The sequence below is a fragment of the Culex quinquefasciatus genome, chromosome 2 (assembly GCF_015732765.1).
Source record: "Culex quinquefasciatus strain JHB chromosome 2, VPISU_Cqui_1.0_pri_paternal, whole genome shotgun sequence".
Classification (NCBI taxonomy): domain Eukaryota; kingdom Metazoa; phylum Arthropoda; class Insecta; order Diptera; family Culicidae; genus Culex; species Culex quinquefasciatus.
Window position 1 is genome coordinate 51,290,875 of NC_051862.1, and position 139,522 is coordinate 51,430,396.

The 139,522-nt window shown below is 39.6% G+C and overlaps 15 protein-coding genes, 1 long non-coding RNA gene and 1 pseudogene across 22 annotated transcripts in view; 7 read left to right on the forward strand and 10 right to left on the reverse strand.

Moving 5' to 3' along the window:
• Window positions 1-554: 554 nt before the first annotated feature.
• Window positions 555-824, reverse strand: LOC119767769. The gene is made up of 2 exons (XR_005277694.1): window positions 665-824; window positions 555-604 (listed from the first exon to the last, which is right to left on the reverse strand). It is a non-coding gene; the product is annotated as an uncharacterized LOC119767769 (long non-coding RNA).
• A 7,032-nt stretch (window positions 825-7,856) lies between these two features.
• LOC6049876 lies at window positions 7,857-50,655 on the forward strand. Of its 4 annotated transcripts, none has more exons than XM_038256333.1 (5): window positions 7,857-8,209; window positions 8,588-8,811; window positions 40,634-41,920; window positions 41,979-44,272; window positions 45,606-50,655. In XM_038256333.1, exons 3-5 carry the CDS (start codon window positions 40,645-40,647, stop codon window positions 49,593-49,595), a joined length of 7,560 nt encoding a protein of 2,519 aa, XP_038112261.1. In that variant the 5' UTR covers window positions 7,857-8,209; window positions 8,588-8,811; window positions 40,634-40,644; the 3' UTR covers window positions 49,596-50,655. The 4 variants fall into 4 exon arrangements, with proteins under 4 accessions (XP_038112261.1, XP_038112262.1, XP_038112260.1 ...); XM_038256334.1 differs by having other exon boundaries at window positions 7,857-8,205; XM_038256332.1 differs by having other exon boundaries at window positions 7,857-8,108.
• LOC6033907 lies at window positions 19,684-21,031 on the forward strand (annotated as a pseudogene).
• LOC6033906 (DNA polymerase subunit gamma-2, mitochondrial) lies at window positions 20,995-21,848 on the reverse strand. Its single transcript, XM_038250310.1, has 3 exons — window positions 21,597-21,848; window positions 21,366-21,522; window positions 20,995-21,308 (listed from the first exon to the last, which is right to left on the reverse strand). Exons 1-3 carry the CDS (start codon window positions 21,846-21,848, stop codon window positions 21,058-21,060), a joined length of 660 nt encoding a protein of 219 aa, XP_038106238.1. The 3' UTR covers window positions 20,995-21,057.
• On the reverse strand, window positions 21,517-29,567 carry LOC6033905 (glutamyl-tRNA(Gln) amidotransferase subunit C-2, mitochondrial-like). Its single transcript, XM_038250311.1, has 2 exons — window positions 29,556-29,567; window positions 21,517-22,339 (listed from the first exon to the last, which is right to left on the reverse strand). The coding sequence occupies exons 1-2, from the start codon at window positions 29,565-29,567 to the stop codon at window positions 21,860-21,862; spliced, it is 492 nt and encodes a 163-aa protein (XP_038106239.1). The 3' UTR covers window positions 21,517-21,859.
• A 5,686-nt stretch (window positions 50,656-56,341) lies between the features above and the next one.
• LOC6049878 (CCR4-NOT transcription complex subunit 7) lies at window positions 56,342-73,551 on the reverse strand. 2 transcript variants are annotated; one of them, XM_038256340.1, is made up of 4 exons: window positions 73,017-73,551; window positions 68,487-68,957; window positions 63,448-64,251; window positions 56,342-57,801 (listed from the first exon to the last, which is right to left on the reverse strand). In XM_038256340.1, the coding sequence occupies exons 3-4, from the start codon at window positions 64,246-64,248 to the stop codon at window positions 57,448-57,450; spliced, it is 1,155 nt and encodes a 384-aa protein (XP_038112268.1). In that variant the 5' UTR covers window positions 64,249-64,251; window positions 68,487-68,957; window positions 73,017-73,551; the 3' UTR covers window positions 56,342-57,447. The 2 variants fall into 2 exon arrangements, with proteins under 2 accessions (XP_038112268.1, XP_038112267.1); XM_038256339.1 differs by lacking the exon at window positions 68,487-68,957.
• Window positions 73,552-76,304: 2,753 nt separating this feature from the next.
• LOC6049879 (sphingolipid delta(4)-desaturase DES1) lies at window positions 76,305-78,364 on the forward strand. Its single transcript, XM_001866534.2, is given in 3 exon segments — window positions 76,305-76,883; window positions 76,886-77,350; window positions 78,259-78,364. Coding segments are annotated over 3 exon segments (987 nt in total). The 5' UTR covers window positions 76,305-76,384; the 3' UTR covers window positions 78,282-78,364.
• Window positions 78,365-79,846: 1,482 nt separating this feature from the next.
• On the forward strand, window positions 79,847-81,573 carry LOC6049880 (ubiquitin carboxyl-terminal hydrolase). The gene is made up of 3 exons (XM_001866535.2): window positions 79,847-80,079; window positions 80,152-80,292; window positions 80,707-81,573. Exons 1-3 carry the CDS (start codon window positions 80,044-80,046, stop codon window positions 81,226-81,228), a joined length of 699 nt encoding a protein of 232 aa, XP_001866570.2. The 5' UTR covers window positions 79,847-80,043; the 3' UTR covers window positions 81,229-81,573.
• Window positions 81,574-89,835: 8,262 nt separating this feature from the next.
• On the forward strand, window positions 89,836-90,876 carry LOC119765998 (piggyBac transposable element-derived protein 4-like). Its single transcript, XM_038250312.1, has one exon. It carries the CDS (start codon window positions 89,836-89,838, stop codon window positions 90,874-90,876), a length of 1,041 nt encoding a protein of 346 aa, XP_038106240.1.
• A 2,167-nt stretch (window positions 90,877-93,043) lies between these two features.
• Window positions 93,044-98,846, reverse strand: LOC6053363 (glucose dehydrogenase [FAD, quinone]). Its single transcript, XM_038250313.1, has 3 exons — window positions 98,724-98,846; window positions 94,017-94,794; window positions 93,044-93,873 (listed from the first exon to the last, which is right to left on the reverse strand). The coding sequence occupies exons 1-3, from the start codon at window positions 98,844-98,846 to the stop codon at window positions 93,044-93,046; spliced, it is 1,731 nt and encodes a 576-aa protein (XP_038106241.1).
• A 3,009-nt stretch (window positions 98,847-101,855) lies between these two features.
• Window positions 101,856-114,695, forward strand: LOC6053362 (sphingolipid delta(4)-desaturase DES1). Its single transcript, XM_038256348.1, has 2 exons — window positions 101,856-103,038; window positions 113,834-114,695. Exon 1 carries the CDS (start codon window positions 102,045-102,047, stop codon window positions 103,011-103,013), a length of 969 nt encoding a protein of 322 aa, XP_038112276.1. The 5' UTR covers window positions 101,856-102,044; the 3' UTR covers window positions 103,014-103,038; window positions 113,834-114,695.
• LOC6053360 (histone-lysine N-methyltransferase MECOM) lies at window positions 114,604-115,858 on the reverse strand. The gene is made up of 3 exons (XM_001869429.2): window positions 115,582-115,858; window positions 115,105-115,526; window positions 114,604-115,039 (listed from the first exon to the last, which is right to left on the reverse strand). The coding sequence occupies exons 1-3, from the start codon at window positions 115,750-115,752 to the stop codon at window positions 114,742-114,744; spliced, it is 891 nt and encodes a 296-aa protein (XP_001869464.2). The 5' UTR covers window positions 115,753-115,858; the 3' UTR covers window positions 114,604-114,741.
• Window positions 115,859-126,053: 10,195 nt separating this feature from the next.
• Window positions 126,054-127,645, forward strand: LOC6053359 (zinc finger protein 311). 2 transcript variants are annotated; one of them, XM_038256345.1, is made up of 5 exons: window positions 126,064-126,118; window positions 126,183-126,412; window positions 126,479-127,026; window positions 127,092-127,388; window positions 127,448-127,645. In XM_038256345.1, the coding sequence occupies exons 2-5, from the start codon at window positions 126,266-126,268 to the stop codon at window positions 127,536-127,538; spliced, it is 1,083 nt and encodes a 360-aa protein (XP_038112273.1). In that variant the 5' UTR covers window positions 126,064-126,118; window positions 126,183-126,265; the 3' UTR covers window positions 127,539-127,645. The 2 variants fall into 2 exon arrangements, with proteins under 2 accessions (XP_001869463.2, XP_038112273.1); XM_001869428.2 differs by having other exon boundaries at window positions 126,054-126,412.
• Window positions 127,646-130,009: 2,364 nt separating this feature from the next.
• On the reverse strand, window positions 130,010-131,571 carry LOC119767532 (zinc finger protein 569-like). The gene is made up of 4 exons (XM_038256342.1): window positions 131,268-131,571; window positions 130,734-131,209; window positions 130,375-130,665; window positions 130,010-130,312 (listed from the first exon to the last, which is right to left on the reverse strand). The coding sequence occupies exons 1-4, from the start codon at window positions 131,409-131,411 to the stop codon at window positions 130,114-130,116; spliced, it is 1,110 nt and encodes a 369-aa protein (XP_038112270.1). The 5' UTR covers window positions 131,412-131,571; the 3' UTR covers window positions 130,010-130,113.
• Window positions 131,572-132,606: 1,035 nt separating this feature from the next.
• On the reverse strand, window positions 132,607-134,303 carry LOC119767534 (zinc finger protein 39-like). Its single transcript, XM_038256347.1, has 4 exons — window positions 133,976-134,303; window positions 133,493-133,917; window positions 133,140-133,430; window positions 132,607-133,080 (listed from the first exon to the last, which is right to left on the reverse strand). The coding sequence occupies exons 1-4, from the start codon at window positions 134,156-134,158 to the stop codon at window positions 132,921-132,923; spliced, it is 1,059 nt and encodes a 352-aa protein (XP_038112275.1). The 5' UTR covers window positions 134,159-134,303; the 3' UTR covers window positions 132,607-132,920.
• A 3,270-nt stretch (window positions 134,304-137,573) lies between these two features.
• Window positions 137,574-139,057, reverse strand: LOC119767533 (zinc finger protein 135-like). 2 transcript variants are annotated; one of them, XM_038256343.1, is made up of 4 exons: window positions 138,772-139,056; window positions 138,283-138,713; window positions 137,940-138,230; window positions 137,574-137,880 (listed from the first exon to the last, which is right to left on the reverse strand). In XM_038256343.1, the coding sequence occupies exons 1-4, from the start codon at window positions 138,952-138,954 to the stop codon at window positions 137,700-137,702; spliced, it is 1,086 nt and encodes a 361-aa protein (XP_038112271.1). In that variant the 5' UTR covers window positions 138,955-139,056; the 3' UTR covers window positions 137,574-137,699. The 2 variants fall into 2 exon arrangements, with proteins under 2 accessions (XP_038112271.1, XP_038112272.1); XM_038256344.1 differs by having other exon boundaries at window positions 137,699-137,880; window positions 137,936-138,230; window positions 138,772-139,057.
• A 404-nt stretch (window positions 139,058-139,461) lies between these two features.
• Window positions 139,462-139,522, reverse strand: part of LOC119767531 (zinc finger protein 41-like) — a 1,433-nt gene continuing 1,372 nt past the window's right edge. The window contains exon 4 of the mRNA XM_038256341.1: window positions 139,462-139,522. This exon is cut by the window's right edge and continues 166 nt beyond it. Within this exon, the coding sequence (XP_038112269.1) occupies window positions 139,511-139,522 (12 nt within the window). The 3' untranslated portion in view covers window positions 139,462-139,510.

Sequence of the window (139,522 nt, forward strand, 5' to 3'; positions counted from 1 at the left end):
TTCCATTTGCCACAGTAGCAAACCACACTGAAAGAAACCGACATAGCAATGTCACATGTTTTCCACATGAATCTACCCCATACTACTTTGCATGTGAATGTCATGTGCAAAACACTTGAAAATTTTCAATCGAGCGCCCTATTCATTTCAAGTGCAAATCACGTTAGTTTCGTGTGACTTCGCACTTGATTTTAAAGTGCTGTTCACTTCAAATTTGAATGAATTGCTAATGTAATCCACATGTTTTTCTTATGAAAACCATGTGAGAATATTTTAGAAACGTGATATTTATGCAGTTTAAAAAAACCTTTTTTTAATTTTAACAGATTTATTATTTTTTTAACATTCTTTAAGGCAATGATTCTTCACGAACTATTCTTCCCAATAAAAATCACTGTAATTGCGGTCATGGTCTAAAATCTGCGTTCTTGAATCAAAAGTACTTTTAAGACACATCCCGGCCACCAACCCGACGGATTAAACGACGATTGTAAAGATCTCCGGCTTGAGGGAATATCCTCTTGGTGATAGAACCTTTGTTCCGTTTTTTTTTAAATTCTCTGCTCAGTAATCATCTTCTTGATGTAGATTTCTTAATGTTCAGCTGTAAATATAACAAATATAAATCATTGAATAAGAAATAAATCACGGTCATTAGTTAGACCTATAAAACGACAAGTCTTCTTTGCATGATCCTGCGCCTTAAACTTCAACAATTGCAGGAGCAGCTAATTCTCGTCTGCCCTCTTCACCATCTTGATTTATAGGCAAAAGTTCAACGCTCGACATTCAAAGCCAACACATTTCAATCTAACGTGTTTTTCACTTAAAAATCATGGGAAAAGTCAAATGGGACAAATCGAAGGGAAATTCATTTGAATCCAAAGTGAACACCATGCGATACAATAATGAAATGTTTTTCGCGAGCGATCAGCTGATTTCAAATGATTATCTCATCCATTCAACATGCAAATCATATGTGAGTCATAGGAAAAGCATGTGATTTTATCGTGTTGTTTTTTGAAGACGCTCACGTGAAAAAACACATGAATTTGCTATGTTGGTTTTTTTCAGTGCAGCAGAATACCGGGTAGCAAAGTGAAATCCCGAAAAACTGAGAGCAAATTTGCTACCGCAACAGGTACCATGGTGGGGTTGACGTCGGGTGCAAATTTGATTTGCTTCGATGTTTGCTACCCGCGCTGGAGATGCACTAATAAATAAGTACGAAATCAGATCGGGTTCACCAAATTTGAATCAGGTTCTGGTCCATTTCAGTTTTTAAGTTTTTAATTTGAAACACGAACTTCCGGCTTTAATTGTAAAGACTTTATCGTCTGTGACTTGAACCGTAACCAACGACGATTGTCTTCTCCTGTTGCAGCTGGGTTGATGGATTCCGTGTTTCCTCCAATAAAGGTAAATCATCCGCCCAGGATCTTTGCATGCATTCAGAACTATCCAGAACTGTTCTTTAAACTCTTCACTGATAAGATCAGGAACTCGATCAGGAACCATTTTTAACTTTTGGAACAAAAAAAAAATCAATGGCAAAATCAGCAGCGCAAATTTTGACCCCCTATCATTTTTAAATTTTTTACTTTAAAAATCGGTAAAAATGATTGCTGGGATTATGCATTTTAATATTTTATTTTTCCGTGTAAAGTAAATTAAAACTCATTTCCCAGGCAGCAAAAGCGTAACTCCTCAGGCCAACTTCTCTTTTTGTCAAACAACCCCTGCTCCTCTCATCTCCAAATCTTCCATCGCTCTATCTCTCTCCGCCCAACTTCGCTCAAAGGTGCGCGCGTCACGTTCCTTTCCTTCGCTCTCTCTCTCTTTCGCACTGCATCATGCCGCCATTTTTGTCCGTGTCGCGCACGCTTACCAAATAAAACCAAAAAAATGGTAATTTTCATGATTTTTCGAGTTCAACTCGAATAACACTTTTTTTGGTAAAGTGGGTCGAACTGGCAAAATCATGATTTTCATGATTTGGCGAGTTCGAGCGTGGGGAAATATTTCACTGGATCAAATCTGTTCGGATGTTGCCTATTTTCAGGCGCTTTCTGGTTTTTCTTGAGGGATGGCAATTGAAATAATTTTAGTTATAAACTAAAATAAAACCACAACGGCATAATTATTTATTAATATGTAAAATAGTACAGCAATGAAAACACAATAAGTTTTTTTTTCTTTAAATGGTGCTTCGAGAAAATTTAGGTCGCTTCAAATGTCCCCGGCATCGGAGTAGTTCGCGCAGTCAAGCCGAGCAGTCTCCCAGCAATCCTTCAAGTTCCTTCTCACGCAGGCGTCGGAGCGAGTGCCCTCGGCCAGCACTTGCTCGAGACGGTTCGAGCGTTGGATCAGCTCGCGATCTGTTACGACCTGGTTCACGATGACGGTGCGGCTCGTTCCGTTGGACGTGTCCAGCTTGCCGCCGAACTGTGAGGGGTTGAAAATGTTAGGTTTTGTTTTGTGAAAGTTTATGATGGCGACTCACCCCAAAGCAACCTCCCACCGGTTGCTTCAACTAATTGGACGGTCGCTTCAGATCGTTGCAGGTAGGCTGCGGCTGTCCTGCGAACGGATGAACCGGCTCGTGCTCGATGCTGTCCACTCCGGGGAACGAATCAGCTATTTTGTTCACCATCTGCACCTGGGCGTGAGCTCCGCCGTTGGTCGAATAAACGGTTACGTTGCCGTCGAAGCTGGGACCGGCGATGAGCATCGGGTTGCGCGGACACCAGGCCACGTCAAAGTTCCACTGGTTTTTGGTCGCAAGTTCGGAGAGGATTTTCCCGTTTTGCTCTTCGGAGTTTTGGTTCCAGCAGTAGATTTTGTTGTCTTTGCCGCAGGAAGCGACCAGGTCGAAATCCTTCGGGCACTAGGTCAGACCGAGGACACCCCGCTGGTAGATGTGGAAGGTTTTGGTGGGGGCAGTCGCGTAGCGAAGATCCCACAGTTGAACGGAGGGGGCTTGATCTTCCTCGCTGGCTACCCACAACTGAGTAGCCACTTCCGGGTGCCACTGGACGGCGCGCGCCAACGGATCCGCGATTGGGTGTCGGTCAGTTTGATGATGGGTTCATTCTTGCGGAGATTCCCGATGATACAACGCGAGACCCTGAACGTCCTCAAACGGCGCACTCGTCTGACTTCCCATCAGCTTCAGATTTGAGCTCACCCTGGATGATCTTCGAGTTGAACTTGTTGCACGCGACGTTCTCCTCTGGCCACAGCGCTCCACGGTAAGGCAATTGCGTCGAGGCCGTCTATTCCGTGATCGCGTCCAGCAGATGATCCCAATCGAGGATTCCCGACAGACGAACTACGCTCAGCAGCTGTTCTACTGTCTTCAACGAAAAGCGAACTTTGGATACGACGTTGTCGACGTTCCTTCCGTCAGCGTTGCACTTGCACCTGTCGTACACGGCCCGAAAGATCTGCACCTCAGTACAGATGGAGTCGATTTGGCCTAAAAAAAAGAAGGTTAGTTCGCAATTTTTTTCGCAATTTCGCAATTTTCAGTGTAAGAACGGGCCTTGACCGATCTTATGCACTAGGTTCCCGACGAACACGCACTGCCCTTACACCTACATCTCACCCTTGCTCTGAGTCAGTACGAGCAGCACGCTAGAACACGCTTTGAGTGTTCGTGCCAGGCATGCACACCTTCTTTTCCGGTTACGCATTTTAACTCGGCCGGGGTGGTACATTAAGTAGGGTTTGATGTAAGTATAAGCGCCTAACCGTTTATAGTGTGCCTATCAACTTTCATTAAAGCAAAAACTGTTTTTTTTAGTTTGAATTCAAAAACTAGTTGTTATTTTACTGTGTATTGTTTTCTCCTGAAATCTTCCCTATTGTTGAGTCGTGTTTATCTGTTGCTATTGCTTCTGTCGCGGTGTTTTGTTACAATATTTTGGTCCAAAGCATTTTAGAAAAGTTTTTCAAAAGTACAATAGTAATATTTGTGTTAATCCTTTAATCATTGCATAAATTGAGTAAGGGCTCGAACCTCACTTGCTTAAGAAACAGGAGAAGTTTCAAAACAATGGAAGGAAACAATGAAGGAAACAATGTAAAGAATCAATAGTAAAAGAAAGATAGTAATTTATGAAGTAGATAAAGAAATTAACAATAGTTAATAAATAGAGGTAACAAACAAGCTTAGATTGTATTGAGGACAATTTACAGGGAAAATGAGAAATTATTCAAATAGATAAATAAAGAAAAGGCACATGATAAACAAAATTGACATCACTGCCAAATTAAGGGAAAGCAGACAGTTTGTTACAGCAGCATCAATTGGTAAAATAGAGTGGAAAAACGTTGAGAATAAGAGAATCAAATGAATAAAATCGAAATCAAATGGAGGATTTTAAACAGAAGCCACGTTAGAAAATCAGTGAAACAAAATAAACAGAAGATAGGTGGTAGCTGAGAATGAAGAGAAGAGAAACCCCGTTGTGCGATGTTTCAGGTACATCCACAGCAGTTGACTCAACATACTGCGAATCAAAACAATACCGTCTACAATCACAAATTACTTCCCTTTCCCACATTGACGCGCCCCTTTCTTCTAGCCGTCTCTACTCTGACCCTCGCTGGTCAAAGGTTTACGAGTCGTTTCCACAGGCCACCAGCTAGGTTACACCTTGTCATCATGATGACTAAACCAAGCCAACGTGGAGGTAAGAAAATAGGACACTTGCAAGGAACCAGAGCCATGCTGTTTTGTCCAAACAGCACTACGGATGTAGTTGGGCTCCTTCCGGGATGTTCCTCGCCTGGGTGTTGTCAACCGACGAGTATCATCAGTATCATGCACCCTTGGCCTGCAAAAAAAAAAAAAAAAAAAAGAAGGTTACACGCAAAAAAATCAGGCCTGTTTGAATCAACAATATTTTTTGTTGTTTTAATTTTACGATTTTTTGTTGAAATAACGCTCAAAACCAATTGAAACAACCCAAAATTTTGCGTTGAATTGACTCGATGTATTTTGTCAAACACTTATGAAATAACAACAAAATTATTGCGTTGATTCTACCAAAAAACGGCATTGAATCAATTTGGCTTTACACGTGCCCACCATCTGTCAAACATTTTTTTTTTTTTTGTTAATTCGTCAACGGTGCGGTTCAGTCTTAAATGTCTGTTTTTCCGGGTTTTGCGTCTGTTCCGTTCACGCAATCTACCCATCCAAGGGCTGTTCGCTAAGCGTCAGCGGAATTTCGTAATATTCAATAAATTTATCCGTGGAATTCGTGGTGAGAAACGGATGCAGCAGGAGCCAGAAATTACACCGCCTGTTACTCCCGCGGCGGATAATTGTCCCGGATTTGTCCAAACTCTCAGCGTAACTTGTTTGGTAAGAACTTCGGCATTCTATCTAAAATGACCTCGTTTCTAAACGCCCATTTTTACTCTTTTAGACCTCTGTGGAAAACAACCTCAATATGTTGGACGCCATTAGCCACACGACCCATTCAACCCGCGGATACAGTTTGTCGTTGATTCCTTCCGAGGTGACGACAGCATTGGCATCAGATGCGGTTCAGCCAAACTGCACACGAACCGATCGTGCTCGAGGTCGTGCTTTAACGTTTGAAGGTGCAGAGTGATTTTTTTCTTTTTTTTTTTTAAATAAATAAAATAAATTGCAATGTTCCAACGATAATGAGCATTTTAATTTCAATTCAATGTTTTTGTGAATCAAATAAATTTCAGGTCTTATTTTGAAAAAAATGTCTGCCTTGTTTCAACAAAAACGTTACTTTGATTCAACAAAAATCTGATTTGAACACACTTTCTGTCAAATATTGATCAACAAAAATGAGGGTAGATCCAACAAAAAAATAGCTTTGAAACTACAAAACATCCCGATTTGAAACAACAAAATGCGAGAGTTGATTCAGTGCAATAATTTTGTTGATTATATTCAACAAAATATTTTGTTGAATCAAAACTCGTACAGGCTGATTCTACAAAACATTTTTCTGCGTGTAGTTGCAGATAAACTTAATCAAGAAAAAGTTTTACCAGTTTGAGGGTGGTCGATTCCAGAATGCGTACTTGGTAGGGAGTTCGGAACGCGTACTTGATAGGGACGAGGGATCCATCGCAAATGGTGATAAAAATAATACGAAAGGACGGGCGGTTCAGCGAACCCCGTCGCACACCTGTGATGCGGCGATGTTGTCGTTCGGCCAGTCCGGCCCAAGGCACATCCATGCTGGAATCGAAAAGATCTTCGGGAAGTAAGGTCTTGCAAGGTATTCGTATTTTTCTGAAATTTCCTAAAAAATAAAAAAAAAGTCAAACTTAGTGTAACCCTAGGTTTAACCCATAAAAATCCATCCAACGCCTAACCGATAGCTCTTCCCATTTTTGCCGAAACCTGTCCACCGGTGGAAAGAATTCTCCGAACGGACGGATTCCGCTTGCATCCTTGTGCCGCAATCCGTCCACCGGTGTACCGAACTTTTTCACCAACATTGGATGGCAATCCGTCCACTGGCGGACGGATTCCTCTTGCAAAACCTTGTGCAGGCAATCCGTCCACTGGCGCACGGATTCCTCTTGCAAAACCTTGTGCAGGCAATCCGTCCACCGGCGGACGGATTCCTCTTGCATTCTTGTGCCGTATTCCGTCCACCGGTGGACCGAACTTTTCCACCAACATTGGTTGGAAGGCAATCCGTCTACCGGCGGACGGATTCCTCTTGCGTCCTTGTCCAGTAATCCGTCCACAGGTGGACCGAACCTTTTCGTCAACATTGGAAGGCAATTTGTCTACTGGCGGACGGATTCCTCTTGCATCCTTGTGCCGTATTCCGTCCACCGGTGGACCGAACTTTTTCACCAACATTGGGTGACAATCGGTCCACCGGTGGACGGATTCCTCTTGCAAAACCTTGTGCAGGCAATCCGTCCACCGGCGGACGGATTCCTCTTGCAAAACCTTTCCCCCAACATTTGCAGGCAATCCGTCTACCGGCGGACAGATTCCTCTTGCAAAACCTTGTCCAGTAATCCGTCCGCCGGAGGACGGAACTTTTTCGCCAACATCGACACGTTATCCGTCCACCGGCGGACGGATTCCTCTTGCAAAACCTTCCCCCAACATTTGCAGGCAATCCGTCTACCGGCGGACAGATTCCTCTTGCAAAACCTTTCCCCCAACATTTGCAGGCAATCCGTCTACCGGCGGACAGATTCCTCTTGCAAAACCATGTCCAGTAATCCGTCCGCCGGTGGACGGAACTTTTTCGCCAACATCGACAAGTAATCCGTCCACCGGCGGACGGATTCCTCTTGTAAAACCATTTCCCCAACATTTGCAGACAATCCGTCCACCGGTGGACGGATTCCTCTTGAAAAACCTTGTCCAGTAATCCGTCCGCTGGTGAACGAAACTTTTTCGCCAACATCGACGGGTAATCCGTCCACCGGCGGACAGATTCCTCTCACAAAACCTTGTGCCGTAATCCGTCCACCGATGGACCGAACTTTTTCGCCAACACTGGAAGGCCACGAAAAATCCATCCGTTTTACTTACCTGAAAATCAACCCGAAGCTCCGGAGCACAAAAACAAACTAACAATAAATAAATATTTAGGACGAAACGTTTCAACCGAAATTCAAAAATTTCGCTAAGTCCAAAATCGCACTTTTGGGAGTTCGCTTAACTGAACTCGTTTTTTGGCGATTTTTACCATTTTTCGAGTTCGCGAAATCACACTTTTTTGAGTTCGTTTAAGCGAACTGTCAAAAGTGCGATTTCTGAACTCCCAAAAGTGCGATTTTCAGTAACCGTGCGTCAAACGCCATGGCTCTTCTGCTGCACGGGCCCCGCTCCCGCAAAACGTCAGTGCACGACGAACGGACCTCGCCGCGGCATCGCCGCAGAAAACGTGTGTGCGTGCGCGAGATTTTCAACAACGCGAAGAAAATTTTTCTCCCGTCGCGAAAAAATCCACTTTTTGGCCGTGTACCGCCGCGGACCGTGACCACGGGTGGCATCGCCGGGCGCGCCAGGATTCGGGCCACCGGAAGCGACTGGAGTTGGCCGCGGGCGGGCGAGTTTTGGGGGTGAAAAGAAGGTGCCAAGTTTGGGGAGGATTTTTTTTGCTGTTCTGACGAGCAGCTTGACGGTGCGGTTTTTCGCCCTGGCCTGCTGGTCCCCGGGCGGAAGAGGCGGTGGGTAAGGACAACCGGAAGAGGGGGAGGGTTGGAGGTCGCGGGACGGGTCGAGCAGTTACGTACTGCTGTGTCTTCTCGTGCTGCGGTCATTCCGGGCTGGGAGGAAAAAGAGCGGAGTTTTTTTTTCTTTGGCTGAAAATCGAAGGAACCCGTGAGTGGGGCGTTTTTTTGGCGTGGTCACACGGAAGAATCTGTCAAAATCGGGCGATCCAAGCAAGCTGCTGCTGGTGTGTTTTTGTTGTTGTGTGTGTGCGCGCTGAGAAAAAGATTCTTGAAGGGAACGCTAGCGTTACGCCATTCGGGGGGAAGGTTCCGCCAGTGGCCAGAATTTCGTCATCGCCAGCAAATGTTACAACAATTATTTTCTCTCCTTTTACAGCTCAGTGAAAAGTGATTATTATTGGTAAACAACAGTTACAGTGAAGTGTCGGAAGAGGTGGGAGTTTGAGGAAAAGGTGTCGTCTCCCCGTCGGGGGAAAGGGAGGGTAATAGATTGACGCAGGGAATGTGACCGAAAAAAAAGCAGGATTCGAGCCAATTTGGATTAGTTGCTCAGGAGAAAATCCTGAAGAAAGAGGCAGCAAAGAAGGACGAAACAAATCGGTGAGTAATCTAATTGCTTCCTCCCTTGTGTTTTATTGGGAGTATAAATATCGAGCTGCATACATTATTTTGGTTTTGATTTTGCGTTGTTATTGTTGGAGGGTTTTCCGAGAAGTGCCGGGGCTAGGCGTTCTGTTGGCAACCAACGAGCAAACCGGCTCGACTGGAAGCATAAACCTGCAAGGTTTGCACTTTTACGGGAGCACTAAATCGATGTGATTAGCGTTTTGTAGCGATAAACAGGCTCGCTGAAAGCTTTGAAGGCAGAGGGAATTGTTTTGTTTGTTAAACAGCCTTTGAGCATTTCAAATTGCTTTATAGGTTCTACTCTAAGGAAATGTAACTGATACAATAGGGTGGAATAAAAAAAAATGATTTCTTCGGAAACACATTTTTTAGTGGCGCAAAGCGAATGAAATTTTTATGAAAATTAATATGGGAAAAGTTGCATTTTCAAATTTTTGAATTTGCAAAATTCATGTTTTATTATTTTATAAAACTGAAAACGCATAAGTATAGCCCTGGATGTCCTTAACATCTTTTTCGAAAACAGTATGGTGCTAAATTGCTTCTAACAAAAGTTACAGAGCGTTCATGAGAGACATTTCGAAATACTCGGTAAAAAACTCACTTTTTGCCAACACTGCCATGTCAAGTGGAATCTTTCAAAAACTATAATATATTCCGACGTAAAGTGCGGTGAGTCCTACTTCACCGAAAGGTGCAACCTTCCGCGGAAGGACCAGCTGGGGGAAAACGCCCTGCAGCACAAAGCGCGTGTCAAGTGCGCCAATTGTGGTGGAAGCGACACGGTGAACTTCCGTGGCTGTGCCAACCTCCGAAGACTTCGAGCTCGGCCGCTGCAGCAGCTGGAGCGGTTCCATCGACCAACCCGACGTTCCCTCCCGGTAGGGGAGGTTCGTACGCTCGAGTGGCCGCTTCTGGGGGGCGGTTCTCCCCCGGAACAAGCTGATGTTACCGGTGATGATCTCTTCACGCTTCCTGAATTTTTCGCCCTAGCTGGAGAGTTGCTCACGCGCTTTTTTGCCTGCCGAAACAAGGCAGAACAATTCCAAGCTCTCAGTGAGCTGATGATGAAGTACATCTACAACGGATAAGCTGTCTTGTGCAGCCAAGTTGTTCTACGTCAATAGACAAAACATAATGTGATTTAGTTTTAAACTTTTCCAGGGTTGTTACAGTCGGCGCGGATCTGGCGCGGATTTGCTGGCTAATTTTGCTCAGGCGCGGATTTCGCGCGGATATCAATTTGATAAACAAAATAATTGAGAACGATAGAATTTCTTTCAAATTACAATGGAAAATATTATTAGGAATTAAATTAATTAATTCTTTTTTGTTGAGTGCGAAAACATCAGTTGCTAAGAAGTTGTTTATGAAGAAAATTTTGTTCTAAAAATTATTGATTGTTTTTTTTTTCTTAATATGAAACTTTGAAATAATCTTCAAGAAGCGATTTTTTTAATGTATTGAGATTTGTTATATAAATTCAACATAACATTACAACTCATTATTTTTAAAACATCTGCCTTACAATTCAAATAAATATCAAATTTTATTAAAATCAAAAGAACAAAATTCGAAAAAATACAGAATTTTAAAAATTTGAAGCTATGAAACTTTTTAGATTTTTTATGTTTTTCAATATAAAAATTTAAATTTTTAAATTTTTGGTTTATTAAAAAAAATAAAAATTCTGTTGCCACTCTGATTCAGGTAGAATTGATTCTACTCCCAATGGTGCACCCACAGTCGAGCAGTTTTTGACAGTTCGCTCTATAAAAAATACATTGTAGAAAAAAGCAAAAACTGCTCGAATGGAAATGCTCCATTTGAAATTTCAGAATTTACATATTCAAATAATAAAAAATAGAATTCATAATTTGAATATGTCAAAACTTACAGACTTAAAAAACGTAAAAAAGTACGAATTATTAAATTGAAAATTTACAAAAATGTTGTTAAATTATTAAATTATTAAATTTTTGAATTATTAAATTATTAAATTATTAAATTATTTTTTTGCCATTTTCTTAGTTCGGATCATTTTCGGAGTCATTTTTTAATTTAGAGAAATTTAGAGAAGAAAATAATAGAAATTTCGGGTTTCGATTTTCCAGAGTAAAGTTTTGGCGAGAATTATCAAGCACTAAATACCTAGATTCTATAATTTGGTGATTTATTTTATGGCTGTAATTTTTTTAACATTTTCGAATTTAATTTTTTTTCTGAATTTGATTTTAAAGCAACGATATTTAAAGTGTTGTAAAAAATGCTAATATTGTTTCAGAAATGGCAAAAAAGGTTCCATTTGGTACAGGTGCGATATGAATCCACAACTGATCAACGGTACTGATCCAAATGCCTTCTGTATTATTCTTTTTTCGTTTAAAATTTTATTCATTATGTTACTTCTTCTATGTTTGTCGCGATTTTTTTTATATGGCGCGGATTTCGCGCAGATTGGGTTTTGGGGTCGGCGCGGATCTGGCGCGGATTTTTTCTCGACTTTTCCGTAACAACCCTGCTTTTCTATTGCTATCCTTTTCCTTAGCAAATCTATAATGCTTTTTTTTTAATTTTTCCTTCTCTTGCCAAATCCATTGTTAGAATATCCAATTACATAAAAATGAATTATAGTACATAGTTGAAAGGAACTCCAAAACTCTATTAGGTTATAAGAAATACGGAATTGTAAATTGATTATTTACTAATAAAATAAATTGAATTGAAAAAATAAAGTAACATAAACAAAATCTCTGGTATCAGCAGTGCCTGTTTATATAGCCCTTGCTGATTGCCGAAGACACCAAATCGATCAGAAAATCCCTTCTCAAGATACAGAATCTCATACACTTACATCCCATTTTGTATGACCAGCCAAATTGCATGGAAAACCCAATGATGCAAAATTGCCTCTCTTGGCGTTGGGAATGCATGTCTGGAATAAGCATAGCATTGGTGTCTACCCGTAGATGCTACTTCGTTATTGACCAGGACTTCCGAAAATTGCTCCGTGGACCACAGATGAAAAGTAGGAACCAATCAATTTTCAAAGGTTTCTACCATGCTGATCAATATCGACGCCGGCCACGACCAGTGCGCAGTGGTCCAGATCGCAAAATGAAGTGGAAAATTGATTTTCCGAAAAATTGAGACATTTTGAAGTTTTGGTGTCTTCAGAAGAGTTGTTGCAAATGAAAAGTGGTTGAAAATTAGGGTGGTTCACGTTTAGGGCGATTTAAAAAATCTAACTTGTCAGGAATATTTTCGAGATTTTTTTCGTCTTCTAGAAAGTTGTTGGGCGTGCCAATTCATGCAACTTTGTCCAAGACACCATAATTGTATCTCGTTATCTCGACCAAATCGACCAAATTTATAGAAAGCATCTGAGCAAACCTTAAAAAATCAGTTTTTTTGAACGTGGCAATTCAGGGTTTAGTTTTAGAGAAAAGTAATATTCGGGGCACTTTGATATTTTTACATCAAAACACAAAATATGACAAAAAATCGATTTACGACACTTTGGCTCAATTTCGAGGGCAGATTCAGATTCAGCGAGCAAAATTACTTGCAAAATCATATATTTGAACAATTTTCGAATTTCGTTAGGGTCGTCCCAGCTTGAAAATTTGACTTTTTCAAATGAAGATATCTCAAGTTTAAAGAAAAACACCCCTGAGGTTTTTTCAGCGTTTGTAGTGCTAGATCTCCTCTTTCAAATGCAACCTGGCGCTTAAAATTTGGCTTGCGCCTTTTCGAGATATTTAGGTTTTAAATGTGCATCTTTTTTTACCTTAAAATTGCTGTAACTTTTTATCCTTGAGTCCAAATTGACATGTCAAAAAATAAAAAAAAATATTCGTTTTTCAGAGCTCCTCAAGTGCCCCGAATATCACTTTTTTCTAAAACTTAACCCTGAATTGCCACGTTCCAAAAAGCCCAACAACTTTCTAGGAGACGAAAAAAATCTCGAAAATATTCCTGACAAGTTAGATTTTCTAAATCACCCTAAACGTGAACCACCTTAATTTTCAACCAAACCAAAAGTTGCCACTTTTCGTTTGCAACAACTCTTCTGAAGACACCAAAGCTTCAAAACTTCACAATTTTTCAGAAAATCCATTGGACCACTGTGCAGTGTTAGGACACGGGGAAGTGGATGGGAATGTTAGTGCGATACTTGAGTGATAGAGACCGCCCAATCGACTGCATCTCCGACAAAGTAACACATGAGTTTTGTGAGGTTAGTAAAATGGGTATGAGATCAGGATTCACTGTGGTAGGTGATGCGACCATAAGCATTTTTTTTATCGGTTAAAATTTTAAAATCTTAGGCAGCGGGCTGCTGAAAGATAGATCATTGATTATTTAGAAAGTTGTTTTAATCGAAAGCGTGCCAAACGAGCAGAAGTGCTATGGGAAAGACTTATCAGTATATTTTTACTGTTTGTACAATTTAGATAACGCGAGCAAATTTCAAAAATAGTAAATAGAAGACGCGTTACTCTTCATTAAATGGATCTTTTGATGAGTTAATCCTGAAACTGCCAGTTGGAATGAATTATTACGATCAACGAAACGCGTAAAAGATTTTGATGAAATTAAAACAGAAATTTAAACAAACAAAACCGGCGGCGTGCCTTCCGATCAACGATGATAAAAATAGGATTATGAAAAATAGAACATCAAACAAAATGCTACGAAAAACACGCTGCAGAGTAACCGCGAGGTCCCGCTTCACACAATCGAATCTTAAGAGAGATGAAAATGCAAAAACGAATCTGGGCGTCTCTGTGGCCATCCTAAATGTCAGCGTGTCTTTCGATAAATGAGTCTGTAGAAATTGACTTTTTCACCGTGAAAATTTACAATATATTATTTGAAAAATGCTTGCACAATTTACCCGACGCCGTGCCTTCTGATCAACTACGATATAGAAAGGGCTTTTTAAAATCACAAAAAAATAAAACACGAGTAATCCAGCATGGCGTGCGTGCTGCTCCACCATCCAAAATCAACTCTAAACAAAATGAAAATTTTAAAATTCGCGAAAAAGTCATAAGATAATGGGCCGTTTTCGACTCCAAAAATGCCGTTTTTGACCAAATTTAATTCATTTGATCTCATATGTATTTTCCGGAAGTGTCCCCAAACGTCCACTGGCAAACGGCTCTGGAGTGGTCAAAGACAAACTTGTAGGAAATTTGTCGGGCTTTCCGAAAAAAATACACTGAAAGAAAAAAAAACACTCCACAGCAAATAAAGTAGTAATCCAGCTGCGTGTAAAAGGCCTGGGTGGAAAATAAATGTTGCATTATTTTATGAAATTCTATGTAATATTACACCCTGAAATATGTAGCCCATCAGTATGGGAAACCTACTTGACCGAAATGTCAAGCTCATATATGCGTTTATCCTTTCAATTCTTCATCGGTCTGATGGCCGAGCGGGCTAAGGCGCCAGCCCTTACCGTTGGTGCTGGGTTTGAATCCCGTCGGTTGCAACTTTTTTTTTGTGAGTAGTAGTATTGTACATGCAGTGTGTAATATTAAGTGTTTATTTTGACGAAGGTGATTTGCATGCTTTTGCATACGATTTTACCATCGGATTTTTTGCTGTGTCCACTTTTATAAAAAAAATGATTTATAAGCTTAAAAGTCAAATTTGAGGGTGAGCCCACGATCAAATTTTTTGTGAAAATAGCCTCAGATGTTACAAAAAGACTTACGAAAAATGCAGGATGGAGCAACGCACCTAAAAAAATACAAAAATCATTTACTGAAACTGTTTTTTTGAAAAGTGCTCTAAACATCATCATTTTTCAAAACCCGAACACGAGAGTCGATTCTCCAGACAATTTTACATAAAAGTTTCCATATTGACCATTGTCCTAAGTCCAATCCTTGTGAAGTTACAGTGGCTTTAAAAATAAAAATGTTGAAAAAATAGGGGTTTTCATGGTTTTTCGCAATTTATATATGACAGACTTGATTTTTTAGTCTCGAAAATATTGTTATCGGAATGCTCGTCCAATTTCTCATAAGTTTGCTTTTGACCACATTTCAATTGGATGTATTATGGGCTTACAGATATAAGCTAATTACATTGCTTATATTGCCGTTCTACGCATAATTGTCCCATGTTCAAAAAAGTGCAACTGAGAAAAACGCGATTGAAATTTTTCGACCGATTTCTGTGTTTCTACGCATAATTGTCCCAAGGGTTCCTATTCGCCCTATGTGTCCCTTATCGCCCCAGTTAGCAGTTTATCACCCTTTTTTGTGATCCTCTTGCTATACAACAGGTAAACAAGGCATAATGCTTAGTAAAACTAATGATTCCGTGTAAGAAAATACATGGTGGGACAATTATGCGTAGAAGTTCAACGATGGGACAAACAGACTTGGTGTTGTTTTTGATGAGTTTCCGAACAAAGTACCAGATTTTATGTGTTTCTCTTAAAGTACACATCATACTAAACTTAAAAATGGCATAAAGTCAAAATCGTCAAAAACTGACATGGGACAATTATGCGTAGAACGGCAGTATAATTGTTTAAAAAACAGTTTCAGTAAATGATTTTTGTATTTTTTTAGGTGAGTTGCTCCATCCTGCCTTTTTCGTGAGTCTTTTTGCAACATATTAGGCTTTATTCACAAAAATTTTGAACGAAAAAAAATCGTGGGCTCACCCTCAAATTTGACTTTAGAACTTAAATATCATAAAATCTCATAAAAGTGGAGTGTTTTTTTCTTTGAGTGTTTTTTTTTTTTGGAAAGCCCGTCAAATTTCCTACAAGTTTGTCTTTGACCACTTTTTGATACGATGCAACGGCTTCGAGATACAGCAATATTTAAATTATGGAATAGAAAAATATTTAAAACACTTACGTCCTTCTCAAATGTCATTATCGAGTGTAACTGGCTTCATATTTACAAAAATGGCTTATATATGCCTAGGATAACATGTCTACAAAGTTTCATTGAAATCGGAGAGGGTTGGGTACAACCGAATCCCTATTTGGCATGGAATTGCTCTATATTGAAATGCTTGCTAAACATGACCTGCACTTTGAATTTTTATTTAATTTGCTAATTCTTCAAAAATATTACTTGGGGAGATTTTCCCTTGTCCCCTTAAAAAAGCTAAGCATCAGCATTTTCCATCTTCCAAATCCTTTTGAGAATCTGGTTCAGGTGGAGTTGGTTCTATTCCCTATTATCAATTCCTAGGCAGCTTGGGCTTAGACAATCATCACATGGCGAAATCCAGACTGCAATCCGCTAAAATCATCGTCTCCTAGCGAATTTGCAAATTCTCGCAAAAATCAATCACTCAAATCAAATAAACCAATTTGGCGCGTAAACTATTTGACTGTTGAGGTGACTACCAAAAAAAAAAAAAACGAAACACAAAGTATAAAGCACGTAAAAGAAGGGGTTCCACACATCCACACAAAAAGTGGTTCCGTTTCGTCAAAAGCCGGCTGACCGCTGCCGCACTTGCGACCTTGAGTTCCACTGGCTGATCCCCCCCCCCCCCCCTCTTTAAATCGCTCCACCTCTCCGTACTCCACCACCTCTATTTTGGAGCAAAACGATGCATGAATACCAAACCAGCATATGTGGTGGATTTGGGCAGCAGGTTGAAGCATGGCGGCCGGTGGTGTTTGTGGCAGCATGGTCATATTACATGACGAATCACGAAAGGAAACAACACTCCAAACTGCGGTTGTTCGCGCCGCATTGGACCATGTGGATTTTGTTTGCGATACGTTATTTTAGTGTGTGTGTTTTCAAAAAAATATTTTTGCAGTTAATGATCGGAAAATGGTCCAGATGACCATACAAAAATTATAGGCCACTTTAGAAAATTTAGATTTTTGGGTCATATATGACCCATTAGGCCTGAAAGGGTTAAACCAAAATTACGGATCATAGTCAGATGATGGATTTTAGGAATTTATATTAATCGAACAGCGTTTTCACAAATAAAACTGATTGATTGAGAATTTTCTCAGCTTTTCAAAAATATTTTTTTCAATGGTGGGCAAAGATGTGCACTAATTTAAAAAAAATGAAAAACTGCGACTATTTTCAAAAAAGTCACCTAAAAATGGATTTAACTTGAAAACGGTGCACTTTATCAAAATTTCACTAGAGTACTTTTTGATTGCAAATTTGATTTTACATCGAAAAATGAAGTTGAAAAATTTTTGCGACCAATTTTTCGATTTTTTGAAAAAATCAGTATTGATTCAAAAAATCATAACTCGCTCAAAGATTTTTTGCACAACCTGGAAATTTCGTAAAAGTTGGCATTTGATGTCCTCTAAAACATATAAAAAATAGTGTTTTTTTTGCAAATCATGTTTTAGAGACAAAAAGTTAAATAAAAAGTCACCAAATTTTTTTTACCGTGCATTTTTTTTCAGTGTACTCCATATCCATACCTACAACTTTGCCGAAGACACCAAATCGATCAAAAAATTCCTTCAAAAGATACAGATTTTTGAATTTTCATACATCATTTTTGTATGGCCAGCTGAGCAACTCTCTACGAAATCGGCCGATTTCGACAATTTTTATTTTTTGTATTTTTTGATTTGGCTCAAACTTTGTGGGGGCCTTCATGCTATTTTGTGTCATTGGTTCACCCATACAAGTCTCCATACAATTTTGGCAGCTGTCCATACAAAAATGGTATGTAAATATTCAAACAGCTGTAACTTTTGAGTGAATTTTCTGATCAATTTGGTGTCTTCGGCAAAGTTGTGGGTATTGTTGAGGACAATTGAGAAAAAATAGGTTCACGGAAAAAAAATTGCAGGTTTTTTTATCAACTTTTTTTCACTAAAACTCAATTTCCCAAAATACGTATTTTTTGATTTTCGAGATTTTTTGATATGTTTTAATGGACAAAAATCCGCAACTTTTGAGCCATAGAGAAACATGGTCAAAAAATCTGCCGCCGAGTTATGAATTTTTGAAAAAATAGTGATTTTTGGAAAAAATCGAAGTTCAGGGTTGTTACGGACGGCGCGGATCGCGCGGATGGCGCGTATCGCGCGGATCTGGCGCGGATTTGCTGGCTAATTTCGTTCAGGCGCGGATTTCGCGCGGATAGCAATTTTCATAAATAAAATAATTGAGAACGATAGAATTTCTTTCAAGTTACAAAGGAAAATATTACAAGCAATTAAATAAATTCAATCTTTTTCTTTGAGTGCAAAAGCATCAATTTCTAAGAAGTTGTAAATGAAGAAAATTTTCTTCTGAAAATTATTCATTGTTTTTTTTTTCTTAAACGAATCTTCCAAATAATCTTCAAGGAATGTTTATTTTCAAAAAATTTATTGAGATTTCTTATATAAATTATACATAACATCACAACTCATAATTTGCTAACCTGGTTTATATATTTTTCTTTATTTATTCACATGATACATTTAATTTTAATCTTCTGACTCATATTTTAAACTTTTTCCAAAGATTTAAATATAAGGATGTACATAAATGATTCTTAGGATATGGTCCGGATTGGATTTAACCTTTAGTTTTTTTTTAGATCGGTACAGGGTTCCAAAGTTTCCAAGGCATTTTTTAATATAGCAAGCAATAAATATTTAGCGAGCATATTAGTTTCAATTTCAAAATTACAAAATTCGAAAAATTACAGATTTTTTAGATTTTTTAAGTTTTTTCAACCTTAAATTTAAATTTTGAAATTTGTGGTTTATTAAAAATTGAAAGATTCTGTTGCCACTCTGCTTTAGGTAGAATTGGTTCTACTCCCAATTATCAAAACATGATTAAATCCACGCAATCTGCTAAAATCTCCGTCTAAAATTGAAAATTTCAGAATTTACATATTCAATTAAACCAAAAAAAAAAAAATAGAATTCATAAATTTAAATTGCCAAAACTTGAAGACTCAAAAACGCAAAAAGAAATATGAATTTTCACATTGAAGAATTACAAAAAAAATTAACATGGATTTCTTTTAATTATTAAATTCTTAATTTTTTAAGAAAGTTCTTAAGTTATTAAATTATTAAATAATTTAATTATTAAATTATTAATTTATTAAATTATTAATTTATTAAATTATTAAATTATTAAATTATTAAATTATTAAATTATTAAATTATTAAATTATTAAATTATTAAATTATTAAATTATTAAATCTAGAGTAAATTTTCAAAAGGTCCTATGCGACAAAAGTAAACAAACTGAGTTATTTATTGCATTACATTCTGCAAGCTGGAAACTACACTCACCGCTTATCCAATTTCTTCAAAGCCTTTTATTTTTAAAGTTATTGATAAAATACAAAACAACCTAAAAGCATTCTTAATAAATTCTACACCAAATAAATATAGGTCGTTTTACCACACGGGAGTCCTATGTGCAATCGACTGAAACGTGCACATAGAACCGTAGCAAATCAACCTATGGAACATTAATATAATTTTTTTATGCTGATGCACATACGCCCACATCAAAATGACCTATGTACATGTTTATTGAGTTTATTTGAAAATATGTATAAGTCGTATTTTAATAAAATTCTATAACATAAATATTTTACAATCTTCATGTTTGTACAATCCACGAACAACGTGTAGTCATCAGCTGGAAGAGAGCATGAAATGTTTCAATGCTGTCAAAGCAAAAGAGAGAAGTTCAATTCACCCTATCTGCACTCTCTCGAATTTGACAGATACGCCACCCAAAAACTTGGGAGCATAACACCAACAAGGCAGCATAAAAAATCATAAAATTTGTGCATATAGGTCGTTTTGTACGGTTTAGTTTTTTGTTGTTTTTAAAGGCGATTTTTCACTGATGGAGGTAAGTCTTCATAAAATAGATAACTCAGTTTTTTTTTAAACAGTGGAGTGATTTGGAGAGAGTCATTCCAGATGTGTGGCGCCCGGGATTGGACGGCATCGTGCGAAAGAACGCCGTAGGAACGAGGATTCGCCGAAGGCCATCCTGAACCGACTGACCGGTCACGTCCCGTGCGCGGCCAACGGGTACGCCTCGCTGGCCAGCGTCGACTCCATGAAGGACTTTGTGGCTCAGCTGGCGCGACTGTCGCCCTCGCGAAGCTACATCGTCGTGCTGGAGAACGCCGAACGGGTGCGCGACATGGACCACAACGTGCTGCCAATGTTGCTGCGACTGCCGGAGGTGACCGGGCTGAACGTGTGCGTGCTGCTCGTGTGTCGGATTTACCGTTTGAAAAGTACTTTGTCAGGACGGGGCTCGCGCCGGTAGTGGCCGAGTACAGATGAATACAGATGAACGATTTCGAGGCGGTGCGGGAGCAATTAAGGATTGAGTTTGAGTAAGGGTTATTTTGGATGTTTTAGGGCAATTTGTGATACTGATTGGTTGTACTTTTTAGGTACTACAAGCATGCCAACTTGTCGGAGGAGGAAATTGATAAGCGTCTGAAGATTGTGGAGATGCTGACGCCCGATTTCTAAGAAAACTACCTCAACATCTTCCTGAACGTGTTCTTCAAGGTGTGTCGCGACTTGAAGGAGCTGCAGCTGGTTGCGCTCGAGTGCTTCCACAAGTACTGCGAACCGGTGCTGGACGGGACGATTGCCGCGGACGATGTGACCCGGCTTTGGCGGAATATTTCTAAAACTATAAAACTCATCACCGTCGACGGCCAGATTTCTTCGGAATCCGTCAAGCAGATGCAAACGATGAAGCGGCTGGCGCAAAACCTGGAACTGCCCTTCTACGCGAAGTTCCTGCTGATTGCGGCGTACCTCGCGAGTCACAGCGCCGCCAAGGAGGACAAACGACTGTTTATGAAATATCACGGCAAGCAGAAGAAGCGCCTCCAGTCGGTCAACGCAAAGACCAAGGTGTCGGAGAAGATGCCATCCAGCTGGGACCGAAGGCATTCACCATCGACCGGCTGTTGGCCATCTTTTACGCCATTCTGGACGAGAAGATCGGCCTGGCGTGCAACTTGCTGGCGCAAATCTCAACGCTTATTCATCTCAAGTTCCTGAACTTTGCCTCCGGCGAGGGAACCATCATGGACGGCAGCGCGTGACTTCAGTGCACCGTAGGAATGGACTTTATCGTGCACATCGGCAAGATGGTCGGCTTCTACGTGAGACAATACCTATGCGATTTCTTCTAAACTTGCGCTTGCGTGTATTTGTATTTATTAAACTAAACTTGTTACTATTTTCAATAAATATTGCGGTAAATCCGAGATGTGAATCGTTTCGCTGAGGGCAGCTGAAAGAGGCCATTCTGGAGACACTGGTCGCGCAGCAGCAGGCAGTACGGGACGGCAATCGAGTCGAGGTGGTGCAGCTGTTTGAAAAGGGAACGATCGCCGTTACGCTCGGAGCAGTCGAGCACGGGAAGGTTCGCTTTGCGCAGCACGTTGCACAGATGTTTGGCCAGGTCGCGCAACTCCGGCATCAGGGCGGGGTCTGAAAAGCGAGAAAGACAGTTAAAACTCAAATCAGAAACAAGAACGCAGTACTTACTGTCGGAAAGACACACGATGCCACACTTGAACGGCGCCAGCTTGCGGTGAATCCTCACGCTTGCATCGCCGCCACTTTCAAACGCATCCAGCACGATCTGCAGCGTGGCCACGGGTTGATCAGGTATCGACAGGAGAGCGTGTGACCTTGGTCCAGATTAAGGGTCAAGGAATCATTCAAGGGAACCTTCCCGTTCGCAAATCGCTCCTCTATTGTAACTCCAAACGGTACATTCGGATCAAATGTTTCCTTTACAAAGCTCAGGTTCTCCCGCATCGGAATCCCGGAACTTCCTTCGTACACCGCTGTTCCAGCTTCCCCTCGTCTAAATTCATCTCTGAGATTATTGCGCAACATTCGTCCAATCGGGCTCAGCTTAAAACCGTCCACTACATTCACCCCCAAACCTAAAGCTACAAATTTACTATCCCTACAAGCTTCCAGCAGCTGCCGGAAGCCCACACTCCCCTTCCCACCAACCATCCCCCCCGCCCTCACTTCTTCGGTTCCTGCTCGAGCGTAATATTTCCCGGTGGCGCCACAAAGTACTCCTCCTCCGTAACGCGTGCGTTCCTCAGCACATCCTGCTGGATGTTCCCGTCGGACACGCGGTCCTCGCGCAGCGTCAACCGCTCCCGCTCCAGCACCGTGTACAGCGGTTCCACGCCGTCGGTGTCCACGGACAGAATCTGCGACGCAAACTCGATCGCGTCCTCGAGCGTCCGGTGGGCCTCGGCGTTATCCAGATCCACCAGGCTTAACCGCAACGTTTGGGCGTCCACCGGGATTCGGGTTGGTGTCGACTGGCCGTCAATCGTAGGTTTGTGTGGACGTTGGGGAACCTTGCTCGGATGTTTAAGCTCGTGGTAATTGATCTTTTGCCGGGTGCTCTTTTCCTGTGTCCCGGATAAATCTCGAGAGTCAATACCGTCGGATTTTTCAGCACCGTCGTATTGAAGCAGATGTTTATTGCACTATTGTCTACCGACTCGAACCGTTACCGGGAATCCGCGCTGACCCGCCTCCAGGTAGGCCGGTTTCTTTCGGTGAAGATTTGGGCACCGATCAGAACTGTAATAAAAATTAACGCGAAAATAACGCCATAATTAGTGCTGTCACCTTACTGTTTTATTAAAATAACTTACCTAAACAGCTTACGACAGGATTGAATCATTTAAAAACGTAAAAAAGCAAAAAAAAAAACTACTGAAAATTGGCAAAACTTGAAAAGTCCTATGCGACTCAGCCAAATATTGTTTACATTATCGCATAGGATGTTTTGCAAGCACCTATCTGACAGCTGACGACGAGAGCGCTGATTGGTCGATTTTTTCTCCTAACGGGATCTCTCTCTCGCGCTGCAAGCATTGAAACATTTCATGCTCTCGATCAGCTGTGACCACACGTTGCGCGAGGATTGGGTAAACATCATTATCATAAAAAAGTAGTTCTTTTTAAATAAAGATTTAAATTTAATTTAGAAAAGTCCTATGTGCAATGCTGCACGCATTTGCTCCAATGTGCTTTATCCTATCTGCAAAAAATGTTCTATGAAACGTGTCCTATGTGCAATCAAAGGTCGTATGAAACAAATTTATTCAGAGATAAGTTTAAACTAGACTTTTGATAGTTCCCAATAAGTACACTTAAAAAGCATCATTCTAGGTCTCTTTGTGCGTATTTAGAAATGAAAAATACCCAACTTTGCTTAAATGGGATTTAAAAATGTCCAGCAAAACTTTGACATCAAATTACTCAGATTGAGGTTTTTGCACATAGGACCTTTTGAAAATTTACTCTAGAAATTATTAAATTATTAAATTATTAAATTATTAAATTATTAAATTACTAAATTATTAAATTATTAAATTATTAAATTATAAAATTATTAAATTATAAAATTACTAAATTATTAAAAAATTAAATTATTAAATTATTTAATTATTAAATTATTAAATTATTAAATTATTAAATTATGTAATTATTAAATTATGTAATTATTAAATTATAAAATTATTAAATTATTCAATTATTAAATTATTAAATTATTAAATTATTAAATTATTAAATTATTAAATTATTAAATTATTAAATTATTAAATTATTAAATTATTAAATTATTAAATTATTAAATTATTAAATTATTAAATTATTATATTATTAAATTATTAAATTATAAAATTATTAAATTATTAAATTATTAAACTATTAAATTATTAAATTATTGAATTATTGAATTATTAAATTATTAAATTATTAAATTATTAAATTATAAAATTACTAAATTATTAAAAAATTAAATTATTAAATTATTAAATTATTAAATTATTAAATTATTTAATTATTAAATTATTAAATTATTAAATTATTAAATTATTAAATTATTAAATTATGTAATTATTAAATTATGTAATTATTAAATTATTAAATTATTAAATTATTCAATTATTAAATTATTCAATTATTAAATTATTAAATTATTAAATTATTAAATTATTAAATTATTAAATTATTATATTATTAAATTATTAAATTATAAAATTATTAAATTATTAAATTATTAAATTATTGAATTATTAAATTATTAAATTATTAAATTATTAAATTATTAAATTATTAAATTATTAAATTATTAAATTATTAAATTATTAAATTATTAAATTATTAAATTATTAAATTATTAAATTATTAAATTATAAAATTATAAAATTATTAAATTATAAAATTACTAAATTATTAAAAAATTAAATTATTAAATTATTAAATTATTAAATTATTAAATTATTTAATTATTAAATTATTAAATTATTAAATTTTTAAATTATTAAATTATTAAATTATGTAATTATTAAATTATAAAATTATTAAATTATTCAATTATTAAATTATTAAATTATTAAATTATTAAATTATTAAATTAATTAAATTATTAAATTATTAAATAATTAAATAATTAAATAATTAAATAATTAAATAATTAAATAATTAAATTATTAAATAATTAAATAATTAAATCATTAAATTATTAAATTTTTAAATTATTAAATTATTAAATTTTTAAATTATTAAATTATTAAATTTTTAAATTATTAAATTATTAAATTATGAAATTATGAAATTATGAAATTATTAAATTATTAAATTATTAAATTATTAAATTATTTAATTATTTAATTATTAAATTATTAAATTATTAAATTATTAAATTATTAAATTATTAAATTATTAAATTATTTAATTATTAAATTATTAAATTATTAAATTATTAAATTATTAAATTATTAAATTATTAAATTATTAAATTATTAAATTATTAAATTATTAAATTATTAAATTATTAAATTATTAAATTATTAAATTATTAAATTATTAAATTATTAAATTATTAAATTATTAAATTATTAAATTATTAAATTATTAAATTATTATATTATTAAATTATTAAATTATTAAATTATTAAATTATTAAATTATTAAATTATTAAATTATTAAATTATTAAATTATTAAATTATTAAATTATTAAATTATTAAATTATTAAATTATTAAATCATTAAATTTTTAAATTATTAAATTATTAAATTATTAAATTATTAAATTATTAAATTATTAAATTATTAAATTATTAAATTATTAAATTATTAAATTATTAAATTATTAAATTATTAAATTATTAAATTATTAAATTATTAAATTATTAAATTATTAAATTATTAAATTATTAAATTATTAAATTATTAAATTATTAAATTATTAAATTATTAAATTATTAAATTATTAAATTATTAAATTATTAAATTATTAAATTATTAAATTATTAAATTATTAAATTATTAAATTTTAAAATTACTAAATTATTAAATTATTAAATTATTAAATAATTAAATAATTAAATTATTAAATTATTAAATTATTGAATTATTAAATTATTGTTTTTGCCATTTTTAGTTCAAATCATTTTCGGAGTCATATTAAGAGAAATAGTACAAAATCCTAGATTTTATAATTTGGTTATTTATTTCAGGGTTTAAAATTTTTTAAATTTTTGAATTTAAATTTTTTTCCTGAATTTGTTTTTAAAGCACGATATTTAAAGTGTTACAAAAAATGCTAATATTGTTTCAGAAATGGCTGAAAAGGTTCCACTTGGTGCAGGTGGGATATGAATCCACAACTGATCAACGGATCAGTTATGCTTTCTGTATTATTCTTTTTTCGTTTAAAATTTTATTCATTACGTTACTCTCTTCTATGTTTGTCGCGATTTTTCTATAAAGCGGATTTCGCGCGGATTGGGTTTCGGGGTCGGCGCGGATCTGGCGCGGATTTTTTTTCGACTTTTCCGTAACAACCCTGGAAGTTTCATGCAAAAACAAGTTAGACATTATTTTTTAATGCAAAATTGAATTTGCAATCGAAAAGTACTTTACATATTTTTTGATAATGGGCTCCGTTTTCTAGATATAGCCACCGAAAGTTTGATTTTAGCGAAATATTTGCAGTTTTTCAATTTTTAAAAACAGTGACCATTTCTAAAAATATTTTTTTTGAAAAGTTCAGAAAATTTGCTATAAAATTGTCTAAGAGACATTGAAGATTGGACCTCTGGTTGCTGAGATACAGCGGCTTAAAGAAAAAGAAACACGAAAATTGAAGTTTTCTAAGTCTCACCCAAACAGCCCACCATTTTCTAATGACGATATCTCAACAACTAATGGTCCGATTTTCAATGTTAATATATGAAACATTCGTTAAATTTTCCGATCTTTTCGAAAAAAAAAACTAACTTAATCCACCTACGTGGTTGATGCCTTCCTCACTTTTTACCAACAATGGGTAATATGAGTGGTTTGGACACACATTTCAGCTATTTTTTTTAGATCCAGAAAAACACGTACACACATATAACTTAAGTAATCATATCTCGAGACAGGGTTGCCAGATCTTCAATGTTTTGGACTCGTTGGAAAGGTTTTTTGATAACCTATCCAACGATGGGTCGGATGGTGGATCCGGACATATTTTACAAACATTTAAGTGGGATCCGGCTTCAAAAAAGTGCATCAATATCACTTAAGTGGACATATCTCGAGACAGGGTTGCCAGATCTTTTATGTTTTGGACTCGTTGGAAAGGGTTTTTGATAACCTAACCAACGATGGGTCGGATGATGGATCCGGACATAGTTTAAATACATTTAAGTGAGATCCGTCTTCCAAAAAGTACATAAATATTACTTAAGTGGCTATATCTCGAGACAGGGTTGCCAGATCTTCAATGTTTCAGACTCGTTGGAAAAGTTTTTTGATAACCTAACCAACGATGGGTCGGATCGTGGATCCGGACATAGATTACATACATTTAAGTGAGATCCGGCTTCCAAAAAGTACATAAATATTACTTAAGTGGCTATATCTCGAGACAGGGTTGCCAGATCTTCAATGTTTTGGACTCGTTGAATCGTTAAATTATCTAACCAACGATGGCTTGGATGATGGATCCAGACATAGTTTTCATGCATATAAGTGAGATCCGGATAAATGTGAAAACACATTTTTATATATAACTTTTTAACTACTTATCGAAACTTCAAACAATTCAATAGCGATGTATGGGACCCTAAACCAAGTCGAATGCAACCGGTTTGATCAAAATCGGTCCAGCCAGTGCTGAGAAAACTTGGCAAGAATTTTGAACACATACATACATACACACACACATACACACACACAGACATTTGTTCAGTTTTCGATTCTGAGTCGATAGGTATACATGAATATAGGTCTATGAGCTGTTTTTCAAAAGTTCAATTTTCGAGCAGGATTATAGCCTTACCTCAGTGAGGAAGGCAAAATATTATAAAAAATTTTAAATCATGACTAGCATTTTAAATGGGCGTAATATTCAATGTTTGGCCCTTTTAAAATGTTAGTCCTGATTTTAAAATTTTCAAAATATCGGAAAATTTCACGATTGTTTCATGTATTAACATTGAAAATCGGACCATTAATTGCTGAGATATCGTCATTAGAAAATGGTGGGCTGTTTGGGTGAGACTTAGAAAACTTCAATTTTCGTGTTTCTTTTTCTTTAAGCCGCTGTATCTCAGCAACCAGAGGTCCAATCTTCAATGTCTCTTAGACAATTTTATAGCAAATTTTCTGAACTTCTCAAAAAAAATATTTTTAGAAATGGTCACTATTTTTAAAAATTGAAAAAAACTGCAAATATTTCGCTAAAATCAAACTTTCGGTGGCTTTATCTAGAAAACGGAGCCCATTATCAAAAAATATGTAAAGTACTTTTCGATTGCAAATTCAATTTTGCATTAAAAAATAATGTCAAACTTGTTTTTGCATGAAACTTCGATTTTTTCCAAAAATCACTATTTTTTCAAAAATTCATAACTCGGCGGCAGATTTTTTGACCATGTTTCTCTATGGCTCAAAAGTTGCGGATTTTTGTCCATTAAAACATATCAAAAAATCTCGAAAATCAAAAAATACGTATTTTGGGAAATTGAGTTTTGGTAAAAAAAAGTTGATAAAAAAATCCTCAAATTTTTTTTCCGTGTACCTATTTTTTTCTCAATAGTCCTCAACAATACCTACAACTTTGCCGAAGACACCAAATTGATCAAAAAATTCACTCAAAAGTTACAGCTGTTTGAATATTTACATACCATTTTTGTATGGACAGCTGCCAAAATTGTATGGAGACTTGTATGGTTGAACCAATGACACAAAATAGCATATTTGGGTATAGGGAAGGCCCCCACAAAGTTTGAGCCAAATCAAAAAATACAAATAAAATCCATTTCCGGTTTTGGTAGAGAATTGCTCAGCTGCCAAATTTGTACAAACTAATGATGCAAAATGGCTTCTTTGGGCATACCGAAGGCACCACAAAAGTTTCATTCGGATTAAAAAAAACAAAAAAAAATCGAATGACCGAAATCTGAGAGAATTGCTCTATAGCGAAAAGTGAAATTTCTAGATAATTCTATTTCCTACTCAGTAAAGATGTTAAAATTTTCTAAAACTTCCGGAAAAAAGCAGCAAAATAAGAGAATTAACAAAAGATAGGGGGAATATAACCAGTGTAGGAATAGGAAGTGTTCCTTGAAATTTACTAAAACCAAGTACCAGCGAGTAGAGCTACTTTTTGTGAACATTTCTGTTTATTTTCACTTTTACTAAAAGTTATTCTATTCCTTTTACAAGCATTCAAAGAAAAAAAGCATTTATAGAGAAAGTTTCCTGGCATCACTGGCTCGCTCCAACAGGCGCTGCTGGTGGTGTTGGTGGCCACCCTTTGTTCTTTATTTGCGTTCGCTTCTCGCTCGGTTTTCTCCAGCCTTCGATTGGAATGGGTCGTCAAAAGTCAAATGTCAAAAGACTTGGCGCGTTTGTTTTTTTGATGGTGCTTGCTAATTACTTACATGTTTCGGGATTATTTTTCAAGTGAGTGACTCACTGATGTTCAAAAGAACATGTTGCCGTTGAAAGCAATTTCATCTCTTAAGCGCTTTGAAAACGTTAGCGCAAGTGAAAAGATGTTGATGGCGACTTTCGTTAAGCAGTTAAGCTCTCATCTTGCGTGTGGATGTGTGTGCCAACAAAATGATGAGAAATGGTCTTGCAAAAAAGAAATTATAATCAAAAGTGCATTAAATTTGATCTTTTTGTCCAGTAAGTGGCATACATTTGCGTGCTTACTCTAGGTGGTGTTGTTGTTGGTAAGTTTTTAGTCTACATAGTATTTTTGGAGCTTTAATCGAGCATTAATCTCTCCATATGACGAAGAAAGGTGTTTGATTAGAAAGGGTATATTTCCCCTAATCATGATTTATTGTAGAATAGCAAAAAAACATTTAAAAAAAAGTATAAATATTGATGGTATTTAAGGACTGAAGGGAAGTCAAATTATTCTTATAGTAAAAGAAGCTCAAAATTACCTCATACAAGGTTAATGTGTAAAATTACGGTAATGAAATAATCCTATTCCATTACTTTATAACGTTTCGGTGAACAAATTCCACCACAATCATCCTTTGGTAGATGTTTTGCAATACTCAGGGGTAATGTTTACCATCAATAGGCTTGCTAAACGTTTCCCCTTTGAGTATTGCAAGTATTCATCAGCATTAACGACGGTATAAAAGAACACCCAATGTGACCCGTCACCTACATACCAGTTCATATCGTGATCATGGCCAAGTTATTCCTCGTCGTCCTGATGGCAGCCGTCCAGGCCGTCCTAGTCCATTGCTGCCCAGCTACCGTAGATGAGAAGGACTCCGGTGAACCGGTGTCGTACAACGGAACCATAGTGTCACTCACCATGAAGAAGCCCCGAGTCGACAACCAAACGTTGCCACTTCACGAAACGGCCCTCGTCCAGGGCTGCGTACGGGCCAGCATCGTCCGGACCTCGGACCACGTGCAGGTGAGCGTCGAAAGCTGCTACGGATCCAAGTTCGACTACGGCCGCGAACTGACGGACGCGCTTGGGCTGCTGCACACTGCTTCGCTGGGGATCTCCGAGAGGGATGTTGGGCTGATCCGGTTTACCGAATGCACGATCGGCGGTGGCACGCTGTACTTCGACGTGAGGATTCAACAGGCGTGTTTGACGGCGGGAATAAGGACGGGACCGTGCGAGGTGATTGCCAGCGGAAGGAAGGAACTGGGAGCGCCGTTTGGAATGTCGTACGATGCGCGGGATTTGCTGCCCAAGGGGGGTGGAACGGTGATTGCAGGGCAGGGGGCTTTACTGGTTGGAGGACTGATGGTGATGATAGTTGGGACAATTGATTTTGGTGGATATTGAAAAAAAAATCGTTTGAAATGTTTGCTGTACAGTGTGTCTATCTGTAAGTGTGGAGTATGATTGAAGAATTTTTATAGCGTAGTTTCATAAAAAAAATGTAAAGCCTGTGAATCGTACAAATCTTGAAAAATTCAGTGTTAAAAAAAGCATTCCTTTGTCCCTAAAATCACAAGTGAAAAGGTTGTCAGATCTACAAACATAATAGATCACAGGACAAGTAATTCATGTACAAATGCACAGAATATCAGAAATCATTCATGAACGAAACGATTTTAATAATAAATACCCCTCGTAAACAACTTCGAAGAAGTCTAACTGTTGTTTTTGCCATCCTCCCCTTACTGAGGAAAGGCTATAAAATCACTCGAAAAATGAACTTCTTAATAAGACCTCTAAGACCCACCTTCTTGTATACATATCGACTCAGAATCGAATTCTGAGCAAATGTCTGTGTGTGTATGCGTGTGTAGTTGCACCGAAAAATATGCACTCGACTATCTCAGCACTGGCTGAACCGATTTGGATCGGTCTGACCTCATTCTATTCGTCTTGGGGTCCCGTAAGTCCCTATTGAAATTCAAATTACAAAGTTTAGTAAAGTACTTCAAAAGTTATGTCAAAAAAACGACGAAAGTCCAGAAGATTGTAAAAAGGGTGGTTTTTGAGAGGAAACTCGACTTGTTATACATTTTTAGAAAGGTATTTGAACCTTTCCAACGAGCTCAACACATTTAAGATCTGACAATCCTATCAAAAGTTATAAGCACTTAAGTGAGCAATTCCAGCTCTAATCAGGAATTTTTCTGGTACTGGTACTGGTACTTCTCCGATTTCAATGAAACTTTGCCTATATAAGCCATTTGTGTGTATATGGAGCGAATTGTACTCGAAAATAACATTTGAGAAGGGCGTAAGTTATTTAAATACTTTTGTATTTTGCAATTTAAAAATTACTGTATCTCAAAGCCTTGCATCGTATCAAAAAGTGGTCGAAGACCAACTTGTAGGAAATTGACGGACTCTCTGAAAAAATACACTGAAATAAAAATACTCGCCGATTCTATGAGATTTTTTGATTTTTAAGATTAAAGCTCAAATTTTAGGGTGATGTCACGATTTCTTTCGTTTAAAATTTTTGAGGAAATAGGCTAAGATGTTACAAAAGACTGACGAAAAATGCAGGATGGTATGTCTCTCTTAAAAAAAATACAAAAATCATTTACTAAAATTGTTTGTGGTCTAAACGTCAAAATGTTTAAACACCGATAGTGGGAATCGATTTGCCAGACAATTTTACATAAAATTCTCTATATTGTCCTATGTCCAATCCTTGGGAAGATACAGCGGTTTAAAAAATTAAAATGGCGAAAAATTAGGTTTTTTGGTGGTTTTCGGCAATTTTTATATGACAGACTTGATTTTTCAGTCTCGGAAACATTTTTACCGGAAAACTTGTCCAATTTCTCATAAGTTTGGCTCTGACTTGACGAAACTAATTCTATCTGTCAAAAATCAAAACAGCTGATTTTGCATGGTGAAATGGAGTTAATCTTCTGGCCATTGTTTTGCAGGCGGAATCCGTCCACCGTTGGACGGATTGCTTGCCTAGGTTTTGCTTAAATTTCTTAAATTACAAAATGTCTAAAATTTCTAAAAATTTTTTTTTCAATTTTCTTAATTTTTTTTTAGTTTTCTAAAATTTTCAAAAAATAAAAAAAAATCTATTTTTAAAATTACTAAGTTTTTTTTTTAAATTTCTATGTTTTCAAAAATTTCAGAGTTTTTCTAAATTTAAATTTTTTTTATAATTTCTAAATTTTTATAATTTCTAAAATTTCTTGAATCATAAAAAAATGAATGTCTTCAATTTCTTTAACTCCTTTAATTGCTTCTAAATTTCTTAATTTCTAAAATTTCTATTTTTTTTAATTTTTATTTTTTTTAAATTTCTTAAATTTTCTTCAATTTCTTAGTGTTGGGGATCATAGATGAGCTTGATTTTGCAAATCCCGTAATTTGTCGTATTCCACCGGAGTTTCACCGGAGTACCGGGAACCGGTCCCAAAGTGGCCTGATCAGTCCAAAAGTGGTTTTGGGGATCATTGATGAGCTTAATTTTGCAAATGATGAACTTTGACATCCATATTGTCCTATCAAAATTTGCCATATTCCGGGTTTCACCGGAGTGCCGGGAACCGGTCCCAAAGTAGCCAGATCGGCCCAAAAGTGGTTTTGGGGATCACAGATGAGCTCGATTTCGAAAATAATGAACTTTGACACCCATATTGCCATGATAGAAATAGTTTTATTTCTGACCGCCCCTTGACCGGTTCCCCCGGGGTAGGGAACCTGTCCGCCCAATCCGGAACATCCCCATTGGTTCAAAATCCATGGTCAGCACCAGGGATGGTATATACTCGTTTCCTCGCCGATGGCGAGGGCTTTTAGATATCGTCCCTCGCTCAAATCATCAAATTTTTGGCGTTCTCCCAAAACTGCATCAAGAGAGCGAAGCGAAAACGACGCCGATGAAATAGCGAGCAACGAACAAACCGATGCGTAAGACGGAAAAAAATCTCTCACACAGCCAGTCCCCTCGCTCAAAAAGCAAGAGAAAGAGCAATCGTGAAATTCTCTCGCCCGTAAGCCCTGTAGAAATGAATTCATTTGTGTGCGTGAGCTCCAGTGTATGTATACGGCAATTTCGTGTGCGTGCCTCTCCGGTTGGAACGATAGTTCCATCGGAGCCAGCGAGAGGGTATTTCTCGTCGATGTGATAGGCTTTCGATATTCGCGATAGCAAGCCGACCATCACTCGGCTGCGAAAGAGAAGAGAAATTTTAAGAGACGAGGAACGCACCGAAATATGCATCAATGATAGTGCGATGGTGATGGTTTACCTACCCTGGTCAGCACTGTATGTGGGTAGAACAAAGATCGTAACATGAAAAATTGTATTTTTTCCAAGATTTCTTTTAACAAATTTGTGCGGGACCCAAAAATGGCAATTTTTGACCCTGTTTGACCCCGTGACTCACCGGAACATTTCCGGGTTCTGCGGGTCATTTTTGGAAAATAGACATTCTAACGAGTCCAACGAATCTAACAAAGAAGTATGCAAACTGGTTGAGTTTTCGCTGCGTTATGGCCACGTTAGTGATTCCAGTTTCACCCATAGGACGCTAGTCTACTCATACGACCTTTTAAAAAAGATTTATTGAGCAACATCAGCTTATTTCAAAAGTTGTGCTGGAATTCCAACCGCCACGCAATTAGGTTTTACAGCGTGATGTCACTTGCACACACGCACACACATTTTTACTGAGACACACGTGCAAAAAATGTAAACAGTGCAGCCAATTTGTCAAATTTCTAACCTAAAAACCGAGTCGGCGTAAAACCTAATGCTGCTTTGTTTACGTTTGAACATGTCATTTGCCATCCTTCGTTAACTTGCATGCAAGTGTTCCCTATTAGGTTTTACGCCGACTCGGTTTTGAGGTTAGAAATTTGACAGCTTGGCTGCACTGTTTACATTTTTTGCCCGTGTGTCTCAGTAAAAATGTGTGTGCGTGCGCGCTCGTGACGTCACACTGTAAAACCTAACTGGGTTTTACACCGTGACGTCATTTGACAGCTCGTGTGCACTGTTTACATGGTCTTCGTCGATTGTCGACGAATTTCCCCGAACAAAATCGACGACCGCATCGAACTGTGCTAAGTCCACGTAAACAGTGCACTCGTTCTAACCTCCAAATCGTGTCGGCGTAAAACCTTATTCCGGAAAGTCGATTTTGGGTTTGTCTCCAAGCTAAATGAAGTAACGCAAGCCATGAGCATCGAGTTGGTTCGATGCTCGTGCTCTCGATGTCGTTGCACAATCCATGAAAATCCAGCCTTAAACTTAAAAATTAAAATAAATAAAGTGGCGTGTATTTTTATTTCGGTGTATTCAGGCACTAAAAAAACATAATCGAGTCTAGACTGTATTAATCATATAAAACTGTAAAACGATTGCTGAAATTTCAGCAATATCAAGCTTGCCTTAAACTCAGTAGTGCCATCATTTAATAAGTTAACTCGTCCCGAAATTGAAAAAAAATGTGTGTTACACGATTTCTTAACGATTACTAATGCAATACCCAGGAGAGAAGTTTACCGCACTGAACAATCCAATCCATTTAATGCATGGTATAAAAGAACATTCCAAGTGCCGTGCTAATGCCACACCAGTTTTATCCTGACAAAGCAAATCATGGCCAAGTTAACCCTCTTTGCTCTAATGGCCGCCATCCTGGCGATAATCCGAGCCTGTACGTTTTCTCCTTTGGCAAAGGATCAGGGAGAGCACGTTTCTTACGACGGCACCGTGGAATCGATGACCATCGAGACTCTCTCAGGGAAGAAAAGTGAGCAAACGTTCATCGCCATCAAAGGCTGTGTACGGGCCAGTATCGTACGAGACGCGAATCACGTCGAGGTATCCCTCCAAAGTTGTAACGGATCGAGCATTGACTACGAGCCAGAACTGGCGGAAGCTCTTGGTGAGCTAGAAACGAACAAATTTGGGATTTCCTCCAAGGAACAAGGATACGTGAAATTTACCGAATGCTTGTCAAATGGCGGATCAATCTCAATCAACTTGGCCGTCGAAAGGAAGTGCTCGGCGACCAAAGTGTGTCGTGTTATAGTCAGTGGAAGGAAGGAGCTGGCGATCAGCCAATACGGACTAATGAGGTCTTTCGATGCACGGAATTTGCAGCCCAATGGAGATAATGCGGGATGTTTGATTGGTGGACAGGCTTCGGTGATGCTTATGGGGCTTTTGGTGTACGTTTTTCAAGTGGTTATTCAATCATATTCAACATTGTAATCGGTTTTTAAACGCACACTATTTAGTACATATATCGATGCCTCTGTGCTCTCTAGTACTAAGCTTGCTGGTTTTCCTATCTAGTTAACATAAGAGAGAACAGAGGCATCAATTTGTTAGGAGTGTCCAAATGTAACTCTGTTATGTACTTAAATGTAATCATTGAAGCTTGATTATTCACACGTAAAAACCGAATTGAATTGAAAACACATGTGTAATTAAATTGACTGATAAAAAATATAAAAAGTCAAAGTAGTTATGTCACAGACATAACCGGAATGGCGTAGACTACGTAAAGTTTTGAGATGTGGACATAGAGTTTTCCATATCTTAATTTTGAAGAATTAGCTAGATACTTGAAATACATTAACGGATTAAGATCGTAAATGAGAGATGGACCCCCCGATAAAACAGAACTCCAGTCCAGTCAATCGGACCGCAACTGCCATGTAACCATACTTTGAATGTGTTGGTAAATCTTTGACTAGAAAGCCTTATTTAAACAATGGAAACATCGAATGGAGGAGAGAAGAACGAAAAACGATTTTTTCGCGAACCGAATGAAAGTTTGGTAGCATAATGTGTTGGAGAGAGGGGTTCAGAACTGCCAACCTCCTGTGGCCGAATGGTTACGGGTTTCGCCTCATAAGGGCATCTCCAGCGCTGGGGTGCAAATCAAATTTGCACCCGGCTCATGAATACCGAGATCAAATTTGCCACCTTGAAAAAATTCCGCCATCCCCACCGCTAGGGTAGCAAATTTGCCACCGAAACAAGCCCACCGCGGGGGGCAAAAATGGGTTTTTATCATTTTTTGCTCTCGTTTACCTTCAAAATCAATAATTATGTGTTGTTTCATGCCTAGAAATGCTAAAAGTTCATTAAACTTTTTAATCCTATTGAAAATTTCAAAGAATTTCATTTTTCGAAAATGTCGAAAGTCCCACCTAATTTGCTCTCGAGTTTGCCCCCGAGTCTCCCACCGCGCGTAGCAAAGCAGGTATCAAATTTGATCTCAAGTTCATCTGTAGAAGAAAAATATGTGTCGGTACCTGTCGGGTACTCATTTTCTGATACCCGACAAGTACCGGCAAGCCTGGGGCAAAGTTTTGAATGCGTTTTTCTATGTCTGCTCTTGTGGGTGATTCAAAAATTCAAAAAATTCAAAAATTTAAAAATTCAAAAATTTAAAAATTCAAAAATAAAAAATTTCAAAATTTCATTGTTTTTTACTTTTACAAAATTTTAATTTAAAAAAATAATATTTTTTCTATTATTTCAGGCTGTTTACACACAAGATTAAGATTCTAGTCAGAAACTTCTGTACTGTACTGTTTTCGTGTAGTTTTTACCGCAGTTTCTGTTGTCTAGTTTTCTCACTCTACGTTACTTGTAAACACACACATATTTGTACTCACAGAACACAAACAGATGGAAAAGGGTCAGTGAACTTGTCCTGACCGCTCAGTTTCTTGAGGGAAAACATCCCAAGATCAGTCCCATTCCCTGACAGACTTCAGAACAGGTCGGAACAGTTCGGTTCTGTTCAGTTACCGCGAAATATAATCTAGTTTAAACGCGAATAAAGAGTTTTTGTTAAATATAGTTTCGTTTTGTATCGTAACAACAGTTGTTTGTAATTACCGGGAAAGAAAGTGCGACAGGATCATACAGACGCTCTTATGTGCGCAATCACACATATTTTTCAAAGTTTATGTCGCCCCCGGTTCGAAAAACCAGGCGGCAAAAAAATATGTTTTTCAAAAAACTTCCAAATTTTAAAGGAAATATAAGTCCATCCAACTGAAAACAATTAGAAATGCATTTTCCTGCGTTTAAAATCATATTTAGCATGTCTGGGTTCGGTCAAAAATATTTTCAATTTTTGTGGAATTCCAATGTACAGCACCGCAAAAAGTTTTTTTTCGGCGAAAAAAAATCTTTCCCCCCCCCCTCCCCCCCCCACGACCTGGACCAGAGTCGAGGGACATTAACTTCAAAAAATATTTGCAACGGCCTAATTTTTATTTATTTTTCATATTATTTTTCCTATTATTTTTTAAATTTAAAAAAAATAATTTAATTTTTTTTAAATTTTCTATTTTTTTTAATTTTTTTTAATTTTTTAAATTTTCTAATTTTTTTAAATTTTTTAAATTTTTTTAATTTTTTTAATTTTTTAAATTTTTTAATTTTCTAATTTTTTTAAATTTTTTAATTTTTTTATTTTTTTTTAAATTTTTTTTTTTTAATTTTTTAAATGTTTTAAAGTTTTTAATTTTTTAAATTAAAAAAAATCCGTGCTTGATTCGATTTTCCGTGCATAATTCCACTTGATGCGGTAGCAAACAGGCAGAATACCGGGTAGCAAAGTGAAATCCCGAAGAACTGAGAGCAAATTTGCTACCGCGACAGGTACCGCGATGGGGTTGACGTCGGGTGCAAATTAGCTTTGCTTCGATGTTTGCACCCAGCGCTGGAGATGCACTAAGCGGAAAGTCATGGGTTCTTCTCAGGGTGGCAGCCTTAGGTTTAAGTTTAGAGGTAGCAGCAACCGCATGAGTATAAAACGGTTGCTTCACGTACTCTTCAATTGTAAAATACATTTATCAGTTTAAGTTTTTTTTAAATTGTAAGTTTTTTTACATTTTCATCACAGAACAAAAAATGATTTTTTCCAACAGTTCAATTCAGTTAGTTAAAAAAATATTTAAAATATGATTATAGGACCTTTGAAAAAAAAAAAAGTTACTTAATCCACCTTTAGGTGATTTGTGCCTTCCAGGGATAGTATTTTCTCGTTTCCTCGCCGATGGCGAAGGTTTTTAGGTATCGTCCCTCGCTCAAATCATCAAATTTTCGGCGTTCTCCCAAAACTGCATCAAGAGAGCGAAGCGAAAACGACGCCGATGAAATAGCGAGCAACGAAAACCGATGCGTAAGACGGAAAAAAAATCTCTCTCGCCAGTCTCCTCGCTCAAAAGCAAGAGAAAGAGCAATCGTGAAATTCTCTCGCCCGTAAGCCTTGTAGAAATGAGTTCATTTGTGTGGTGAGCTCCAGTGTATGTATACAGCAATTTCGTGTGCGTGCCTCTCCGTTTGGAACGATAGTTCCATCGGAGCCAGCGAGAGGGTATTTCTAGTCGATGTGATGGGCTTTCGATATTCGCGATAGCAAGCCGACCATCACTCGGCTGCGAAAGAGAAGAGAAATTTTAAGAGACGAGGAACGCACCGAAATATGCATCAATGATAGTGCGATGGTGATGGTTTACCTACCCTGGTGCCTTACTCTCATTTATAGAGTGATTCCAACCCCCCTAAAGTGTTCACATGTGATGGTCACATGTTTGATAAAAATAAGTGATGAGTAAAAAAAAACAACACCTACAGAAATTCAGGATTTTTTTTTACGAAATTCTAGAGAACTGCAGGTTCTCCTTGTTAGTAAATTTCGAGTGTCTGACTGACTGTTACAAATTCAAATGTAAGGTCCGAATGTTCGAAGTAAAATTTTTACGAGGACTTGAATTAACCAAGCTGGTCATGTAAAACGATTGCTGCAATTTCTGCGGCTTTCATTTTACCCCAAACTCATCCCAAAATTGAATAAATTATGCGTTACACGATTTCTAAACGATGACTAAAGCAATACTCAGGAGAGATGATTACCTCGTTGAACAAACCTTTCTATCTTATTTATGGTATAAAAGAACAATCTAATTGTCGTGGCACACCAGTTTTATCCTGACAAACCAAATCATGACCAATCTAACCCTCGTTGCTCTAATGGCCGCCATAGTGGCGATAATCCGGGCCTGTACGATTTTTTCACTGGAAAACGATCCAGGAGAGCACGTTTCTTACGACGGCACCGTGGATTCGATCACCCTTGAGACTCGCGCAAACAGTACTAATGAGCAAGCGTTCATGAAAGAAACGTTCATCGCCATCAAAGGCTGTGTACGGGCCAGTATTGTACGAGACGCGAACCACGTCCGGGTATCCGTCCAAAGCTGTAACGGAACGAGCATTGACTACGAGCAGAAACTAGTGGAAGCCCTTGGTCAGCTAGAAACGAACAGATTTGGGATTTTCCGCATAGAACAAGGATTCGTGAAATTTACCGAATGCTTGTCAACAGGCGAATCCATCTCGTTCTATCTGGCCGTCGAAAGGCAGTGCTCGGTGACCAAAGTGTGTCGTGTTGTTGCCAGCGGAAGGAAGAAGCTGGCGATCAGCCAATACGGACTGATGAAGTCGTTCGATGCGAATATCTTGCTGCTCAACGGAGATAATGCGGGATGCTTGATTGGTGGACAGGCTTCGGTGGTGATTATGGGGCTTTTGGTGTTCGTTTTTCAAGTGGTTATTCCTTATTAATTTGCAATGTAGACTGTTTTGAAAAGTACTCTCTATATTACATATTTGTAAAGAACAAGTGAAACATTGTATGATACTTGTAATAAATGTAATAAAACTGCCTAAAACTGGAATTCTAAAAAATGTATTACATCAGATGAACGCCAAAAAAGCAAATCATTGCAACAGCTCCGGTCTTATACATCAAAGTAACTTGCAGTGTAGAGCATTTTAAGATGATCCTTTAAATTTCCAACAGGTGGTAGCACTACGCGTTATCTACAGCTTTCGTCATGTCTTGGCTCTTTACCCAAGTAGCACACTTTGTTCGCCAAGAGATTTCCGAACTGATTGCTGAACTCATTTACTATGTTTGCCCAACGTCCCTGAGAACACTTGAACGCTGGAAAAAGCGCAAGTGCAAGTCATACTTGCATCATAGTGAACGTTTGTAAAACATGTCATTGGGACCATTCATAAACCACTTGGACACTTTTTTCAGAATCTGTTTTCTGATCAAAATGTGAACAATTGACCAAATTTACAATACACTTGTTCAATAATTTACTTATAGAAACGCTTGTGCAGCAATTGTTCAGCAAAAAATAAAAAGCGATGTTTTGGGTATGAGAAAAGCAGCAACGTTGTGCCCACTTTATTAACCCCCTGAAATCCTCGTGAGAATTTGTCGGCCATGCAGTCGATTGGACGGTCTCTATTTCGCAACCTGACCACTGGTCGCAGCCGACGCCGTTATTGATCAATACAACAGAAGCATTTGAAATTTTGCGATACAAGTGAAGATAGATAAACGAAGGTCCTGATCGATAACGTAGTAGAGATGGCTTATCCTGTGTTGGCATTCTCTCAAACACCGCTTAAATACCTCTTATTCTCCAGTTTTGATCAGGAGCGTTCTTCATTTCTGTGACCTTGAGTCCAGAATTCTATTGTTTTATTTTCTATAGAACAATAGAAACAAAACAAAGGAATACTTGTCGAAGCTATTTCACTGAACTCTGCCTAGCATTCAATACTAGTCTTTTGGTAATGTTTTAACAAGCTAGATGTTTGCAAATTAAAAAATGGGGTCAAAACTTTCGTTTCATTCTCGTAGATCCAACCAATGTTAGTAAAATTTAACTGTACAAAAAAAAAAGATACTAATAAGATCTTGCTTCTTTTCTTCCCTCTTTTCCAGCTTTCGCCACTATGGACGATGAGGATGGTTCCCAACCAGCAGACGCAAACGCCACAACCGCCATGGCCGAAGAAGACGTCACCACCGCGTCCGCTGCGGCACCGGCTACGGCGACAGATGACCCCACCTCACCCCCGGAATCATCGCAAGAGCCCGTAGAAGTGCAGCAGCAGCAGCAAGAACCACCCTCGCTAGACGCTGACGGTGAAGAAGTGGCCGCTGCCATCCCAGCTGTAGTCCAGCAAGAAGACGACGGAAGCGATTCCGTGCAGTTTGTGCCGAATTCCCCGGAAGCTTCACAAGAAGAGGAGAAGAAGGAATCGATACAAGAAGAAGTTGGTTTGACGGAAGCAGTGAATGACGAGGAGATTGAGAGGGATGTCGGGCAAGCTGAAGTTGAGCCACCAACGTCGGAGGTTATCACCGTCGAGGACGATTCCGAGCAGGGCGAGAGTGGTACCGCTGAGGAGCAACCTGTTGAGGAGGAAGAACGAGCTGAAGAGGTCCAAGAGACGGAAGAGCAGGTTGAAGATACCGAAGAACAAGCTGAAGTAGTCCAGGAGTCCGAACAGCAGGTTGGAGACGTCGGTGATGAACCAATGGAAGACGTAGAACGATCGCAAGAGCAAGAGATCAATGAAGCGGTTCAAGATGAAGCTGCGGTGGTTCCTCCGACCGAAGAGTCTCGAGAATCAGCAGAGCACGTTGAACCTCAGGAAGAAGAACTGCAGTTGAATGCCGACGCAGAACCGGAGGAGGTCGTCGATGAGCATCGTCCGCAGGACGATGAAGAAATGGAAGACGTTCAACAACAGCGGAATTCAGAAGAGGAAGAACCTCACGAAGATGTTCCAAAGCAAAATTTGGACGCAAGTGACTTCACGGTCACCGTAATAAAGCACAAGGTAAACGGAAACCTTACTGGCAGCGAAGCTGCCAGCTCAGATGTTGTGGACGTTGATCAGGTTAAACAACCTGAGTCTACGGAAGTGAAGGCGGACGAAGAAGAAGCTGCCGTTGTGACAAACATGGAGGAAGAGGAGAGTGAGCTGCAAGAATCGACCGAGCTGGAGCGAAGAGCGGACGAAGTTCCCGAAGCGGAGCCAGAAATTGAACAACCGGAGGTGACGCAAAGGCAAGAAGAGTCCGACGATTGCATGGAGATTGACGAGGATGCTGAAGCGAGGAACGAGGAGGAGGAGGACTCACCAGTGTTGGAAGAACGACGGATAGAGGAACAACCGGCTGTGGAGAAGGTGCCATCGAGGAGTGAAGACTTGAGTGATCGTAAGTTCTTGATTTGTTGGCGATTGTCACGAAACTTCAATTCTACCTTTCTTTTCAGAACCTCAAATCAACGGAACCGCCTCGCACGATGAAGAAGGGGAGGAACCGGCCGCCAGCTACAAACGATTACGATCGTTGAGTCCGGAAGCAACGACGTTGCCAACGGCGGTGGTCGACGCCGACGTTCAAGAACCGCTGAGCAAACTTGCGCGGCTCGAGGAGGAGGAGGAGCAGCAGGACCACACTTCCGATCCGGTCGCGGAACCATCCTCGGACTCGGTGGCGCAGGATTTGATCGAGGGAGGTGGTACGAGCAAGCTGGATCAGTCCGTTGATTCCGGCAAGTCGTCGCTCGAGGAAGAGCAACAGCAGCAACAGCAGATTCCGGAGGATGTTGCGAGTCAAGATCCAACTGAGCTGCAGGCGAGTAAAGAGAATGCGATTGAGGACGACGATCTGGACGATAAAGAATCGAGTAGTTCTAGTTCATCGAGCTCGTCGAGCTCGAGCTCAGATTCGGACAGTTCGGATGATGAGAGGGAGGAGGATAAAGAGGAGGAAACGCCTCCACCGGCAATGCAGGCTGCAGCGAGTGTGGTGCAGGTTGCGGAGGCCGAAGAACCGGTTCGAAGTGAGGAGAGGATAGAGTTGCCGGTGCAGGATAATGGCAAGCTGGACACGGAGGATACGTTGTCGGTGTCATCGGAAGAGGAAGATGATGAGGAGGAGGACGATGAAGACGAACAAGTTGACGAGGGAAAAATTACGCGGAGCGAAGGATTGAAGTTGTCCATATCGCTGAAGAGGCCGCCGATTGAGGAGAAACCTGTAGATCGGTTACCTCCGGTGATACCTCCGGCCGCTCCGCAGCCACAACCGGTAGATTTCAGTAACTTCCTAAGTCAGGGAAAGCTGATATCCGAGCAGATTAAGCTGGACTACGACAACAAACCGGCTGTGCACAACATTAGCGATCAGGTGACCCAGCTAGAGCGGCAGCAACCAACGCCAGTGACGGAACCTACCCCAACTGGACCATTTTCGCTACTCAACAACCAACTCAAGACGAACTACGTCGGTGTCAACACGGCCGATTTCCTGATGGAAGAATCGTCCGACACGCTGGACGAGGACAACCGGCTGGTCATCGCGGAGACGCAACGAAGAGGTCGTAAAAAGGCTGATCCGTCCGCGTTAGCCAAACCCAACCAACACCAGCACCAACCCTGGCAGCACCATTTTGGCCCGGAAGGCGGCACCTTCCCCACCGGAATGCTACGCTTCAACCAGAAACCAAAACGACCCCAACAACGGCAGCAACACCAGCAATCCCTGATGAGAACCATGCTGGCTAGTTGCAAAATCCCGCAGCCACATCTCCCAGCCCCACCAACAGTTCCTCCCCAACAAATGCCTCATCCCAATCGGCAGCAGTCCCTTCTTCTTTCCCAACTGCCGCCAACAATCCCCGTGCAGCAACCTCCGCCTCCACCTCCAGCTGAGCAGAAAAAGAAGGACAAGAAAAAAGTATTTCTCTGCTCGCCCTGCGGAACGCACTACGAAAACTGGAACCTCTTCAAGCACATGCGCGAGGTGCACAAAAAGTACATCTGCCTGTACTGTCTGGGAATCTTCCAGAGTGCGGAACGGCTGGTCAGCCATCTCGAGGCCAAGCACCAGATCCGCAAGAAGCACGTGGCCAGCATCGAAGAGTACCAGCCGGAAGGCCCGCTCTATCTGATGTGCGCTCGCTGCGAACACATCTTCGAGAAGGTCACCACCGCGGACGGCGACGCAATCGCCCATCACGACTGCGCCAACTACGCGGACAAGTGCGACAACTGCGGCGGCATCAAGCAGTCCAAGCACAAGTGCGAAAAGAAGCAGGAACAACACGTCGAGAACAACGCCCTCAGCAACGGTGACTCGAACCGAAGAGTCCCAAACAAGAAGGCGAAGCTGTCCCAGCCCGACCTGTCGATGCCACCTCAACCCGCCAACCAGTTTCACTTTGGTCCATCCATCCTGCAGTCCCAACTCATGAAACCAATCGAGCAACCCGCGCAACCCTTCCCGATCCAGACGACAACGACGACCCTGTCGACCATCCCGGCGTCGCTGTTGAACGTTGCGGAAGCTCCGACAGAGCTACCACCGGTTCCGGAACTTCCACCCCAGCCCGTAGTGGAGGAACAGCCGGAGAATCGGCCCCTGTTGGTGCCCAAGCTGAAGGTGAAAATTCCCAAGCAGTTTTGTACGCCGATCGAGAGCGAGGAGTCGTCGACGGAGAGTGACTGCGACGAGGAGGAGGAGGAAGAAGAGGAGGAGGAGCAGGAGCAGGAAGAAGAGGAGGTAAGATTTAAGTGACAATCACACCGTCTTTGCTGACTAAATACTAATATACACCCAGTCGGCCTGGGTTCGATCCCAGAAGGTCCCGGTGGCATTTTCGAGACGAGATTTGTCTGACCACCAAATTAAAAAAAAAAAACAACTTGTAGATTTCAAAATTAGAATTTAGAAATTCAACAACTCAAAAACCTCAAAATTAAAAATGCTGAAAATATAGTAGTTTATGCAACAAGTTGCAAAAAGAGGATTTTTTCAGCACGAGTCGTACAACGAGGTTCACCGAGTTGGATAAATACGAAGAGTGCTGAAAAAATCAAGTTTTGCAACGAGTTCCATACAACATTTTTTGCAATTCCAAAAAACACACACTGAGTGAAGTTTTATGTAAAACTTTCATGTATTTTGTCAATAAATCGTTTAAATCAAAAAAATGTTGAAAAGTGTTACTTTTCGAAACAAGAAACAAAAGCACCCATTTGAGTGCTGAAAAGTAGAACTTTTCAGCATTTATTTTGAAAAGTGTTGCTATTCGATTCTGTTATTTTTGGTACAGAAAAGTAGGCTATTTCGTCGTTCCAGAATGACAGGAAAAGTAAGAAGTTTCACGTGACAATTGCAAAAAAAAATTTTTTGCAATTCCGCTGTAAAACTGTCAACTTTTCCTGTCATTCTTGAACGACGAAATAGCCTACTTTTCTGTACCAAAAATAACCGAATCGAATAGCAACACTTTTCAAAATAAATGCTGAAAAGTTCTACTTTTCAGCACTCAAATGGGTGCTGAAAAGTTGAACTCTTCAGCACTTGTTTCGAAAAGTAACAATTTTCAAAATTTTTTTGATTTTAACGATTTATTGACAAAATACATGAAAACTTGACATAAAATTTCACTCGTTGGATAAATGTACGACTCGTGCTGAAAAAATCCTCTTTTTGCAACTTGTTGCATAAACTACTATTAAAGATCCTCACATTCAAAACGCATAATTGAAAAAAAAAATAAAATCAGAAAATGAAATTGTCTTAAATTTAGAAATCTAGGGATTTTTATCACAGTTTCCACTCGATTATCGATAATCGAATCTTGGTGTTTTTTTTAATTTTATCGTTTTTGAGTATCTTATCGATTTTTAGATTTTGTTTTGTTGCAGATTTGGGTTAACTTTGCGGAAATTTGTCCATCAATCAAACAAAAAAAAAATGTCATTTATGTTTAAAAATCATTATTTTTTTATTGCTCTCGCCAAAAATAAAAGTCAATAAAAAAAAACCATCAAAAATCCAGACTCAACCAATCTAGACACTTAAACTTTAATCTGTTCAACTCTTACAGAACATCCCGGAGCAACCCGTCCCCGAAGTGGAACCTACCCCAGTGGAACCAGTCTCGCAACCTCCAGCACCTACCCCACGAGCCGAAGAAGATGACGTCAAACTGGACCCCGTTGAGATGGACATCGAAGAGGAGGGTGACCGTCAGCCGGTTAATCTACCACCGGAAATGGGTCCCGCACCGATGCCAGTGGAACACCAGCAACAAGATCCTGTGGCGGAACCGATGGCGGTCGATGAGGACGAGCAGCCGGACGAAGCGGCACCGCCTGCACCTCCTTCGGTGGAGGAAGCGGAACCGGCGGCACCACCGTCGGACGGCATCGTGGTGGCGGACGAGGACGCGCAAACGTTCGACCTGACGCTGGACGAACCGCTGGACAAGATGGACATTCGACAGTTTATCAAGATTTGTTTGAGGTCGACGGTGCCGTTCTGTTTGTACTGCAACCACGCGCGCCGGATCGCCGTGAATGGGAAGTACTTGGCGTTGCACTTGGTCGCGACGCATCGCTTCCAGGCGACGGTCAACAGCATTACGGCGGAGGAGTTGCTGCCGGCGACGATCGTGCAGCGGTTTAAAGCTAGTTTGGAGGAGTTGGAGGCGATGTTCTTCAATTTGGAGACGTTCGACAGTTGTTGGACGGCGGAGGAGAAGGCGGTGACGTATCCGAAGCAGTTTGAGTGCTTCCAGTGCCGGTTCGTGACGCGGATACACAAGGAGCTGTACCTGCACAACCGGAAGATGCACCAGAAGGCGTTGACGATCTGCTTGATGTGTCGAGGGAACTTTTTCAGCTACTCGGAGCTGCTTTGCCACATGTGTCCGGGGGCGCCCAATCGGATGGTCATCTTGGACTACCAGTTTCGGTGCTGTTGCTGTAACATTGACGGTATTCCGTCGGCGTTCCGGTTGATGGTCCACCTGCGGAAGCGCCACTTTGCGTGTGACGTTTGTTTGGAGCAGTGTACGGAGCAGGGCGCTTTGTCGAATCACGTGTGGAAGCACAAGTTGCACCATTTGTGCTATCGGTGTGGAATCGCGTACCGTAACAAGGCGGACATCCTGAAGCATCTGTTTTGGAAGCACGGAACGGAGGGGGTGTTGTGTAAAAAGTGTTTGCAGAAGAAGTGGCCCCACGTGTATCACTTTTGCGTGCCGCCGGCCCAGTTTGTGTGCGACGTGTGTCAGCTAGGCTTCCGGAAGTCGCTGGCCCTCAAGGTCCACCAGCGGTTGCACAACGGCGAAGAGAAGTATCCCTGCACGGAGGACGACTGCGAGAAGAAGTTCATTTCGAAGAAGCTGTTGCTGAAGCACGTCCAACGGCATTACGAGCCACCTCCGCCACCACCTTCGCCTCCAAAACCTCCGAAGGAACCTACGCCCGAGCCGGAACCGGTGCCAGTCGTAGCGCCCAAAGAGGAACCCGTTGAAGAGGCTATCGTCAAGAAGGAAGACCCGGATGCTCCGTGCGTCATCAAGGAGGAAAAGAAGGAGGGAGAACCTTCTGCGCCACCAGAGCAGGCCACCCCGCGCAAGAAGAAGAAGAAGCGCTCCAAGGAGGACGACCTGATGATGAATCTGCCGGCGTTGAACCTGTCGGAGAGTGACAGCAGTGACGACTCGGACGCGGATCACTCGAACGCGAGCAGCAGTCGCAAGTTCGCGGCGGCAGAGTCGGGTGACGAGGTGAAGGACGCCGTCAAGAAGGAGGAACCCAAGCAGGAGCAGCAGCAGCAGCAGCAGGAGGTGGACGACGAGGAAGACAAATCCGCCGGGGCGGAGCAGATTGTGAACATTTGGAACAACTTTAAAAACTACCAGGCGAGTCGGAACAACAGCCGGCGACCGTCGGTGTCGGATGAGATCAGCGAGGAGCAGTTTGTGGAGCGGATGTTGAAGAGCAAGATTCTGCACGTGACCCAGTCGGACCACGATTACTGTATGATGTACCGGAAGGTGTACCCGGAGGTGAAGGCGAGCGAGGGTGGCGAGACGATCGTGATCGATGACGATGGCAATGTGGAGGGGAAAACGTCGCTGCTGAAGAGTCCGACGAAGAAGCAAAAGTCGCCGCGGAAGCGGAAGGCGTCGAAGAGTGGGTCGGACTCGTCATCGAGTGAAAGTGGAAGCGATTCGGACTCGAGCTGTGAGTGTGGATCGAACTGCAGCTGTAGCTCGAGCAGCTCGGGAAGTAGTAGCTCAAGTTCGGACGATTCGGATAGCTCCGATGAAAATAGTGCTAAAAAGAAGGAGAAGAAGGAAGAGCAGAAGCAGCAGCTGACGAAGGTTGAGGAACCGGTGCCGGTCGTGGTGGCTCCGGTTGTGGAAGAACCTCCGGTTGAGCCGCCGGAACCGGTCGATCCGGACACGATCATTCACGAGTCGGACCTGGAGACGGATGTGACGCTGACGGACGAAGAGTTTTACGACGAACATCCGCAAAAGTTGGCCAACCAGATGTTGGCCGAGAAGCGACGCCAGTTGATGATGCAGACCTGTGCCAGTCCGATGAACAGTTACGGAATCGTGGAGAACAGTCGACCCTCGACGCCGTCGCTACCGGAGGAGATGGTCGCCGCGAAGAAGAAGGTCAAGGTGAAGAAGAAGAAGCGCGAGAGGAAAATTACGAAAAAGACTCCGCCGCGGTTGGCGTTGCCTCATGATGCACCTGCGGTGCACCATCATCACCATCACCACCACCACACGGCTCCCCACCAGCATCCGAACATTCCTCCCCCGCTAAATCTGAACCACGTGGATCAGTTCTCGCCGGCCCCAGTGCTTCCAGCGGTTCCGCACACCGCCCCGCCAATGCTACACCCGATGGAACCCGCTACACCCCAAGCTATACCTTCTGCAGCAGTCCCCGAATCGCCCGAGACGTCGTTCGTCGGTTCCCGGATCAACACGCCGCGACTCAGCACCGGCAACAGTTCCGAATCGGACGCGCCCCTCAAGCGATCCCAGCGCAGTCGAAAACCGAACAAGTTCTACGGTTACACCAGTGACGACGAGTTGCCACCCACGCTGACGCCGCTGGTTTCCAAGAACCCGGAAAAGTCGATCCTCTCCGTGATGAAACCAACCCCCCCTCCGAACCTGGTTTGGAGCAAGGAGGACCTTCCCTCGCCACCCAAGAGCAAACCATCCAAGTCGCGAACCTCGGAACACCACACGCCCGTTTCGTCCCGTGTTCCCCCCGCAGCTGCGCTCACCCCAGCGGCGGTACCTCCCCGGGTCGAACCCATGCGAATCCCGCACACTCCCGTGCACCACATCAACCCGGGTCCCCTGTTTGGCCAGAACGACGCCGACAGCGACTCCAGCCAGGAAGGCGCCCTTCAAATCAGTCAAAAACCGGTCAAAACCAAAGCGAGTCGCGTGTCAGCAGCAGCAGCACCACCCCCACTTCCCAAGCTCAAACTGTCCCTCTCGGCGAAAAAGACCCCGGCGCGAGGCACTCCAAAGACCCCAGCCGGCGGCCGAAAGCGTGCCCCACCCAAGTCCAAAACGCCCAAATCCGCACCCCCCGTAATCGCTCCGATCGTCCCGCCCGTCTACCCTCCCCCAACCTCCGCCCCGGTCATCCTGCCCGCCGCCGCAACAGCCCCCTTCCAACCCCCAATCCCGAACCCGGCCGCCCCGAAAGTGCTCCCCCTCGGTTCCTTCCCCGGCATCCACACCGAGTTCTTCCCGCCTTCGCAGATCCGCATCCCGGCCGGGTGGCGACCGCCGCGCGAGGGCGAATCCGTGTACTGCTACTGCCGGTGTCCGTACGACGAGGTCTCGGAGATGATTGCCTGCGACGGGGACAACTGCCGCATCGAGTGGTTCCACTTTGAGTGCGTCGGGATCATTATGCCACCGAAGGGCAAGTGGTACTGTCCGGAGTGCAAGATGAAGCAGGCTGGCGGAGTTGGTGGGGAGAGCAGTGCCACGGTGGTTCACGCGGCCGAACTGCAGGACAACCTGCTGGATTCGAATTAGAAGTTACTTAGCGAGAGAGAGAGAGTGAGAGGAGAGCAAACTCTTTATTGTTTATCGAGAAACTATATTCTAGCGGTAGCGATTTAGTATAAAATACACACAAACAATACATTAATGAAACAAACAATGTAAAAGTACATGTAGACAAAATACATTTAAATCATTAAACAAACAAAAATCGGTGATTAAAATTGAACTACCCTCTCCGCGACAAAAACTGCTGAAACGATACACAAAAAGTACATTTACACAGAAATCATGTAGAAATTAAGTTGCAAGCGCAGCGCTGCAATTAGTGCGTCGTGTTTTAGTCTAGTTTTTTTTTTTTTGAAAAACGCTTATTTTTTCTGTAGACAGAAGAAACACACAGAAAAAAAACATGAATAAAAATAAAACATCGGTCTAATTAGAAATTTAGATTTTTTTTGTGTCCCCAAACCCCCCGTAAAATAGTACATCTAATTTCACGTGATAGTTTTGTATAGAACGAGAGCGGAGCTAGGTTTAAGGGTGTGTACAGCAACAGCAGTAGTAACAGTAGCAAGTAGGACGTTTTTTCGCTTTAGACGCAGTTTGGTTTGGTTTTCTGTTTTTTACAACTCTTTACTACACTCGACTTTTTTTCGGAGCGGAGTAATTTTCTTTTCTGCATAGATTTCGATGAAACTGGTTTAATTGTGGTGATATTTTTCAAAAAAAAAAACACGAGAAGACAAAAAAGAACCTGACGCAGGTGAAATAGGACAATGTATCGAACTACACCCCGTTCTTCTCTTATTCAACGTATAGAAGTGAAACCAGCAAAATAAGTCTTATTACAAAAAATGCTATAAACGAACTATTACGAATATTATCTAAAAAAAACAACACAAGAAGAAGAAATCCTGTAGAATACAAAACTAACGACTTGACTGGCTTCTTGCATAAATTCACGGAAAACTGGTAAAAGTGCGCGCGTGTAGAACTGTAATAAAAAAAAGATACCTTAAAACGGAAAGATTCTGCATAAATAAACCAACCACAACATAGTCAGACTAGAAATGTTGACGAAGAAAAAAAACACGATCGTTGTGCTTTTTCTTTGTGTGTGCAAATGAAAGAAAGATCTCCTTGGAAGATTAATACGTATTGTTCAAACGCTCTATGTATCCCGCCAGCTTTGGCGAATTGCTACATTGTTGTTTTTAAAATATATTTTTAAGGTAGGTAAGTATGAAAATTTAGAACCAAGAACAATCTTATGACGTTCTCTATTGCGAGATTCCTACTCAAAACTAAGCGTCCGAAGGCTTGATTGTTGAAGCAATTGCAAACCTCTTTTTACACCTAAGCTTCCATCCACCCCGGGATTCGAACTGACGACCTTTGGATTGTTAGTCCAGCGACTCCACCGAGGCAGGGCCCAGGGAGACGACTCCTACACCTGGACTGGGCTAACGACCTAACCTCTAGGTTAGACCGGGATCAACATTTACTACCCCGTCCGACGGAAGGCGTGATCAGACAAATCTCGTCTCGAAAAATGCCATCGGGACCGGCTGGGATCGAACCCAGGCCGACTGGGTGAGAGGCAACCACGCTTACCCCTACAGCACAGGACAACTATTCAAATTTTTACTAAAATGTGGTCGCAGAACTAAAATTTACGAAATGAATAAAAAAATATTACTTTCGAAATACAAAATTGAAAAAAAAATTGTTAAATATCTCAAAAATGAAAATAATATCAAAATAAGTTAAAAGTTTGTTTTTATTTATTTCCAAAAATTTCAACAAAATTTATAAGTTTCAGCAAATTTCAATAATTTTATTTTTTTTAATTTCGACAATTTCAAATATTAAAACGAAATGATTTTTTTTAATGTTTCAAAAGTCTTAAAATAATTAAAATTTTGAATTGTTAAAAAATATAAAACACTAAAAATATAAAATATAAAAATTAATAATTTTTTAATTAACAAATACTTTTTTTTTAAATATTTGCGGAATTACTGATTTATTTTTTTGTGGCCCGCGGGTCTGTTTTGAAAGATCATGTAAAGTGGCCCTTTGACCCATCTGTTAAGTGATTTTATAATTCTCAAAAATTAAGGTTTAGTTTTCGTGAACCTTTATTTTTCGGTATCGTTATCATAGGTGAAATTATGTATGGGGTGAGATTGGGTCATACAAATTTAAGAATTTTTGTGTTACCCAATCTCACCCCCCAGACCCGATGTCTCCCCTGATGACGGTAATATAAAAGTCGACATAAATAATTTTTGTTGAAAGATCTATCTTATTAAATGTTTTAATATGATTGAAAATTTTAATTTCATCAACATTTCTGAAAATTTGTAATAAGTCGTTCAAACTTGTTTAAATAATTAGAATAATTTAAAAATAGCATTCAAAACTTATTAACATTTAATTGCGACAAACAAAAATTTATTCAAATTTTATTGAAATTTAAGCAATAATTGTTGAAAATATCCATTTCAACGATTTATCATTATAGTTTCACTTTTGGCCGTTTCAAATAAGTTTATGGAGGACCCTTCAAAATCAGGGAACAAAAAACATATTAAAAAAAAAACTCAAAATTTCAATGGAACTAGACGTGCAACCGACTGAAAACATTTTTAAATGCATTTCCTGTGTTGCTAATAATTTTTAGCATGCGATTGAACCAGTTGAAAACACAGTTACTGTTCCGCAAAAAAAAATCCTGCAACACTAGGTTTTCTAAACATGCAATTCTGGAGTTTTTTTTAAAGGTCCAATAAACCAAATTTTCAGTTTTTGCTTTTTGGGTGTTTTTAAAACCGCCTTGAGTCAGGGGTATTAAAAAACACCCTAAAAGCAAAAACTGAAAATTTGGTTTATTGGACCTTTTCAAAAAAAAAAACTCCAGAATTGAACATTAGGTGCACTGGTGTGTCATGATTTTAAAACACTTTGTTTCATGGAAATGTTGATTTCGTGGCTATTATTTTTTTAAAAAAGCTGTTGGAAAAAAGTCATGTTTCGTTTTTCTAATATTTAAATGACGAAATTGTAAAAAAATACATGCAAATAAAAAAATCATCTGATTTTTTTCAGTTTTATTACTTGTAATACACTAAAACCCCCGATTACGCTCAGGCGTTACGCTTTGTATTTCGTCGATTTCTCTGAAACGACGCAACATTTTTGCAATCTTTTTGAAGCAATTTATACGTCTTGTGCAGATCTATAAATTGATTTCAAAAGAATGTAGAAACATTACACTGTTTTCGAGAAATCAACCTAACAAAAAGCGTAACGCCTGAGCGTAATCGGGGGTTTTAGTGTAACGTTATTTATTTTTTAGAATAAAAACAATTTTTCACATATGGCTCGCAAGCTCATGCTAGCTTCCAATTTGGCCCGCTATTAAAAAACTTTGAGTACAGTCATCCCACATATTCGGAACGGTCTCCAGATCGGCCAATGTTCAAAAAATCATAGCAAATCGATAATTGAACTTAATGATTCGCTTTTACCTTCATTTGAAAGCTTTTCTTGCGATCTTTCGAATGCTGTATCGAACATCTGCAAATTTTAACTTTTATATGAAGATTTTGAAGAATTACTTTGACCCTTGAAATCCACAAATTCGGAACACTTTTTTCTTACGAATGTAAACAAACTTTGGATCTCTCCAGGAGTACATATTTATTACCAAATAATGACTTCACACACTGAATTCGCAATTCGCAATTTTCAGTGTAAGAACGGGCCTTGACCGATCTTATGCACTAGGTTCCCGACGAACACGCACTGCCCTTACACCTACATCTCACCCTTGCTCTGAGTCAGTACGAGCAGCACGCTAGAACACGCTTTGAGTGTTCGTGCCAGGCATGCACACCTTCTTTTCCGGTTACGCATTTTAACTCGGCCGGGGGTGGTACATTAAGTAGGGTTTGATGTAAGTATAAGCGCCTAACCATTTAAAGTGTGCCTATCAACTTTCTTTAAAGCAAAAACTGTTTTATTTTTAGTTTGAATTCAAAAACTAGTTGTTATTTTACTGTGTATTGTTTTCTCCTGAAATCTTCCCTATTGTTGAGTCGTGTTTATCTGTTGCTATTTCTTTTGTCGCGGTGTTTTGTTACAATATTATGGTCCTAAGCATCTTAGAAAAGTTTTTCAAAAGTACAATAGTAATATTTGTGTTAATCCTTTAATCATTCCATAAATTGAGCAAGGGCTCGAACCTCACTTGCTTAAGAAAAAAGTGAAGTTTCAAAACAATGAAGGAGTGAAGGAAACATACTTTGTAAAGAATCAATAGTAAAAGGAATATAGTAATTTATGAAGTAGATATAGAAATTAACAATAGTTAATAAAAAGAGGTAACAAACAAGCTTAGATTATTGTTATGATGGAACATTTACAGGGAAGATGAGAAATTATTCAAATAGATACATAAAGAAAAGGCACATGATAAACAAAATTGACATCGCTGCTAAATTAAGGGAAAGCAGATAGTTTGTTACAGCAGCATCAATTGGTAAAATAGAGTGGAAAAGCGTTGGGAAATAAGAGAATCAAATACGTAAAATCGAAATCAAATGGAGGATAGTAAACAGAAGCCGTTTTAGAAAAAAAGTGAAACAAAATAATCAGAAGATAGCTGTTAGCTGAAATGGAAAAAAAGAGAAACCCCGTTCTGCGATGCTCAGGTACATCCACAGCAGTTGACTCAACATACTACGAATCAAAACAATACCGTCTACAATCACAAATTACTTCCCTTTCCCACATTGACGCGCCCCTTTCTTCTAGCCGTCTCTACTCTGACCCTCGCTGGTCAAAGGTTTACGAGTCGTTTCCACAGGCCACCAGCTAGGTTACACCTTGTCATCATGATGACTAAACCAAGCCAACGTGGAGGTAAGAAAATAGGACACTTGCAAGGAACCAGAGCCATGCTGTTTTGTCCAAACAGCACTACGGATGTAGTTGGGCTCTTTCCGGGATGTTCCTCGCCTAGGTGTGTCAACCGATGAGTATCATCAGTATCATGTGCACCCTTGGCCTGCAATGACTTCACACACTGAAACCAATAAAACTCAAGCTTAGTGATGTTTTATACATGGTTTGATAACATTTTTGTGAAAATATCAGTTAAATTCAGGTGTTCCACAATCGTGGGAGGCACAATAACATCCCACAATTATGAAACAGGCCATTTGGAGGCAGTGTTTTGCTGCTCTGGACAAAATAGTCTTGGAATGAAGTTTTTTGTTCAAAAAGTACTACTTTTACTAGTGAAATAGCAAGATAATGTCCAAATGAAGGTTGTAAAAATAGTAAGATCGACAGAAAAGCTACTTTTGGCATGCTATTGACAAATTATCATAAAAGTGTTCCGAATTTGTGGGTGTTCCGAATATGTGGGATGACTGTACTCCTGAGTTAAGAGGTCAGACTTAAGGGGTTACATACACGTAAAAATCACAAAATTTCATATTACATAAAATTTGTTTATTAAATCCAGTACACTAAAACCCCGGTTTACGCTCAGGCGTTACGCTTTGTATTTCGTCAATTTCTCTGGAACGACGCAATATTTTTGCAAACTTTTTGAAGCGATTTATACGTCTTGTGCAGATCTACAAATTGCTTTCAAAAGAATGTAAAAACATTACACTGTTTTCGAGAAATCAACCAAACAAAAAGCGTAACGCCTGCGCGTAAACGGGGGTTTTAGTGTAAAAAGATGATTTTCGATCACTCCTGAAAGTTCCATAAAGATATTTCATGATTTATGTGAGTAGAAGACGATTTGAGTTTAAAGTTTTGCCATACGCAAAGCGAACTGTCAAACTTTGTGAGCGTTTTTCTCAAAACACCGAGTTGATTTACGGGTGCCACGATATCTCGAGATGGGATGGACCAAATTGGCTGAAATTTGGATTGAGGACTCCCAAGACATATCCCGTGTGCATGACCGATTTTGAAATTTAGGGTTTTTTTAAATTACAAAAATAAAAAACTGTTGATTTTTTTTATCTTAAAAAAACTTCTTGAAAATCGGCCTTCGTCATAAATAAAAATTCAAATTTTCAAACGGTTGCCATTTAAAGTAGAGTCCATCGAATTACACCATATTTCGCGGAAATGTTAGTAAACTATCTAAGAACAATTCTACGATAAAAGATTTTCGATGTTATTTAAATTGTTTTTGTTATTCAGAAATTACGAGCGGTGTATCGTTTTTTTGACCCATAGTCACCCCCACTGACGTTATTACAAATTTCGATCGTAATTTCACGTCGATGGTGGATCGTAATTTCACTACACTAAAACCCCCGATTACGCTCAGGCGTTACGCTTTTTGTTAGGTTGATTTCTCGAAAACAGTGTAATGTTTCTACATTCTTTTGAAATCAATTTATAGATCTGCACAAGACGTATAAATTGCTTCAAAAAGATTGCAAAAATGTTGCGTCGTTTCAGAGAAATCGACGAAATACAAAGCGTAACGCCTGAGCGTAATCGGGGGTTTTAGTGTACGAGAATTCACGATCACCACGAAAGTTTTCAGTCCCAGACTTATGGTTAAACGAAATTTGTTGAACATTTGGTACGGTATGTTCACGCATCCTTCCTCCCCAGTAGATTCTGTGGAATGTGATCCGTTCACAGAATCATCTTTACGGTTAAAACTTATTATTTGAACAGTAGTGGATTAATTTTTTAAGGATTTCTTTCGTCATATCGACACACAACAAATGTTTAAATTTGAATAATTTCAGAATTAATAAAACTTTTTATTTCAATGTATATTTTTTGCGTGTTGAGCTCGCCCCACCAGGTTGATGTGGCTGCTTCCGGTTTGCTGGTGTGTGTGTTGTTGTTGCTTGCTGTTTGTCAATTGTTTATTCGCAATTTTACTATTGAAGTTTGCTGCAGCTAAAAAGTGTAACTTTGTTCATGCCTTTAAGTGAATTTGTGTATTTTACTATTGTGGTTGCCTTTTATCTCCACTTCTTCTTCCTCTCTTCTTTTTCGTCGTCGTCCTTTTGTTTTATTTTATAACTCACAAATGTTGTTTTATTTCTTTTTATTTCCGTCTAGATTTGTGTGTCTCGAGTCAAGTTTGTCCCTCCATGCGCACGCTTCTACTTTTCTGCCTCCTCTTACTAAGAAAACTATTCTACAAAACCAGAAAACCTCGTTCTCTTCTCTTTTCGTCGCACTATTTATATGCCGAGTCTGCTGCTCGTCGTCCTATAGTTCATTAAATGTGTGTATGTGTGTTTGTGTGCTTTACCATAGTTTAGTTAGATTTAGTTAATGTATGAGAAAAAATGCCCAAAAATAAATTCACTTTGAATCCTCTATTTCACCTAGCGTTTTATCATCAAACAGAAACAGGAAAAAGAAAATATGTTTAAACGCTCATCTAGTAAGGTATTCGTCAAAGGTGCGATAAAAGAAAATAATGTACAAAACAACTCAAAAAAAAAAAAAAAAAAAATGACACACAAAAATAAATTGGTACAATTTCTGCACAACTTGAAAAAAGTTTATCGATTAAAATGTTTATTCCTTTCCTTGCCTTAAAATTAGATAAACATTCGCGCTTCCGATATAGAGCTTGAAGCGAGAGTCTCTAATTACTCGAGTATATCGATTATAGTTTGATAGTAATAAAGCTGTGAGTGTGTGTTGTTTGTGTGTTCAATAAATAGTTGTTTCTTTTTGTTTCTTGCGTTTGCTTTTTTAGTAAGAGAAGAGTACTTGCTGCTGGTTATAATGCGTTTGTGTGTGTCGTGCCGTTTGAATCTTCAGCAACGGTTTCGTTCCATCTCCCCTTTTACCTCGTCAGCAGACGAAATCAGGACGTCGCGTTCGATTCACCGTTGTCGTGGTTGTTGTTGTTACTAGTGTTGTTGTTGCTGTTGCTGTTGTTGCTACTGCTGTTGTTCTGGTTGCTGTTGCTGTTACTGTTTCCTCCGGTCGATCCGGTGTTGGCGCCGTCCCGTGCCCCGCCGGAACCGCCACCGCCGGTGTTTGCGCTGTTTGCGTTCGAGCCCGCTGTGCTGGAACTGTTGTTGGTGTTGTTGCCGCCGCCGCCGCCGCTGCTGATCGTGTTGTTGCTGTTGTTGCTACCGTTCACGATGAACGACGTGCCGAGACCGTACAGGTGGCCGCAGTACTTGGCGTTGTCAATGTTGTCCTCGAAGAACATCTGGGGGAAGTGGGTGGGATCGGAACGTTAGTACAGGATTTTGAACTGCAAGCAACATTGCAAGTATTGAAGTATTACTCCACACTTAGTAGGTGTTTTTTATAGTTCAACCAACCTTTGTGGAAATTTACAAAAGTTTATTTTTTTAATATTGAAAATCAAACCAATAATAACACTGAGAAAAACTCATTTTTCGCAAACTTTAAAAACTTTAAGAGGCTGTCTGTATCTGTGGAATAATGCCATCAAAAGTGCAGTGTTATCAGCCGATAAACGGGAAATGTCTCATCCGCAGCATCCGATTGCTTGCCTTGAGAATAAAACATAATACCTTTCAACAAACACTATGATTTTGGGTCGCATCATCATCTTCTATGATGAATCCTGACCAAACGCCCAATCCTACTAACCAATTTTCAGGTTCCTGGCGCTTGTAAGGGTGTAAGCACAGAGTAAATCAGCTGCCCTAGTAGCAACCTGCGCTAACTAACATTCCCGTCCCTTAAAATCGAGGTCTACAAACTGACATGGCGGGCGCCGTTGGTGGCCAATGACTGTTACCTATTCGCAACTGATCTTGTTTTGGCAATCATAGTTTTTTATCTTTTCAGCGCATTCATACATGCTGTTGTTAAGGGAAACACCATTAGAGCGTAGAAGTCTATGATCAGTAGTGCTGAAAGGATATTACGGTTCTGTTCAGCAACGGAGGGGCAACCATGGGATGTCTCTCATGCGCATGCTTTGGGGCCTCAAACCAACCCCCTAAAATTTAGGAACGATTAAAACTTTCCCGAAGAAATTATTGTGCTATCTTGCTCCTGTCAAAAGATACAGCGTCCTCAAAACTGGTATAAAACGTGTTTTTTTGCTCGGAAATCACGTTTTAGACCAGTTTTAAGCACGGAGCAAGATAGCACAATACTTTCTTCGGGAAAGTTTTAGGCGTAATATTGAATGTTTAGCCTTTTTTAAATGTTAGTCTTGATTTAAAAAAAAATATATATTGTTTTCGAAAAGATTGGAAAATTTCATGAATGTTTCACATTTAACATTAAAAAATCGGACCATTAGTTGCTGAGATCACAATATTAGAAAATGGAGGGTTGTTTGGGTGGAATTTTCCTGATCCTTTTACTTTTATCCGCTATATCTCAGCAACCAGTGGTTTAATCTTCAATGTTCCTTAGACGAAATTTAAAAAATAAATAAAAAAAAACCTGATTTTTTTGGACAAAATTCAACTTTGAATGGCTATATTTTGTAAACGGTGCACTCAATCATAAAATTTGTAAAGTACTTATTGACTGCAAATTCGATATTACATTAAAAAAAAAACTAAGTACAAGATTTAATTTTTTTACAAAAATAAATATTTAAAAAAAATCATAACTCTTCGGCAACATTTTGGTCCATACTTCTGAAAGGCTTAAAAGACGCGGGGTTTTGTCCGCTAAAGCAAAAAAAAAAAACAAGCTAAAAAAAGAATTTGGGAAATTTATTTTTTGTGAAAAAAAAAAAATTGGAAAAATCACCATTGAGCAGTTCTCTACGGAATCGGTATTTTTTCTTTAATTTTAATTTTTGTATTTTTTAATCCGGCTGAAACTTTTTTGGTGCCTTACGTATGCCCAAAGAAGTCAAAAATCTGTATCTTTTGAAGAATTTTTTTGATCGATTTGGTGTCTTCGGCAAAGTTGTAGAAATTGATATGGACTACACTGAAAAAAAATGATACACGGTAAAAAAAATGTGATTTTTAATTTCACTTTTTGTCACTAAAACTTGATTTGCAAAAAAAAAACACTATGTTTTAATTTTTTTTATTTTTTGATAACCATCCTACCATTTTCGATATGATGTCGATATCTCAGCAACTAATGGTTCGATTTACAATGTTAAAATATGAAACACTTGTAAAATTTTCCGTTCTTTTGAAAAAAATATTTTCATGAATTTTAAATCAAGACTAACATATTAAAAGGGCGTAATATTGATTTTTTGCCCATTAGGTTTTACGCCGACTCGATTTGGAGGTTAGAAGGAGTGCACTTTTTACATGGACTTAGCACAGTTCGATGCGGTCGTCGATTTTGTTCGGGGAAATTCGTCGACAATCGTCGAAGACCATGTAAACAGTGCACACGAGCTGTCAAATGACGTCACGGCGTAAAACCTTATTCTGGAAATTTATGAAAAGTTGCCATTTAATGTCCTCTAAAACACATAAAAAAATAGTGTTTTTTTGCAAATCAAGTTTATTGACAAAAAGGGAAATTAAAAATCATCAAAAAAAATTTACCGTGTATCATTTTTTTTTCAGTGTAGTCCATATCCATACCTACAACTTTGCCGAAGACACCAAATCGATCGATCAAAAATTCCTTCGAAATATACAGATTTTTGAATTTTCATACATCATTTTTGTATGGACAGCTGCCAAATTTGTATGGAAAATTATATGGACAAACTAATGATGCAAAATGGCTTCTTTGGGCATACCGCAGTCACCAAAAAAGTTTCAGCCGGATTTAAAAATACAAAAAAAATCGAATGACCGAAATCTCAGAGAATTGCTCCATTTTCCTCCATGTACATATTTATTTCTGAATAGTCCTCATCAATACCTACAACTTTGCCGAAGACACCAAATCAATCAAAACATTCCTTGAAAAGTTTCAGATTTTCGAAAAATTACATTTTTGCATAAACAGATGCCTAAATTGTATGGAGACTTGTAAGGGTGATCCAATGACACAAAATAGCTTAGATCCGCACAAAGTTTGAGCCAAATCAAAAAATAAAAATAAGATCCATTTCCGGTTTTGATAGACAATTGTTTTATTATTTTTTGATAAATTTTTAAATGTTTAAACTTGAAAAAACAATATTAAAAATTTCTCAATTTTAATTTTTTCAATTAACTCTTTTATTTTCAAATGTTTTTATTTAAAACTATTTGAAATTTGTATTTTGAAATTTCTTTTTTAAAGATTTTGGATTTTTAAATTAAAAAAAAACAGTCTATTGAATTGTATTTTTTTATATTGTGATTAACACACGAATTTTTTAAACTTTCTTTTAAAATTAAGATGTTTCGAAAAATTAAATTTTAATTTTAGAGATTTTTCCAGTTCAAAAGAACGTTTTTTTGCATTTTTTTGATTTATTTTAGATATGATTTATTTTGCCTTGTTTAATCTTTTGAAATTGCTAAAATTTTAGAAATCTTCAACAATTTTTGAAATTTTTGTTTTGAATTTTTTAAGTTGTTATTAAAAATTACGATTGTAATTTCTCGATCCTCGATCGACATTTCTCGACAAATAAAATTTTGATCGTAGTTTCTCGAGAGTTAGTAGTGAAGTAGAGAACTGTTCAGGACATCCAGGGCTATACTTCTACGGTGTTAGTTTCATAAAATAATAAAACATGAATTTTGTAAATAAAAAAAATGTGAAAATGCATGTTCATTTTGGGAGGTTGTTTGGGACCCTAGAAAGAAGAGACCAAAAAAAATGTGTTGCTGATTGGATTTTTTTTTATCATTTTCAATTTTCCCATATAACTCGATTCCGCCCTAATGGTCACACGCGCAATTGTTCCTTTTGCCCCATATGGTCGTCTTGTTCCACTTTCCCCTGAATTTCTTTTCGTTAATTTGTGAACATTTTCTGAGAAACTCTATAAACAAATGTAAACATTGAGTGTATCTTTCCCACATCTTACGCTTATGCCGATCGGAGTAAGCGGGATTCACTTGATGTGTAAATTACCAGAGTTTTTTTTTTTAAAAAAAGGTCCTATAAGCTATTTTCTTTCAAATGTTGGTAGGACCTCATCAAAAAAGAAATCGAGATTTGTTTATAGGACATAACTCTAAAGTCCAGGTTTGTTTTTTCAATGAACATTACTGCCGTTCTACGCATAATTGTCCCATGTCAGTTTTTGACGATTTTGACTTTATGCCATTTTTAAGTTTAGTCTGATGTGTACTTTAAGAAAAACACATAAAATCTGGTACTTTGTTCGGAAACTCATCAAAAACAACACGAAGTCTGTTTGTCCCATCGTTGAACTTCTACGCATAATTGTCCCACCAAGTATTTTCTTACACGGAATCATTAGTTTTACTAAGCATTATGCCTTGTTTACCTGTTGTATAGCAAGAGGATCACAAATAAGGGTGATAAACTACTAACTGGGGCAATTAGGGACACATAGGGCGAATAGGAACCCACGGGACAAGTATGCGTAGAAACACAGAAATCGGTCGAAAAATTTCAATCGCGTTTTTCTCAGTTGCACTTTTTTGAACATGGGACAATTATGCGTAGAACGGCAGATTACTCCGAGTGACAAAATTTCTGCGCACGCTCAACTAGAGGGGAAGCATGTACTTTGTGGTCCTCAGAAACACGTGCACTTTAAATTTCTCCGAAATATTTAGACAGGAACGAGTGGTTCTCCTAAGCTTGTATGGTTCGCTCCTTGTACGAATGTAGCATGTAATTTTCAACCTAGAAATGGTTGAAGGATTGATAAAAACTAAAACCAACAGGGAAAACCACTTCCATTGGGAGTATTGTTTGGGAACAGTTTAGTGATCATTATCCGAAGAGAGCTTACTTCAAGCATTATTTTGATTAGTTTCTATTTCTTGATACAAACAGACGCACGAGAAATATCGACACGAATCCGATTACCCTAGTTTACAATTGTTTTAATTTTACAAACTTAGAAAACTTAGAACAGTAATCGGATTTTATCATCGATGTTTCTCTATACACAACGGGACATCCTCCATGGTACCATCCTCAAAAGCTGGATCGGCCAATCTGATGCTTGAAGCAAACTCTATCGGAATGATTTTAAACTTCAAACTTCGCAATTAACTCAACAAGTCAAACCCTAAGCTAAGTGTAACTTTCCTTCTGTTCCGAATGCCGATAGCATCATACAGCAAATGAGGATGATTCCACGAGGCGACTAACACTGCAAATCCTGCGCGATTCTCTTTCGTGATTGAAGCAAAGAAACAGTTTTAGGTTTTACATAATTTTGATTTTTCATTATTTTTTGCCAATTCAATGTTGATTTATATCATTATTCTTCGTTGTTTGCGCAACGCTTGAGTAGAGAATTCACAATTTAACAATTCATAAATAGCTTACGTAACGTAACAATGTTTGCACATTTTCGTGTTCGAGAGAGGGGGAAACTTCCTCATTTGCTGTATTCCGACATCCTAGGCAAAGGAACTCGATGTCCACCGGGGACCCAAAGAGAAATGTAAAGTGAAAAGGAACTTGTTTGCTTCTTGCTAATCGTAACAATGTGAGAGAGAGAGAGAGAGAGTCGCTAATCGCTCGAGTCCTTCCTAACATGCATCTTGAGTCTGGTGTCGATGTGGTGGATGGATTGGTTCAGGACGCTCTCGAAGCTGTCGCTGCAGTTGCACTCGAAGCTGACGAAGCCACTGGTGTTGTTGGTGGCATTGTTGGTCGTGGGGGGCGCTGCATCGGAAGTGGCAGCATCACCAACACCACCACAACCAGCGTCAACCGCAGCAGCGTCGTTTTCGCCCAAGTCACTGCTGTTGTGCTTACTACTACTGCTAGTGTTAAGGAAACTAAAACCATGTACCTCACGCATCTTGAAGAAGGCCATCCCGGTGAGCAGCGAGTCCGAGCCGGCCTGGTGCTGGGGTCCAACGCGGCGCAGTTCCAGCTGGTCGGCGACCTCCTGCAGACCGCCCTTGAGGTTCTTGCAGCTCTTCATCAGATACTTGACGTCGTAGATCGTGGGGAAGTAGATTCGCAGCAGTTCGAAGAAGTCACTCTCCTCGGCCGGCAGATTCTGGTCCGTCAGCAGCTTCAGCAGATAGCCAAAGTCGTACCCCGAGTGGAAGCTGAGCCACTTGATGTTGTCCATCAGCACGATCCCCGAGGTCATCAGCAGTTCGGCAAAGTCCAGCGGGTCGATGCCGTCCTCTTCGTGCTTCTTGAACTGAATGCCCGAGTTCTGCAGCAGATCGATCGAGTCCTGCGCGTACATGTCCTCGTTGAGGTTGAACTTGAAGTTGAACTGCCACGTGGAGAAGCCGGGCGGCGTTCGACCTTCCTCGTCCATAAAGGTCAACCCGAGCTGGATGATCCGTAGCAGGTCCACGTTACAGCGCAGAAACTGATACTGGTAGTCGGCGGACGAGCGGAACTCGCCAACGGGCCGGGCCACCACCCCGGGGAACTCGGTGTCCATCGCCACGTAGTGGTACTTCTGGACAATGTGTCGGATCGTGCGGAACTCCTCGTCCAGATTGTGTCGCCAAACGTCCCGGATGCCGCATTCTTCGTTCGTTTGCGGGTTCATGTTGTTGCCATTGCCGCCCCCGCCGCCACCACCGCCGCCTGTATGATTTCCGCCACCGCTGACTGCCGATGGCATTGCCTGGAGGGAGGAAGAGGAATAGCCCATTAATCACACGCTTTGCTGAGATTTTTTTTTTTTGCGCAAAACATTCAAAACAAAGTTGCCGGTAAGTTTAAAACAAATTATCATCAAGTATTTTTTCCCCAGACACAATGGCACCGCTCCTTCACTGACACATCTGCCAACTTTTTTTTTATTATCTTTATATGCCACAAAAACATAATTATAAAAAATATGTTATTCGATTTAAGTACTAATCAAATCTCAAAATATAACTATTTGCCAAATTTATTCTAACGAATAACACCTAACTGTTGCGGAGCGATTCGTGCGGTATGTCCACGCATCATTTCTCCCCTGTTGATTACGTGAAATGTGATCCTATTCTCTTTAAGTTAAACCAAAAGCACAGTTTGATAGCTTACCGTTATCAGAGGTGACATTGGGTTTGGGGGGTGAGATTGGGTCATACAAAAATGCTGAAACTTGTATGTGCTGTATTTCTGAACATCACAATCGATGAAAATCGTGAAAATATGAACAAAATACAAAATTTAATACATATTTTGGCTTTTAAGACATTCTGCCTTGTGAGCAAAAGACAAAATTTTGCCATTTTAATTTCAGACTTTCAAGATTTTGCCTTTTGATGCAATCCCATAGAAACGCACAAATGAAGCCTTCTTTATTTCTTGAACAAGAGCACCACCTGGGCATATGAGCAAATAAGTATTCAGGAGCATCTTACAAAATTTACACAATTCCATTTGACATTCTCTTTTCCTCTCTCATTCCCGCATTCGCAAACATTACTCCTCAACAGAGGGTAGCCACAAAAAAAAATCTGCCAACGCAGTTTAACACGACGTAATGCGTGGTTCCCAGTTCCCCTCTCACGTTCTTTCATTGCGCTTCTCTGAGAAAACAAAATAATATCCGGCGAGTGTCGAGAAAGAACGAGGAAATGAGATGGAGTATGAGAGCGAGAATGAAAGAACTGAAGAGAACTCACAAGCAACATTGACGGTCGCTATACCTTCGGATATGTTGGTGCGAGAATAATCAAATGATAGTTTTTTTATCACTCATTTACCACGACACTGGTTAGGACTATTCAAATACACATTGTTTTTGAACCTACGGTTTAATTATTTTTCGTATTTTTTAAAAAGAAAATTAGTGTTAATGGTTTTGAATGAGCCAATAATAGAAATCTGGAAATGCAAAGATTTTCAAAATTTCCATTTCAAACTATAGAAACATTGTCGTCAAGAGAAGAAAATGTAGTTTTAAATTTTAAACACATTCCGAAGCAATATGAAACAATTAAACTTCTTAGCGATTTGAAGTAAAAAGCTTTTGTGTTCAAAATTAAAGTTGGTGGTGCTCTGGTGCACAACTTCCAATTCAACTTTTTGCAGATTTAATTTTTTGAACGCTAAGCAAACTGTGCTGAGCAGAAACCATTGAGAAAGAGAACTTTTACAGAACGCTGCAAAATAAAGATTTGATTGAAAATTTCTTTCTGATGCTCAGCTTCAGAAAAGAGCAAACAAAAAAAAAAGATTGTTAGACTCCCATGAGAACTCCGTTTCGTAGACAAGATCTGAAGCAACATTTGAAAAGAGCGGATAAGCATTATGACAACTGGAACTATTTTACAAATTTCAAGACAACCGGTAACATTTTCACAAAACTCGTAGGCAGCTGGCCTTCCCAGCTGCTGTCATAATGCGTTTACGCCCTTTTTAAATGTTGCTACAGATCCAAAATTTGGTTTATTGAATCTCTAAAAAACAAAAAAAAACTCCAAAAATATTAACCAAAGGAAAAAATCCAACATAAAAGTGCGAATTTTAGTTACAGTGCATGGGACAATCGAGGAAGGGAGAGGATATCGAGGAAAAAGAGCATTGAAGTATGATGTTTGCAGGGACTGAAAAAATATCGAGAAACGGAGAAATACAGTCGACTTTCTGTGTGTCGACATCGAAGCTAACTTTGAGTAAAGGAGGACTCCTTCGAAGAAGGAAGGAATATCGAGAAAGTGGAGATCGACAATCGGAGATTCGCCTGTAGTCGAGAAACGGAGAAATACAGTCGACTTTCTGTGTGTCGACATCGAAGCTAACTTTGAGTAAAGGAGGACTCCTTCGAAGAAGGAAGGAATATCGAGAAAGTGGAGATCGACAATCGGAGATTCGCCTGTAGTGTTGGAACGGAATTGCAAAAAAAAAAAAAAACAAATTCTACAAGGTTCTTTGAATATTGGTTATACTGTTAAAACTCGTTATACTACAGTTCTACGCATAATTGCTCCATGTAATTTCGTTTATACAATTCTGACTTTTTATCATTTTTAGGTTTAGTTTGATGTGTACTTTTCGAAAAAAAAACAACCTAAAAATTCTAGTACTTAGTTCGGAAAATCATTGAAAACAACACCAAGTCTGTTTGTCCCATCGTTACAATTCTACGCATAATTGTCCCACCAAGTAGGGGGAGGTAGGGCAAGACGACCATATGGGGCAAGAGGAAAAATCGCTCGTACGGCCGTTATTTCTAAAATTTTGATTATTTCCAGTATGAGAAATTGTTGCTAGCAATGCAATTACACTCAAACCCCGGTGGTTGGTCACTTTTTCGTTTGACACTTTTTTAGTTTGTACCCCGTTGGTTGGTCAAAGTCAAACCAAAAAGTGACGAACTGTCACTTTTTACACGGCGCTCACGCACACATCTAAACAAACATTTGGTAGTATGTGTAAACTCCGTATAAAAGGGGTGTCAAACTAAAAAGTGACCCCGTTCGTTTGACAACAGTTGGTGTCAAACCAACGGGGTTTGAGTGTAGTTGATTCTACTACATAACCGCCAAAACGACGTAAACGCCACGGGGCTTAAGATTAATTTTTTTTCAAAACCTTGGTTTTCTTATAATATTTGGAAAGTGCAAAATAAGGCTTATGGTTCGTTTTAAGGCTCATTTTATCAAAATACCATTTTATCAAAATGCCATTTTTTCTAGATCAGTGGTGTCCCTACCAATGACTTGCACCTATTATAAAGAATGATTTAACTTTTGGTTATTTTTGTTGAGAGCTTTTAAAAAATCTTGTTCAGGTGGGGCAAGTGTACCATATAGATTTTTAGTATGGGAAAAATTACGAATTGCTGCAACAACATATTTTATTGGGAAATAAATGCATAAACGTACTTAAAAACTGATAAACAATTGTTAAAAAAATTGTCCATACAAAAAAGTGATATTACGAAAATTTCCTTTTTTTCAACTAAGTAATTTTTTTGTAAAACGATCAAATGTTTAGTAAAATATTATTATTTAATCTAAAAATGAAAGAAACATTTCAAATATATTCTAATCTGATGTATCTAAGTGATAACAGTTCAATTGTAAGAAAATTAACATGTTGTTTCATGCATTGTTCCTCTTGCCCGAACGGGTGGTTCGTCTTGCCCCACTAGTTGAGTAGATCATTAGAAAAATCAAAATTTTAAAAAAAAAATTACATTAAAAAACTGGATTTTTTGAAAACTTGTTCTATAAAAGTCTTAGTCGAGACCTGGAATAAGATAATTATAAAAAAAAATCGGACAGATTTTTTAACGTTTTTAATGGGTTATAACGAGCATTTCCTTAGCTTGTTACACTTGCCCCGCTTTCCCCTATTTTCTTTCACTAAATTATCAGTTTTACGAAGTATTGTGTCTTGTTTATCTATTTTATAGCAAGATGATTGCAGATAAGAGTGATAAACTGCTAACTGGGATGATTAGGGACTTATGGGGTGAATAGGGACCCACGGGACAATTATGCGTAGAAACACAGAAATCGGACGAAAAATATCAATTTTGCGTAAAACGATAGTAAAGGATGGAAAAAAGGCGAAATTCTATCCAAGATATTTTTCACATTGCCCAGCGATGCATTTTTAGACACATATTTTCGCACCCCGGGCTTTGTTTACCACATTATTAAGAAGGCGACCAGGACACTCAAAGCGTTGACTGTGAGTTGGATCGATTTTTCTGTTTTGTTTATTTCCAACACTACTGATAAATACGAGCCCAGCCCACACAAAACACAAGCATTTCAACGAAAGAAAGAATTGGCTGGCGACATACCATTCAGAGGATGATTAGTAGAGATTTCAAGCAAAGCGAACAAAAAAGTTAAGCCAAAACACCAAGCGAAAAACCAAAATGCATTTGTTAGTAACCACCAAGATTACCTGCACCACGATCTGGGGCTTAAGCTTCTCTTGTTTCTGCTGATGCTGTTGCAATTCCTGCCTTTCCGTCCGGTTCCTAGCCTGTCCTTCTTCCTTCTCCTCGTCGTCGTCCTTTTTCGAATCCTCTGTCCCGTCTTCCCCCCCTCTTGGACGAATCACTTAACTCTGTAGCACTATTATCGCCTGTTGCTTTTGTCGTAACTCGTCTTCCTCCAATGCTGCTGCTGTCACTGTCGTCAGATTCTTTCTCGTTTTCATCCGGTCGCAGTTGCTGGCCTCGGTCCGCCCGTAGTTACTTCCGTCGTCTTCCTCCTCCCGTGAGTTGCGTCGTCGTCGTCGTTGCTGCTGGTTTGCTTCGGCGGCCGCCGTGTCGTCAGCCACAATGGACCTCCGAGGAACCTGCTACCAACCTAGCCGCGCGCGCACACACACAAAGTTTGTTGTGAAGAGGTCGAGTCGAGTTTGCTAGTTCTGGAGGTAGACAAATGTCCCGTTCCAAATTACATTCCGAAACACCACCCGCAAAGAAGACACCAGACACCATAAATATGTCAGCCAGTGAATAAAAGGGAAAGAGAGAAGAAGAAAAGACAAGAGAAAATGAAAGTATTTAGACAAATTTTTGGATAGTTGTCGCGGCGATCGTGGCCACACAGCTGATTTGTTAGTTTTGAAGTGACCAAGCCTAATACTAGGGGGTAACACTAGAAGGGATAGGAGATGTGGGGTACTTTTATTCGTCTGTCTTTTTGTAGGTGTCGTTTTACTTCTTGTTTAACATCCTCTTTCCAAGAAAATTTCCAGTGAAATCTTCATCCAACAAGAGTTCTCTTACAACGCTTGTTTAACTGATGTTGAACATCTTGTTTGAACAAGCCACTTACCAAAATTTAGCCCCGCCCCCAACAATTTTAACGAAGAAGATCTGTAGATGAAATCGGTCTTTTTTCTTCAATTTTAATTTTTGTATTTTTTAATCCGACTGAAACTTTTTTGGTGCCTTCGGTATGCCCAAAGAAGCCATTTTGCATCATTAGTTTGTCCATAAAATTTTCCATACAAATTTGGCGGCTGTCCATACAAAAATGATGCATGAAAATTCAAAAATCTGTATCTTTTGAAGGAATTTTTTGATCGATTTGGTGTCTTCGGCAAAGTTGTAGGTATGGATACGGACTACACTGGAAAAAAATAATACACGGTAAAACAAATTGGTGATTTTTTTATTTAACTTTATATTACTAAAACTTGGTTTACAAAAAAACACTATTTTTAATCAAGCCGAAGAGAAGACAGTGGAAGCCTGCAGTTTGACGTGGGACTGCGCCAGTCGCATTTATTTTAAATAAATATAATTGAATTGTAAAAAGGTAAAACTTGGCCAAACTATGGTAACAGAGGCCAGATAGTTAAATAAACAAAAAAAAAACACTATTTTTATTTTTTTTATTTTTTGATATGTTTTAGAGGACATAAAATGCCAACTTCGCAGAAATTACCAGGTTGTGCAAGAAATCATTGACCGAGTTATGAAATTTTTAATCAATACTAATTTAAAAAAAAAATCGAAATTTTGGTCGTAAAAATTTTTCAACTTCATTTTTCGATGTAAAATCAAATTTGCAATCAAAAAGTACTTTACTGAAATTTTGATAAAGTGCACAATTTTCAAGTTAAATCCATATTTAAGTGACTTTTTTGAAAATAGTCGAAGTTTTTCATTTCTTTAAATTAGTGCACATGTTTGCCCACATTTGACAAAAATATTTTTGAAAAGCTGAGAAAATTTTCTATATTTTGCTTATTTGGATGCTTATTCAATGTTAAAATATCAAAAATTTGTGAAATTTTCCGATCTTTTCGAAAACAATATTTTCAAAATTTTCAAATCAAGACTAACATTTTAAAAGGGCGTAATATTGAATGTTTGGCCCTTTTGAAAAGTTAGTCTTGATTTGAAAATTTTGAAAATATTGTTTTCGAAAAGATCGGAAAATTTAACAAATATTTGATATTTTAACATTGAAAATCGGACCATTAGTTGCTGAGATATCGGCATTGAAAAATGGTGGGCTGTTTGGGTGAGACTTAGAAAACATCAATTTCCCTGTTTTTAAACCTTTGCATTGCAATATCTCAGCAACTAAAGGTCGTATCAACAAAGTCCGAATAAGCAAAATATAGAGAATTTTCTCAGCTTTTCAAAAATGTTGTTGTCAAAAGTGGGTAAACATGTGCACTATTTTTAAAAAATGAAAACTTCGACTATTTTCAAAAAGTCACCTAAATATGGATTTAACTTGAAAACGGTGCACTTTATCAAAATTTCACTACAGTACTTTTTGATTGCAAATTTAATTTAACATCAAAAAATGAAGCTGAAAAATTTTTGCGCTCAATTCTTCGATTTTTTGAAAAAATCAGTATTGATTCAAAAATTTATAACTCGCTCAAAGATTTTTTACACAACCTGGAAATTTCTGAAAAGTTGGCAATCAATGTCCTTTAAAACATATCAAAAAATAAAAAAAATTAAAAATTGTGTTTTTTTGCAAATCAAGTTTTAGTGACAAAAAGTTAAATAAAAAATCACCAAATTTTTTTTCCGTGCATCATTTTTTTTAGTGTAGTCCATATCCATACCTACAACTTTGCCGAAGACACCAAATCGATCAAAAAAATCCTTCAAATGATACAGATTTTTGAATTTTCATACATCATTTTTGTATGGCCAGCTGCCAAATTTGTATGGAAAATTATATGGACAAACTAATGTTGCAAAATGGCTTCTTTGGGCATACCGAAGACACCAAAAAAAGTTTCAGCCGGATTAAAAAATACGAAAATTAAAATTTAAGAAAAAAGACCGATTTCGTAGAGAATTGCTCTACTATCTCGGAATTGAAGTCAAACGCGATGACCGAGGTGCTTTCTTCATTAACCAAGCGAAGTAAGTACATCAATCAGGTCGTGGAGAGCCATTGCCGGATAATGTTGAGAATCGGAAGGTGGTCGGACATTTGCTGTCAGTGTACACGAAACCGGACACTTCCGCAGCGATTTCGATACTGAGCAATAAGATAGCTGCGTCCACTCTAACGGACTAGACCTAGCACAAACGAATCATCCGGTTGCTGAATGAGACCAGCCACTATCGTCTAAGGGTGAGCAAGACTCAAGAACGGCGGAGAGCACTTTCGACAGGAAGTCAAACAGCGAAAAGGAGGGACGATCAGCTGGAGCTGACTGAAGAAGCTTTGTGGCTGAAGCGATTGCTGGCAAATCTGGACGAGAACAACCAGAGCTGTCTAAGGACGAATTATCTACTGCACTAAGTGCCCAACGGAAGAGATGATGGGAGCCATCTCGAAGAAGCCTTTACCGATAGTCAGCTATCCAAGCTAGCAGGAGCACCGGACACCTACGGACATTTTTTAAGTCCACACTCTACAATCACCTGGTGTGACAAAACATACCTACAACCTACAAGGTAGCCTTATTCAGCCTGGTGCATAATCTGCCATACACCATCTCAAGCGTGCACAAAAAAGTGCAAAATTGAAATACGCATTTTCAGATCAAGCTCTAATTTGGTGGGGATGTTGATACCATCAAAACCTGATCCTATGGTTTTGTGAGGAATCACTGAAGTCTACTAAACGAAGTTATTTTCAAGGAGTAATTTAAGGGCATATTTTGAACACAGGGAATTCACTAAAATTCAAGTCTGTCGATCGAAGCGTGCTCAGGGAGTCGAAACCGACCATACCTTGACGATACAAAAGCGTTTACTGACATCAACTTAAAGTCGAGTAGTACAATGCAATATGAAATACAGCCTCTTAATTTTATTATACAAATTAGCTAAGTATAATAAGCGGTTTGCTGTGAAAAAAAAAGTTACAACAAACAATTTTACAATCCCAGAGTTTTTTAGGAGGCCGTTTAAGTTACATAATTTTCTATGTTTATAGGACCTTTTCAAATAAAATAATTCAATTGTTCTTGAATTTTGATTGAAATAAATCTTTAACTATTAAAAAATATGTAAAGCAAAATAACAAACTCGATTATTTTTTTTTTAATTTTCATAATAAGCTACGACAAACCCCGCACTCTCCTACGCGATGACTTCTTCACTTTCATTATTTTCCCTTCTTGCCAATCCAAGATTTTGCTGCTGCACCACGATGGCCACTTGGAAAAAAGACACACAATCCCGCAAATATCTTTTCTCGATTCTAGCCCACCGCCCGAACCGAAACAACACCGGAGGTTCGCTAGACTGACCGCGTCTAGCCGCGAGTAGCCATTATCGGCGGTAAACCCTAATTTGCATTATTTGCCAATTGCATCAGCAGCAGCAACTCCGCGGCCATCATCGTCCGTCGAAGGCGCGACTTCCAAAACAATGGCTGGATGTCGAAATCGACGGCGATCAGTGCGACTGTGAAGAGGATGACAATGGAACGTGTGTCGGGAGGGAGGGGACCGAACTTTTTCTTAGCAGATCTCTCCGCCGGAACTTACCCACTCGCGGAAGCGAAAGGAGGCACTGTTGTATCTCGACACAGGCGCCAGTTGTGCAGCTCTTCCGGGATGCGCGGGGTGGCAGAGCGTACGTCGGAGCACACACACACACACACGGTCCGGGCTAGGTCCCCGGGAGCTGCTTCTACTGCCTGCGGGAAGTTTCCTCTATCACGAGCCAAAAGCCTCTCCTCCAGACACAAACACACACACGCACGCACGTACACACTCAGCCAAACAATGCGCTGCTGTCCCGTTCTGTCAAGCGTGTGCAGCACGCACACACACTTACACACCCACACCAGAAAAAGTGACACTAGCGGAAAAGAAAAAGGATCTGTTCCTGCCGGAAGTGGACGAACCAACGAGGGCCGATTTTACGCGGAGCTGGACCGGGTCTGTCGATTCCCGTTAGTGTTTTTCAAGCGCTTCTTCCGCACCACGGCCACTGCTGCGGGAAGATTCTTCGACACTCTTTTTTTCACTCTTGTGGCACTGCTGCGCGGTACACGGTAAATGGAACGTATTCGAAAAATGAGTTCAAAAGAAACTGTTTTGACATTTGGCGCGACAGCCCGCGGGTAGAGTCGGGTTGCCAGTTTTTCGGGAACGAGAGTAGAGAAAACGTTAACCCTCTAGTGACATTTTTGAACATATTTTATTTTCTTTTGATTTAGATTAGAAAATATCTGACTTTTTTAATCCATTTTTTTGCTTTTCGTGTGTTTTTGAAACCGCTTTCTGTCAGGGATATGCAAAAAATAAACCAAAAAGAAGTTCTCCGATCGGGCTGAAAATTTGTTGGCCAAAATAATTAGTCCCGTATTAGCCCGTATTTTTGCCAGTTTTTTTTGGCCATTAGGGTGACCTTCGGCATGCTACTGTGGCCCCAAAAAAGGGCAATTTTCATAAGGTTTATCAAAAACCACATTTTTCTAAAAATCTTAACTCCACGCCATTTCAACCGATTTTAGTTGTCTTGGACGCAAATGAAAGGCTATAAGGTGGTCTTTCTAGGAAAAAAAGTCCTTAGACCGAAAAATCTAGCCTAAAAACCTGTGACTTCCGGCATGCCACGCGCAAATTCAAAAAAATGACGAAATCGGGAAAAAATCAACTTTTTACACTTAAAATGTAATTGCGTGTTTTGTGTTGTGATATGTGTTTTCGGAAGTGTTTCACATTTTTAGCAATATAATTTAACTGTAAAAAATAACGGCAAACTATTTTTATTTAGTTCGAAATTGGTTTGGTCACTTTTGCATATGTTAAGGCACTTAAAAATAGGAGTTATCAACTTCTGAAAACACAGAATCGGTGTCACGGCCGATCTTTGGCATTTTAGGGACCATCCATAAACAAAAAATCTCCACCCCCCCCCCCTCCCCTTTTCATGGAAAATTGTCCATACAAAAAATCTTTTTGTATGGAGCGTGGACAAGCGCCATACCTCCCCCCCCCCCTAAAGTATCCACGTGGTTTATGGATGGTCCCTTAGTTTTATAAATCGAAATGACAAAAAAAATGAAAAAAATGGACAAATGTGGATAAAAACAACGTTTTATATTCCAATGCGTTTTGAATAAACCGCATGGTTAGTGTTTTATTTGGTAGTCAATTAAAACAAGTTTGATTAACTTAACAAACTATTGACATTGACACGACTGTACTGCTCGGCACTCGGATACAGAATTGGGTACTAAAGTCCTATGCCAATTTTTATGTACAACGGTAAAAAACACGATTAAAAACCATTTCTGATCACTTTTTTTCATTTTAATGCAAAAAATTTTTTTGACAAGACAACATTTTTCGATGGATCAACTATAGTCCCCTTGGAACGAGCTGTCAAGTAGGAGCTTTTCTGTCAAGAAGGACCGCGAGGTTAATTTTTCAAAATTGATTTAAAAATCCATTTTAAACTCTTTGTGCTCGTACAATGGGTCATTGTACTCAGAAAAATAAGCTTTATCGCTGTAAACAATAATATCAGCAATCTAAGCTTCATTTTAGGACCCAATTAATGAAAAGTGAGAAAGAACACTGTAACTGAAAATCGCACTTTGCTGAGTTCGTTTTCGCACTTTTTCATACGATTTTTTCAGTTCAACTACGATAACACTTTTTTGTGTAATCGCAGTCGAACTGAAAAAATCGTATGAAAAAGTGCGAAAACGAACTCAGCAAAGTGCGATTTTCAGTTACAGTGAAAGAGAAAGCGAGCGTGAATGAATGACGTTTGTAGGAAGTGTCCATAAACTACGAAACTATGGCATGGTGATAAATAACGTAATACAACAGTTTGTACATGACACATGATACAACTGAAAAGTTGACTTTGAAATGCAAATACTTACAAAAATATGATCTATTTTTTCATATTTTAGAAAAAAAACCCTGCAAATGTTTATTGAAAGAAATATAATTGTAGGCATACCGGTTGCGACCGGATGGCATTTTTCGAGACGAAATTTATCTGATCACGCTTGTTAGTTTGTTAAATAGTTTGCTCAGTCCAGGTGTAAGGCTAGTATGCTGATCGGAAGGAAATGGGTCAAGAAACAGCTTTACGAACAGCAGAACAAAGGAGAGGGAGCGATTTCTTGGGGCTTTTCTTCACCCTCTCTGACTAGCTTGCGCTGCCGCTGCTGCCCATTTGATTTTTTTCTTGACCGGTTCCTTCCGAAGTGCGTATACCGCTGTAGGTGAGTCGTCTCCACGGTCGTCTCCTGGATAAAAACCTATCTCGGAGAGTCGCTGGTCGGCAAATGGACTCACAATCAAAGGGCGTCAGTTTGAATATCGAGGTGGATGGGAGCTTAGTCGTAAAGAGGTTTAAAATGCCTCATCGTTTCAAGCCTTCGGACACCTAGTTTCGAGTAGGAATCTCACAATAGAGAACGCCAAGGTTTGCTTTGATTTGATTTGAGAATTATGTTACAGCTCATAAAAAGCGTTTTCAACTGAAATCAAGTGATTAATAGCTCAATAGGAAGTGAGCAAGTAAGTTTCTATACATAGTTATGCAAAATAAGTTCTTTAAATAAAGGAAATTAGCAAATTGGACGGAGTTAGGAGCTAGTGCTTAACCTGCCAAAAATACGAGAAGTTCCCCTACTCACACATTAAAAAGCCCGTTTTGTATTAGACTGATAACTAAGGTGACAAGCATAACCTTTGCCAAAATTCACCACCATCCAGAGTCATGGGCAAAGGAAATCCATTTTATCGACCTCCCAAAAACAGATAAGCTCGCCCGTTATCAGTCCTAGCGGCGTGCCAATTCCGGCGTGTAATTTTCGCAGCTCAATCTACTAAATTCGTTTTAGTCAGTTTGTGGCCAGGAAGCGAGTCCCACCACTCGAAAAATGGGTCAACACGTTTCCCGGACGGATTTCGAATGGGTCTACAACGAACAACCACACATCGGTCGACGCGATGTAATGCTGAAAAAGTATCCCGAGATCAAGAAGCTGTACGGACCAGATCCAAAGTTTAAATATATCGTAACAGCGATGGTACTTATGCAAATCTTCATGCTCCAAGTGATGCAAGATCAATCGTGGAAAATGATTGTCCTGGTAGCATACTGTTTCGGAGGTGTGATTAATCATTCGTTGATGCTGGCGAACCACGAGATATCTCACAACATGGCGTTTGGGTACGGAAGACCGCTGGCGAACCGGTACTTTGGAATGTGGTGCAACCTGCCGATTGGATTTCCCATGTCAGTGTCGTTTAAAAAATACCACATTCTACACCATCGACACCTGGCCGATGAACATTTGGATCCGGACGTTCCCAGCATTTTGGAAGCTAAATTGTTCTGCACCACATTGGGCAAATTCATTTGGGTGGTTCTGCAGCCCTGTTCTACGCTATCCGACCGCTGTTTGTTAATCCCCTTCCGGTGGAACGACTGGAAGTGATCAACACAATTGTACAGTTAGCATTCAACACTGCCGTGGTGTACTTATTCGGGTGGAAGGCCATGTTCTATCTAATCATTGGATCTCTCCTGGCTATGGGTCTTCATCCGGTAGCTGGACATTTTATAGCCGAGCATTACATGTACGCAAAGGGCTTCGAAACGTACTCGTACTACGGACCCCTGAACTGGATCACCTTCAACGTGGGCTACCACAACGAACATCACGATTTTCCCGCCATTCCCGGTAGCCGATTACCAGAAGTGCGAAAAATTGCACCCGAGTTCTACGACACCATACCACAGCATACGTCTTGGGTTCGAGTTTTGTACGATTTTGTTATGGATCCGGCCATCGGTCCTTACGCCCGGATAAAGCGAAGATCCGTGGAAAAAGCTAGCAAAGGTAAGTCCTAGGGTGAGTCACTACGTGAAAGCGACGCGCGCTTGTGATTGATTTTGGCCAAAATAGTAAAGATAAGGAATCGCGCACTGAGTGCATGAGTAATAAGAAGCATACGATATACGTGACTGTTGGCTGAATGTCCCCTTTATCTGTATAGTTGCATCATAGCTAGCCGCATGTTACAGCATGGACTTGTATTATACTCAAGCTTTTACGTTATTGAGCTAATCTAATCACTTGGACGAGTATTGAGATAGACAATATGTGGCAATTGGCAATTATGTAAGGAATAAACACAAGCTTAGGTCAGTTACATTTCAATTAGTGGCTTATAGCGAGCCTTATAGTATTATTTCAGTGTTATAATCAATATGACAATTAAAAATTACCTAATAATTATAAACTATAGTTTCTAAAATTCTATTTATGGATCGACGTTTATTTGCTCCGTTACAAACAGTTCGATTAGTTTGCATTAGGGTAACAACCAGCACAACCTCGGACACTTATTTGATTTTTCTCTAGAATAAATTAAATTTTCATTGTTTTCCAGTAAAGAACATTCGAAAGACATGCAGATAAACAATTAAACGCATTTTTCAAGTTGATAATTCATAAATTGAACGAGAGTCGATCGAAAACCTGCTTAGTTAACAAATGGCGCATAGGACCTTTTGAAAACTAACCCGAGAAATGTATTAAAGCAAAGTAGGGGCACAGCATGTAATTTCACCGTGCCTCTAATGTAAGCATATCAAGACTTTGGCGTTTCTGTCGACAGTTTTACAAAAAAAAGTTGTTTAAATAGTGAAAATCAGCCAATTGGATGAAGTTAAGAGCGAGTGCCTAACTTGCCAGACATATGAGAATTTTCCCTAGTAATCACAAATATGTATTGTTTTTTTCAGGTGACTCGATTAAAGCTGCGTAGATTTGAAATCCACGGATGTTAAGTATAAGCTGTGAATGCAATAATTAAAATCCATAAAACTCTAATAAAGAACAAACAAACATGTATCTCGTCCTCTCGCTCGTCCTTTTTTTTTTTTTTTGATTGCGTAGTAAAGAATCAAAAATAAATCGCATGTATATTTAAGAAAATTGCATTGAATGTTTTCAATTGCACAAAATGCATCAATGATTGATTTCCATCGATCATCTGATGACGCCATTCCATTCAGCGTCCAATTTAAAGTTTAAAAAATAGCTCTCGAGTTTTGCTCTGTAATTTTTTGTTTTCAAAAATGCCGAAAATCGCAAAACTTTGGAGCGGTGCCAAAAAAAGAATAGGTGAACAGGTTGAATTTGGTTTATAATCGGGATTCTTACATGTTTTGATAGTAGGGGAAATATGCCCATTTTAAGCCTAATAAGCGGTCGTGTTTGAATGATGTTGGATAATCTGGATTGTTCCTTGAAATTCACTAAAACCAAGTACACCAACGAGGAGGGGGCCTCGTGGCGCGGTGGTTAGCGGCTTCGGCTGCTGATCCCTAAGTTGCTATGGGGTGCGGGTTCGATTCCCGCCTTAACCTCCTGGCCTTCTATCGGATGGGGAAGTAAAACGTCGGTCAATTTGCGTAAAAGAGATTTTGGGTGATTCACCACACATAACCTTCGGATGCCTAGAAATGAGCAGAAACTTGCAACAGAGCCCACAAAAGACCCAGGGCTCGTTAAAGGGAGCGTTCTTTTATTACGTAACGCAGTAGGGGGAGGGGTCGGAGGCCGTGTTACGCTCCATACAAATTTTTAAAATTTGTATGGAAATTTTGTTACGAGGGGGAGGGGTCTAAAAGTCCGATTTTTCGCGTTACGTAATAAAAGAACGCTCCCAAAGTGGATTGCTTTGCTTTTTTTTACCAACGAGTAGAGCAACTTTTTGTGAACATTTCTGTTTATTTTCACTTTTATGAAAAGTTATGCTATTCCTTTTACAAGCATTAAATAAAAAATATTTCAAAAATGCATCTTAATCCGAACATAATGAAATTTTGTCCTAAAATAGGCTCCTAAAGCCATACCGTAAACTGGGGTCAATTGGGACACATGGGGCGAATTGGGACAGCAGTTTTAACCATGTTGGAGCACAATATTTTAATTTTTCTGGTTGGTTTCAGTTAGAACAGACTCAGGAAAACAAAATGTGTATATCCATTTCCTAATTTAAAAGCTTTAGGTGCTCTAAAACTGCTGTCCCTATTCAGACTGTAGTCCCGATTCACCCCAGATTACGGTATATTTTTTTATGCACAGCGGTGGTAAAAACACTACCCGGAATTTAGCACTGACCTTTTCAAACGTATATTAATATTAATATAAGCAAAAATCTAGTGATTTTCAAGTATTGTGTAAAATGGGTAAAGAGAAGGGCAACCACACGTTTCATTAAACCTGCAGCAGACGAAAAGAGACAGCACTACAGTTGAATTTCTGCAACTGTCACCTGCTCCATGTGTGTGTGTGTGTTTGTGCGTCCGTTATCAGCGTGTGGGTGGGGATGTCATTTTGAAAGTTGCATATGTTTTGCCGGCACCCGCTCCGCTGCTTTTCCGCTGACTGACTGCTCGTAGCAAATTAGATTATTCCCGTGGAAAATTGAATTATCATCGTCGGAGGAAAACTGAAGTCACCTCACGTTGAGTCAGCTTTGAACCACCACCAAGAACAGTCGAAAATCTGTTAATTTTACCATGACCACCTGGTTGCCACTGGAATCGAACCCAGATGTAAGTGTAATCGATACAATTCCTTTGTGGTTTAAGATTTTTCTTATTTGTTTTTCTTCTGTCCTCCGACAGGTTCTCAACAAATACCTGGAAAAGCTGGGCGTTTCGCCGCTGTGGAACATCGTGGACATTTACAGCATGGACGATGACGCGCTGGCCTTTGTCCCGAGCCCGCTGAAGTCGCTGATTTTCCTGTTTCCCTGTTCCGATGTGGTGAGTGTGTGTCCGTGCCGGGTGGGGCGGCGCCCGTCGTGAGTCATCGCTGCCGTTATTGATTTTCAATTGGGTACTAAAGCCCTATGTAAATTTTTATGTACAACGGTAAAAAACACGATTAAAAACCATTTCTGATCACTTTTTTTCATTTTAATGCAAAAAAAAAAAATTGACGAGACAACATTTTTTCGATGGATCAACTATGGTCCCCTTGGAACGAGCTGTCAAGTAGGAGCTTTTCTGTCAAGAAGGACCGCGAGGTTAATTTTTCAAAATTGATTTAAAAATCCATTTTAAACTCTTTGTGGTCGTACAAAGGGTCATTGTACTCAGAAAAATAAGCTTTATCGCTGTAAACAATAATATCAGCAATCTAAGCTTCATTTTAGGACCCAATTTTCTTCTCCGCAGTACGAAGAGTTCCGCGCCAAGGAGGACGCCGAGCTGAAGGCAAAGAACATCGAACATCCGAAGGACCTGTTCTATCTGAGGCAGTACGTGCACAATGCTTGCGGCACCATCGCCCTGGTCCACGCCGTTCTCAACAATCCGGACATCGAACTGACCGAGGGTTCCGTCATGAAGAAGTATCTGGATGGCGCCCGCGATCTCAGCCCGGAGGAGCGTGGCAAGCTGCTGGAGAATGACGCCGGGTTCACCGAGACGCACGAATCGGTGGCCAACGAGGGTCAAACGGCCGCGCCGGACATTAACGAGAAGGTGTACCACCACTTTGTGGCCTTTGTTCACCACGGCGGAAAGCTGTACGAGCTGGACGGGCGCAAGAACTTCCCCGTGGAGCATGGAGCAACCACGCCGGACAGTCTGCTCAAGGATGCCATCGGCGTTTGCAAACAATACATCGCACGCGACCCGACGGAAGTTCGCTTCACACTGATGGGGCTGACTCCCAGTAAAACCACCCACCTTTAACCGAAATTGCTGCAAATTGGCCATAAACAGACGGATCTCGAAGCGCCATTTCAGAGAGAAATCATCTCCTAATCAAACTTAACAACTCAAGGAATCGGAAGAACAAAAAAGTCTGTCTTTACTATTTAAATACAACAAATTTGGACTCGTATATATCATCGCGCGCAAGCACCACCGCTGCCGGCTTTTTGTGAAAACTTGTTGCTTTTTAACACACCCAACGGCGCGCTCTTAACGTGTCGTGAAATTGGAAAGCAAACTGAACTGGAATAATGGGCATTTTTTCGATGTGAAAGCTTTACGAACAATATTTATATCAATAAAATTGAATTCTGGCAAGAACGAGTGGCTAGTTTGAGTTTCACTTTGCGACAATCTAAACATGAAAACGTTACTTTTAAACTTTAAGGTGGTTCGTGCCTTCCTCACATTTATATAGTTTTGATAGGGTTTTCAGATTTTCAATCTATTGGCAGGGCTGCGGAGTCGGGTCATATTTCAAGCGACTCCGACTCCGACTCCGGCGCTCAAGCTCATGCTCAATTGGTAAAAAAAGAGTGGACAAGCTTTGAGAGGTAAGAAATCCAAAGTTAGTAAAATCAAAATCAAATGATGGATATTAAATAGAAGAATCAGTGAAGAAGTGAGAATCAGTAGAGCAAAATAAAAAAAAGGAGATAGGAAGAGAAGAGAAACAACATACTGCGAATCAAAACAATACCGTCTACAATCACAAATTACTTCCCTTTCTCACATTGTCGCGCCCCTTTCTTTCAGCCGTCTCGACTCGACGTTTCAGATGTAGTTAGTTACGCTCCTTTCAGGATGTTCCTTACCTGGACGTCAACCGAAGAGCACGCAACAAGATCAGTGCCGTTGCATGCTCTTAGTTATCAATCCTTGGCCTGCCTAATAGATCCAGACAATGTTTTCATAAAAATATCTGAAATCCGGCCTTAAAAAAGTGTAAACACTTAAGTGCTCATAACTATTAATAGGGTTGTCAGATTACCAATGTTTTAAACTCGTTGGACAGGTCTTTTAATTACCTTTCTAAAAATGTATAACATGACAAGTTTACAAAAAAAAACAACCTTTTTACAATCTTCGGACTTTTGCTAAAATCGTTTTTCATCATAACTTTTGAAGTACTTAACTGCCGTTCTACGCATAATTGTCCCATGTCAATTTTGGACGATTTTGACTTTGTGACATTTTTAAGTTTAGTTTTATGTGTACTTTAAGAAAAACACATAAAATCTGGTGGTTCGAAAACTCATTAAAAACAACACCAAGTCTGTTTGTCCCATCGTTGAACTTCTACGCATAATTGTCCCACCAAGTATTTTCTTACACGGAATCATCAGTTTTACTAAGCATTATGTCTTGTTTACCAGTTGTATAGCAAGATAATCAGAAATAAGAGTGATAAACTGCTAACTGGGGCGATTAGGGACACATAGGACGAATATGAACCCACGTGACAATTATGCGTAGAAACACAGAAATCGATCGAAAAATTTCAATCGCGTTTTTCTCAGTTGCTCTTTTTTGAACATGGGACAATTATGCGTAGAACGGCAGTTAACTAAACTTAATTATTTTCAATAGCGAAGTTGGATCGAATAATACCAAAAAGGTCGAAATCGGTTCAGCCACTCCTATCAAAAGAAGCATTTTTATACAATTTTGCCGGCTGGTCATACGAAATGGGAATGTTGAATTCTTTTTTATGATCGAATTGGTGACTTTGGCAAAGGTGTAGGTTATGATAAGGAGCAATTCCAGCTCAAATCAGGAATGTTTCTGGTACTTTTGTACCCGACCCTCTCCGATTTCAATGAAACTTTGTAGACATGTTATCCTAGACCTATATAAGCCATTTTTGTGTATATGGAGCCAATAGTACTCGAAAACAACATTTGAGAAAGGTGTAAGGTATTTGAATATTTTTTTATTGTGACTCTAATTATTAACGCCCGCAGCAATATAATATGAGTTTTCAAAAAGCCGTAAGAGCCATTGGTAAACAAAGCCCTTTTGGCATTGCACAGTGGTCCAGATCGCAAAATTAAGTGGAAAATGGATTTTCCGAAAAATGGTGACGTTTTGGAGCTTTGGTGTCTTCAGAAGAGTTGTTGCGAATGGAAAGGGGCAACTTTTGGTTTGGTTCAAAATTAGGGTGGTTCACGATTAGGGTGATTTTGAAAATCTAACTTTTCAGAAATATTTTTGGAATTTTTGTCTTCTAGAAAGTTGATGGGCTTGCCAATCAAGCAACTTTGTCGAAGACACCAAAATTTTATCTCGTAATCTACGCCTTCTATGACCAAATTTATAAAAAGCATCTGAGCAAACCTTCAAAATCAGTTTTTGAACGTGGCAATTCAGGGTTAACTTTTAGAGAAAGTGATATTCGGAGCACTTTTAGAGCTCTACAAAACAAACATTTTCATTTTTTGACATGTCAATTTGGACTTAAGGGTCAAAAGTTACAGCCATTTTAAGGTAAAAAAGATGCAAATTTAAAACTTAAATATCTCAAAATGGCGCAAGCCAAATTTTAAGCACTAGGTTGCATTTGAAAGAAGAGATCTAGCACCACAGACGCTGAAAAAATCTCAGGGTGTTTTCTTTAAACTTGAGATATCTTCATTTGAAAAGTCTAATTTTCAAGGGAAAACCATATGGGACCACCTAACGAAATTCGAAAATTGTCCAAATATATGTTTTCCATGTAATTTTGCCCGCTGAATCTGAATCTGCCCTCAGAATTGAGCCAAAATGTCAACAAATCGATTTTGGTCATATTTTGGGTTTCCATGTAAAATTATCATTTAAACCCAAAATATGACCAAAATCGATTTGTTGACATTTTGGCTCAATTCTGAGGGCAGATTCAGATTCAGCGGGCAAAATTACATGGAAAACATATATTTGGACAATTTTCGAATTTCGTTAGGGTGGTCCCATATGGTTTTCCTTGAAAATTAGACTTTTCAAATGAAGATATCTCAAGTTTAAAGAAAACACCCAGATTTTTCAGCGTTTGTAGTGCTAGATCTCTTCTTTCAAATGCAACCTAGTGCTTAAAATTTGGCTTGCGCCATTTTGAGATATTTAAGTTTTAAATTTGCATCTTTTTACCTTAAAATGGCTGTAACTTTGACCCTTAAGTCCAAATTGACATGTCAAAAATGAAAATGTTTGTTTTGTAGAGCTCTAAAAGTGCGAATATCACTTTTCTCTAAAAGTTAACCTGAATTGCCACGTTCAAAACTGATTTTTGAAGGTTTGCTCAGATGCTTTTATAAATTTGGTCATAGAAGGCGTAGATTACGAGATAAATTTGGTGTCTTCGACAAAGTTGCTTGGATTGGCAAGCCCATCAACTTTCTAGAAGACAAAAAATTCCCAAAATATTTCTGAAAAGTTAGATTTTCAAAATCACCCTAATCGTGAACCACTAATTTGAACCAAACCAAAAGTTGCCCCTTTCCATTCGCAACAACTCTTCTGAAGACACCAAAGCTCCAAAACGTCACCATTTTTCGGAAAATCCATTTTCCACTTAATTTGCGATCTGGACCTGGGTGAAATTGGAATCACTAAAATGACCATAACTCAGCGAAAACTCAACCAATTTGCATACTTCTTTATTAGTTGGACTCGTTAGAATGTCTATTTTCCGAAAATGACCCGCAGAACGGAAATGTTCCGGTGGCCGGAATATTCCGGTGGGTCACTGGGTCAAATGGGTCAAAAATGGCAATTTTTGGGACCCGTATAGATTTTCAAACAGAAATCTTGGAAAAAATACATTTTTCTTGTTATGATCATTGTTCTACCCACAGACAATGCTAACCATCAATTTTGAACCACCGGAATTGTTCCGGATTGGACGGGTAGGTTCCATACCGCGGGGAACCGGTCAGGGGCGGCCAATAATACAAATATTTTTATCATGGCAATATGGGTGTCAAAGTTCACCATTTTCAAAATCTAGCTCATCTAGGATCCCAAAACATTTTTGGACCGATCTGGCCACTTTGGGACCGGTTCCCGGTACTCCGGCGAATCCCGGAATACGGCAAATTGCGGAATTATTTCAGAACAATTTTGGACCCAGCAATATGGGTGTCAAAGTACACCATTTTCAGAATCTAGCTCATCTAGGATCTCCAAAACCATTTTTGGAACGATCTGGCCACTTTGGGACCGGTTCCCGGTACTCCGGCGAATCCCGGAATACGGCAAATTGCGGAATTATTTCAGAACAATATTGGACCCAGCAATATGGGTGTCAAAGTTCACCATTTTCAGAATCTAGCTCATCTAGGATCTCCAAAACCATTTTGGACCGATCTGGCCACTTTGGGACCGGTTCCCGGTACTCCGGCGAAACCGGAATACGGCAAATTGCGGAATTATTTCAGAACAATTTTCGACCCAGCAATGTGGGTGTCAATGTTCACAATTTTCTAAATACAGCTCATCTAGGATCACCAAAACCATTTTGGACCGATCTGGCCACTTTGGGACCGGTTCCCGGTACTCCGGCGAAACCGGAATACGGCAAATTGCGGAATTATTTCAGAACAATTTTGGACCCAGCAATATGGGTGTCAAAGTTCACAATTTTCAAAATCTAGCTCATCTAGGATCCCCAAAACCATTTTTGGACCGATCTGGCCACTTTGTGACCGGTTCCCGGTACTCCGGCGAAACCCGGAATACGGCAAATTGCGGAATTATTTCAGACCAATGTTGGACCCAGCAATATGGGTGTCAAAGTTCACCATTTTCAGAATCTAGCTCATCTAGGATCCCCAAAACCATTTTGGACCGATCTGGCCACTTTGGGACCGGTTCCCGGTACTCCGGCGAATCCCGGAATACGGCAAATTGCGGAATTATTTCAGAACAATTTTGGACCCAGCAATATGGGTGTCAAAGTTCACCATTTTCAGAATCTAGCTCATCTAGGATCTCAAAACCATTTTGGACCGATCTGGCCACTTTGGGACCGGTTCCCGGTACTCCGGCGAAACCCGAATACGGCAAATTGCGGAATTATTTCAGAACAATTTTCGACCCAGCAATGTGGGTGTCAATGTTCACAATTTTCTAAATACAGCTCATCTAAGATCACCAAAACCATTTTTGGACCGATCTGGCCACTTTGGGACCGGTTCCCGGTACTCCGGCGAAACCCGGAATACGGCAAATTGCGGAATTCTTTCAGATCAATTTTGACCCAGCAATATGGGTGTCAAAGTTCACCATTTTCAAAATCTAGCTCATCTAGGATCTCCAAAACCATTTTGGACCGATCTGGCCACTTTGGGACCGGTTCCCGGTACTCCGGCGAAACCCGGAATACGGCAAATTGCGGAATTATTTCAGAACAATGTTGGACCCAGCAATATGGGTGTCAAAGTTCACCATTTTCAAAATCTAGCTCATCTAGGATCCCCAAAACCATTTTTGGACCGATCTGGCCACTTTGTGACCGGTTCCCGGTACTCCGGCGATTCCCGGAATACGGCAAATTGCGGAATTATTTCAGAACAATTTTGGACCCAGCAATGTGGGTGTCAATGTTCACCATTTTCAAAATGAACCTGTCAGTTCAATTGTTCAAAATTTGTGTTGAACTGACTTCATTGTTTGTTTACTTTTTTTATATTTATTTCATAAGGTTTTACGCCGTGCCTTTATTTGACAGCTCGCGTGCAATGTTTACATGTTCTTCGTTGTCGGTTTCGATGTAAAATGTGGAAAACTTTGTCTAAAAATGACAACGCTATCCTCGTACAAGCCATGTAGTTGCGCGAGCAAAAACCTAGCTTATTTGGCGCGAACCTCAAACCCAACCCAAAGCAAAATATAAACCTCTTATATGGTGCGAAAATTCTGTTGCGTTGATTGCATCGAACAAAATTGGGTGAGTTGTCGTTAGCGTGTACATTGTGTGGCGCATCAGCTTTTGACAGGTTGCGCTCGTCGCTTCCCAACCCTGCGGACCAGTATCAGTGTTACCAGAATTAAATCGAAAAAAAAATCTGACAAAACTATCTGGGAAAATCTGGCATGCCACTTTCTCATAATTATTGAGCAAAATTGTGTTCAAAAATTGTGCAATTTTACATTTTATTCATTATCGATTACAATATGGATTTTTTAGCAAAGCCTTTATCTTTATCTGGCAACCTGGCAACTGTTCCATTGACGTCTCTTTGGTAAACGCGTGGCAAGACAGAGAGCAAGAGAAAATTTCTCCTTCTTTCCGTTTTATGCTTTAGTTCGTTCTCGCTTGCTCTCGACTTGTTCCTTGGTGATGAGGTTTCATTCTAGATTGAGTTCTTGATTGCGTCTGATCAAAGCATTTTTTTTGACCGAGTGATGGATACAGAAAGTGAGAGTGAACTTGATGATTACAATGAATCTTCTGATGCAGCGACAGTTTCCGATCTACCAAGTGAAGATGATGAATCAAATCAATCTGCAAGGTAATTTTTGACTAAAAAGTTTTAAAAATGTGTGAATGAATGTGTGTGTTTTGTTTTTCACAGCAGTGGCACTTCCGAGAGCGACGAAGATTTCGTCGCGAGGAACGGAGTAAGATGGCGAAAAAAACCGGATAAGAAAGCTTTTCGCGGTGAATTCGACCAGTGTAATCATGGGTTGACTGATCATTCGAAGGATTTCAAAACGGCCCAGGACGCATTCGAATTGTTTATGTCAGTCGGTATGCTTGGTATAATGGTGAAATACACCAATATGCATGCGAGATCGAAGCGCCGAAAATGGAATGATGTTACGGTACCGGAAATGCGGGCATTCATTGCTGTCCTAATCGGAGCAGGTCGTCTTCATATGAACGACGTCAACACAAACATCCTTTGGAGTTCAGATGACGTTTGGGCACCAAGGTTCTTCAAGTTGGCTATGGCACGCGATCGGTTCAAGGACATCTTCAATTTTTGGCGATTTGATGACCGAAAAACTCGGAAGAGACGTTTCCGAAAATCGAAGAACAAGTTGGAGCCGGTGAGATTGATTTACGACGATTTCGTGAAACGTTGCATCCGTAACTACAATCCTGGCAGCAACCTAACGATTGATGAGCGACTGTGCGTGTTTCGGGGTAAGTAAAAATTCAAAAATTTAAAAATTCAAAAATTCAAAAATTCAAAAATTCAAAAATTCAAAAATTCAAAAATTCAAAAATTCAAAAATTCAAAAATTCAAAAATTCAAAAATTCAAAAATTCAAAAATTCAAAAATTCAAAAATTCAAAAATTCAAAAATTCAAAATTCAAAAATTCAAAATTCAAAATTCAAAATTCAAAATTCAAAATTCAAAAGTTCAAAGGATTCAAAATTCAAAAAATTCAAAAATTCAAAATTCAAAGGGATTCAAAGTTCAAAATTCAAAAATTCAAAAATTCAAAGATTCAAAGTTCAAAAATTCAAAATTCAAAATTCAAAAATTCAAGATTCAAGGTTCAAAGGTTCAAAATTCAAGGTTCAAGGTTCAAAATTCAAAAATTCAAAGGATTCAAAGGTTCAAAATTCAAAATTCAAAAATAAAGGATTCAAAATTCAAAATTCAAAAATTCAAAGTTCAAAATTCAAAGGGATTCAAAAATTCAAAAATTCAAAATTCAAAATTCAAAATTCAAAAATTCAAAAATTCAAAAATTCAAAATTCAAAAATTCAAAATTCAAAATTCAAAATTTCAAAATTCAAAAATTCAAAAATTCAAAAATTCAAGTTTCAAAATTCAAAAATTCAAAAATTCAAAAATTCAAAATTCAAAAATTCAAAATTCAAAATTCAAAAATTCAAAAATTCAAAATTCAAAAATTCAAAAATTCAAAATTCAAAATTCAAAGGTTCAAAATTCAAAATTCAAATTCAAAATTCAAAATTCAAAATTCAAAATTTAAAGTTCAAAAATTCAAAAATTCAAAATTCAAAAATTCAAAATTCAAAAATTCAAGATTCAAAATTCAAAGGTTCAAAAATTCAAAGTTCAAAAAGTTCAAATTCAAAATTCAAAAATTCAAAAATTCAAGTTCAAAGATTCAAAAGGTTCAAAAATTCAAAAATTCAAAATTCAAAATTCAAAATTCAAAAATTCAAAATTCAAAAATTCAAAATTCAAAAATTCAAAAATTCAAAAATTCAAAATTCAAAATTCAAAAATTCAAAAATTAAAAATTCAAAATTCAAAATTCAAATTCAAAATTCAAAATTCAAAATTAAAATTCAAAATTCAAAAGTTCAAAATTCAAAATTCAAAAATTCAAAATTCAAAATTCAAAAATTCAAAAATTCAAAATTCAAAAGTTCAAAAATTCAAAATTCAAAAATTCAAAATTCAAAAATTCAAAATTCAAATTCAAAATTCAAAATTCAAAAAGTTCAAAATTCAAAAATTCAAAAATTCAAAAATTCAAAAATTCAAAAATTCAAACATTCAAAAATTCAAAATTTAAAAATTAAAAAAAATGTTTTGTAAAATAGATTGTTTTGTTTCTCCTCCAGGTAAATGCCCTTTCAGGGTTTACATGAAATCGAAACCAGGCAAATATGGCATGAAAGTTTGGTGCTGCTCTTGTGTCCATTGTCAGTACATATGCAACTTGCAGGTGTACACAGGAAAAGTCGACAAAAAACCGGAGAAGGGACAGGGCAAGAGAGTGGTACTGGATCTGATGCAGCCATTTACGGGTCTTTGGAGAGAGGTGACTACAGATAATTTCTTCAGCTCTCTCCAACTCTCCGACGACCTGTTCAAGGACAACACCCTTTTCACGGGAACGGTTCGAACGAACAAACCAGATTTGCCGGATAGCTTCGCCAAGTCGGCCAGCCGGGCACCCAACTCGGTACTGGTCGGCTATAACGGCGTAAGCACCCTGACTTCTTTTATCGACGGACACAAAAAAAAGCCGGCCATTGTACTGACATCAACCCTTACCAAAACCACAATCTGCGGCAAAAAACCACCAATCGTGCTTCACTACAACGGGACGAAGGGCGCTGTTGATGCAGGCGATTTCATCACTCGCAAGACGAACTGTGTCCGAAAGACCAGGGTATGGACGAAGAAACTGGTGATGGAACTCCTGAGCGTCGCCTGCTTGAATGCGAGTTGCCTGTACCGGTTGAAGTACCCGGAGCGGTGCAAGGGCAAAAGTTGGAGATCAAATTTTCTGCAACAACTGTGCGACCAGCTCATTCAGGAGAACGTACAGGAACGTGTAAAATCTCAAAGGCTGACAAAGGAGTTACGAGGGCAGCTGAACGCGTTTTCTTCTCGCCAAATGGAAGCGGGCGCAAAACTGTGCAACTGGTGTGGCAAGGAGTCTAGGCCAATCCGTACCTGTTGTATTTGCGCGGAAGCAGTCTGTAAGCAACACTACACTGAGATGGACCTAAAGTTTTGTAGAGAGTGTAAGAAGCAAGGCCTGAAACCAAAGACGACGAACACAAAGATAAGTCGAGTTCGGTGCGAGACGTGCAAAGTGGATCGGAAAACTGAAACGAAATGTGCTCATTGTGAGACTGCCATCTGTGGCGTATGCGGAAAGTCAGCCAAAGTAATGTTGTGCGAAAAATGTTCAAAAGCTTGAGAGAGAGAGAGAGAGAGAGAGAGAGAGAGAGATAGAGAGAGAGAGAGATAGAGAGAGAGAGAGAGAAGAGAAAGAGAGCGAGCAAGAAAAGAGTGTGGAAGAAAGAAAGAGAAGGACATAAACAGTGAAAGGGCAACAGAAAAACTGAAAGAATGAAAGAGAAAGAAAAATAACAAACGAGCGAGCGAGATAGTAAAAGAACAGAACGAATGAGAGACAAAAAGGAAAGTGAGAGAGAGAGAGAGCCTGAATATCTTCAAACTCAAAATATAAATACATTGGACTAATCATGAACTTTTGATTTCTTAGTAAGTAATCCCATAATTTGCCGTTTTCCGGGTTTCGCCGGAGTACCGGGAACCGGTCCCAAAGTGGCCAGATCGGTCCAAAAATGGTTTTGGTGATCCTAGATGAGCTGTATTTAGAAAATTGTGAACATTGACACCCACATTGCTGGGTCGAAAATTGTTCTGAAATAATTCCGCAATTTGCCGTATTCCGGGTTTCGCCGGAGTACCGGGAACCGGTCCCAAAGTGGCCAGATCGGTCCAAAAATGGTTTTGGAGATCCTAGATGAGCTAGATTCTGAAAATGGTGTACTTTGACACCCATATTGCTGGGTCCAAAATTGTTCTGAAATAATTCCGCAATTTGCCGTATTCCGGGATTCGCCGGAGTACCGGGAACCGGTCCCAAAGTGGCCAGATCGGTCCAAAAATGGTTTTGGGGATCCTAGATGAGCTAGATTTTGAAAATGGTGAACTTTGACACCCATATTGCCATGATAAAAATATTTGTATTATTGGCCGCCCCTGACCGGTTCCCCGCGGTATGGAACCTACCCGTCCAATCCGGAACAATTCCGGTGGTTCAAAATTGATGGTTAGCATTGTCTGTGGGTAGAACAATGATCATAACAAGAAAAATGTATTTTTCCAAGATTTCTGTTTGAAAATCTATACGGGTCCCAAAAATTGCCATTTTTGACCCCATTTGACCAGTGACCCACCGGAATATCTCCGGCCACCGGAACATTTCCGGGTTCTGCGGGTCATTTTCGGAAAATAGACATTCTAACGAGTCCAACTAATAAAGAAGTATGCAAATTGGTTGAGTTTTCGCTGAGTTATGGTCATTTTAGTGATTCCAATTTCACCCAGGCCTATACAGGTTAATTTTGCGATCTGGACCACTGTGCATTGGTATTCAACCTACTTACAATAAACCAATTTCCAAAATGCTTGAGATTTTTCATCTGCACTTCCTTCATGTATCCTGAATTAAAAACAAATGAAATATTGTTTCAATTCGAAGAAAAACGAAAATTAGTGTCGGAGGTCACGGTGGCTCTTACGGCTTTTTGAAAACTCACCCGAGTATTGTGCAATTTAAAAATCACTGTATCTCGAAGCCGTTGCGTTCAAGATGTCCAACAAAATGTCCACGGGGATTATGGGTGGTCTCTTATTTCCTTTTCTACATTGGGGCAACCCTTTTCGATCGTCTCGACTCTGATATGACCCACAGGTTAGCGAGCTGTTTCCACAATTGTATAAGCTATAGCTTATATTTTTCTTCTTCTTAAAAAAATGCTCTTAATCGATGATCCCCTCTTAAACTAGCTTTTTTGGGCTGTGATATATTTATAAGTTCATAAACAAAAAATCAAAGAGGAGAAAAAAGTGTATTTTTGACAATTTATCTAATGTAACAATAAATTTTTGAAATAGAATGAAACAATGTTACGAGTATCACATTTTAGCACCTTAATTTAAAAAAAAAGCAACACAAAATTTAAAATATTTGGAATGTTTACATTTTATTTTTGTTTCTAACGAATCACTTCAGTTTTTGTTTTAATTTTGAACAACTCTTTGGCCAAAGGTTACATAATTTTTAAGTCTTTTTTTACATTTATGGCAACATCATGCGATCAACATTGGTTTAAAGTGATGTATAAAATATAACATATTAGACAAGATATTTGCTTCTTAATATGATATGAAACCTTCCCAAAAAATGACTTATTAGTTATAAATTGAAGTACTTGTAAATATAGCTATTACCGTAACACACCGTTACATACCGGCGTAACAAATTGGAGGGCTCAATTTCAACAGTCTCAAGTAAAAAAGTAACAACTCTTACCGTAAAGCTCCTAAGGCTCTCACTTCCCCAACAAGTCCACGTTAAATTTGACCTTCAGAAAGTAGTGCGCCAGCGCCGCAATGGCCGAGTTCGGGTTCCCGGTGGGCAGCTTCGGAATCGCCGATCCATCCACCACGTACAGCCCGCTCACGCCGTGCACGGCCAGATCCCGGTTCGAGACGACCGCCTTCTTGCTGCGCTTCGGTCCCATCCGGCACGTTCCCACCGGGTGGTACATGGTGAGTGTGAGTGACTGCACGTAACACTCCCAGTAGGGTTTGGTGTCGAAGGTGAACTTCCGGCAGCCGGGGAAGGGCAGCGGGTTTAGTTCGGCTTTTTTCGAGTTCATCTCTTCGAGGTACTCTTTGACGATGTTGATTCCTAGCACAAGGTTGTCCAGGTCTTCCGGGTGTTGGAGGTAGTTTGGATCGATGAGGGGTGGGGAGTGTGGGTTGGCATCGCGTAGTCGGATGTGGCCTCGGCTTTTGGGCTGCAGCAAGACGGGGAGAATGCTGACCGATTGGAGGTTTTGTTCGAGAATTCGTTGGAAGTATTGGGTGTAAACCTTTTCGCGTAGATTGAGCAGTTTGTGCAGATGCGCGCCACCGTCGCTGGCGATTCCCGCCGGCATGACCATGAATCCGAGTCCTAGGATGAGTCCTCTTGGGAGATCTGGTAGCAGCATGCCGCCTAGTCCTTCACACCCCGGCAGTAAGAGAGACGAGTTCTTTCCATTGAAAAAGTTCCACAAGTTGAGTGGACTAATCAGGTCAAGCGGACGCAGAGGAAGTTTCTCCGGCCACAAAAGTAAATCCATTCCGGTAGTGATGTGATCCTGAAGGTTCTCACCTACGGGTAGATTCTGAACCAGAGGAATTCTAACCGCTTTTAGGTGTTTCTGCGGACCGATTCCACTGTGCAGAAGAATTTTGGACTTCCCACAGTTCCCGCGGACAAAATTATCCCTTTGGAAGCTCTTATCTCATAAGTACGGTTGGATTTCTCCAACACCAGCCCAATCGCTTTGCCATTTTCGACATTAATCTTAAGCACGTGCGCGTTCAGCAACAGTTCATGCCCTGGCCGTCGCTGCTCCCAGTAGTAATGACTCGCCGTTCTTCGCATCCCGTTGCGGGCCGTTACATTCGGCTTGGCGAACAACCTGCTGTAAAGTTCTTCCATCTTCTCGCAAAACTTTTCCCTCTCAATGCACTTGGTCTGCGCTTGCATACTGTCCACAAAGTCCTCCCCAAACTCCGTCCCGTACTGCAGCCGTTCCACCGGAATGGTCGGGTCCCTTCCCCAGCGATGGAAGTAATCCAAGAATTTCCTCGTTAGTTCCGGCGTCTCGAACCACCCACTAAAGTCCGTGTTTCCCATCATGTCGAAGTGAATCATGTTGTTCAACATGTGCGTCCCCCCGAACACCTTACCCATAGGCCAATTGCTCCGTTGACCCTCCAGGGCCCGGCAAGCGTTCCGCTGCGGTTCCGTCTGGTACTGCCAGTCGTACTGGGTTCCCTGGAGCAGCGGTTGAAACAGCGGCACGTCCATCAGGCTGGTCCGCATCGAGCCGGCTTCCACGACGAGCACGTCCCGCGATGGAATACCCGCCGCAATGATCGAACCGGCCGTTCCGGTTCCGACGATAATGTACTCATAGCTGGTCTTCACAGGAGGATTGTCGTAATAGTACTCGTAGAAGCGATACGAACCGTTCAAAAACGCGCACAGCAGGGTGGTTCCGATCAGGTAGAAAATGAACGTAAACTTCGCGGAAATCAAACCCAAAAGCGACATTATTGTGCGAGAGTCGCCGGAATGCAACGTTTTAAAACGGAACAACACAATCTACGGGAGCGCCAAGAACCGTTATGTCAGAAAATACTATTTTGTTTTGGTTTGGTTATTCATGAATGAAAATTTTGCTATGTCGACTTTGGGCTTGGCGAATGTCGAATGCACGGAGGGAAATTGTTTGTTGATTATTTCTATCACTTTTTTCAACGTAAAGTTTAATCACTTAAAGCCCTTAAAGCAAGGGTGCTCAAAGTTTTTGGATGCCGGGCCAAATTTGAAAGTCAAATTAGCTTGCGTGCCAAATGTACAATATAATTAATTTTATAAAAAAGAAATCGTTATTTTAATTTAAATAACTAAAAATTACATCAATAAATTGAAGATTTTTAAATTTCTGTCATATTTTGAAAAATGTTGCTATTTGAAAGTAAGGCCGTTACAAATATTTTTCAAAGTTTCAATCAATCTAAAATGCATTTTTCTGCATTGATAATCATATTCAGCATGTTTGGGCTTGTTTAAAAATGTTTAGAATTTTTATGAAGTTTCAATGTACAGCACCGCAAAAATTTTATTTTCTGCAAAAAATAAAATTTTCATCAATACTTACATATTCTGGAAACTAATGATGGCAAAACAACTGGACAGGTGTATAATGCATTTTAAAACACTTTTTTTTTCATTAAAATGTTAAAACCATGGCTCGTTATTTAAATTTTTATACTTTATTTTTATTTTTTGCGGCCTAAAACAAAACATAAAATAACAGTTTTAATCAGTTTTGTTTTTAATAGTTCTGTAAAAATGGGAAATAAGTTGAAAGTGCTTGTGTATTTATGGAAATTGCATGTATTCTATTGAAAATGGTGACATAAAATCTGATAAAAATGTGTTTATCTTTAAATTAAGTGTAACAAATGAAAAATCGTTGCAAAATTACTGTCCAACTATTAGTCTTCTGCAAATATTCATAAAAGTTTTTGAGAGCGCAAAATAAAAGCAAAAAAATATGTAAAAATTGAAATTATATGCCAGAACTTCAACAATTAACATTCAATATTAACGAAAAAAAAAAAAATGTGCGGTGCATTGCCGAACGTTTTGAAAGACAGCAGCCTCATTCCTTCGATTTCAACAACAATTTGTCTGCCTGAATCAGATCGTAGCCAAGCATACATACCATACCAATCAGCTTAGAACACCATACGCGGTGCCCGTGCTGTATCAAGAAGGTTGCTCCATGTTGCTCGGTTCTGGGCTGCAGCTCGCCAGTCTCCTAGGTTGCAGATCTTTCTTAGGTCCGCCTCGATCTGATTTCCCCATCGTGCACGCTGTGCTCCTGCTCTTCGGCCTGTGCCGCCATCGGGTCGCGCGCGGTCAAAGAGCATCCTGACAGGATGGTCTTCGTCCATCCTCTCGACATGGCCGGCCCACCTGAGCCTCCCGATTCTCGCCAGGGTAACGATTGTCGGTTCTCCCAGCAGCGCGTGCAGTTCGTGGTTCATGCGCCTTCGCCACTCGTTCTGAGCTGTACGTACTCCACCGTAGATCGTTCGCAGCACCTTCCGTTCGAAAACTCCAAGGGCTCGTTCGTCCTCTTGCCGCAGCGTCCAGGTCTCATGGCCATAGAGGGCAACCGGTCTAATCAGTGTCTTGTACAGGGTCAGCTTCGTGGCGCGTTGCACTCGATCAGATGTCAAGGTTTTCCGTAATCCAAAGTAGGCGCGATTCGCGGAGTGGATACGAGTCCGGATCTCTAAGCTGGTGTCGTTGTCGGCCGTTACCAGCGATCCCAAGTACACGAATTCGCTCACCTCCTCCAGCACATCGCCATCCACAGCTAAAGGGGTGAGTCTTGGGGGGTCAACGTCCTTTGAGCCCCTCCCTTTCATGTACTTTGTTTTCGTCGTATTCATGGCCAATCCAATCCGTCTTGCTTGCGTCTTTAAGGCGGTGTAAACCCTTTTCACCGTCTCTAGGTCTCTTGCTATAATGTCAATGTCGTCCGCATAAGCAAGAAGTTGGACTGTCCTGTTGCAAATCGTGCCTCTCGTGTCTATACCCGCTCTTCGCACAACTCCCTCAAGTCCGATGTTAAACAGCGCATTGGATAAGCCGTCACCTTGTCGTAACCCTTGGTGCGATTGGAAGGGGTCCGCTAGCTCCCCTGCCACTCGCACGTGACACATCACACGATCCAAGGTAGCCTTGATCAGCCGAGTCAGTTTGTCCGGAAATCCGTTCTCGTGCATGATCTGCCATAGCTGTTCGCGGTCGACTGTATCGTACGCTGCCTTGAAATCGATGAAGATGTGATGTGTGGGCACGTTGTACTCACGACATTTCTCGAGGATCTGCCGGAGCGAGAAAATTTGGTCCGTGGTGGCCCGAGCGCCAGTAAACCCCGCTTGATAGGGGCCCACGAACCTCCGTGCGTACGGTGTCAGCAGACGGCAGAGGATCTGGGAGAGGATTTTATAGGCCGCGTTGATAAGCGTGATGGCGCGGTAGTTGCCGCAGTCCAGCTTATCGCCCTTTTTGTAGATGGGACACACGACACCATCCATCCATTCTTCTGGTAGTTTCTCCTCCTCCAGATCTTAGAAATCACCAAGTGGATCGCCCTCGCCAACTGCTCTCCTCCATATTTGAAGAGCTCACCGGGTAACCGATCTTTACCGGCGGCCCTGTTGTTCTTCAGCTGCCTGATCTCCTTCTTCACCGTCTCCAGATCAGGTGCCGGGAACTGTTGGTCAGCAGCGGGCGGTCCAAGTTGGGTTTCAAAGCCGTCTCCATGCGCTACATCGCCGTTGAGGTGCTCGTTGAAGAACTGCTGCCACCTGTTCAACACCTCGCCTTTGTCCATAAGAAGGTTTCCCTCGACGTCCCGACAAGTGTTGGCTTGCGGCGCATAGCCTTTGCGGGACCGGTTAACCTTCTCGTAGAACTTTCGCGTCTCGTTCTGCCGGAACAGCTGCTCCATTTCGGCGCGATCGCGATCTTCCAGCTGGCGCTTCTTGAGCTTGAAGACCGTTCTCTGCTGTTTCAGCGCTTGTTTGTATCTGGCCACGTTCTCATCAGTTGCGGCTCTCAGCTTCACCGCGTAAGCTGCTTTCTTCTCGTCAAGTAGCCGCTGGCACTCCTCGTCGAACCAGCGCTGCTTTCCAACTCGGACCGTACTACCTAGCGCGGCTTCAGCGGCACTGCCGATGGCCGAGCAAATTCTGCTCCATCCATCGTTGAGCGAGGCAGCGCCGAGTTCCTCCTCCGTTGGCAGGCTCGCTTCCAGCTGCTGCACGTAGTGCTGAGCCGCAGCCGTGTCCTGCAGCCGCTCGGTGTTGAACGGCGGTGGGAGCCGGCTCCGTCGTCGGTGGTACGTCGTCGACAGTTTTGAGTGCATGCTTGCACCCACCAGGTAGTGGTCCGAGTGGATGTCCGCACCGCGGTACGTGCGGATGTTCCGTATGTCCGAGAAAATCGGCCGTCGATGAGGACGTGGTCGATTTGTGTTTTTGTTCGTTGGTTAGGCGATGTCCAGGTGACTTTGTGGATGTCTTTCCGGGGAAGAATGTGCTCCGTACCACCATACCGCGGGAGGCTGCGAAGTTGATGCACCGCTGGCCGTTGTCGTTGGTGACGGTGTGCAGGCTGTTCGGCCCGATCACCGGCTTGTACATCTCCTCCCTTCCTATGCGGGCGTTCATATCTCCGATGACGATCTTGACGTCCCTCTGCGGGCAGCTGTCGAACTTCTGCTCCAGCTTCGCGTAGAACGCTTCCTTCTCGGCATCAGATGATTCCTCGTGTGGGCAATGTACGTTGAAGATGTGATAGTTGAAGAAACGGCCTTTAATCCTCAATCTACACATCCGGTCGTCGATCGGCTCCCAATCTATCACACGACTCCGCATCTTGCCCAACACTATGAAGCCGGTTCCCAGCTTGTTTTCGGCTCCACCGCTCTGGTACATGGTGAGCTCCAAAGCATCATCCTCCCACATCTTCGCTCCCTTCCAGCACATCTCTTGCAGCGCTACAACATCGAAGTTGCGGGGTTTGAGCTCGTTCAACAGAGCGTACTCATACCCATCGAAACGTAGCGATCTGCAGTTCCATGTTCCGAGTTTCCAATCGGTGTCCTTTTCGTGCCTAGGTCTATGCCGTTTGTTCCGGGTCCTTATTCCTTCTTGATTGTTCGTAATGATTTTGGTTTCGGTATGCAGCCGGATTGGGGCTGCGATACCTAGTCTCGGGGTGGGGCTGCCACCTTGAAGCTACCGAGACCCAGCTCCGGTTTTCTCTCGACACCGTAACGGGGGCCTTTCTCACGAGGCCTAACGGCATAGCTACACCCTCCGAAGAGGATGGAGCCCCCCTTCCCTGTCAGCATACTACCAGAGTTCCCACCGGGGTTGGTTACCCGATCTCTCCAATGGTTACTAGTATCCGGCTAGCGCCGCGGGGAGGCCAGGGTATCGGAGTTACTGGACAAGAGGCTAAAGGACCGCTTGGTGGGTCTATTTTATTCCTGCGGTACTCGAAGTACCTATGGTACGCCATGTCCAGTCGTTCGCTAACCAAGCATTCGTTTCGTTATTCGTTATCCAATTTAATGAGTATGAATCCTAAGGTGGAAAAAAGGATTCTAAGTACAAAGTAAGTCAGATTTGAACGTTTCATAAATCATTTTCGAAAATGTTTGATCAATGTTTTCTAGAATTTCACTACATATTTTCGCACACATTGTAATTATAATATAATATTTGTATCGTATAAAAGGATCACAATATGTTAAACTATAATATAATATTTGTATCGTATAAAAAAGATCACAATATGGATAAACCATTAGTTTTGGATCAACAAAAATAAAAAAATGCATAAAAAGGTTTTGAATAAACATTCATTTAAAAAAATATAAATAAATCATTATACAAATGATCAAAGGGCCAATTTACATGATCATTCAAAATGGGTCCGCGGGCCACAAAAAATCACCTCGCGGGCCACGTTTGGCCCGCGGGCCATACTTTGGTCACCCCTGCCTTAAAGCGCTTAAAGTGGTATACGCACTTCGGAAGGAACCGGTCAAGGAAAATTTCAAATGGGCAGCAGCGGCAGAGTAAACAAGCCAGAGAGAGTGAAGCAAAGCCCCAAGAAATCGCTCTCTTTCCTTTGTTTTTTTTTGCGTAACGCTGTTTCTTGACCCCTTTTTTTGGAGCTGCGTATTGACCTTGAATCGATGATACAATCAAACCCCGATGGCCGTGGTGTTTAGTTCGACCGTAAAAGATTCAAACAAGATTTTTATTTCAATTTTCGATAATAAATTATTTCTCGGCCCTTTTTCACACACAGAAATTTGAATTGAGTTTGAATCAACAAACTTGTTTGTTATCAACAAATATCTTAGATTTTATTGAATTGACTTGCTATAAGCGGTATACGCACTTCAGAAGGAACCGGTCAAGAAAAAAATCAAATGGGCAGCAGCGGCAGCGCAAGCAAGTCAGAGAGGGTGAAGAAAAGCCCCAAGAAATCGCTCCCTCTCCTTTGTTCTGCTGTTCGTAAAGCTGTTTCTTGACCCCTTTCCTTCTGATCTCCATACTAGCCTATAATAAGCTATAGCCAGTTACTTCAAGTTACTTCAGTAAATTTTTTTTTGTTTTTGAAACCGCCATAAGTCAGGGGTATTAAAAAACACCCTAAAAGCAAAAACTGAAAATCTGGTTTATTGGACCTTTTCGAAAAAAAAACTCCATAGTTTGTTTAATAATTATATTAAATCTAGTATTAAATAATGTAAGATGTTTTCAAAAACTCCCATAAACAAAACATTAAAAATCGGTTTATTGGACCTTTTCATAAAAGAATAGCCCATATCAATATCAATAAAAACAACTCCTATTCTTAACATCTAGGCTCCAGTTCCAAATAAATAAAAAAAACATAAATATTTAAAACGTAAAGATAGCAAATTTTTATTTAATAACCTATAACATTAACAACAGTCTAGACCCGAAGCCTGATTTTTCTGTTACATTCTTATTGGAATTCCATATAAACTGTAACGAGGATTCCAGGAACCGGGTCCTGACTGTTAAGAAACTGTTTTTCATAGAAATTACCTATTAGGACAGTCAGTTTTTTTATTAGGTGAATACACAGAGTAATCCAGAGGACGCAGTCCAAACAAAAGTCATTTAAATGTTTGGCTCCGTTACGGGTTTACCCTTTGGAATCATAGCAGCTTGTGGCGTTATGTTTTGAGCGTTACTAGCCTTATTAAGAAAAAAATTCATCACAGTAAACTCAGGTTTTTTCTACTTGACTAACTTTGTTTTGACAAGTGCAAAGCTTTGAATGGCATTGGTTGTTGCAAATGTATGTTCCTCTTTTCATCAAAATTTATAAAAATAATCATTTTGAACTCAAAGAACTCAACCAGCAGAAAAATCAGAATCTTTGTATGCAGTTTACCGAATAATCAAATACTTTGAATAGGATGTAGAGCAGAAGAATGCTGCCAGTGTTTGGGCATTCCTGGAGTCACTTCGTTAGCTCAAATTAATGGACGATGAATTAATATGAAATTTCGGTCTTATTGTGACAAAACATTTCAATTGGAATAACAAAATTACACCTGAAAAACAATAAATTTTCTTCAGCATTGCATTTAGTCGTCACTTCCGTCAATAAAACTGACAATGTCTCTATTCACAGAAATAAGGAAAGTTAGACAAAGATGAAAATTATAAATTTAAAAAAATTAAAAATCATTAACACAACCAAACAAAGATAAATTTCCTCCAAAATTAATTCTGTGGTGAATATCTTCCTTGCCTGATAAACCGTTTTCGGGAGAGCGAGCAAGAATGAGCATTATTTTCTCCATCTCTTTCCCACTCCCACGATCGCATTCGAGTTTCTCTCGCCTTCCTTTCACATGATTCATTCGAAAAACTTTTTTCTTCATTCGCACTGTTGACAGAAGAGAGCTGCGTTGGTGTTTGTGACAGTCGACATAAAAATTTCTTCACAGTGGCCGCTACGTGACAGTTCGCTCGCCGCCCCGTAGTCCAGCAGCAGCCTTCGAACGTTCCGGTGAAGTTTGATTAATTTCTTTTTTTTCGGTTGTGGTGTGTCCCCGCGAGCGAGTGAGAGAAAGAGGGAGAGAGGCCATATCGGGGCGGAACGGCAAGTTGTGAAATTCGGACGCGATGGGCCAGCATGTTTCCCGGACGGATTTCGAGTGGTCAGGGCAGGAGGAACCGCACGCCAGCAGGAGGAAATTGATTTTGGCCAAGTACCCGCAGATAAAGAAGCTGTTTGGGTATGACCCTCGGTTCAAGTGGGTGGCCAGCGGGATGGTTCTGGCCCAATTTGCGATGCTGTTTGTGGTGAAGGAGGTCCAGTCGTGGAAGATTATTTTGCTGCTGGCGTACTTTTTGGGGGGAGTGATTAACCACTCGTTGATGCTGGCCTGTCACGAGATCGCGCATAATCTGGCCTTTGGACACGCGAGGCCAATGGCGAACCGGCTGTTTGGGTTCTTTTGCAACTTGCCGATTGGGCTGCCGATGTCGGTGAGCTTCAAGAAGTACCACCTGGAACATCACCGGTACCAGGGTGACGAAGTGATTGACACGGATCTACCGACGAAGCTGGAGGCGAAACTGTTCTGCAACACGTTCGGGAAGTTTATCTGGGTGTTTCTGCAGCCGATGTTCTACATCTTCCGTCCGCTGGTGGTTAACCCGAAGCCTCCGCAGAAGCTGGAACTGATTAACGGCGTTATCCAGCTGGTTTTTAACGCCGTCGTGGTGTACTTTTTCGGGTGGAAGGTCATGTGCTACCTGATCATTGGATCTCTGCTGGCGATGGGACTGCACCCGGTGGCCGGCCACTTCATCTCCGAACACTACATGTTCGCCAAGGGATTCGAAACGTACTCGTACTACGGGCCCCTGAACTGGATCACCTTCAACGTGGGCTACCACAACGAGCATCACGACTTTCCGGCCGTCCCCGGTCGCCTGCTGCCGGAGGTGAAGCGAATCGCACCGGAATTCTACGACACCATCCCGCAGCACACGTCCTGGACGCGGGTGCTGGTGGACTTTATCACCGATCCGGCTATCGGTCCGTACGCCCGGATCAAGCGAAAGGCCCGCGGTCTGGACTCCTAAATGCGGCGGGCGCAGACCAACAAACGTAAGTCGATAGCGATAAGCCCATTAGGCAGTGATTTGTGCGATTGGCGCACAAACACATCCGTAAAAAAAATTCGCACAATCTATATTGGGTAATTGAGAGCGCTTTTGGAATTAAGTGCACACTCGCTGTGTCCAGATAAGACGCGACGACGGGGGATGCGCCTCGGCAAGATAACGGGCAAGTGGCCGCGGCCGTCGTCATGTGATTCAATATTTGGCTAAGCGAGTGCGAGGGTGTTTGTTTGTGTGAGTCAGATTGAACGGTTCCTTAACTCTTGTTCGCTTTCCAAATTACAATATCAGACATTCAAATGTGAGGCTTCCAGAAGCCGGCTTTTTCACTGAGTCTTGATTGGCTGCATAACATCAAGAATCAGTTCTGTTCGCTCAGCTGATGGTTGTTACTCATAAGTAGAGAGAGCGAGTGAAAAAGAACACGCGCTTGTGTGAGTCATTGCGGAGAAAAAGTACCTCAACTTGAGAGAATTACTTCCAGACGCCGGTAGTACGGGATTTATTGTGGATGGTTCATGAAAGTGTAAATTCAATAAATTATTGTTTATTACTCTAGATTGAAAACAACAAAATCAACATGGTTCCTTTTTCCGAGAATAATATCCACGAATCGTCGTCACCACCGGTTTTCCCCCTTCCACTTGAGATAAGGGACAAAACAACAGCGCCCATTCATGCTAGGCAATCGTCACCAGCACCTCCACCGGTAAAACATTTAAACATCGCGTGTTTGGTGACGACTAGTTCACCTATCCTTCCGTCCGGTCCGGTAATCAATTTCTAACGATTCATATTCACGCCACGCCACCCGAGCAGCTTCACACGCAGCTCAAAGTGGGCGAATCGAACGCGCGTTTGGATGGTTTGCGTACCCTAGCCGATGAATTTAAAGTCCACTCTTAAGTGTGTGACTTGTGGCCTTTTTTTTCTCCCCTTTTTATTCAACTCAAAAGTATCGGGTTTGAGGCGGTTACGTCACTTTTCGATTCCTCTGTTAATGGCTGCTGAATTAACTGATGGGAACGACGCGAAGAAAGTGGTGCAATGAATAAATAGTAAATAAGCCGTGATTAGATTACGACTGGCACGCAGGCACGGATTTTTTAGACTTTTTTGTCGCCGTTGTTCTAGTCAAACAAGAAAAAAACACGTGCTAGTCGCGATGAGGCGTCTATTAGCGACCAAGGTTAAATCGGTTGATAGCAGGCAAACATGTCTATATGTTATTGATACAGATAGATAAGTGTAGCGCATCGTAACTTACAGCATTTTTGAAGCATGGGTGGATCGATGAATCTAGAATGGGACATTTATTAACTACCCATTTAGATTTCGTTAAAGGCTTATTCCTCTTTTTCAAAATATATTTTCAAAAGTCTGGTTTTCTAGAATTCCTTAGAAATGTTACAATACAACAAAATTTGAAATCGTCCACGATAAGTGCGTTAGGCAAAATTAAAAGGTTACTCTTAATTTTAAAATTTTGAAACTATATTTTACAGAAAAGAGCAGAAAATTTCACAAAAGTTTAATTTTTTTGGCATTGAAAATCGAATCAATAGTATCCGAGATATCGCAAGTTGACAAATGATTGCTTTTTAGACGACACTTGGCAAACTCATTTTTCGCGAGGTTTAAACTTTAAGAGGCAGTACTCGACAAATAGCAGTGCGATTAGCAATAACAAAATAAATTGTGGGACATTTGTGCACATTTTGTGATGAAACATGCAAACAATTTAAAGTTTGACAGAAACCTAGTACTACGTTTTTGTTCAGAAACTCATGCCGAACATTTTGCTACAAAAAGCTCACGAAAAGATGATAAAAAGTTATTTAACAAATACTATTACAGAAATCAAAAAAGATGATTAAAAAAATAATATGGATTGAACATAAAGTTTACTAACTACTTAGTATAAAAGTTTATATAACTCTGAAAATAACTTATCTAAACTTAATTTTACAAACTATCAATTTAACTAAATGTCAATATGTTACCATAAAATTTCTAAACAAACATTTTGGAGTGGGTATAACACCGTTTGGGGGTCTTTGAATCGCTAGAATAGATTTTTCGTTGAAATTTCGTACCAACCCGGAATTACGTCGTCGGAAAATCCGTCTGCATCCGAACCGGTCCACGATTCACAAGTCAACCTATGTGGCATCGGAAAGGGCATAAGTTATGCAAAAAAAAAGATTTTAACAAAAGTCCGGAAGATTGTAAAAAAAGACCTTTTCAATGAGTTCAAAAAATTGAAGATCTGACAACCCTATCAAAAGTTATAAGCACTTAAGTGTTATTTATAATCTTTTAAAGGCCGGATCTCATATATTTCGATGAAAACGTTGTCCGGATCTATCATGCAGCTTGTCGTTGGGTAGGTAATCAAAAGACCTTTTCAACGAGTTCAATAGATTGAAGATCTGACAACCCTATCAAAAGTTATAAGCACTTAAGTGTTATTCATGAACTTTTTGGAGGCCGGATCTCAGATATAACCTAGCATTACACTCTAAATGTGAGGAAGACACCAACCACCTAATGGTGGATTAAGTAACGATTTACCTAGGTATGTAAAAACGTGTATTTTATAGTAAACCTAGATGTATGGGTATCAAAAGATCGAAAGATTGATGATGATTTTTAACACATTTCTGTTACTTCAAGCAAAACAATGTAAAAGGACCTAAGTCGAAAATCAAAACAAACGAGATTTTTCATGCAAATGATGCACTAAGTCTTCAACTATCGCTATATATCGAGAAAAGTTCAAAAAGTTGATATTTTTATTAATAAATCCCAATTTTACTAAGGGCCAAAGTAATTTAGATTGGGTTTGTTTTCAACATCCACATAGCCCCTTTACTATAAAGGACCAATGTGCAGACTGGAGATGTTTTGTTTTGAAATCGTGTTAGCTCAAGGGACAAACAAGATGTTGTTTATAAAAAAAATTGAAATCAATTTGGCCCTTTGCTTCAAATTATGTTTTTTATACCGATTTCTGCTTCAAATAAAAGAAAATCCCGGTAATTTTTACAAATCTCGTTAATTTACACGGTACGAATCAGCTCCGACGTGAAGCGACTTGCAGCGATAAAGTGGCGGAGAGCGTCCGGCGGCGGTGAGAAGTCTGCTGTAGGAACGAGCACATTGGTACCTGTGTCGGGAGTGTCCGCTCCAGGAAGCGGCTTGGAGAAATGGCCATTCGCAAAAGAGACACTTCATACAACATAAGACGTGATAATAGTAATATTCGTCACAATTGAAATAAACGTAACCCAACAATGTTTGCAAATAGATTTTATTTATTCGGTAGCAAGCATTACTTCATTTTTCCTTCGATCGACAGTCTTCGGATCCAACCTTCGGTTGAATAATGATAGAAACTCCACCGTGGAACATTGGCCATCGAATTTTCGATCTTTCCTGAAGCCATTTCTCACATTAGTTTGCATTCCCGTGTCTTACTGTCGCCATCTCGTTCCGATGAAACTGTCCGTTGCTATTTGAGTGAATAATCATAGTAAATTGTTCATTTTTCTTAAAATAGGAATTGAATTACTAGTTGCAAATTTCATTCTCGTTTTTCTCAATGTTTTGAAAAATGACAATGGCTGTTTTACAATGTTTTGCTTGACTTTTTTCATTTTAAAGCGGTATACGCACTTCAGAAGGAACCGGTCAAAAAAAAAATCAAATGGGCAGCAGCGGCAGCGCAAGCAAGTCAGAGAGGGTGAAGAAAAGCCCCAAGAAATCGCTCCCTCTCCTTTGTTCTGCTGTTCGTAAAGCTGTTTCTTGACCCCTTTCCTTCCGATCTCCATACTAGCCTTAATGCAAAAAAAGGATAAACTGACAAGACTACATTTTTTGATGGATCAACTATGGTCCCCTTGGAACGAGCTGTCAAGTAGGACCTTTTCTGTCTAGAAGGGCCGCGTAGTTAACTTTTAAAAGTTGATTAAAAAATCTTTGTGGTTGTACAAAGGGTGATTGATCTCAGAAAAATAAGTTTATTTGTTGTGAACAATAATATCATAAATTTAAGCTTAAAAAAAATAAAAAGAATGTCTCCGTTATCAGATTTTGCACCATCCTAAGATCGGAAAATTTCACGAATGAAAGACTTAGAAAACTTCAATTTTCGTGTTTCTTTTTGTTTAAGCCGCTTTATCTCAGCAACCAGAGGTCCAATCTTCAATGTCTCTTAGACAATTTTATAGCAAATTTTTTGAACTTAAAAAAAATATTTCTAAAAAATGGTCACTCTTGGTCACTATTTGAAAAAATCGAAAAACTGTAAATATTTCGCTAAAATCAAACTTTTGGTGGCTATATCTTAAAAATAGAGCCTTTTATTTAAAAATCTGTAAAGTACTTTTCGATTGGAAATTCAATTTTACATTAAAAATTACGTCAGATTTGGTTTTGCATGAAATTTCGATTTTTTGCAAAAATCACTATTTTTCAAAAATCATAACTCGGCGGCAGATTTTTTGACCATGTTTCTCTATGGCTCAAAAGTTGCGGGTTTTGTCCCCTTAAACATATCGAAAAATCTCGAAAAGCAAAAAAATACGTATTTTGGGAAATTGAGTTCATTCAAAAGTTACAGATATTCGAATATTTACGTACCATTTTTGTGTGAACAGCTGCCAAAATTGTATGGAAACGTATGGGTGAACCAATGACACAAAATAGCTTCTTTGGTCATAGGGAAGGCCCCCACAAAGTTTGAGTCAAATAAAATATACAAAAAATAAAAATGGTCGAAATCGGCCGATTTCGTAGAGAGTTGCTCATAGCATAGCATAGCATAACGGGTCTGCACCACGCTGTAGGGGGTGCCACAATGGTCAATTCAATATTCTTAGACAAATTGATTGCTGCCCGGTACAACCAAGAATATCTAAGAACGTAAATTTCCACACTGTGCTCCAAGGCTACGCCCATACAGTCCCGTGGGGATTTGGGAGGATGTTTTGTTGTTCACTAGTGGCAAAAGTGCAGGGAACCCATGCGACTTTTAAAAGTGAACGGAATATTTTTGGAGGTTTGGAATGGGGTTAGGGAATTTCATCGGGCCGATGAAAATGGTTGAGTGCGTAATGTATTTAATGAATTGAATGTTTGTAAGTGTAAATGTGAGTCTGTACTGTATTATCTAATAAGCATATAGTTTTGTAATAATGATAAATAATAAATATAATAAATATAGTAAATAAAATAAATATAATAAATATAATAAATACAATCAAGATGATTCCAGGAAGCTGTAAAAAAACAGTTATTTAAAATATAAATGCTCCAGATGGTTCCCATGCTGTTTTAGAAAGTTTCGTTAATTTAAGCAATTTGATCATATATGGTATGAGGAGATGTTATATTACAGGAAAGGAATAGGATAAGGAATAATATGAACATTTAAATAAATCATACAGTGAGTAGACAAATTTACATGTAAACATTTGATTTAAAATAATTCCAGGAAGCTGTAAAAATGAAAATAATTTTAAAACTAATACTCCAGATGGAAACACAAATAAAACAACAAAGACACAAGAATCCTAAAACGCGGCTTCGCACCTTCCACATAATTCGACATGAACACGATCACGAATACAGCACAAAAAGAACGCCACAAAAATCCATCTTTCCGGCGCTGCTGCTCACACGACACTGACGCGCAATAATATTCATTAGCACAATCAAATTTTGTATGCTTCATTCATACATTCAAATTGTGTATGCTTCATACACCAATTTGTGACGTTTGATACCCATCCCACACAGGCACCGCACTACTGATGCCATTATTTAATTATAATGACCAATCACCCCATGCACTCGAACAGCGACATAAAAGAGACGGAAAATAACACGAAAAAACAGGACTGAGCCATTTCGTAGAGAGTTGCTCATGTAGATTTTTTCACTTTCTGGATTATTACATATTCTAAAAGTACTCATAATAAGCTTTCTTTCCACCAAAAATGAACCAAAGTTAAGGAGCTATTAGACTATGACAAACAAACTCGCCCTTTTTTTGTTTAACAGTTTGCCAAACTCGCAAACTTGTTTGCAGGCAAAGTCGCAACCAATGCCAAATTTATGCAGGTTGACGTGTCCGCAGCAAACAAGTGCAGGAAAACTGCCAAAAAGTGGTTCTTAAATTCATGAACACAATTCACGATTTTGGGAATTGTTTTTTTTTTTGTGTAATGAATCTGTTCATATAACCCTGTCAACATCTCAAAATAAAAAAAATAAAAACTACATAAACCTTGTGATGAAAAAAATGATGATAAAAAACATTGCATAATCCACCTTTAGGTGGGTGGTGCCTTCCTTACATTCATAAAGTTAATACACTACAGAGCCTCAAAAAGAGTATATTTAAGACTTATTTTTATCAAAATATCTGAGATCCGGCCTAAAAAAGTTTATAAATAATACTTAAGTGGTTATAACTTTTGATAGGGTTGTCAGATCTTCAACGTTTTAGGCTCATTGGAAAGGTCTTTTGATTAACTATACCAAGCCAGGTCGCATGGTGGATCCGGATAATGTTTTCATCAAAATATTTGAGATCCGGCCTCCAAAAAGTGCATAAATAACACTTAAGTGCTTATAACTTTTGATAGGATTTTCAGATCTTCAACGTTTTGGGCTCGTTAGAAAGGTCTTTTAAATACCTTTTTAAAAATGTATAGCATGACGGGTTCTCTTACAAAAACCACCCTTTTTACAATCTTCCGGACTTTATTCGAAATCGTTTTTTTAGCATAACTTTTGAAGTACTTTACTAAACTTCATCATATTAACTAGGGTCTTGTGGGACCCCAAGACGGATCGAATGAGACCAAAACTGTTGAAATCGGTTCAGCCAACCCGGAGATAATCGTGTGCATATTTTTCGGTGCACGGACTCACATCCAGACACACGCACAGACATTTGTTCAGAATTTGATTCTGAGTCGATAGGTATACGTGAAGGTGGGTCTACGAGGTCAAATAAAGAAGTTCATTTTTTTGAGTGATTTTAAAGCCTTTCCTCATTGAGGTGAGGAAGGCAAAAATGGTACATTTCCATTTATGACAACAAAAAATGCTCTAAATTCAAACCATTCCAACGAGTGTTGTTCTTATGTCAAATGTTGACGTCGATGTATCAAAATTTGCTGCTATTTTAAAGAATGGAGATGAGATATTTTGCAGATATTTTTAACCCTCTCCCGCCCATGGTTACTCCAGAGCACCAAAACTTTGGACTCAAATATCTCGGAACTGACACAACTTTTCATGGTGCTTTAAGTTGCAGGTGTTCATGTAGAATGTATACTAACATCTCCCCAAAATTCATCAAATTTTGTTAAGCCTAAGCAAAGTTACAGTGTGAAATGTAAACAAAAATGGGCCAATTTTAGGGAAATAAATAAGACCTGTTTTCGAAAGCCCGTACAAATTACCAAACACAAAATATTATGAAACAAAAAATGTTTTGCCATCATTTGAACCTTGGACAAGAACCCCTGTGAATAACATTGTGAGTTTGGACCGGTTTAAAGAGTTTTTCAACTTTTTTCATTTGGTGCACCAGAGCACCATCAGGAAGATGAGCAACTTTTTTTTAAACCACAAAATCTCGTTTTCTTTAAATCTATTGGTTCATTTGTTTGAAAACGCTTCGAAATGTGTTAAAAACTACTTATTCTTTGCTGTAAGACCATATTTCTGAAGTATTAACTACAAATTCTAAAATCTCTGCATTTTCAGGTTTCTTTGATTGGCTCATTCAAAACCCACAAACAACCATTTTCATAAAAAATGAGGAAAATAATAAAACTATCAGTCTAATAACAATGTTTTGTCTTGTTTATGAATAGTCAAAACGTTTATAAACTTTTGTTTTGATAAAAATAAGCTTTTTCTGTAATTTAGAAAAAAGTGCTCCTGAATATTTAGTTGCTCATATGCCTAGGTGCACCTAGGCGCCTAGGCGCATATGTAGATTGCAGCAAATTTTGATAAAACGTAAATGTTCAAAATGGCATATCTCCGAAAACGCAAAAAATCGCAGGCTGGAAATTTCAGCAATGTTAGATTATAATCCAATCTTTCAAGTGATCTTAGTTTCATGTTTAGCATCGGTTAGCAAAAAAAGTACTCGATTAACAAACACAAAAAAATATGATTTGTCAAAAAAATGCTCCAGTTATTCGATGAAAACTTTAGTTTTTGGTTTGGAAACAACATTTTATCTATTAATAGTTTCAAAGTTTATCTTATTACCTTTCCAACGATGTATATTTGTCCTAATAAAACATTTAAAATGGCTGAGCTATGTTAACATTAAATAATCAGCCTTTTTACAAAAACGCTAGTTTTTACTCTATTTTGACTTTCAGCTTGCGTATCTCCGTAATGAACAAACTTAGAGCTTTGAAAATTTGGATTTTTCTTAGTTAGAATGTTTACTTTCGAGAAAAAAATACCAAAAAATATTTGGAGAAGGTCACTTTTTTGAAACTTGGCCACCCAATATACCATAGTGCAACGGGATACAAACTAAAAAAGTGTCAAACGAAAAAGTGACCAATCACCGGGGGTTGAGTGTATCTCAATTTGATTAACCAAAACAATCGAAATGATCGAAGAGTAAGTTGATGCTAGCTATTATCCAGATTTTTAAGCGAAAATGGCGTTCGAATGGTGAACGCCCGAAATGTCAAAATCACGCAGTGGTACCAACATTGAGCATGAGCATGAGCATGGTTGACTGCCAATGAGCTGCTACTCCGTTATTGACGGATCAGCTGAAGTTACACAATGAACCAACAGATGAGTAGTGGGAGCTAATCATCCTCACTGTATAACCCCTGAAGATCTCTGCTTTATGTCAATACCGGCGCCCCCCCAAGGAGATGCAGTTCAACAAAGGTAGGAATGTTAGTCCGGTAGTTGAAGTTGCAGACTCATCAGACACAGAGTTTGTCGCTCTATACCTGTTGACACCGCATGAGACCGTTGAATCCACAGCATCTCCTTCAAGCATCACGGGAAGTGGGGGAATTGTGTTAGTAGGGGAAGGAAAGGGAAGGTCAGGATTCATCTTGGTAGATGATATGACCAGAAAGTGAAACATTCGTTGCCTTCCGATTTACGACGCTATGAGAAGGACTTATCATTCGCGTATTTTTTTACTTTTTACCGCCGGCGTGCCATCCGAGCAACGATGCTTTGGGATGGGCTTTCAACACGAAATGAAATTTGAATTAACGCATTATTCGGTAACGTACAATTTAAAATAGATCCGTCGTCGTGCCATCCGAGCCACGATGCTAAGGGATGGGCTTTCAAAACAAAATGAAATTTTTAGCAACGTATTATTCGTTATCATGTAAACTTCAAATAGTGTTGATACACCGAACTGTTTCAATCGATTTAATGAAATTCTTCGCGCATGACTTCTTTGCAACAAACTTCCCCACGAATTTACCCAGTCCGGACCGCGAACAACCGGCTCAACAACAGAAAGAAAATATATACACGACGACGCGAAGCCTTCTATCAATGAATTCCAGAATCTTCTATCACTTTCTCGCGGATTCTCGCGCGTCGATTCTTCAACCGATTTCCCCGACGAACACCACGCGACTCAATCACGCAGTGGTACCAACATTGCGAAAAAAGTGTGCCATGGCATGACCGCCACATTTTTTTCTAATGTTGGTGCTACTGCGTGATTTTGACAGTTCGGACGTTCACCAATCGAACGCCATCTTCGCTTAAAAACCTGGATACAACGGCAAACAAACCCGCACTTTTTTTTACAGTTTGCCTGCTTTGTGCGTTTGCCCGGATTTGTTTGTACAAACGTTAGCCTGCAGACATTTTGCCTTGTTTGCGAGTTAAGCAAACTGTCAAACACACAAAATTGTGAGTTTGTTTGCGGTAGTGTAATGGCTCCTTAAATCAAGTTATAATTACAAAACTTTTTAAGAAACATAAAATTTCAAGTCTTGATTAAAGGAAACTTGGATGGTACGCCCTGAATAAAAATTTGAGTATTTTTATTTAAAAAAAAAATATGCCTTGATTGTCTCAATTACTATTTGTGCCGAAATTAACTAGTTGTTTCTTTAGATTTTTTATTCTGAGATTTTACAGTGCGAAACACTGAATTTTCTTAGTCAGTCAGTAGTTTCAGCATTATTGTATAGCCCAATCTCCCCTTTCAAGACCCAATGATGACGGTACCTTAGAAAGTATCCAACAATATTGTCGTCATTTTACGCAAAATTGTCTTATGTTCTTTTCGGAAGATAGAGAGATTAGTCATTGAAATCGAAGGTTTGATAGTATTATTTAATATACAGTTAAAACTTCATGTGATTTTGAATGTTCCCTTCAAGAATATGTATCTGGTTGATGATGAAAATTAAACTTAAAACTGTTTTTTTATGCATTACTAAAACAAAGTTTTGTTTTACTATCATTCTGCTTTCCTGGCCCAATGGTATAATTATTTTGTGTGGGGCAATACAATGTCGATGAGTAACTAATTTTGACACCAGGTGTTTATCTCTAAAAACATTGCTATCTCATGGCACCTGTTCTTTGATGATAATGATGACTACAAGTGAAATTTCTGTGAAAAATTCAAGTAAGATAAGATTGAAATGAAAAGTGTTGAAGCCGATTAAAAATTCTATCAACATATAAATGAATTTCCCATTTCTTCAAATATTGTTTTCTTCTATTCCTTCCAGGGCCCTTTCGCCGCACCGTCCGCATGAGGTACGTGAGCGCGTGCCGCTTTAAGGTAAGACTTTTTTTTCGGACTTTTTCTCGTTACAATCAGAGAGAGAATCAAAATCAATCGCGCCAGAATGGTTCCCAAATTTTGTATGGGGATCTTATCCCAGCCGAAGGTCCTAGAATGTTGCGAAGCGCAACGCTACCCAGAGTGAAATCTATATTATAGCATTAAGCTAGCAAGCAACAGCAGCAAATTTGTTACTACACACAGTTACATATACCTCACGTGAGTTTTTTTTCTTACCGACTTTTATTCGTGCAGATTTCATCGTTTAGCGCGCGCGTAAATCTTGGATATTAGTATGTCTTGCTAGGTTGGATTTAACGGCAAACGTTTGCGCACCGCGCGTGTCTTTAGCATTTAAGGGTTGTGCGCACACACAAACAATTTTATTTGTTACGAGTAGTTAACAAAGCAAAAACTACAAAACAAACACTTAACGATGAAGAATTGGCATGGCGGGCAGGCGTGCGTGTGTGTGTGCGCGCGACTAGCATTAATAGATAGAATAATCCAAATATAACAAAGAACGTGAAATAAAAGATAAGAAACGAAAAGCGAAAAGTATTTCGAACGGTGTATAAAGTATTGATGTTGCTGAATGTCCTAATCACGGTGTAAAACTTGATGTTAACCATTCTAGAACTGACGAAGCGGAAAACGCAATGCTGGGAGCTCTATTTCGATTTATATGTGTGGAAACCAAAAAAACAAAAACCGTTGCTTAATAGATTCTATATTTGTGAACATAATTCAAACCGACGGATTTCGTGAAGTTCGTCACGCAAAGATAACCTCTTGAGTATTGTGAACTTCTTTGGTCGTTTGTGATTTCGAGGAACTATAAAAGAAATCCCTTTAATCGGCAAGAATCTTCTCGCGTTCACTGACACTTGACTCACGATATGCCTTTTTGTGGGACTTTTGGTGTCTTGCTAAACCGACCCTGTAACGGAACACTTCAGCACAGTCCGGGCACTTGAAGGGTGGCTTTTCCAGGTGCATGAGCTTGACGTGGCGTTTAAGGGTATCATCTCGCGCGAAAATTCTGTCGCAAACCTGGCAGGTGTGTTTAACTTCTAGTGTGTGAATGTTTATGTGTTTTTTCAAATTTCCTTTTGTGTAGAAACTAATCGCACAATGTGGACACTGGAAGCTGCAATGAATTCGTAGTAAAATCAATGTTGTTACAAGCTTATTTTCGACGAATCTTATACGAACCATCGCCGAACTATGTTGTGCATTCTCAAGTGCCGGGCCATGTTCTTAACTACTTTACCACATCGTGGGCACGGTTGCATCCTCCTTTCGCCCTTCTGCATTCGAGGCCGTCTAACCTTTTTCCTAGCGGTTGACTCTCCTTCCTTTTCATTGGATGAGACGCTTTTTGAAGAAGGATTCAACTGATCCGCCAACAGATTCTCTCCGAAATCCTCGCAAATATCGAGCTCCTCTTCCTTTTTCACCTCTACTTCGTAGTACAAATCAATCTGCCCCGCTGCGTCATCCCTTCCCGAATCTTGGGCCATTCTTCGGAAGACAGCATCATTCTGGAGGCAGGACTCACGAAACCAGTGCCACTTGGCGATCATGTTCCGACAGTCGCAGCAGATGTTCGTCACTTTTGTGCTATCAATTACAGGCTGGAACAATAAATAATTTAATTTGATTTAGTTGAAAATCACATTCGAACATTACCTCAATCGCCAAATAAGAAATGATGAGTTGAGACAGAGCCGGCGTTACAGAATTTCGGCGGGCGTCGGTTCCATTTGGGTTGACTGTAAGTTTCCGAACCGGGAGGAGATCGGAACCGTTGAGCAGACACAACCGGCAACAACTCGAAGTCATTTCGGGCTGGTTGGGCATCGGAACGCAAAAAGCGACTGTTATTTTTCTGCGGGAAAGTCAAGGTGCGCTAAGAAAATTTGTTTGGCATTCACACTAACAATAACAAACGGAACTTTGGCAGTGTAAGTCGAGTAGAAAATGAATGAATGAATCGTAAGTCGACATTCAGTCACCGGCACTGACGTTGCAACAGACATGTCTGATGTACAGAAAAATCTGCGTTTTACAGACTTTTCGACTTAGGAATCACAAACAATTTAATTACCACTTCATTATTTTTAAGTATTTTTTTAACAGTGCTTATTAGACTCTTTTTGTCCAATGCAAGCTTTTTATAGTTTGAAACTGTTTTAAAAGGGAACAACAAATTGCTTAAATTATTATTTTCATGAAAAACTTGTACAAGGAATAATAATAATAGACTTTTCAATGAAAATACATTTGTTTTTGCATTTTTCAATCACATAGAACCACTGGTTAGTGATAGAACCAGAGTTTTTTTTTTATTATTTAGGACGGCAGACAGGACTCAATTTTTTAAAGCTCAGAATTTAAACTATTTTTTTCATAGTTAATGCTTATAGGCCAATACGCACCACTGAAGAAAAAGGGCCAATAAATGGCTTTACAAACAGCAGAACAAAGGAGAGGGAACGATTAGTTGGGGCTTTTCAATTCAATTCAATTGTGTTTTTATTAGAATTTAACTGTTCTGCTCCAGGATGTTACATTTGCAATTCAGAGATTTGGAGAACCTTTCAACTGAGATCAATTCATAAGCCTTTGCAGGGAGGATACATATTTCTACGTTTAGATTTTGCTAACTGGGTGTTCTTTTAGGGAAAATAATTTTTGAGAAAAAACCCTAGATCTATGTTTGGCTTAAAGACTAATATCACAGTTGTTGGTGGAGGAGTGCTTCGATGAGCGGATTCGTTGACATCCCACACGAAGTCCTGAAGGTTCTCGTTGCCCTTTCGATGCTTGCGTCGACGGTGTCGACGCCGGCCAGCTTGTGTAGATCGTCGGTCGGGTACCACGGGTCCAGGTTGTGCACCATCTTGAGCAGCTTATTCTGCTTCACCTGGAGTCGCTTACGGTGCGATTTGGCGCAGTTGCCCCAGACCGCAGCAGCGTAGGTCAGCATTGGACGGATGATGCACTTGACCACCAGCGACTTGTTCTTGATGCTCAGCTTCGACCGCCGATTCAGCAGGGAGTAGAGCGCTTTGGTGGACCGATCCACCTTCCCGATGATGTAGTTCACGTGCTTGTCGTACTTTAGCTTCTTGTCATGCACCACTCCCAGGTACGTGACTTCGTCGTCCCACGTTGCAGGCTGGCCGTTGACGCTGATCGATCTGCGGGGAAGGTGCCGAGCAGCACGCCTCCTGGTGAAGAAGATGGACTGGGTTTTCCCAGCGTTCAGCTTGATGCGCCACTTCCGCTGAAACTCCTCGAGGTTGTTCTGTGCCGCTTGGAGGTGGGTGACGACGATCTTCGGGTCCTTGTCCGATGCCAAGTATGCAGTGTCATCCGCAAAGAATGCGTACGACACTCCATCGATCATCGGCACGTCGGAGGTGAGGATGTTGTAGAGAGTCGGGCTCAGCACTGATCCTTGGGGCACGCCGAAGGGGATGTTGTGGACGGAGGAACGCTCGCCATTCACCGTCACCGTAAACGACCGATTTGTCAGGAACGACTCGACAATCTTGACCAGGAACGGCTGGAGGTTCGAGCGGAAGAGCTTGTAGACCACGGCGTCCTGCCACACGGAGTCGTAGGCCTTTTCGACGTCGAGAAGGATCATGCCGGTCGACTTCCCCGCCAGGAAACCGCGCTTCACCATCTCCGAGATACGGGCGAGTTGGTGCACCGTTGAGTGCCCCGGCTTGAAGCCGAACTGCTCGTGTGGAATGAGTTGCTCCGTCTCCAGGTGACGGTTTATCCGGGCGAGGATCACCCGTTCCAGGAGTTTGCTCAGGCTGCTCAAAAGGCTGATCGGGCGGTAGTTACCTGGATTGGTTATGTCCTTGTTCGCCTTTGGGATGGCGATCACGTTCGCGTGTTTCCAGCCGGCCGGAAAGTAGCCCAAGGCCAGGCAAGCGTTGAAGATTTTGGTCAGGACGACCAACCCTTTTCTTGGCAGCTGCTTGAGGCACGTATTCCGGATTCCGTCTTGCCCAGGAGACTTCCGGTTTTTGAGCGTGCGGATGATCGCCTTGACCTCTTTCGGCTTGACAAGGGCGGCCGGAGGCACGGGAGGAGTTGTCGCTCGTATGTGGCCAAGCGCGTTCTCCACAGCAGCCGATGTTTCGGGATCACCTGGTTGCTCGTTGTTGTGGGCAGCGGCGAATGCACGAGCGAGCGCTTCGGCTTTCGCTGAAGGGCTCGCTACGAGGTCTCCGTTGACGTTCAGCGGGGGACTGTACTTGACCGTGTTCCGGAGGTTGCGGGTAAGCTTCCAAAACTTGTTGCTGCCGTTGTCCAGCGTCCTTAATAAGGAGCCGAAGTTTTTGTAGCGGTGTTCGGCGCTTTTGGTGCTGATGACGTTGTTCAGGTGGGTCACCACCGCTCCGATGAGCGGGTCACGTCTTCGGATGAACTGCCTACGCCGTACGTTCCTCAGCCGGATTAGCAGCTTCAGCTCGTCGGGAATGTCTTTCTTCTGAGGTAGGATCCTACGCGAAGGGACAGCGGATTCCTCAGCAGCTTTCAGGATGGCGGTGAACTTGTCGATGGCGTCGTCGATTTTCTCCGAGCGATCCAAATCGTTGATCCAGCTTGCGTTAAGGTCGACCTCCCGCTCGATCGAGCGAGCATATGTAATCCAGTTCGCTCTGTCGAAGCATCGGACGAGTCTTCCAGCCGGGGCGACTGGAACGTCAGCGTCGATCGTAAAAGTGACCGGCAGATGGTCCGACGACAGTTCGACGTGCGTTATCGGCTTCGACATCTGCACCAGGTTGTTTGAGATGACCAGGTCCAACGTGGAAGGCCTCCCTCGTCCAGCGGGGCAGCGGGTGGGAGTATCCGGAGCATGTATGTAGATGTCCTTGGACTCGTACTCTTGGTGCAAGATTTGTCCTGCTTTGTTGGCCCTGGCACAGTTCCACATCCTATGTCGCGCGTTCAGGTCACCCACCAGGAAGACTGACCCATCGATGCTGCTGAGCTGCCGTATTTCGCGTCGGAACTGACAAAGCGTTGCCCTGCGGGTCGAGCCAGGGTAGTAAACAGCAACGATGTTCACTGGTGCGGGATCCACATTGATCGTGATCCCAACGGACTCGATTGCCCGGGACGAAGTTTCGAGCTTGGAGTACTTTATCCCGTTACGCACCAGAAGTGCAACTCCTCCCCTCGAGCAGCATCCGGTGAGTGACGGTCCGCGCGAACAATGGTGTAGCTTTCGTGGTACACCGAGTTGTTGAGCTGCAGCCAGGTCTCCGTGATTGCAGCGATGTCGATTTCGTGAGCTTCGAGGAAGTGGAAAAATTCCACAACCTTGTTGCGGATGGAACGGCAGTTCCAATTCATCACCTTCAGCGAGCTAAGGTTGGCCATTATAAACAAACTTGATAATGAGCTCGCTGAGGGCGAGGAATTGCATGGCCTTCGACTGGCAATTCGAAAGCCTAGTGAAGAGTTCACTGGCTAGGCACATGAACTCCTCGACGGTGAACAAAGTTGACGACTCGGGCTGGCCCTGCACGGCTTGCGAGTACGAGACCCCAGGATTCGCGATGCTGCCGAGCAGCTGGCTCAAGTCGCCACCTTGTGGCCTGGGGGCAGGCGCAGGAACTGCAGACACCTTCGGAAGGTTGCTTCTGCTGGCGGGACTCGTTTTCTTCTTTGCCTTCAAGTCCTGCAGGTACTTGAGGCGGGTGGGGCAACCCTTGTAGTTCGCTGTGTGATTTTGGCTGCAGTTAGCACAACGGATTTGTGAGCGGTCGTCGTTGACCACGACGTCGGCTCGCGCGGGGAGTGCGCATGCGGTCGTCTGGTGGCGCTCACCACACTTCACGCACTTGGCCTCCAGATGGCAGTTTCTCATCCCGTGGCCGTACTGCTGGCACCGGAAACACTGGACGACGTCCGACTTCTTCTTGGAGTAGTGCCTCCAACGGACGATCACGTTGAACAGCGCCTTGATTTGTTGCAGCTCCTGAAGTTTCACAGTTCCCTTCTCAAACTGCAGCAGGTATAGCGCGTAATCACCGTGCTTCGATTTCCCCATCTGGCGCACACTTGTGGGACGAAGAAACACATCTTCGAGTTCCCGCCTAACATCTTCTACCGGAAACACTGGCAATCCGGAAAGGACGATTTTCACCGGGGTTTCATCACTGGTCCCGTGGGTGTAGAACTGGACATTTGCCTGCTTCAAAGTACTCACCACAGAAGTAAAGTGGGATTTAGTCGACACCCTGATCTGGATGTACCCTTTGTTTACCCGCAGGTGGTAATCGTCGGCGCCCAGCTGGGTTGTTGACATCAGTCGGTTAAGCGCTGGGACACTGGAACCGTGGACGAAGATCGGCGGACAGCGTATTTTTGCGGGAGCAGGAGGCGGATTTTTCACATTACTACCAGCAGCATCACCACCAGCAGCACCATCACCAACGGCAAAAGTTCCACCACCGCCGCCATTGTTTACGTTTTCTGCCTCGTCGCCGGAGATGTCGAAGTCGAGCATCTCGAACTGATTCGCCGTCGGGAATCCTCCGGAAGACCTCCCGGGTTGGGTCAGTGGCCGATGTTCGTTGAGCTGGTCCGAAATCGATGAGATACCGCCGGTGGAATTTCTTCGGCGGCGTCTCGAAGACGGCGGCGTCACCACCTTTCTTTCTGCTGTTTGCGGGCCTTCTTGTAGTCCACCCGCTGCACGATCTGCGATGCACTATCCCGGCCGGAATCGCCTTCGCCGGGCAGCGGCGGCGGCTTGGGCTGCTTTCGTTTCCCCAGGGTGCTGGGTAACACACCGGGAGCACTAATAAATTAACTTTCGCGAGAGCTACAATTCGACGACGATGTTTACGCGCCGACGGTGACAGCTCGAATGTGTTGGGGCTTTTCTTCACCCTCTCTGGCTTGCTTTCGCTGCCGCTACTGCCCATTTGATTTTTTTCTTGACCGGTTCCTTCCGAAGTGCGTATACCGCTAATAGATGATGATATATTTTTATTCTGCAATATAAACTATAACTGCAATAACTAGTATTACTAAAAATGGAACAAGAAAAACTTCAAACAAGAGAAGTAAAGTTTTTCGTAGATTTAATTTAAAAAAAAAATCTGGCAGAAAAATTAAAATCAAGAAAATTGCAAATTTTAATTCAATAAGTTTTTTATTAGAATTCCTTGGGCATGAGTAAGGACCAGGACGCCGTTAGCAATGTTGGCTTTAAAATAAAATTTCGTGATAATATCACTTCCCCTCAGCCAACATTTTTGCCATGCGAAGCGGGCCTCGACGTTGTGTCTAGGTTTAATTCCTAGCTAGGAGCCATCAGTGTCTTAAGAGGTGGTCCCAAGGCCGAGTAGGAGTTCATGCAGCAAATTAGTCGTCTCCCACCCCTTATAAATTGAAAAATGAACTCTGAAACCAGCGCTTACTCACAACAGAAACAGAGGCCTCTTCTAGGCATTGTAGGATAGAATAGATTTTGAAATTTGTTTAAAAAAATGTTACGTGCATAAATGCAGGCCAAGGATTGATACCTAAGAGCATGCAATGGCACTGACCTTGTTGCGTGCTCTTCGGTTGACGTCCACGTAAGGAACATCCTGGAAGGAGCGTAACTAACTACATCCGTAGTTCTGTTAGATCATCCGAATTATCTTGATCAGAACAGTATAGCTCTGGTTCCTTGCGAGTGTCCTATTTTCTTACCTCGACGTTGGCTTGGTTTTCATGATGACTAGGCTTAGTGATTTTTCACGCTGAAAAATTGCAAATTTCACGGGGACCTCAATTTCAAAATACCAAATTTCACGGAAATTTCGCGGAGCGTGAAAAATGTTTAAATAACTCTGAAAATCCTATGTTAAAATTTCAGAAACTACTTTGTATGCGTAATTACATATTATTTTTCAACAAACTAAAAAAATCTTCATTACATTTTAAAGTGACCCAAAAAAAACTATTCCTTAATTTCAAAAAAGGTTCTATATATATTTTGAAACAAAATGTAGGGCATGCGTTTTCTCATTTATTGAACTGTTTTTTTTATATTCGACTAACTTAGCTATAAAGTTTTCGCTAATTTATTGAATTTCATATCAATGTAAGATTTTTCCCACGATTTTGCCCAGTAAAAATATTTTTATGGTTTTCATCTCATTTTTCAAAACTTTATTTCAATAGGCAAATAAAATTCAATAGTTAGCGAAAACTTTAAAATTTTATTCAAAATAAAAAAAGTGTTTTTTAACTTCTATGTGAACCATTCACACAATTAAACAAGACTCAGAAAAAATCTGAAATGTTTTTAAAAGACGATTTTAAAGATAAAATATAATATTAATTTTATCATGAATAAAAGAAAGCTTGAATATCTTTTAATTTCTTTTTAAATTATACTTTTAAAATAAAATAGTAGTAAAATTGTTATTTTAGCGAATGAAAATATTACTAAATAAAGGTAGTTTCCTTAGAAAAACTGATAAACTAATTAGTTATCTATTGCTCAATATTTTTCTCTTTTCACATTTTATATTCTTATTGCTTGTACGTTCTCAGGGAATAGACTGTTAATGCTGAATGTTTCTTTTGCATGAATCTTTGCTTTTAATTGATTTCTAGAAACAAATTAATTCAACTTAAAAAACTGTGCAATCATTAAAAAATTTATCACATTATACTTGTTCAATCAATTTTGACAAGTTTGGTTTGAAAAGCAAAAAATGTAAAAATTTCGGTAAGAGAATAACTGCAATCAAATAATTGATGTTATCTTCCGTGTAAAAACTTGATGGTTCCGAGAATATGGTTTTACTTTGAGTGATTTAAAAGTATTCACAGCATTTACTTCTCAGAAAATGTCATCACAATTTTATGTTAATGTTTGTTTTGCTAAAATTCTTCAAATGAAAATTAATCAAATTTACTTCAAAGGTCTTTATGGATCAAATATATAATATGTTGTTGCTTCAAAGAATTGATTTGATACAATTGATAAATTTCACGGAATTTCACGGAAATCTTCAAATTTCACGAATTTCACGCTGTCCGCGAAATCGTGAAAATTCACTAACCCTAATGATGACCTAGCTGGTGGCCTGTGGAAACGGATCGTAAACCTTTGACCACCGCGGGTCAGAGTCGAGACGGCTAAAAGAAAGGGGCGCAACAATGTTGGAAAGGGAAGTAATTTGTGATTGTAGACGGTATTGTTTTGATTCGCAGTATGTTGAGTCAACTGCTGTGGATGTACCTGAAACATCGCACAACGGGGTTTCTCTTCTTTCCGTTTTTATCTACCATTAGAGAGCCTGGAGCTTGTTAGAGAACGGACATCTCAGGCCTGAAGTGCCAATCGAGGCGCGGAGGCTGTCAAGCGGAGGTGCCTATCGAGCAAAATCCTTTGTCTTTTGCTCGATTGGTACCTCCGTTTGAAAGTTCTCGTGCTTCGATTGGTGCTTTAGTTTGAGATGTCCGTCCTCTAATAGGCTCCAGGCTCTCTATCTACCATCTATATTCTGTTTATTTTGTTTCACTGATTCTCTAACACGCCTTCTGTTTATTATCGTCCATTTGTTTTCGATTTTATTTTCTTGATTCTCTTATTTCTCAACGCTTTTCCACTCTATTTACTAATTGATGCTGCTGTAACAAACTGTCTGTTTTCCCTTAATTTGGTAGCGATGTGAATTTTGTTTATCTTTATTTAGCTATTTGAATATTTTTTCATCTGCCCTATAAATTGCCCTTATACAATCTAAGCTTGTTTGTTGCCTCTATTTATTAACTATTGTTTATTTCTTTATCTACTTCATTAATTACTATCTTTCTTTTACTATTGATTCTTCAATAATATATTTCTTTCACTGTCCATTGTTTTCAATCTTCACCCTTTTCTTTAAAACAAGTGAGGTTTGAGCCCTTACTCAATTTTTGGAATGATCAAAGAATCAACAGAAACATTACTATTGTACTTTTGAAAAACTTTTATAAAATGCTTAGGACCAAAAATTGTAACAAAACACCGCGACAAAAGAAATAGCAACATATAAACACGACTCAACACTAGGAATGATTTCAGGAGAAAACAATACACAGTAAAATAACAACTAGTTTTTGAATTCAAACTAAATATAAAACAGTGTTTGCTTTAATGAAAGTTGTTAGGCACACTTTAAACGGTTAGGCGCTTATACTTACATCAAACCCTACGTAATGTACCACCCCCGGCCGAGTTAAAATGCGTAACCGGAAAAGAAGGTGTGCATGCCTGGCACGAACACTCAAAGCGTGTTCTAGCGTGCTGCTCGTACTGACTCAGAGCAAGGGTGAGATGTAGGTGTAAGGGCAGTGCGTGTTCGTCGGGAACCTAGTGCATAAGATCGGTCAAGGCCCGTTCTTACACTGAAAATTGCGAATTGCGAAAAATGTTACGTGCATAAATTTTAAACATTCATTTAAGTAATAATACAAAGCATTTTGATATGTCAAAATTTCCATAGAGTCTAGGTCAATCAATAATGTAATGATATCGGACAAAATTCGTTTATCTGTTGAACTAAAGGTTTTCGGATTATGGTTGTATCGACCATTGTTGCGAATCGAGGATCTACTGGAGGTTTGACGATCAAATAGAGCCTAACATTTCAAAAAAGCGCATGGGTTTTGTAAACAGGAGTGTATCTCTCCCACTCAAATAACAGTTTACAAAAGGTATGATAGGGATACGCTCCTGTTTGCAAAGCTTGTGTGTCCTAATAAAATGGAAGGCACGAAATAGTCGTCTTAACGACAAGTGTTCAACTTGTAAAATATGAACAGTTAGTTTATGGTTTTTGGTTTGGGGCGGCAAGACATGTTTAAAACTAGGTATAGGAATGTTTGGCTTTGTAATTACAATTTTTGGGATTTGAGATTCAAGTTACTTTTAGACAGTTTAGTTAAGGTTATTGATTCAAGTTAGTTAGTTTTCCATAATAAATAATTGGATCTAAATGATTAGTTGAATTGGTCAAAGTGTTCTATTTAATTGGCAGATCTGCTTCTAGTTGTAATGTAGGACAAGACTACTGACGGACGCGACAGGACGTGGCTCAGAAAAAGGCCTCAAGATTTGTATTCCCTAGACAAGTTAGTTTTCATCTTTAGATTTAATTTTTTTTATTTTCCTTTAAATTTGATATACATGTTAGGTTTCTTTTGTATAAATCTCCGATTAGTAACATTTTCTTAATTAAAAAATAATTCAATTTCCTGCGGGCCCCTGATTTTTCGGGCCAATTTTGAGGGGGGGAGGGGGGTGACAAAAACTTTTAAAAATATTTGTACCAGCCTAAATTAACAAAAACCAAAACCTTAATTTAAAAATTCAGAAATTAAAAAATGTAATTATAAAAAAATGAAAATTTCAAAAATAAATCAGAATCATATAAATTCAAAAATTTAAGTACATAATATAGAAATATAAAAATTCATACAGCTATTTTTTTTCGTTTAGGTACATAATATAGAAATTCAAAAATTCAATTAGCTGATTTTTTTTAATTATTCCTGCTCCTGATAAACGAATCACGAAATTTTCATCTTTCTCCATTTTTTTCTTCGAATTCATACACAGTTTTTGTATTTTTGGGTTTCTAAGCTAAAATATTATTCCAAAAATGCTCGAAACTTATCCAATACACTCAAACCCCGATGGTTTGACACCAACTGTTGTCAAACGAACGGGGTCACGTTTTAGTTTGACACCCCTTTTACACGGAGTTCACACACACTACCAAACGTTTGTTTTGATAGTGTGCGTGAACGCCGTGTAAAAAGTGACAGTTCGTCACTTTTTAGTTTGACATTGACCAACCAACGGGGTACAAACAAAAAAGTGTCAAACGAAAAAGTGACCAACCACCGGGGGTTGAGTGTATTATTTAAATTGAGATTTAGGCAAAAAAAACGGTGTCATATAAGAATTTAATAATTGCAGAGATTTAGAATTTCATAATTTTAGAAATTAATAATTTAGGAATTTAGGAAATTTTCAACAGTGCAACTTGTTCAACAAGACTGAGTCGACATCTTGTTCATCCATACAGATCAATACGATTTTTTTTCTATTTTCTCCTTACACGCTGTCAAAGTTCCGTTTGTTATTGTTTACATTCTTAAAATTATGGTCCTAAGAAACCCTCTGAACAAGATTGTATGTGCTATAAAAATTTAGTAAACGCGTTTAAAAAAAAACATTGTTGGTGTTTATTTTCCAGTTTGTTAATATTGAATAATCTTGGAGCAATTTAAATTTAGTAAAGAAAAGAAAAAGGAAAAAAAAACAAAATAAGTGCTTGAAATGGCTTCGATCTGCTGCCGACTGTGCCTACTAAACTGTTCAGATCTCCTCCCCATTCGGAAGCTTACAGTCAACTCAAACGGAGCTAACGCACCACCGGTCACGCCGGCACTGTCCCAACTCATCGATTCTTATTTGTCGATTGAGGTAATTTCGGGTTTTTTTAAATTTAATTATTTAAACATTAAATAAAATTTGCTGTATTTCTTGCAGCCTGCAAACGAAGGCACAATAGATACCTACATCTGCACCGGTTGTCGAAACGCGATTGCCGATTGGCACTGGTTCCGAGAGGCCTGCCTCCAGAATGACAGCGTCTACTTGGAGATGGTCCTTGATCTGGAAACGAATGGCGACCACTTCGAAGTTGAGGTGAAGCAAGAGATCGAGATGGTCCTAGATTCGGAAGAGAGTGGAGACGAAGATGCGGGGGCAGTTGAGGTGAAGCAAGAAATCGAGGTTTGCGAGCGTGAGTTCAGCGAGAACATATTGGCCGAGCCGGAAGAAGAGGTGAAGCAAGAGAAGGAGGTCGAACTTGAACTTGAGGACATGTTAATCGAACCAATCGATCCTTCCCCGAATGAAAAGTTGGATGGTCCCAAAAAGTTGTTGATCCAAAAGAGGTTACCGGTTAAGAAGAAGCTTGGACGGCCTCGACTTTTGCAGGGTAGAAAAATACCCATACCCCAAATATGTCAACTTTGTGGTAAACTTGTTAAGGGCCTCACCGCTCACATGAAAATGCACACCAAGGAAAGAATGTTAGTATTAAATTGCTCTAAATAAGATGGCATGAAGAGTATTTTATTTTCTTTATTTTTTGCAGCCACCAATGCCCACATTGTCCAAAAAATTTCTATATCAAAAGCAATTTTGAAATACACGTTAACATACACACAAAAGAAAAGAAATTCACTTGCTCGGTTTGCGATAAAGTTTTCTACCGAAGTGATTCCCTAAAGCAGCATCTGATGAGTCACACGAAAGAACGAAATATCAAGTGTCCGTACTGTCCTAAAACGTACGGCACGCGGGCCGGAATAATAAAACACCGGAAAACTCACAGCCACATCCAGACGCCGGAAATTGAGTGTGTTGGATGTGAACGGATGTTTTACACAAAGTGAGTAGAGTTGGACTAATTTGGTGGGAGTTATTGATTGTTTTACTTGAATTTTGTAGGTATCAAATGTACGAACACGCTGTGGTGCACATGACTACAAAACCTGGCAAAAAGTCATCCGAATCGCCGGAAGACGACGGTGGAAGGTGAACGCGAATTTTAATATCAAAGTATGATATGTATTCTGAATCGATAACATTTTTTACAAATACACCGAAAAATAACTAGAAAATAAATAATATTCATAACTCATTCTACACTCCTCAAGTGGATTTTTGATTGGTGGTGGGACTGCAACATGCCCCGAAAATTTGGATCGTTCCAAATTGAGCAGTTGAGCAATTCTCTGAGATTTCGGTCATTCGTTTTTTTTTGTTTTTTTTTTTTTTAATTCGGCTGAAACTTTTTTGGTGCCTTCGGTATGCCCAAAGAAACCATTTGCATCATTAGTTTGTCCATACACATTTGGCAGCTGTTCATACAAAAATGATGTATGAAAATTTAAAAATCTATATCTTTTGAAGGACAACACTGAAAAAATATGATACAAGGTAAAACATTGTTTGGTGACTTTTAATTTCACTTTTTGTCACTAAAACTTGATTTGCAAAAAAACACTATTTTTTCCAACTTTTCAGAAATTTCCAGAATGGGCCAAAAATCTTTGACCGAGTTATGAATTTTGAATCCATACTGATTTTTTCAAAAAGTCGAAATATTGGTCGCTTTCAATTTCATTTTTCGATGTAAAATCAAATTTGAAATCAAAAAGAAATTTTTATAAAGTGCACCGTTTTCAAGTTATATTTATTTTCAGGTAACTTTTTTGAAAATAGTAGCAGTTATTCATTTTTTTTAAATTAGTGCTCATGTTTGCATACTTTTGAAAAACATATTTATGAAGAGCTGAGAAAATTTCCTATATTTAGCTTTTTTAAACTTTGTTTATGCGATCCTTAGTTGCTGAATTGCTGCCTTGCCTGAATTAATGTCTCACCCAAACAACCCAAAAATCAAAAAAATCAAACCATCCACATTAACGACCCCCGGGTCTTTTGTGGTCTCTATTGCAAGTTTCTGCTCGAACCTAGGAGTCCGAAGGCTTGAATGGGGAGAGCACCCAAACCTCTTTCTACTCCAAGGAACCTTCCACCCCAGTGTTTGAACTGACGACCTTCAGATTGCGAGTCCAACCGCCGCCAGCGATTCCTCCGGAGTAGGCATGGTTTGGTGTGTTGTTTGTACTTATGGCATGGAGACGACTCCTACACCTGGAATGACTTAACGGCCTAACAACCAAGGCCGGGACCGACATTTTACTTCTTCATCCGATGGAAGGTTGCAGCAGATGGGAATCGAACCCAGAATCATCCGCTTACAAAGTGGACAGCGTAACCATTCGGCCACGCACTGCCGCCACAACCCACCATTTTCTAATGTCGATATCTCAGCAACCAATGGTCCGATTTTCAATGTTAAAATATGAAACATGGGTGAAATTTCCGATCTTTCCGAAAACAATATTTTACTTTTTAAATGTTAGTCTTAATTTAAAATAAAAAAATATAGTTTTTGAAAATTTCGGAAAATTCCACGAATGTTTCAAATAACATTGAAAATCGGACCATTAGTTGCTGAGATATCGACATAAGAAAATGGTGAATTGCTTGGGTGAGACTTAGAAAACATCAATTTTCCTGTTTTTTAATCTTTGCATTGCAATAACTCAGTAACTAAGGGTCGTATCAACAAAGTTCAAAAAAGCAAAATACAGAGAATTTTCTTAGCTTTTCCATTTTTTTTAAATTAGCAAACATAGGCACTTATTTAAAAAATGAATAATTGCGACTATTTTCAAAAAGTTACCTAGAATGCTTATAACTTGAAAAAGGTGCACTTTATTAAAATTTCCCTTAAGTACATTTTGATTGCAAATTCGATTTTACATCGAAAAATTAAGTTGAAAAATTTTTGCGACCAGTATTTCAATTAAAAAAAAATCAGTATTGATTAAAAAATTCATGACTCAGTCAAAAATGTTTTGCACATTCTGGAAATTTCTGAAAAGTTGGCATTTAATGTCCCCTGAAAAATATCAAAAAATTATGGATGTGTATGCTGCCCATATTTTAAAATTCGGCTATTATGCCAAATCAAGTATTCCGAGAAAAAGCGTTTTAGTGTTTGTCACAAAATCTCCATCAAGGCAATTTCCCATAAGAGTGGCATATTAGCCGTTTTTCAATGGTGGGCAGTATGGACATTGGACAACTGCCAAATTTGTATGGAAAATTATATGGACAAACTAATGATGCAAAATGTCTTCTTTGGGCACTACAAAGGTATCAAAAAAGTTTCAGCCGGATTAAAAAATACAAAAAAATCGGTTGACCTAAATCTCAGAAAATTGCTCTTATTTTAAATCTTTGAAAAACTAAACTGGTAGAAACAGCCAGTTGAAATCAATCTTAGGCTAAACAATAGGACCCCATTCCGATTTTAGGAATCCTAGGCATTTACAAGGTTTCCTGTAGCCAATGCGATATCAGAATGGAGGAGCATCTTACCAAGGATTTTAAAAAGGCTAAGGACTGAGCACATCGCCTTAAGTAGAACCGTTATTAAAATAGTATTTTTTTTTTTATTTTGCAAAAATCGGCAAATTTTGTAAACCTGTGCACGCAAGATAACCTCTTGATTAATGTGAGAAAAATCATGTTTTGATTCAATCGTCAAAAATGTCTTCGCCATCAATCTCGTCAGCCACCGCCGATGTGTTCGTTTCCGTCTCTTCTTTGCCATTCGGATGATGTTTCTCCATGTGTGCGGCCAGATAGTACTTTCTGGTGAATCCACGCTCGCAAATGGTGCAAGCATATGGTTTCACCGCCAGGTGCTTCACGGCGTGTTTCTCCATTTGGGTTCTAAAAAGTAACAAATTTGATGATGAGGCATTTGGGCAGAAGTTTTAACTTAATCTACCCACTTATCATAAAACTTTTTCTCACATCCAGTACACTGGATATTCGGCGCCTGGGTGTGGGTCTTCCGGTGATTTACCAGTCCAGGTCGCATCCGGTACGCTTTAGGACAGTACGGACACTTGAAGGTTCGCTCTTCCGAGTGGGATTTCATGTGCATCTTAAGTGTTTCATTTCGCCAAAAACATTTATCGCACACCGGACAGGTGAATTTTACTTCCTTGGTGTGAATGTTGACGTGGTTTTTCCAGTTTGAACTGCTGTAAAATGTTTTAGGGCAGTGTGGACATTGGTAGCTGTTAAGAAATTGATAGCATAAGAATTCCTTACTAAACCTTATTTTGAAAGGAATTCAATTACAAACCATCTATCCTGGTTGTGCATTTTCAAGTGACAACCCATGTTCATAACAAGTTTACCACAAAGTGTACACATTTGTGCCCTGATGGGCTTCCGTTCACCCTCCGGAAGTTTAGGCCGTCCAATCTTCTTCTTGACTGGTGGTTCTCCACCAGGTTGTGACTTCTTCTGAGTCACAACCTTTTTGGGATGTCCCTTCTTTTTCGGTTTCTCCTTCGGAATAGCATCCAGCTGCTCCGTGAACAGGCTCTCGCTGAACTTTTGTTCCTCCACCTCTACCTCGTCCTGCTCCTGTTTCACCGCAATCTCGTAGTATTCATCCAGCTGTGCGTCAGGTGCGTCATCCTTTCCCGGATCTTGGGCCATCTTCTGGTAAACTCCATCATTTTGGAGGCAGGACTCCCGGAACCAGTGCCACTTGGCGATCGTGTTCCGACAGTCGGAGCAGACGTAGGTTGTGATTGTATTTTCAAGTAGAGGCTACAAAAGAACCACAAAATTATATTAATTAGACAATTGAATTCATTGGGCGAGCTACCTCAATCGACAGGTAACGGACAATAAGTTGGGACAGGGATGGTGCGACCGGTTCGCTGGTTCGATTTGACTCGACCGTCAGATCCAGTATCGGCTGGAGATTGGAACCGTTGAGTAGGCATAGCCGACAGCAAGTCGAGGTCATCCTGGCCACTTGTTTTACGAAAACGAATTAATTTTTTTTCTACTTTGACTGAGAACATCCGACGATTGTTTAATAATAAAAACTTTTAAGTTCGTAACGTTTCGCACAAGCTGGAATACCGCTTTGAACTAGGAAAATGTAAACAAAAACATGGAGGCTTTTGACAGCTCCAGCGTAAATTAACTCGAATCTCGGATGAAGGAATCGTATGTCGACGATGTCGACCCCTTGTGCACAGTAAAAAATACTTTGAAAGAACTAAATTTTACCAACCGCGGTCTTAACCTGTCGGCCCAAAGGAAAAAAGAACTAAATTTAATGATGATTTGGTACAGTCATCCCTCATATTCGGAACAGTTTACAGATCGACCAATGTTCAAAAAATCATAGAAAATCGATTATTGAACTTAATGATTTGCTTCTACCTTCATTTGAAAGCTTTTCTTGCGATCTTTCAAATGAATGCTGTATCGAACAGCTGCAAATTTTGACTTTTAAATCATGTTTTTCAAGAAAAACTTTGACTCTTGAAATCCACAAATTCAGAACACTTTTTTCTTACGGATGTACACAAACTTTGATTCTCTCCATCGGTACAGAGTTTTTACAAAATAATGACTTCACGCACTGGAACCAACGTAACTCAAGCTTAGTAATGTTTTATGAATGGTCTAATAACTTTTTTTTGTAAAAATATCAGTTAAATTCAGCTGTTCCACAATTGTGGGAGGCACAATAACATCCCACAATTATGGAACAGGCAATTGGAGGCAGTGTTTTGCTGCTCTGAATGAAAATAGTCTTGAGATGCAGTATTTTGGTTTAAAAGTACTACTTTTACTAGTGAAATAGCAAGAGAATGTCCAAATAAAGGTCATAAAAATAGTAGAGTCGACAGAAAATATGCGTTTGGCATGCTATTGACAAATCATCACAAAAGAGTTCCGAATTTGTGGGTGTTCCAAATATGTGGGATGACTGTATTTATGAAATATAATTTATTGAAACAAAAACTTGCTTCTTGAAAATTCCTAAGCCGATACGGTACGACATTTTACTTTTTCAAACGCCTTACTTTTTCAAAACTCGATGAGGCGATAATGAAGATTGATCCTTGGTGGGGCGTGTGATTTTGATCCTTTAGTGTCCAAAAATTGGTGATTTCAATGATCTAAGTTAATGAAGCTTTACAAACTTTTTCCCTTTTTTTATTTTCTTTATTTTTTGTTTGATAATCTGTTTCATTACCACATACAGCGTTTTTTTTTTTAAAGGTCCTAAAACCAAATTTTCCTTTTTCGCTTTTTGGGTGTTTTTGAATACCCCTGACTCAAGGCGGTTCTAAAAACACCCAAAAAGCAAAAAAGGAAAATTTGGTTTATAGGGTTTATAGGTCCTTTTCAAAACAAAAAAAAACTAGACATTCATTTTCGTTTAGAAATGCACTTGGCTGGAGCTGCCCGAAACTTCAATCGCTAAATTCGTACTATTTAAATACACCCCTATAATTCAATCCTGCAATGCTTGGTCTTTTGCCTCCTTGCAACTTGGATGGTATTTCTTCATGTGCAGTTCTAGAACGTACTTCCTGGAACACCCACGTTTGCAAATTTTACAAACGAACGGTTTAACTGCCAAGTGTGACACGGCGTGTTTGTCGAGTTGACCCCTAGAAATATGTATCAAATATGATTAGAAATTCCCAACAAACTATCTCTTTCAACCCACTTTGTGTAGAACTTTTTGTCGCATCCATCACACGGAATATCAGGCGACTGGGTGTGGGTCATTCGGTGGATTAGCAATCCTGTTCGATTCCGATACGTTTTAGGACAGTACGAACATTTGTAGGTATGACCTTCCAAGTGGCTTTGCTTGTGCCGCTTGAGGTTATCACTTCGGAGGAATATTTTATCGCACACCGGGCAGACGTACTTCCTTTCTTTTGTGTGAACGTTGACGTGTTTTCCCCAATTGTTTTTGCTGTAGAAATTCAAAGGGCAATGTGGGCATTGATAGCTGCAAAGAAGCAATAGATAAATATGTTATACTAGATAATTTTCGAGCAATTCAACACCAACCTTCTATCCTGGCTGTGAGTTTTTAAGTGATTGGACATGTGCTTAACACCTTTACCACAAATTTTACACATACGCGACTTCGTTACGCTTTCTGAAATTTTAGACCGGTCAAGATCTCGCCCAACCGTTGGTTCATTTTCTTTTACTGCTTTCTCTTTCGGGAAAGTATTCTGCTCTGCGAACATGGTTTCTTCGAAATCTCCGGAAAAGTTTCCCTCGCAAATATCGAGCTCCTGTTCCTGTTTCACCTCTACTTCGTAATACCCATTAGTATGCCCTGCTGCGTCATCCTTTCCCGGATCTTGTGTTATCTTCTGGTAAACCCCATCATTTTGGAGGCAGGACTCTCGAAATCCATGCCACTTGGTGATCGTGTTCTTGCAGTCAGAGCAGATATAGCTAGTGTTTGTATTCTCGAAAAGGAGCTACAAAGAACTCGCAAATTTAGATTAATTATAAAATTAAATTCGAATCAAGAACTACCTCAATCGACAGGTAACGGATAATAAGTTGAGACAGGGATGGTGCGTTCGGTTCGCTGGATCCATTTGACTCGACCGTCTGGTGCTGTATTGGTTGGAGATCGCAACTGTTGAGAAGGCACAGCCGACAGCAGTTTGATGCCGTTCTGGCCGCTTGTTTTACGACAACGAATTGACTATTCATTCCTTTTTCTTGTATATTGTTTAAGAATGTTACATTTAAACTTTATTTGAACGAAATTTTAAAACGTGCGAGCTATAACAGTTATGTGTGTAGCGTAAACTAGAACACCAACCGATTAACAACTGTAAATGCAAGTTATAAACAAAAACACAGGTGTCTTTGACAGTTCCAGCTTCAAAACTACCTTCGAATGAATGAATAGGTCTATTCCCGTACTGCAGAATTCTGCAATTCTGCACGAAATCGGCAGCAGAACGTTCCCCGTACTTATCTGCAAGCTCTCTCTTCTCTATCATGTTGAAGGCTGATATGCAGATCAGAAGGAACGCAAAACTACATATATAAAAAAAACGCCCAAGATTTTTCTTAAGCGGTACGTAGCTAAAAAGGAACAGAAACGGAAAGTGGCGTTTGAAGTTTCTTCGCGCGATGGTGTTTGTAATTTGTTTTGATAAAATCATCAAAGAATTTGAATTTTACTATTTGAATGCGACTGAAAGTTACAAACGTTTTAATAATTTTATATTTGTCGATATTCGTTTTTTGGTCTAAACGGAGTAAAAAAAGAAGTTCTTTTTATTCCTGTAGGCTCACGTGTCGCTAATACAAACCAGCAACCTTTGGATTGTGAGATCATTGCACTGTCCGATTAATCCACCCTGGCGGGTCCGAAATGAAATAAACCGGAGTGAAAATAAACTTGACAATTATCATACAAATATCTATTTTCTTACTGAAAATCTGATATTCGACAATACAAATGATTCAAGAAAAAAAATCGAAAATATTGAAAAACAAACATTTCAGAAATATCAAATAACAAAAAAAAATATGAAGGAAATCCCAACCATTTTTAAAATCTTTATTTTGAAGATTCAATAACAAGAACTCGCATCATTTCTTGACCGCTTTCCTACCGTACTTGAAAAGTGACTACATGTTGGTGTGATGGATGTTTTAATGTTAAAATTCGGGAATTCTTAAATGCCGCCATCATAAAAAGTACATTTTTTGGAATCATTTTTTTAGAGATTGGAAATTTTGACAAGTTCTTCGGAAAATAGAGTACGAACTGTTTCTATTTTTTTTTTAATATTTGGATATGAAAATTTTTGATTTACAGAATTTTAAAATGTTACTAATGTTTGATTATTTTTTTTCTTTATTTTTTTTCAACTGTAGCTTTTGAATTTTTGGTGTTCTGAAATCTGAAATATCAAAACTTTTGATTTTTTTAGGAACTTAAAAGTTGAAAACCTTACTTTTTATTTTTTTATTAACTTCCAGCTTCAGAAATTTTAAACATTAGGAAATATTTAATTTTAAATTATTTGTATTTTTTAAGCTTTGAACAAGGCTTTGAATTTGTGATTTATTGTTTTTTTTTTTTGCATTTTTAAATTTCTCAAATATTTGATTTATTTTTGTTAAGTTTCTCAATTTGAAAATAAAAGTTTTTTTGTTAAATATTTTTGATTGTAAATTGTTAATATCGCTGCGTCACCGTTGTTTTCCATGTGACATCTAGTCATAATTTGTTATGTGATCCTGAATAATCCTTCAAACTTTTTGCTATTAAAGCATTTATTTATGGTCCCTTCTATATTAAACCATTTCCATTCTCATTTCTTAAATTGTTTACCTAATATGAAAGTTTTGAGTTGTTTATAATACAGTACTTGTTCGACAACTGGGCTGAGAACGTAGCCCAGTCACCGAATGCTGCTCGCTAACTGGGCTGAACGAAAAATAACGAGGGGACCACCGATGCATAATATTTTCCTGATGAAATATAAAAATAAATGTTTCTCAAATTTATTCACAATGCTTACTTTTCATATTTCCTAATTGTGAGTTGAAATTACATAAAAGTTTGAAAACAGTATTTTTATTTATTGAGCAGGCTTTTGGCATGCTATAACCCCTCGGTCATTTCGGTTTGTTTTGGTTTTTTGACGTTTGTCTGCTTTTTAACTGGGCTATGGCCCAGTTATCGAGCGCCCAGTTAAAAAGCAGCCCAGTTAAACAACGCCCAGTTACCGAACAACTACTGTATATAATTTCTACCTAAGCATGATTAATTTCTAGTTTAATGAATGGTACATGCTTGATTTTTTTAAATAAAATGTTGAGTTGCATGAAACAATAATGTCCTGATTCTCGAGGTTATTAGGCTTTCATAAACTTTTTTGTCAATATTTATTTTATATTTTAAAATAATAAAAAAAACTTTAATACCCTATTTGAGTAAATCCACTCAATTGTGTATAATATTGCAGAAAAAGTACTGAAACGCGCTACCCAGGCAAAAGTTTTGCTGCTTCTCTCCTTGCAGAACTTCTGCAAAAGAGAGAGTTGAAGAGAGCGAGCTGAAAAGTACCTACAGTTATCCCACATATTCGGAACACCCACAAATTCGGAACACTTTTATGATAATTTGTCAATAGCAAGCCAAAATGCAATTTTTCTTTCGACCCTACTATTTTTAGGACCTTTATTAGGACATTATCTTGCTATTTCACTAGTAAAAGTAGTACTTTTTGAACAAAAAACTTCATTCCAAGACTATTTTGTCCAGAGCAGCAAAACACTGCCTCCAAATGGCCTGTTTCATAATTGTGGGATGTTATTGTGCCTCCCACAATTGAGGAACACCTGAATTTAACTGATATTTTCACAAAAAAGTTATCAAACCATGTATAAAACATCACTAAGCTTGAGTTTCATTGGTTTCAGTGTGTGAAGTCATTATTTGGTAATAAATATGTACTCCTGGAGAGATCCAAAGTTTGTTTACATTCGTAAGAAAAAAGTGTTCCGAATTTGTGGATTTCAAGGGTAAAAGTAATTCTTCAAAAACTTCATATTAAAGTTAAAATTTTCAGATGTTCGATACAGCATTCGAAAGATCGCAAGAAAAGCTTTCAAATGAAGGTAAAAGCGAATCATTAAGTTCAATTATCGATTTGCTATGATTTTTTGAGCATTGGCCGATCTGGAAACCGTTCCGAATATGTGGGGTGACTGTACGGGAACGTGGCACGTGTTGCAACGTGCTGCAAAAAAGTGACTTATGCTGGCCGCAGAATTCTGCACAAATTCTGCAATTCTGCAAGTGCATTTAAATTGCAATGATGATCTTTTATCTTTGTTATTTTCAATATTAAAATTTATAATATTTTACATTATTAATTAAAATTAATCAAGGGGGACAACACGTATTTCCATTGGACAACTATGTAAGCATATTTGAACCTTGTCGTTTGATGACAGCTTCTTTAAAATGTTTTCTATCGATATTAAGTAATATGCATTATAGTATTATAGTTATTATAGTATTAAGTAATAAGCACGTGGATAAGCATGTTCCTATAATAGAAGATGATGATGTGATCAAAAAAATCTAATGCTTTTGTTTGTTCAGGTGAGGTATCGTTCTCAAAGCATACAATATTTAATAAACGCTGAAAACGTTATATTTTTGACCAAAATTTAATAAACTCCGTACGTCGATATCCTCTTAAGCTTAATCGGCAACAATCTACTCGTGATCACTGTCACCAGCACCGATGGGATGCTTTTCATCCGACTCTTCGCGATTCGGATGATGTTTCTCCATGTGCATTCTCAGACCGTACTTTGTAGTAGACCCACGATTGCAAATTTTACAAACGAACGGTTTAACCTTCAAGTGCGTGACGGCGTGTTTGTACAATTGACTCCTGAAAAGATATTTATTTTTATGATGAGAAATTTCTTAACAGGCATCATGTTTACCCACTTTGTATAAAACTTTTTCTCACATCCATTACACGGGAAGTTCGGCGCCTCGGTGTGAGTTCTCCGGTGTGCAACCAGTCCAGTTCGCATCCGGTACGCTCTCGGGCAGTACGGACACTTGTAGGTTCGCTCTTCCGAGTGGGATTTTTCGTGCTGCTTGAGGGTATCACTTCGCAGGAAAAATTTGTCACACACCGAGCAGGTGTATTTCTTTTCTTTTGTGTGAACGTTGACGTGTTTGTCCCAATTGTTTTTGCTGGAGAAACTCAAAGGGCAATGGGGGCACTGGATGCTGCAAAGGAATGCATAAACATTTTTTTGATTTTGAGCAATTAAATAGCTACCTTCTATCCTGGTTGTGAACATTCAAGTGACCGGACATGTTCTTTACCAGTTTACCACAAAGTGTGCACGGTTGCAACCCCTTTAGCTTCCTTTCACTCTTCGGAATTCGAGGTCGTCCAACTTTTCTCTTAGCCGTTGACTCTCCTTCTTTTTCCTTTGCTAATACGCATTCCGGAGACGGGTCCAGCTGCTCCGTCAACAGGTTCTCTTCAGAATCTTCTTCGAAGATATCGAGCTCCTGTTCCTGTTTCACCTCAACATCGTAGTACTCATCAATCTGCCCCGCGTCATCGTCCTTTCTTGGATCTTGGGCCATCTTCTGGAAGACACCATCATTCTGGAGGCAGGATTCTCGGAACCAGTGCCACTTGGAGATCGTGTTCCGACAGTCGGAGCAGATGTAGGTTGTGATTGTACTTTCGATTAGAGACTACAACAAAACCAAAAAGTTTAATCATTTTTAACATAACATTCACTGTAATAACTACCTCAATCGACAGGTAACGGGCGATAAGTTGGGACAGGGGTGACGCGACTTGTTCGTTAGGTCCATGCGAATCGACCGTCAGAGCCGTTATCGGTTGGAGATCGGAACTGTGGAGCAGGCATAGCCGGCAGCAAGTCGAAGTCGTTCTTGCCGTTTGTTTGACGACAATAAATTGGCTATCCATCTCTTTTTTCGACCGGAATACTAGATTCAAATTTATATCAAAATGATGTACCCTTACATGGTTTGATGTTTGTAAATAAAGATGCAAATTGTAAACAAAAATACGGGAGGCTTTGACAGCTTCAGGCTACATAACGAATGAACCGCTTGATGAACCGTATGTCAACCACCTGAGCACAGTAAAAACATTTTTAAAATTTGTGTATCTCAGGTTGTCTCGATAAAATTATTTATGCTTTTAAATATTGAATATATTATTATATTTATGAACAAACATTTTTTGCCAATAGTTCAATTATGTACAATTTTTTGTGAATCTTTTCAATTCTTGAACAAGCCAACATATGTCAGTTACTGATACTTTGACTGAAACTAGTCAAATTGAGTATTGCACAATGCTGGTCATCAACGGCGCTCGCCTTGCCCGAGTATAGATTCCTTTAGGGACAGCGAAAGGGATATTTGTTAGTAGTGTTGGATGGCGAAACCAAAATGGAATGGAGACAGATTTTGTCTTAAATTTTCGTTATATATTTGATTTAATTAACACCTAACGTTCACAAACTTCC

Coding starts and splice junctions, on each gene's coding strand:
- LOC119767533 (XM_038256343.1), bottom strand. CDS start 138,954: ATGGATAGCCAATTTATTGTCGTCAAACAAACGGCAAGAACGACTTCG. Junction 138,714..138,771: donor CCCGTTACCTGTCGATTGAG/GTAGTTATTACA, acceptor GTTTTGTTGTAG/TCTCTAATCGAAAGTACAAT. Junction 138,231..138,282: donor GTTCACAACCAGGATAGAAG/GTAGCTATTTAA, acceptor ATTCCTTTGCAG/CATCCAGTGCCCCCATTGCC.
- LOC6033906 (XM_038250310.1), bottom strand. CDS start 21,848: ATGGTTGGTGGGAAGGGGAGTGTGGGCTTCCGGCAGCTGCTGGAAGCT. Junction 21,523..21,596: donor AGGAAACATTTGATCCGAAT/GTACCGTTTGGA, acceptor CTTGACCCTTAA/TCTGGACCAAGGTCACACGC. Junction 21,309..21,365: donor CATCGTGTGTCTTTCCGACA/GTAAGTACTGCG, acceptor CTCGCTTTTCAG/ACCCCGCCCTGATGCCGGAG.
- LOC6049880 (XM_001866535.2), top strand. CDS start 80,044: ATGACCACCTGGTTGCCACTGGAATCGAACCCAGAT. Junction 80,080..80,151: donor CACTGGAATCGAACCCAGAT/GTAAGTGTAATC, acceptor GTCCTCCGACAG/GTTCTCAACAAATACCTGGA. Junction 80,293..80,706: donor TGTTTCCCTGTTCCGATGTG/GTGAGTGTGTGT, acceptor TCTTCTCCGCAG/TACGAAGAGTTCCGCGCCAA.
- LOC6049876 (XM_038256333.1), top strand. CDS start 40,645: ATGGACGATGAGGATGGTTCCCAACCAGCAGACGCAAACGCCACAACC. Junction 41,921..41,978: donor GAGTGAAGACTTGAGTGATC/GTAAGTTCTTGA, acceptor CTTTCTTTTCAG/AACCTCAAATCAACGGAACC. Junction 44,273..45,605: donor AGGAGCAGGAAGAAGAGGAG/GTAAGATTTAAG, acceptor CAACTCTTACAG/AACATCCCGGAGCAACCCGT.
- LOC6053363 (XM_038250313.1), bottom strand. CDS start 98,846: ATGTGCTGGAAGGGAGCGAAGATGTGGGAGGATGATGCTTTGGAGCTC. Junction 94,795..98,723: donor TGGGCAAGATGCGGAGTCGT/GTGATAGATTGG, acceptor ATTTCCGCGAAG/TTTACGTTCATTTTCTACCT. Junction 93,874..94,016: donor GGTGTTGGAGAAATCCAACC/GTACTTATGAGA, acceptor ATCTACCCGTAG/GTGAGAACCTTCAGGATCAC.
- LOC6049878 (XM_038256339.1), bottom strand. CDS start 64,248: ATGCCATCGGCAGTCAGCGGTGGCGGAAATCATACAGGCGGCGGTGGT. Junction 57,802..63,447: donor CCTTCTTCAAGATGCGTGAG/GTACATGGTTTT, acceptor CACTTCCCCCAG/ATGTTCTTCGAGGACAACAT.
- LOC119767532 (XM_038256342.1), bottom strand. CDS start 131,411: ATGACCTCGACTTGCTGTCGGCTATGCCTACTCAACGGTTCCAATCTC. Junction 130,666..130,733: donor ATGCACAACCAGGATAGATG/GTTTGTAATTGA, acceptor ATTTCTTAACAG/CTACCAATGTCCACACTGCC. Junction 130,313..130,374: donor GAGAAAAAGTTTTATGATAA/GTGGGTAGATTA, acceptor GTTACTTTTTAG/AACCCAAATGGAGAAACACG.
- LOC6053360 (XM_001869429.2), bottom strand. CDS start 115,752: ATGCCCAACCAGCCCGAAATGACTTCGAGTTGTTGCCGGTTGTGTCTG. Junction 115,527..115,581: donor TTTCTTATTTGGCGATTGAG/GTAATGTTCGAA, acceptor TTATTGTTCCAG/CCTGTAATTGATAGCACAAA. Junction 115,040..115,104: donor CACAACATAGTTCGGCGATG/GTTCGTATAAGA, acceptor AATTCATTGCAG/CTTCCAGTGTCCACATTGTG.
- LOC119767534 (XM_038256347.1), bottom strand. CDS start 134,158: ATGAATAGTCAATTCGTTGTCGTAAAACAAGCGGCCAGAACGGCATCA. Junction 133,918..133,975: donor TCCGTTACCTGTCGATTGAG/GTAGTTCTTGAT, acceptor AGTTCTTTGTAG/CTCCTTTTCGAGAATACAAA. Junction 133,431..133,492: donor ACTCACAGCCAGGATAGAAG/GTTGGTGTTGAA, acceptor GCTTCTTTGCAG/CTATCAATGCCCACATTGCC.
- LOC6053359 (XM_001869428.2), top strand. CDS start 126,266: ATGGCTTCGATCTGCTGCCGACTGTGCCTACTAAACTGTTCAGATCTC. Junction 127,027..127,091: donor ATGCACACCAAGGAAAGAAT/GTTAGTATTAAA, acceptor TATTTTTTGCAG/CCACCAATGCCCACATTGTC. Junction 127,389..127,447: donor GAACGGATGTTTTACACAAA/GTGAGTAGAGTT, acceptor TGAATTTTGTAG/GTATCAAATGTACGAACACG.
- LOC6053362 (XM_038256348.1), top strand. CDS start 102,045: ATGGGCCAGCATGTTTCCCGGACGGATTTCGAGTGGTCAGGGCAGGAG.
- LOC119765998 (XM_038250312.1), top strand. CDS start 89,836: ATGAAAGTTTGGTGCTGCTCTTGTGTCCATTGTCAGTACATATGCAAC.